This window comes from Vipera berus (assembly GCF_964194415.1).
Source record: "Vipera berus genome assembly, chromosome: 3".
Taxonomy (NCBI): Eukaryota; Metazoa; Chordata; class Lepidosauria; order Squamata; family Viperidae; genus Vipera; species Vipera berus.
Window position 1 is genome coordinate 82,524,338 of NC_138204.1, and position 108,944 is coordinate 82,633,281.

A 108,944-nucleotide genomic window follows, 5' to 3' on the forward strand; every position below is an offset into this window, starting at 1 on the left:
TGAGTTACAAGCATCATTGAAATTATTGTTCTGCTACTCAGGAAATAAGATATAAATATAATTCATTGTTATTATTTCTTCATTTCAGCTCTATATTATAGTTAAGTCTTTTTGGACTTTAAGTTAAAAGAACATATGCGCTAGCTGGCCACTAGATGGAGGAATTCAATTTCAGTAATTCTGCATTAGAAGAAAGATCCTCAAATTTCAAATCTGTACAATTTCTCAGTACTATTTATCTAATTTTCCCATCTAAGAACAAAAAAAATATCTGATGAAATGTCTATCTTTGTAGGATACGCAACTGAAGTTGTGTACTCTATATACCATGTGAAGCCCACAGGGTTTTTTCTGAATCCTAATTAGTAAATATAACCTTTTTTTTTTACACTCACATGAAACTAAGTTTTGTTAATGCACACTTTATTTAAATTAGCAATGCAAAAGTTAATGTTGTAATATTGTTACAAGCATGTGTCAGGCCGTTACTATATGTGCAATTTGATCTGAAATCATATTCAGTTTAGGTGTCTCACACACACTATCTGTAGTCTTACAGTTATGGATTAGAGCTGGTGGGAGATAATGGATGGGAAAACTATCCTAGCACGGTAGGCCCATTATCTACTGCCATTAGAAATAAGACATGTTTTGTCTTCATCAGAGTGGTTGGAAATAGAGGTTGCATGGTTGCTTATTTTTCCCGCAGTGCTCACCTAGATCCCCTGTTCCCTCTACTAATAACAAAAGCAGTCTGCAGAAGATCATGAGGAATGAGAAGTATACTGTTTTTAACTCACAGGCCCAGCCATCTGACAAATAAAACCAAACATTAAACCTTCTGCAAGCTGGCTTTTCTCCACTGCTGTTGCTCTACACTCCCTCTCGCTTTTTCGAGTTGAAGTAAAACTCCAATGGAATTAACCAGAAGTAAGTTGAAAACAACTTTGGATCCTACAAGCCCCAGAACCTTACAGAAAATAAGTTGGCAGATCACTGGTTTCCTGCTGCTTTAGTTGGAAATTAGCAATCTCTTTCCTCTTGGCTGCTGATCAGAAGCACCACAGGCAGATTTCGTGCACTCTGGGGCCATGATTTGTCCACCTATATATATTCAAATAACGCACTACAGTTAGCATTAGAGTAGACATGCTCAATACCTGTCAGATGTTTTGGACTTCAAAACATATCACTTTTTAGCTTGGCCAACAGCAAGAAGACAAATTGAGAGCCAACTCCTATATTACAGCAAAGATTTCTTGACAAATTACCTCTCTCCAAAAATGTGGCGCTATTTGAGCATCAGTGAAATGTGTTATGAGCTGTTATGCCTCTCCTAAATCCCATAAGAAGAAAAAAAAATCATAAGTATTATAAAGCTGTGCGCTTGCTCCAGGGTAGTTTAAACTGATTACAGTATACTCTTAAAAAAAAACCACTTACTAAGAGCACATGCTTTGGCAGAGTTGAGATTTAAGTAGTTTTTCCTCTTCCGGCACTTTACCAATTCCAAGCAGGACATTCACAGTTTCACCTAGAAGACGACAAGTGAAAAATATAAAATAAACATAAATCTGCATCTTGTTAATTAAGAAATCGTCGTTTTAAAGCAGTTATACCTGTCACGCCAAAGAGAAGGCAGTTCCAACGACAAGAGCCATCTGCCAAAAGCAGAGGCTAAAATAGTTCCAGCCAATCTGAAACCATTTGTGCTAATTAGCCTGCCTAACTTTTATGAGGTTTGGAATTGTCAGAGAGACCAATGCATGGGACCTAACCATGGTACATAACTATTGTACGCTATTGTGCATTCCTTTGCAGGCTGGGAAGCTATTGCATTTCAGATCAATTTCAGTGGAGCACCCAGACTTGTTAATACTACTAATAAAGGAGAATATTTGTAGCTCAGGGTTGACATGAGGGGTCCTTGCTGCTCCCTGAACCTGCTTGTTTTCTTGTAGGCGCTTTATTACCCAATGAATGATTGCCAATGAGCACTGATGATGTAATCTAGTTTGGGCAATGAAAGTCTGCAAGAAAACACGCAAGCTCAGAGAGCACCAAGGACCCTTCACACTTATTAATGTCCGAAGTGTGCCAGAAAGAACTCAGGTAAGGCATTATTTCAAGGCCTGGTTTCTGTCTGACAGATAACAGTGCATGTGTGATGTGGGGAAGATATGTCCATAAACCATTATTACCAATTATTAATTATGCAGTGCTAAATTACTACTAATTACGACTACATTCCTACCGCTTCTGCGAGCAGAAATATTCTCTTATTTATTCAAATATTTCAAGATTGCAAAGTGCAGCAGAAGTTCCCATTTCCCAGGGCAAGTTAGAAAGCTGCTTGTGACCTTTCAGTTGCCGAGATATCTAAATTACAGGTTGTCCTCAAGTTACGATCGTTAATATAATGCCCATTACATTTGAAAGTCGGGAGGATGCTAAGCGAACCACCTCATTTAATGAGTTCCCGTCCCTGCTCTCCCCAGTGCACTCATTAAATGACTGCATGGTTATTAAGTGGAACGTGGGGTGTCTCAGGGGTGGGGGAGGCCTTGGGAGACTGGAGGCAGGTGGGATTGTGCCCCCTGAGATACCCCGTGCCCCACTTCCCACCCCTTGGGGTCCCCATAGCTGCTTGGGCCTCCGCTCCAGTCCCCACCCGCACCACCTTTGGAAGATCTCCAGAGGTCAGAAGGTTGGGATACAGGAGGACAAGCCGCTCAATTGCTGGGGCCATGTAGTAGAATTCTACTAGCGGCCGACTTTTTCTGAGATGCTGGTGAAGCTCTTGGTTTTCCTTTCCTCACTAGTTACTAGCCTTCCCTCCTTCAGCATTAACAGTGTATTGCAGCTATTGCTGGGGCATGGAAGGGGGGGGAGGGAACAGGTGGTTAATCCCTTGCAAAAGAGTAATGAATTTTGGAGGAGTGCTGTTCCACAGGGCAGACACTTGCAACAGAGCCAAACGAGACATCAGTAGGTGAACCTAGGACATACCAGTCAGTTGTAGCCATTTATCAAATCATAGAGGCCCAAAGCAGGAAGACTAATCTGCAAAGAGCATTATGTTCAATAGTATTTTATGATCGTACTGTTGAACAAGTATAAAGTTGTCAGTGCCACTAGGTGGACCAGACCCCCAAAAAATCAACTCCACAAAACTAATTTTTATTGAGATTGGTTATACAGTAGTAAAACAATTTTGCAGGCCTGATTATAGGTTCCACTGAGTTAGGAAGATGTCTGTCTTAGCTGCTTTTAAATATTATCTGTTATGGACGTAAAATGTTTCACCCCCTGGGATCTGGCAAAGTTATGTTCCTTACTCTCGATGAAAGGGGATCTTCACAAGATTGCAAAGATCTCTGGACTCAAGATATTTCCCACATTATTTGTCAACGTCCTTTTATCTGCAGTGTTTTCAGATATAATATTGCTGTACTTGCTTCTCCACTTTGGCATGGCCCATAAGATAGCTTTCCTCAACCTGCTGCTTTCCACATAAATAGAGACTGTGCCTATGCTGCTGATTGGGAATCATGAAAAGCTTCATGCTGACAAGTAATTTTAGTAATAAGCTAGGGGGGGGAGGTAGAGATTTGCATTCAGACAAAACATAACTTTGGTACTCAAAAAACATGGCCAAATTTCCATCTGGAGCAAGATCCTCAAGATGTACTCTACAAAGGGTGTGTAGTGAGGCAGATGTGAACAAAGTACCATATTGGGGACCTCAACACAATGTTCATTCTGAGTCCAATCTTGTTGATCACTTCTATGCTGGAAGGAGATGGAGTTCATCCAGCTTTTTTCTGTCACTGAGGCAATTACAGAGGGAAGTTTTCTCACACCCTTCCTATTACCCATAATTCGGTTTTGTTTTGTTTTGTTGGCAGGTTCCCACTTGTGTAAACAATACATTTATAGAGGAAGAATAACCTCAGGAAGAAATTCCATCCCAAAATGAAGCCAGCAAAGCTAAAAGGATTCGGCAAAAAGCCTGAACCAATGTTGTATTTACTGCACATAATTCAAAACACACTTTATTTTGCGTGCTGAATGCTAAGGTTTTTGCAGATGTTGTGCCATCCATTCTGTCCTCTGCCCCACCAAAACATGTTTCCCTTGGGCTACTGTTATGTTCCAGCCTATGAGAGCTTTCTGGTTAAACTGACTTGAATGCCAAATTTCCACTAATTCAGTTAGGTCTGCCAGAATATTGCCCACTGTCTCCTTTTCAAAACACATTCTTCCTCCCTCCCTCTCTTTTTCTTTAATACAGAGTTGTTCTCTTGATTTGAATTATAGCTCCAGATGCCAACTCTTTGTTTTAATCCCTCTTCTTCAATCTATTTCTTCCAAACTTATCTAAAGAGAAATGTGTGTTTGCAAAACAGAACCTATGATTTTTTTTAAATGATACATGTTTAGTGAGCTTCCCTTAAAAGCTCATTAGTTTAGTATTTTGTCTTCCAAATTCATTAAGCAATAATTTTGAAAAAGCAACTCTTCTGGAAAGTTAGCAAAATTCCATTTTTACAGAAAATAGCGGGGGGGGGGAGGGATTTGCTTCTTAAAAAATCCATCTTGTCATTTGTCTCATACTTGCCTCAGATGAGGTTAAATGAAGAAGTTCTAAAAATCAGTGGAAAAAATATGGTTGCTGAGTCAATACTCTCCACCCTGTTTTCCAAACCTAATGAGCATGCTCAAACCAACGGGCTTAAATTCAGGCTCTATAATTCTGTCAACTTCTAAAAAAGCCATGGGAGTGAAAGCTGCAGAAGGGAATCTCTGGAATTGGGGAGTATCAAGGAAGAACAAACACTTAAATTATTTAAAGGTAAACTTTAAAAGTTCTTCTTCTCCTGATAAATGCTACAGCATGCTGTTTTCCCTTTTTAAGAAAATTTTGCCATCTTCTGAATCCATTATTTTCCTTTAATATGGGAAAGTAATTTCTGTATTTACCAAGTCATGAGATTTCCTAACATGTTAGACCTTCTGTGTCTGCTTCCTTAAGAAAATAAATCTGTATTGGGCTAACGAAGAAGAAATCTATCCACAAGACAAGGAGAAAGGAATCTAACAAAATACTTAGCATCAATTCCCCAGGTTTTAATAAGCCAATTCTATACTTAATCATAGTCAGACAGTCTTGTTTTCAGGTAACAAACACATCATCTTGTGTAGCATCCCTGATAAAACTCAGAATCACCTTTGCCACCCAAATCTGGTTGAATGGTGAAAACTATGAATTCATAAACTAATTGCACAGTGTGAAGCAAAAAAAGCTTTTCCATTTGAGATAAACTGCAACAAATAAATTTGCTCAGATCTTTAGAAAAGGTCTACTTTCTGGCCTGTTGCACTCATTTTGCAACAGTTGCATTAGCTTCAAATTCACCCTTACAAGGCCACCTTACTTTTAGCTTTCAAAAGAGGCAAATTCTTCTCCATATCCAGATTGTAGTGAAAGCATCATGCTGATTGATAGGGAAACAGGGAGGGCTTTGTGGAATTTCTTACCCAGGTAGGCTCATCTAACACCTACCGTCTTAGCTTTCTGATTTAATTAAGGAATTTTAATGGGACAATGTCATTATAAATTATTTTATCTGCTGCACCTATTACTATTTTTACTGTGTTATTTTTCTGTGTATTTTTTTAAATAATAATTTGAGTTGTAGAGTTAATAGTACAACTACTCAATACTTGCAAGTCAATTCCAAAGCAGAAACAAGGGCCCAAGGAAAGAGAACTACTGCCTAGGTTCTCATAACACAACAGCTATGGTCTGCTTCAACAGAGGTTTGTTTCAGCCTTGGTTTATTGGATAAACCACAGATGGATTTGTATCCATCAAAGGAATCAAATCAGACCACTATATGGCTTAGCAAAATGAGTGGACCCAGCAACTATTTATTTTGCATATGTGAATGCAAAACTTAAGTTTGTGATTATGTTTGAAGTAGGATTTAGTCTCTGGCTACAAAAAGATTTAATACTTTAGTTTTTAGTTAGGATTCCAAATGTGAACATAGACTATTTAAAAAGTCCCAAAATCTTTGCATGAAAGAGTTGCAAACACAGTGAAGAATGCACAGGTGTATTAGATTTTGTTCCAATAAGCCATTTTTATTGGACTATTAAATCTGAATCAGCTCATTCTCCAAAACAGATGTAAATGATCTTTACAGAATTTTGATAACCTTTATCTCTGGCAAACAGACTAAAACAAATATTTGTGCACTGAAAGTTCATTCACAGTAAAGTCTCACTGAGTTCAATAGGACTTCCAAGAGTAAACTTGGACTTATTGTTTTCATTTGTAAACTAGGTTAAGTTGCTCTATGATTCACTGCATTTTAGAAAGGTCTTTGTTCCTAGAAAGTGTTCTTAGGACTAACAAAGCATTTGATAGAATTTGAAATTTTTTTTCACAATAAAATAACATTATTGGGCTTATTCAGTAAGGCTGGATATGCTAAGAGGTATAACTAAGCTCCCAATAACATTAATCATTTCTTTTTTGAGGAAAAAATAGAACCTACGCTTAATATTTTTCCCCTGCAGATGATAATAGACTATTTAAATTCAGATTAGGTGAACAACATCAGTAAAATGGCTGGCTGTAATGGCTGTGTCCTTAATGTTCAATGTTAGCAAAAAGTCACTTTATAGAGAATCATGAATTAGTCATGAATTCTGACTACTGCTCACTTTTATTGCAAATACAGAATATTTAACAGGATCTAGAATTTTCCTACAATGGAAACTATTCTCTAAAAGAAGGGTTTAGTTTTTTGTTTTGTTTTTAAGAAAATGACTGTACAGGTCTTCGGGATCTATTTAAGCAATTTAGAAACAAAATAAAGTGCAATGGGATGGTAGGGAGATGCAGAGATGGCATATAATCAGCCAATCATACCTGGTTTAGAGCTAGTCCATGTGAAAATGATATTGCAGTGCTGTAGTAGTTTACTGTATTGACAAATTGAGTATGTATGTCAACAATGTGATGTAGATGCAAAACAGATAAATACAATTTTAACCTGCATCAACAAAAATATAATTTCCAAATTATGGGAAGCAATGTCATATCTACCACATCAGGGTAAAGGACATGAAATAATAGTTAAGGAAGAAGATTCTGGTTGAATGTTAGGCAAAACATTGTTGGACAAAATTAAGAGGAGTTGATGTGACAGTTACCCCAAAAACGTAGATGGTTCTTCCATGGACATATTCAGCTAGGAGCTAGACAGCCATCTGCCTAGGATACTATAATTTGGATTTCTGCATTCAATAGTCTCAAGTGCTTCTTTTGGACATTTTACAGGCCAGGAACAAATTGCTCTATGGAGTAACCTATACTTTTAACCCCGATAAACTAATTAATAGCAGTGGACAATAATGATTAGGACCATACACTTTAGTTTTTTAATTTATTTATATCCTACCTTTATTATTCGTACAAATAACTCAAGGCAGTGAAACACATACAATATCCGTTCCTTCTCTTATTTTCCTCACGTCACTGTGAGATGAATTGGGCTGTGAGAAGGATTGGCCCGTGAGAAGGATTGGCCCAAAGTCACCCGGCTGACTTTCATGCCTAAAGTAGGATTAGAACTGCTCTAGGCCAGCAGCTTAACTACTACACCAAACTGGCACATTGTCTTTAAAATATTTATTTCTTAATGTAGATTTTTATATTGGTTGCATCTGTTGTTTTTAATACCTGTGGGTGGTTGTTGTTTTTTTAATCTCATCGTTCTGTGATGCCCAGAGTTGCTTTAGGGTGAGATGGGAAGATGTACAAATTTGATAATAAAAGATGAATAAAGCTTTTTTTTTTAACCTTAAAGGAACACTTCGCTACTGTTCATATTACCTTGGCTTAACATACCCAGGCTCTAAAACTCTGGCAGCAAAGATACACAGCCAACTGTTGGCTGGCATCTGACGGTCTGAAATTTACTTAGAAGCCTAACATGACTTCTAACATGGCACAATTCCATCTTTTACTTCCAAATGATGGGGAAAGGGAGGGGGGGGGAATGCCTATGGTTGTGATTAAAAGAGAAAGGGGAATAGATAGATAGATTAGATAGATTAGATAGATAGATAGATAGATAGATAGATAGATAGATAGATAGATAGATAGATAGATAGATAGATAGATAGATAGATAGATAGATAGATAGATAGATAGATAGATAGATAGATGGATGGATGTAGATGTATGTATGATGTATGTATGTATCTATATCTATATCTATATATCTATCTATATCTATCTATATCTATCTATCTATCTATCTATCTATCTATCTATCATCTATCTATCTATCATCTATCTATCTATCTATCTATCTATCTATCTATCTATCTATCTATCTATATATAATCTCTCTATCTCTATCTCTATCTCTCTATCTCTCTATCTCTCTATCTATATTCGCCGCCTCCTCGAGGGCAACTTCCTCGACATTCTACGATCCCTGGAGGTGGATTTCCCCAGCCTCCAGGGGGCTTCTCGTCCTCCTCCTTACCCCCCTCCCGGCAGTCACGTGTTCCGGGGAGCCGCAAAGCACTCCTCCTTTTGCGGCAGGGTGACAACCAAAGGGTGCGACAAGGAGCGGCGGCAACAGCAGCAGCGGCGGCGGCGCCCAAGTTAGGGAGGAGGAGTCGGCGCGTGGTGGGCGGGAGGAGAAAAACGGGAGGGCCGCGCGGGCGGTGGGCGGGAGCGACCGCGACGCCCGTCCCGACGTGAAACTCCCCCCCCTCCCTTCCCCTCATGGGAATCTAAGTCGAGGGGGTTAACACCCCCCCTTACGCGCACACACACACGCACACACACACACACTCTCGTGGCTTTCTGCTCCTCCGGCAGCCCGAGAGTGCGAGCCAGAGCCCCCCCCCTCCCTCCCTCCCTCCCTCCTGGCCCAGACCCGCCTCCCCGGCGGCGGTGTCCAGGTGCGAAGCCCAGACCCAATAGCAATGGCGTCCAACGCGGCGGAGAGGGAGATTTTCTTCACGGAGCTGCAGCAGGTAAAAGGGAAAAAAAATTGAAATGGAAGCGGGGGTGGGGGGAAGAGGGCAGCTCCCCTCCCTCCCTCCCTCCCTCCCTCTCTTCCTTTCCTCTTCTTGTCAAAAAAGTTCCTTCCTTCCTTCCTTCTCTTAGTCCAAAAAGTTCTTTCCTTCCTACCTTCCCCTGATCCAAAAAGTTCCTTCCTTCCCGCCCCCACCCTTCCCACCTTCTTCAGCTCCTGACTGGGGCGGTGGAGCCAGGCCCCCTTTCTCGCCTGGCTTGGCGCACCCTCCGTCCTCGACTTTAATCTCCTTTGAGGGAGTAGTAGTAGCCTTGCCTCCCGGATTGCCCTGCGTCGAAAGACCCCTGGAGTCCTCCCCCCAACCCCACCGCCTTTCTTTTTCCTGGTTTCTTTTCATTGCAAGTACAACTTTTCATGTCAAAACAAAACAACCCACCCCACCCCCCACCCCACCCCCAAAAAAATCCTCTCTCCCCATCCTGCCCGGACTTTCTTTTCAGCTTAGGAGGATTCTTAACCAGGGAAATGGTAAAAGCTGCACTGGATTTTGGTACCCACCGTTTTTTGTTTTTGTTTCCTCCCCCCCTCCCCCCCTTTAAAAATGTTGGGTATCACGTTATCTTGACCGTTTGAGGAATAGAAGGAATAAGAACAGATACGTTGGGATTTCAGCCCCTCTTTATTACCAGCAAGTATTGTTGGCTGGGCATGATGGAGTTGCAATCCAGTACATCCAGAAAGCAAGAGTTAGGAAAAAGCTGATCTAATAGCTAAGCGATGGAGGGGAAATGATTAGAGCCATTGTTTAACGTGCATCTCCTAATTTAGGAATATAAGAAGAGGTATTCCAGATCAAACCAAAAAAAACAACCAACAACCTGATCTGGTCATTCATTCTTTTCTTACAGAGACCAAATTAATTGCCTGTAGGCAGGACAGAAATGTGCAACAGTATGTTCTTGTTTAGGTTTTGCAGCAGTTTTCCGGTAAACATTTTCAGAGTTGTGGCAGCATCCCGTTCCTTCCACAGTATTCAACTGAGACAAACACTTGTGGAAATTTTACAAGTTTTGTAAACCAACTGAATGTATATCAATAATGTGATCTTTCAAATTTAGATTCAACTCCGTTCAAATCTCATAATATTGTAAGACGGCAAGAGTCAGTGCAGAGATGGGTGGCAAATAAATTTATTCCTAGCTGATGATACCTTAGTACTCAGAACGGCATTGATTTAGAAAGCTTGATTTTTACCAACCGTAAGACTTAATTTTATTCCAGATTGCATTAATAATTTAAATAACTCTTCACATTGAACAAGTGTCCTTAAAGTTTATGATTTTAAAAAAAATCTTGTATCAAAAATTTCTGTTGCTCAACGAGACGTTTCTTAAGTGAGTTTGCCCCATCTTACAACTTTTCTTGTCACAGTTGTTAAGTGAATCACTGCAATTATGAAGTTAATAACCTGGTTGTTAAGTGAATCTGGCTTTCCCATTGACTTTGCTTGTCAGAAAGTCATAAAAGGTGATTATGACTCCAGGATACAGCAACTGTTATAAATAGCCAATTGCCAGCATCTGAATTTTGATCACCTGACCATGGGGATGCTGCAAAGGTTGTAACTGTGAAAAATGGTCATAAGCCACTTTTTTCAGTGCCGTTGTAACTGAACAGTCACTAAATGAACTATTGTAAGTCGAGGACTACTTGTATGAAATGTTAATAATACCCTATAATGGGCAAATGATAGAAAGGCAAAGATTAGGCTGATAACTGGAATATAGCCATTGCCCTAGGGTGTGAAGAAATGGCTATGATGTTCTTTAACCTGTCAGCCTACTCTAAACAAATGTTGGATGTTTTTGAACTGCTTATGGTATATATACTATAGTACTTGCGTTATGATGGATATTGTTTTTTTTTTAATTAAGAACAAACTCAAAAATATTTGGTTTATTCTCCATCACAAGACCATACCATATGGAAAAATTAAAACTTTTGTGAAAATTGAGCAGTTTTGCTGATAACACGTTGTTGAATTAGGTGGTATTTTACACATACTAATCTCAGGATATAAAAATGAATAAAAAATCAGAGAATAAAAAGTTCCATGCATATGGTCACTGAGATTACTGAAGATTTGGGGATCTAAGGAATGATTTTTTATCCATTGAAAAATAGAATTAACAGTAATTCTGTAATATTTGCTTAATTTACTAGGTTTTAGAAAAAAATAATTTGCTTTAACAAATTATTATAAGAATAATAAAGTTAATTTTTTGAAGTGGTAAGAAGTACAGCAATGGTTACTGCTATTCTTCCCTAAGTAACATCATCCTCACTTAATCTATGTCAGGGGTCCCCAACCCCCGGGCCATGGCATGCCAGCAACCGGTCCACACAAATAAGCAAAGCCCCATCTGCAGGATGCAGGCAGCACACAAAACTGTGCCCCCTCTGGTCTGTGGAAAAACCTTTCTCCACGTAACTGCTCCCTGGTACCTCAGAGGTTGGGGACCTCTGATCTATGTGACAACATTTTGGTTGGGTTTCCCCCCCCCATAAATGGGGAATCCAAAAGAGTTGATCATAGCAAATTCACTGCAAAGGTGGTTGGGACATCAGGGAATAATAGGGAATGGCAAATGATCAGTAGCAACAGTTTGCTTTCTTGTCTAACAATGTGAACTTAGGGATAAGGTTGATAAGGAGATTTAGCCTAAGTATAACCATTTTATATTCTAGCAATAGAAGCAGTTGTTGGACTGAAAGCTAGTAGCAGAATTCACATGTTCTCTGCTGTTCACTTTCACTTGGGCTTGGGAATTTGGGGCCCAAGAATTTTATATTCTGATAGAGCATAACCCTGATCTAAAAAGAGAAATTCTGCAAATAGGGTTTTTTCCCCTTCTAATATGCCCAGCAAACCTCCCCAGTGTAAATAACAGTAAAGATTCTATGAGCATTTACCTCTTACACATAAGTTGTAATCTTTCTCTGAAAGCAAAATTTAATTCAGTAGCTGAGAAACATCAAAAGAATTCAATAGGGCCTTTTTTGCTGTCCATTTTTAAGGGAGACATTATTAAAGAATCTACACATTATTAAAGAATCTACATATTTAGTAATCAGTGGGTAGAGCTCCTGTTTCTAATTTTTCATTTCTCAGTTTAAATTCTTTAAATATATATATATCATTTTTATAAAATAACATAAAGCAGCTCAAGAAAAAAAATCATAACATGTCCAGAGTTCTATTATATATTGTTATTGCTTTGTGGTCTGGCTATTTGAAGGTTAACAGTGACCTTTAAAACATCTCCCCACCACCCCAAATATTATTTGAGTACTAAAACTTGTTTGTATAACAAAAAAATGAGTTGCAGTGTGTCAAACGTGGACATTTTCTCTCCATACACTTTAATTACACGAAAGGTATATAAATTTTTGTTTCTATTTATTTTTTTACTTATCAGGCATCTGAATGTTTATAAGCCTGTAAATTGTGTAGGCACTTAATTATGCTATATAGTACATTTTGTCTAATATATTACAATAGCTTATGTTGCATTCAGTGTTATTTTTGAATTCCAGGAGGAGTGAATGACCGCTTATTGTTATCCATGTTGCTTTTGATAGATACCATTCATTCAAATGTTTGATATATACAAACTTTGCTAAATGCATATTTGTGTTGGGACTATGTACGATGTTTAATTGGATGGTGAAATATTGCTGCAAAATGTTACTGTAGAGATAATACAGGATCTACTTGTTGTACACCAACATCATCTGACCCCCTAGACCAGGGGTAGACAACCTCGGCTCTTTTATGACTCATGGACTTCAACTTGGTCCTACATGAGAAAGGATTGAATGGGCACAAATCTATTGAAGAAGACAGATATGTAGATCCCAACTGTCGTGATTGATTAAAGATGGGTTGTGAATAAGGAGACTCTTCCTCTAACATGTATATATCATGTTGGAAATAAGTATGGCTGCTGTCTTGTTAGTTTAACAACTAAGGAAAAAAATAATTGGTGAGCCCAAATAATAAGTGTTCTTTAAAAAAACAAAATGAAGTTCTTCTTGCAGTTATTATAGCTAGGTGATGGCAATCTAAATATTATAGAAATTAAATATTATACTATATTAAACCATTATAGAGAAATAAAATAAAATTTATATGTGTTTAATATTAGTTCTTGGTTAACTATTTTTAATTTATGACATGCTATTTATAGAATCTGATATTTAGAAACTTATATTGACGTTTGATGTACTCTAAAGTTAGAAGCAGCCCTGGAAATGTAAGAGTAGTGTAAATCAAGCATGCCAGACTACTTCTGTAGTTCTTGAATCGTTGCCCATGTAGAGCTCTGTAATCTCCTTTAATGGAGACATGTTTTCTTTGATAGCAAAGTTTGTTTGTTTGGTAAGTTGAATCTTAAACCCAATATGGTAATTGTCTCTTTCTGTTTTGTGATTGGAAAACTCCAGATACTTTTATCAGTTAGATTTTTCCTCATTTCTTTTTAACGATAAAAAATTATCTACTTTCATTTGTTTCTGACATCATGAATTTTAAATGCAAAGTATTAACAATGAACTATTTTAAACATAAAGATTGTGAATGAACATTACAATAGAAAGTTTCTTGGAAGCATTTACTGTAGATTCTTGAAAATATCATTGGCTAAGATTATAAATGCTGTCCCATGACTTGGATTCTACTTAACACTCTATTGGCAGGAGCAGCTATTCTGGAGAGATCTCTCTTTGTGCTGTTGCCAGTGGAGGACTAAGATAAAATTTAGTTTATATTTATCTCCCCTTGTGTTTCTGAATATCTGCTCCAAAAGTTCTATAGGAATGGATGATAGTGTAGGGATAGAATTGCACATTCAATGAAAAATCCATGAAAATCATCTCCTTTCTGCTGAAGCTTCCGTTGAATCATAGTCTCTTCCTTGAAAAGAAGAAAGTTTTTAAATGCATAAAACAAAATGTAAACATCAGTCCCAGGACTGGTCAGTACTGTCCATAAATAAGCTAAATATATTTGCAAATTTCAGCAAGTAACTTAAGTGTCTCACATTTATTAGGAATGTGTAATGATTGGTAAACAATAACCACATCAGGTAAAGTGAAATTAATATGGTTTACTAAACTAGTTAAAGATTTGAGAGAGACCTGTTTTTTCTTTCTATCATGTTGTAGCTATGTAATTGAAATCAACAAGTATAAATTTGATTGTTGAATTAGGTTTTGCTATTCTGTCTCCACTTCAAGGCAGCCTTTATACATTCTCCACTGCTGCCTAAAACTTGGGGCTCCTTGAACAGCTGGTGGAGAAGACATAGGAAGTAGTTCTAATTGAACAATTAGAAGATATCTTGAATCAAAACTATTATTTATATAATTTTTATAATTTGGGGGAGTTTGTTTATATCCATACCTGAATTTGTGCATGCCAAAAATCTATGTAGTTCTGTATCAGTCAGTATTTCCTCACTACAGGCTTCGTACACATTTGTGTTTTATCTGTAGAACAGTTTTAAGATGACAGTCAAATGACTAAAACCAAACATTTATTATCTGTATTTAATTATAAAACTTTCAGAGCTGAGCTAGTTAAGCTTGTTTGCCTCATGTAAAGAAGTGAAATGATTAATAGTAACCTATTTGGGAAGAAAAACTGGAAAAAGTGAATGATAAACTGACATATCTCTCAGCAAATATCTAAAGTGCCTGAGAACATAAATTTTAAAAAGAAACAGCAAGTTGGTTTATACTTAACCTACAGATAAACTCTACAATTCTTATTAGGTTTCTACAACATTCTTTGGGTTAGCTGAGAAAAATTCATATTCCTTCAACAAGGATCAAACGTTTTACCATATCCTTTCTACATGTATGTTATTAATTAGAAAACTTTAAAAATATTTTTAGTATATAATCATTTTAGGTTGCAAATGTGCTAACGGTGTCAATGAATGGTTTCAAGTGTGTTTCGCAAAGATAAGGGGAACACAAGGAAATAAAAAAACTGGCAGCATGTCTATCTCTCAGTGTAAGGAGACTCTAGTATATGATAAGATGATTAAAAGGGGTAGTGTAATGGATGAGATATTACCAGACACCCTTCCATAGCTGCAGTTCAGGAGGCTGGAGTTAAGAACTCTGCTGAAATCTTCAGTGGTGAATTATGGGCAAATTGGTCATATTTGGCCAGCCTCCTAGCCAAACCTTACTTTCTCCTAACTACCAACAGATGTAAAGATACAGAGATTTGTGAGGTGTTCTAGTGTTCCTGATCTATGGATGTGGCATTTAGGAAAGGCTGTTTTGCACTTCATTGATACAGTGGTTAGTTGACAAATAGATACTACTTGTTTCTCATTTCATTGGGACATATAAACGTTCTCCAGCTCTTCCTCTGAAAATAACAGATTGTATTTTTTTTCCATAGAATAAGTGTGATTAAAAAAACAGGTTCTTGCCTAGAAGGAGTTGACCTTTTTAAAAAATAATAAAGTCATAATAAGCAGGGACAAATCATTTAAGGGTATCCAGTTTGTCTGATGCATTGCTGAGGTAAGACTGAAAATATCCCAGGTGAACACACCTGAATATTTATACTGATACGTAGAAGTGGGTATTACTCTTCTGGTTGCAGCTTGAATCATTAGACATATGAATATAAAATGGAATATTTGGGAGAAATTATTATTTTTTCTGGTGAGAAAGTGGTAGATTACTAATTTAATTAATTCTACAAACTCCGAAACAAGTATCTTGGTCCACAACTCTAGATTCTTAAAGTAATCAATGAACAAAACCTTTCTAGTTGACCACTGACACGTTTGATTGCTTAAATTATGGAAGATAATGGCGGAAGATACAAACATTGCATTAAGCTATAATATGATTTGTAAAGCAGGTTTAGGTTCATTGTTTTGGGTGAATCCAGTCGGTTGTGGTATATTCAGTAGCAAGAAGTATGAACTAATTACTATTTTTTCCATCCCACACTATGTATATCCCAAATTGTAAAGCACTTGGTATATTTTTTCTTTAATAGTTTATTCTTTTTTTTACATTTTTAGAATAAATGGATAATAAGTAATAAAATTAATGGATTCATTTCTTAAATTATTAAAGAAAAATTAAAATAATGCATTATATATATTAATGTATTTATTCATAGAAAGCTATAATTTAAATTTTTGACATTGTTAGGCAAATGCTTAATATGATAAGTTTAGATAATGTGAGAATAGAAAATCATACAGGATGAGTTATGACATATTCCAGCCCTTCTTTAGTTAACAGGTTAGTGATTTAAGAACTGTAAGATTAATTTGCAAAAAGATCTAATGGTATAATTTCAGTTACAATACTTATGAGGTTATACCTGGAGCTGCTATAATTGATGGAGGTCATATTTTTCTGATATATTCAACCCAGTGATTCTGTAGGTAATTTAATACAGGTAGTCATCACTTAATGACCATAAATGGGCTTGGCAACTCCATTCTTAAACAAGATATCATGACTGCAACACACTCATAACCTTATAACTTCTGCCATCATCCTTCCTTTGATTTCAAATGATAACTCACAGTAGTTGCTTTGATAGTTCACAGTTCATGCAAGGTCAAAGGGATAACGAAAGAATGCAAACCAAAACAGAATCTTTGAAAGACGCTTGTTTGAATAATTAGCTTTTTAACAAGAGTGTGCAGAAAAGTAGTCCAAAATCAGTCCAAGATTCCAAGAGTTGGGTCAGATTTGTCAGCCAGTTCTGAGATCTGAATTTTACAGGAAGAATCCACCCAAATTATCACATGTACACCAGAAATCAGACAGTTGTTTTAAGCAAAGGAATTTGGGTTAGGGCTGCCTTTTTAAATCAGGCTGCAGCCAGCTGTTGCTGATCAAGAAATTTATTCCCTTCCTTGGCAAAAGGCCTTGGGAAAAATTAGAGAAGTCTCATCTCTGTTCTTTCTACTCGCTGGGTGTGGGGGCTGGGGAGGCCTTACATCATTTTCATCTGACACTCTGGCTGTCCAGGTGATGCCTGTTTTTGATCAGCCTCATGTGATGCTTGGCTTTGTGTCTTCTGAGCCTGATTTTCCACAAGTTCTGCTGGGAGTATCTTCTTCAAACTCAGAGTCAGCATCTACATTTTGGGCTATGTCAGTTGCAGTATTAAGCAAACCACCTATGGTCATTAAGTGAGACTTCACATGACCACAATTTGCAATTTTACTGCCGACTTCTCCATTGACGCTACTTGTCAGAAGCCATTTCTGAGGCACTCAGATCGTGATCGCATAATTGTGGGAAGGTGGGAAGATTGTAAGAGCCCAAGTTTTGTCCTCATGTCCACGAGGACACTGTAAATCCACTGCAAATGTAAGGACTGGTCGTAAAGTTCCTTTTTCAGAACTGTCATAACTTAGAACAGTCACTAAACAAGGCAGTTGTTAAGGGAGGACTACCTGTACCAACCTCTACTGGAAATGTTGCTATTGGTAGTACGGGTAATAACAACTATTCCATTTGTATCTTCTCACCTCTTGGAAGTTACAATATTTCAATTAAAACAGTTAAAATCCAAATCACAAAAACAAAATGAAAATGAGAAAAATAAAGAGGCACAAGCTTAATTTTTGAAAACTTTCTAAAAACTATCAGAGTATGCCAATTTAATCTCAGGAAGGAGCCAGTTCCATAGCACTGGCATAGCGTCTTTGTGGCAGCACTTTCAGCTCTTCTAATATCCTAGTAATGTTAGATATTGGGAAAGCCTCTCCCCAGTCTATATCCCCTATTATAGGATACTATTTTATTGCAGGAAAAGTACTAGTCAATATATTTTTTAAAACTATTTTAAAAATCTTTTAGGAAGCAAAAACAGCTAAAGGAAAACAGTAGCAGACTTTAAAAAATGTAACCAAGTTATTTATTTTTTTGTTAAGATTTTCTGTATATAAATCTTCAGGGAATTGCTTTATTTTGAGAATATACTCATAGAGCAGTATGGAGACAGCTTTGAAGAAAATAGGTGGCAGCCATTATAAAAACTTCAGCTTAGCCTAGAAAGACAGGAGAGGATGATGAAAATTGTCTTAATTCTTAATTTTCAAAATTCAGAAGCCTATATCAATAAATCACACTACTAGCATTTCTTGTAGTGTCTTGTTTTTGACCTGATCTGCTTCAGAAGGCTTACAGTACACCTTCCTCGCGTTTGGCAATTTCAGTTTTTCCCTTAAATCAAAAATGAAATGGTTGCTAATTGGGAAGATTAGCATTGCCATTCCATTCAGATAAAATTCTGTGGTACAGTGACCTATGCCTGACTGCTCCACTCGCTCGGCTAATAGGTTTTATTAAAAGGTTTTGCAATAGCTTTTATTTAAAGATCTCACATAATAAGAAATACATTTTGAAAAAGTAGACGGGAGAAAGAAAAAGGAAAGGAGGAGACAAAATAAACAAAATTTGTGTCTGTGTGTGTGCGTGTAAAATAAAGAAGTGATCTTCCTCTTGGCAAACCTAATCAGTCCTCTCTCTAAGTCTGCATCATAATTCCATTCTTACTATAGCCTATTCTTTCCAAACATCAAAACCATGTCACAAATTCATTTTCTTTTTTTATACCAAGTCCATAAGCCGTTTCCGTTCATTGATGATGTCCCTTTAATTGGTTGAATAAAACCTTGCCCACTGGGGTTACTGCCTGAAACTGACTAGACCTTAATTGATTTCATACTGAATGCTTTTATTGTCATGGGCAGGAAATTTGGTAACAAATGCCTCAGAAAATGATTTTTTAAAAATTTATTATACTGTTGTATTTGTGACAGGTTGTTGAACAAGGTAGCCACTAAATAAGGAGTGGCGGTAATAAGTAATGTTAAATATTTCTTCTTTTTTTAATTTGCTTTGATTTATACAGATGTGTATGTGTGTATACACACACACACACACACACACACACACACACTACTATACTATGATTCATAGTGTTTGTTAAGACTGTTCAGAGTTTCAGATTCAAAGGGAAAAGGAAGTTTAGGAATATACAGGATCTCATGTGACACTTGTCAGCAACTCCTTAAAGAAGCTGTGTCTTTTTCTGGGCTTATGCACTGCAATATGACCTTCAAAAAAGATTAATTTGGTCTAAGAAATTATCAACAGGTGCTACATATGTACCCACGCATGTTCCGAGACACAGATTTCCCTTTGAATTTAAGTGTTGCACAACCTTATTATACAGTTTGTCCATTGAACACCTGAACTGTTGGAGCTTTATTATTTATTTCTATACTTTCTATGGGATCTGTGTAGTGGCATAAACTTTGTTCTGAGTCATACATACTTCCCTTGCAAACTTGCTTAACTAGCTATACGACCTGTAATTAAATCTTCCTCTGTATATATATTTGCTGCTTCTCCAGGGCAGTACAGTCCTAGTTTAGTTATTTCTATAGATAACATATGAAACAAGAAGAAATCTGGATTAGGAATATATTTCTGTAATATAGATGTGTGTATTATGTTGTATTACATACTATTATGTATTGGGACCTTGGAGGTCAGGGTGACGTTTAATTCTGAGATGAGGAAAAAAAATAGTTTCTGACTCCCACTTATACAATAGCAGTAACAGAATTACAGTACTGTACCCCAGGGCTTTTCAACTGGTGGTACGCATACCACTAGTGGTACGCGAGCACCTGGCTGGTGGTACGCGTAGGACGGGTTCCGTTTCTCCGTTCGCTTCTCAGTCGCGTGTTTGTGGGACAAAAAAAGTTCCATGAGACTTTCTAACTTCTCACGAGATCTCGTGAGAAGTTAGAAAGTGTCATGGAACTTTTTTTTCTTTTTTACCGATAGTCCCACAAACATGTGGCGAAGGCAGAGAAGCGGAGAAACGGAATGCAGCTGAAAGCAGGTTAGTAAAAAAAAACACGCTTGGGGGTGGTGAGGGTACCGACAAGTGGAAACCTAACGTTTAGCCGGTGCCCAGTTCCAGCTGGCAGAACCTGGCTAGGCTTGTTCCGTCCAGACGTCTTTTGCGCTCGCCGAAAGAAGGGAGGGAGCCCTGCCTTTCCTCCCGAACATTCAAGCGGGGTTTCTGCGATCACCCCTCCACAGAAAGCAGGTGGTTCGCGCCTTGCTGGGCTCTGCCATCCTGTTGCTTGGCTGCTGCAAGACGTTGTCAAAGTTCGTGCAGGACAGGGAGGCTCTCTGGCGCGCCAAGGAGAGCTGAGCCCAGGTCCGGCGGGCATTTCCCAAAGGGTCCCGCAGCCTCCCACCTTCCCTTGCCCAGGGGTGGGGAGATCATCCCTGCAGGGAGCGAGAGCCAGGGAAAAGATGTGGCGGTGGTATGCTGGAGAGGCTGGCCAGAAAAGACCGGCTATAGGAAGGCTGGACTAGCGGCCAGGCGAGAGAGCTTTGAGGCTGCGGGGGCGCCCTCAGCCGGTGCCAGACTCGCCTGTGCTGAGCCATACTGTGGCTGAGAGGCGGCGGGCAATGGAGGAGGAAGAGGAGCAAGCCTCGGCAGGTCACAGCAGCGGCATCCCCGAGAGTTTCTCCAGGTTCTGGACGGATGTCATGGGTCTCTTGGTGAGCAGCTGCCCTACGTAGATGGGAAAGGTGACCTGGGTGGTTCGCTGGGGGCTTTGACATCCTTTTTTGAAAGGGGACTCTTGTGGACAAAACGGGCCAGTCTGAAGAGTCGCTTTGCTTGTGGGGGGGGTTTGGATCGGGCGCACTGGTGATGGTGGGGAAAATGTTTGTTCAAAAGCAGCACCTCTTCCTTTGCATGCTGATGGTGCTTCGTGGCCATCCCGCTTAGCTTGAGCAATTCACCCAGGAGGGTGTCGGGCGGGTTAGCAAATCCTAGCAGTTTGTTTTGTTTTGGTTCCTGAAGCCCCCTTTCTTCTGCAATGGAAGGGGACAGTTTTGGGTGGGTTAAATGTGTGGGCTGAAAGCAGCACTGATCCTGGCGCGTCTGCTGAGCCCCAAAGAAGCACTTATCACCTGGAAAGCAGCACAGCAGGTCACACGGGCAGCCCTTGGCCGCTCCCCTCCTGTCCCTTCAGTCAACTCTCTTGTCAAGCGGCTTGTAATTGGGTGATGCTGTTAAACTCTCGTGCTGAGCAGGAGGGTATGCCGCCGTGGTTCTTGCTCTCCCATAGGCTGTGGGGGCCACCGCGGAGGGGAGGGTTATTTTACGATGGGGGCGAGTGAGAGAGAGATGGGGAGATTATGGCAGGAGAGACGAAAACACTTCCAAGTGGCCTCATCATGGCTGCTGCCTCCCGTTACGGGTTGTGGTTCTTTCAGTCCTGGTGCGCAGCTCCAGTAAGCAGGCAGGTGAGCACGAGACAGTTCAGGACATCCCCAGCTGTCCCTTTTCCTCTTCAGCCTCTTTCCGGTAACGGAGACTCAGAATGCCTAAGTGGCCTTATTGTTAGGAAGCAATGATGAGCTCATGTTGATTTCTTAACAGGAAGGAAGGAAGGAAGGAAGGAAGGAAGGAAGGAAGGAAGGAAGGAAGGAAGGAAGGAAACAATAATGAGAGTGAGGGAGGGAAGGAGGAAGGGACAAGGAGGGAAGGAAGGGAAGAAGGAAGGGACAATGGGAGAGAGGGAGAGATAGAAAGGGAGAGAGGAAGAGGGAGACAGGGAGGGAGAGAAGGAGAGAGAAAGAAAGGGATGGAGAGAGAGAGAAATTGAGAAGGAGGGAGGGAGAGGGAGGGAGAGAGAAATAGAGAAAGAGATTAAATTAGCAACATGGTTGTTAAGTGAATCTGGTTTCCCCACTAACTGTGTGTCAGGAGGTTGCAAAAGGCGATCACATGACCCTGGAACAATGTGACCATCATAAATATGAATCAGTTGCCAAGCATCCGAATGTAAATCACATGACCCTGGGGATGCTAATAAGTCACTTTTTTCAGTGCCATTGTAACTTCAAACAGTCACTAAGAGAACTGTTGTAAGTCGAGTACCTGTACTATCATTTCCCCCCCCCTTTTTGGGGGTCAAGTTTTTGACACCTTGCTGGGCCACTGGTGGTACTCGGATATTGCCTTATCCTAAAAGTGGGACAATGGGTGAAAAGGTTGAAAAGCCCTACTCTACCCTAACCTAGTTCTCCAGAAAATTTTGATTTAGGAAGTGTTCTTATTGAAATTTACCTAGCTTAAGAAACCTTGTTAACTAGGAATGTGGTTTTTTTAAAATATAAAAATCATTTTTGGTTCCTTAAATTGCCTTAGAATCACTGTGTTTAATTTAATTTTATCCTACCTTTATTGGTTTTTATAAATAATTCAAGGCAGCAAACATATTTAATATTCTTTCCTTTTCTGAATTTATATATGTGTGTAAATAAAAAAATGAAATCTACCATAATCTCTATTAATTTCAGACTAACTGTTTCCATAATGTTGATCTTTAGTATTACTGCATGAATTGGGCCATTGCAATCAAGGATATTGTTCTTGATTATTGTTTTCAGCAGAAATAGTTCCAAAATGTTTTTACTATACTCTATTTGAATATTATTTAGAGGAGACAAAATCCTTCTCAAAGGGTTTCAAAAGTGTTATCCACTGAGTGGGGGAAGGTATCGAATACAGGTGCCGCAAAGATCAGTTCTGGATCCTTTACACTTCAGCAGTTTGATGATTTGAAATTCTCCCCCGCCATCTGCGATTGGATTCAAGACTTTCTTAGGGATCGGTTACAAACAGTGCGGGTCGGGTCTGCTTTGTCCACCCCCCTGAAGCTTTGCACCGGCATGCCACAGGGCTGTGTGCTTAGCCCCTGCCTGTACTCTTTATACACTTATGATTGTGTATCATCTGACCCATCCACTGCGATAATCAAGTTCGCAGATGATACAACTGTGGTGGGTCTTATTACAGGTGGGGATGAGACAGCATATAGGGCGGAGGTACAAAAACTATCCATATGGTGTAGTAACAACAACTTGCACCTAAACATCAGCAAGACGAAAGAGATGGTGTTAGACTTCCGGAGAAAAAAGGAGGAACCTGCCCCACTTTACATCGGGGAGGACTGTGTAGAGAGAGTTTCCTCCTTTAAATTTCTGGGAGTCTACCTCTGTGAAGATCTGACCTGGAAAGTTAACACAACCCAGGTGGCTAGAAAGGCCCAACAGAGGCTTCACTTTCTTAGGGTCTTGCGGAAGAACAGGGTAGAACAACGGTTAATGACCCTCTTTTACCGGTCTACTATAGAGAGCGTCCACTCGTACTGTATTGCTGTTTGGTATGCTGGTCTGACAGCCGCGGACAGGAAAGTATTACAGAGGGTAGTGAGCACAGCACAAGACATTGTGGGCTGTTCCCTGACACCACTGGATGACATCGCCAGGGCTCGTTGCCTTGGAAGAGTGAGGAAGATTCTCAGGGATGACTCACACCCTGGACGGTATCTCTTTACTCTCCTACCATCCGGTAGGAGATATGGGAATATAGCCAGCCGTACCAACAGGCTGAAAAATAGCTTTTATCCGTGGGCTGTTAGGCTTTTAAATGGGACATAATCTTATGCAGAATTGACTTGGGAGGCCGGTGTGTGGTGTAGTTGGTTCACATAGTGTGGTGGGATGGAGGGTTTGTTGTCACTGTGTGTTGGGGGGGAGAGCATGGGGGGAGGCTCAGCTAATCTCAATGTACACATGTTGTACTTTGACAATAAAGGTTTATTATATTTATTATTTGGATAAAGAAGTGAAACTTACGCTCATCAAAATATAAACCTGAATGGGTTATTGACATGCAGCAATAAAAAATGATATTGCTTTTATAGTTTGGCAAAATGGGCTGAAAATAGCATATCAAATTTCAGGAACAAGTTCCAAATTCTTCACTCAGGAAACAAAAAAGCATAGGATGGGTTATATCTGGCTTGGTAATAGTACTTGCAGAAGAGTAATTGCAAATTTAATACGAACCAGCAAGGACAATGAGGCTGAAAGAGCAGTACAATTTTGGGCTACATCAACAACGTATATTTTCCAGATAAGATAAGATAATCTTGTCATTTTTTACTGTGGGCACAATGGCGCACATCAAAAATGAAATTTAGTTGCCCGCTCTCAAAGTGAGACACATTCATGACACCCCCCCAAAACATACTGCATACAACATATGTATAGACCCACACCCCTACCTATACATAACAATATTAAATACTGTCCAACTTGAATATATAACGGAAGGAGGAAGCTTGAGAGTTCACAAGGTTAATGCTGTATGGAACGAAACTGTGACTGAATCCGGATGTTCTGCTACGGATACCACGAAGCCTCCTCCCAGATTGTGAAGAGGATGAGTAGTGTCCCAGATAATCTTATGGACCCTGTTCAAACAACGCTTCTGTACTATGTCCTGGATGGGAGGGAGGGAACTGCCAATGATCGTTTCGGCCATCCTCACCACTCTGCACCACCTTCCTGTCTGAAGCAGTGACACTTCCAAACCAGACTGTGATGCTGTATGACAGGATGCTCTCGATCGTCCCCACGTAGAAAGTGGTCAGGACAGGGGAAGGAAGATGAGCTTTTCTCATGCGACACAGAAAGTGCAGGCACTGCTGTGCCCACTTCACCAGTTTCTCACTGTTGAGCGACCAAGCCAGCCTACTTGTTCGCTGCACACTCAGGAATTTGATGCTGGTAACCATCTCCACAGGTGAATCATTAATGCACAGGGAAGTGTGGCTGTGCCTGTCTTTTCTGAAATCGACAATGATTTCTTTGGTTTTACTGGTATTTAAAACTAGGCTGTTTTCCTTACACCAGTTCACCAATCCCTCAACCTCCTTGCAATAAGCTTCCACATTGTCATCATGAATAAGGCCCACTACTGTTGTATCATCGGCGAACTTTACAATATGGTTGGTGGCAAACCTAGCACAACAGTCATGGGTCAACAGGGTGAACAGCAGCAGACTTAATAGAAGATAAATTGTTCTCTTTTCTTTTGGTCAGCCCCCTTCAAGAACTATGTTCAGTTCTGAGCACCCCATTTTAAGAAAGATTCTAACTAATTGGAACGGGTGCAAAGAATGACAATGCTGAGCAGAGAATTAGAAACGAAGCCATATAAAAGGATTGAAGGAGTTTTGAGAACGGATACCTGGGGTGGCATAATAGCACTCTTCCAAAACATGAATAGATATTACCTAAGACAAGTCGATTTGTTTTCTCTTGTTCTCAAATGCAGATCATGGAATAGTGAATATGAGCTTTAGGAAAGCTGATTCTAACTAAATGTTAGGAAAAAAGCAATGAGAGGAATTTGACAATAGAACCAATTACCTTGGTGGTGGGCTCCACCTCATTATGCATCTTCAGAGTAGAAAGCTATCTGGGATGCTTTAATTTGGATTTCTCCACAAAGAAGGGAGTCCATCTCAGTGGCCTAAATGCTGTCCTTCATTGTTATGATTATTCATGTTAAAGATTTATTGGTTGGTTTCGAACTTTCTAGAAATAATGTGCCGGAAATAGGCGTTCTCTCTTCTCTTTCAGGGTTGCACTGCCGCATTGGACTTGATTTCAGCTTAATGTGCATTCACATAATAATCTTAGGGAAGCACGCTTTATAATTTAATATAGAAATATAAAAAGGGAAATATATTTTGTTATGAGCTTTAAACAAAACGGTCTCGTTTGATCCTTTCTGTACATTTGGTGGAATAAAACTGAATGGTGCTCTAGCCAGGAAAAAAACATTGAGAATTTAGGACCAGTTGCCACTTACTTGTTTTTCAGCCAGGACCACAAGTAAGGGTGAGGTAGTGTCTATAATGAGTTGCTATCTCTTATCATTGAAATCACAGAAAATCAGACAGCTGTCATTTCAATTTTAATAAATCATTTCCTTCACCAGTCTTTATATATAATCTCTTTTACTAATCTGACCTCCCATTTACTAAGCAATATAAGCAGATTTGATATGTATCTTCTTTTTGTAGCTGCTTACCAAATGCAAGCCTAGCAAAATAATTTGTGTGATTCTCTGCTGATTTTTCCCCTGCACATATTATAATAGTGTTGCTAGCTGCTGGTATTTCTTAATTACATAAGAGAATATTAATCTTACAACAACAAGACAGGCATAGAGTTTAACAGCTCATACCAATATTGTACTAATAGTACTATGTAGAAAACCTCAGTAGGATTCACTGTGCACACTATCTACAAAATGAAGCTTAATATAATCCATCCACACGAATCTTAGCTTTCTTTCATGAAAGTGGTTTTAAAAAGTAATTTATTAGTTGGACTCCAGGCATGCAGCTTTGTGGGATCTTCTTTTTTTCTGGCAGTAACTAGTACTACTCAAAATTTTACATTACACATCTTAGCTAATCAGAACAGGAATATAACTGGGATCTGCTGCTATAGACTACTAGACTGGGGGGGGGGGGGAAACTGGATTGTCACAAAACACAGTCCAGTGGCAGTACTCAGAATGCTGAGAATACTCAAAATAATTATTATTTTTCCCTGTTGGGGACAAAACATGTATTCTGAATTAGAAACAAACTCTCAAAAAACATGTTGGTTTCAAACTTAAGAATACATGAAATGTCTGCCTTATGATTGGAACATTATGAATCCCCGTAGTTTAATGTGCTGCGCAAACCAAACCATTTATAATTTACTCCAAACTGGGATAATTTTCCTTTCCTTCCTCTTGCCTATCTAGTTTTCAGTGCATAGAGAATAAAGCGCCTTGCAATATTTTATACATTTATTTCCCACTGCAGCCTTTGCCAACTCTGAGTGGATAACACTTAAATAAAATCTTTTATACACATAAGCACATAAACAACATATGAAATGTAGAAGGAAATGATTTGTTCTTAAAGGAAGAAGCCCCAAAGCACTACTCTATATACCGGTAAGTGGTATCTCATTTCCCACTTGATCTGTTCTTTTGCAAACCACATGATCCAATCTTTTCTAAACTGGACAAGTGAGTATAATATTTTGGAACCCATACTAGTTTAACAAATATAACAAATATTTGAAAGGTGGATTATTGATTTTGGGGTGGTATTGTATTTTTTATAATCAGGCATCCACTTCCGATAGATGTAAAATATACTCAATAAATTTGTAATTGTTTGGTTTTATGATACAAAATTTTCCAAATATCTCACTGGTGATGCTGGATGACTCTAGCCTTTTCTGGTTACTAGATGAGTAGAAGCTATTGCAGAATTCACTAAATTTGGGGGGGGGGACGCTCAAATTTTCTTAAAACCCTTTATTCAAAAAGAGAAGGAGGGTGGATACAGTGAAAGGGGAAATGGACGAGCAGCACCCAAACTTACGTGTACGTATTTATGTATGGCGATATATTTGTTGACTTGTGTGTGGAAGAAATGGGAAAATAAAATTGAATATATAAAAAAAATTCAATCCATTTAGGATCAGCTTAGAAGCGCTTACTGATTTTATACAAAACGCGGGTAAATATTTTATTTAGAAAATCTGTTAATTTCTAAATCATTAGTTGGTGCAGTATTCCCTCTTCCTTCTCTTTATGGTTACTGATTATTTTAACTTTCGACCAATGCAAAGTGAATGTGGAAAAAACTCATTTTCAAGATGGTCAGAAACTGAAGGGAGTTAAAAGAAAAACTAAATCACCAATATTTTCCTTGTTTATTAGATTCATATCCCATTTTCCATTCAAGAACTTAAGATCAGTTATCTGTTGTCCTTCCTCCTAATACTATGAAGTGAAGTGTTCGGAAGGGTTTCCTCTCTTGGGATTTTTACAACTGAAAGAGCAATCTCCGTTTTCCCCCCCCCCTCCCTCTTTAGGCATTTCTGTTTCTCTTCTGAAGTTAGCTGAAAGCCAGGTTAGGGGAAAGCCCCGTCTTCAAAGCCAGCAGCAACAAGGCTAGATCTAGTAATTTGGAAAGGAAGACAGTGTCAGTGAAGCTACTTGTAACATACATTCTGATTTATTTTATGAACTGAGATAGATATAGGGCAGGGGTCTTCAAACTCGGCCCTTTTATGACTCGTGGACTTCAGCTCCCAGAATTCCTCAGCCAGCCTGCCTGGCTGAGGAATTCTGGGAGTTGAAGTCCACGAGTCATAAAAGGGCCAAGTTTGAAGACCCCTGATATAGGGCATGTGAGATCAGGTGGCTCAGAAAAAAAAATTAGTCCTTCAGTAGACAGCAGCTGTTTCTTCTTCAGAAAACCATTTTTCTTTTCTTTTTTCTTTTCTTTCCAGCCTTCAGATTAAGCATAGAAAGGGATCTGCCATTTTCTTACCGGAAAACCAGCTGCTCTTTAAAAAAAAAAAGGTTTCCTTCAGAATAAAGTGACTAGTGGGAGATAACAGAGCTTGCTATATTTGGGGATTGCAAGGGGGTGTAGCAAAGTTTTGAGAAGAGGGTTTGGAGGCCTCGTTGGAATCAGAAGGAGGTCCAAGCCATATACAAACAACTTTTTCTTTTTTTAAAAAAAAACTGCAACAGTTGTCAAGATAAAGTTCAAACCACTACATTAGATTGAATTTTACAAATAATGTAGCATTACAGACTACGTGATAGAAAATACCATGGCTTTGGAAAGAATTTTAGTAATAGAAGAATAATGGTTTTCTCCTTAGCTACTTGCTGTATTTATAATTTGTTTTATAATTTCTCATTCATTCTCACCAGAATGTCAAACTACCTCAACATATTCTTTCATGTGTTACTCTGTTTTGTATTTAGTGTACATTAATTCAGTGCCCATTAATTTTTGATCCCGTCTCTTCTTATTTTATCACACGTGTTCTTCTAAGTCAGACGTGTCAAACACAAGGCCCGGGGGCCAGATCCGGGCCGCGAAGTGGTTTCATGTGGCCCGCGAAGCCATCCTGGAAACAGTGAGGGAACGGCCCCCACTGCCTTGGCCCCGGCCCAGAGACCCTCCTCCTGCCAGAGACCCTCAATCTGTCCCACTCCTGCCCAGGCCCCCATAGGCACCCTTGATGCGTATGATGTAGAGCTGGCCACGCCCACCCAGTAGACCATACGCATTATAGCCACGCCCACCCAGTAGGCCACACCCACCCTGGCCATACCCACCCAGCCCCCTGAGGGCAACTGCAATGCTGATGCGGCCCTCAATGAAATTGAGTTTGACACCCCTGTTCTAAGTGCTCAATTACCAAAATATTCTACTTTTTACATTTCACCTAACATTCCCAATTCACACTTACATATTTTGAAAGGACAGAAGCACACCCTTCCACACGTTATACTTCTTTCAACAAACTTTCAATCTTCACAATCTTCCTTACATTATCCATTAACTTTTTTATATTGTTTGTATGTTTAAAAATTCTGCATCCATTTCCCTGCTTTTAGTAAACATTCTATCAAGGGCACAAATTGCTCTTCTTTTTCATCATTTATGTATAATTTTCCAATATTTACTCAATTTTCTCTGTTAAACTCAGTTACCCTCCCCTTTGATAACAATACTTTAAATTTTCAGATCTGCACTTTCGGCACGTTGTTCCAACATATAATCTATCTAACATTTGCTAGAATTATTTAGGGTTGTGAGCTTAACAACATGAGGTCATTTGTATACAAAAGTATACATGCATTTAAATCCCAACCAACACCCTTCAAACATTAGCAGAAGCATTCTTTATGCATTTTTCCATAAATACATTAAACTCTCAAGGGGATGTTCCTTATCTTGCCGCCTGTTGAATCATTCTCTAAGCATTTCACTTATTCTTACACAATTCTTACAGTGCATCATATACACTTATACAGTATTCAGCAAGCAACCTTCACATTCTTGCAGACAATTCTGTAATTCAAACTTATGTACGTTATTTTATACTTCTTTTAAATCAACAAATGGTCAAACATCCTGCTGTATAAAACATGCAGTAGTAGCTCAAGTGACATATTACTATTTAGTAGACCAGTGAGTAACCTGTAATAGTACAAGATTATATGTGTGCTTGCTTTTCCTAATCAGATTTGATCTCATTACCAACCAGCTTATAAAGTGGTTTATTTTTATTTAGGATTTGGACTTCAGCTCTTAGTTTAATTATCTGTTTTGACAGGAAGTGTTTTGAACATTGTGGAATCAGTATTAAATGGACCAATGGATAATTGACATCTGAAAAATATGGCAAGTTTCACCAATGTCTTATAATAACTCGACTGTGTATTTGTTATCTGTAAGTGTGTGTATGTGCTCATACAGTTAGAAGGAAGATGAAAGAATGAATTGTCTATAAAAATGGTTTTTGTCTTTGTAATATATAAATGAGATAAAACTACAGATACACATAATTATGTATGATTGAGGTTATCTACAAAAACAAGTAATAGCCAAATATCTTTGGTTAGTCCATATATGTGACTTACTAGGCATAGATACTGAAATATCTTGATATTCAGTTGTAATTTTTGTTCCAAACTGACTAAAAAAAGTTTTATAAAATTGAGTACATGTGACTTTATATTTCAGGAGAAAAAGAAAAAATATGAATCTTTAATACATTAATAGTACACAGTATAATTGCTTAAGTTTATTTCCCAACAAGTATTAAAGTTGATATGGTATACACATTTAACTAGGAAAAGTTCTCAGGTAATTCAGTGGGACTTAGTTTTGATATGTGTAGGATTGATTGTATTCTTAAAGCTGTGGTTGTCAGGGTTATTAAAATAAAATTCCTGTGTTGCAAATCTTGTGGAATTTTAAGGCATTTAGGTTAAAAACAGACATACAACATATTCGCTAAATCCGACATTTATATTAGTGTTAGTCAGCATATGAAGCTCTGTGACTTTTGGGTAAAGAATGTCTGAAAACAAATGAATAGTAGACATTCACATAGTTTTGCAAACTAGCGAATTAACATTATATTTTTCTGCTTAATATAGGGAGATGTGCGAAATATCATTGTTCCTGAGAACGTGAACATTGGACAGAAATTGGACTATTCGGACACAATGGTACAACAGAATTTGGATGAAGTGAAGGACCAAATTAAACGGGAAATAAGGAAGGAACTTAAAATCAAAGAAGGAGCAGAAAACCTCAGGAAGGTCACTACAGATAAAAAAAACTTGGCTTATGTAGATAACATTTTGAAAAAATCAAACAAGAAGCTAGAGGAATTGCATCATAAATTACAGGAATTAAATGCTCACATTGTGGTAGCAGAACCTGAAGATGTTACAGGTATGCAACTGTTTTTCTTTTTTTCTTTTTGACAAAGGCCTTAAACGTTTGCAGCAATTTAGGTGAAAACAGATGCCTTCTTTAGTGTTTTGAATATATTATTCCTATACATTTTACCTGCTTTTAAATATTGTAGATTTTAGCAACATTTGCAATTCATTACTTGCAGATGTTTGTACATAAAAAAAGTGGTCATCCTCATGTCTGCTTAGTTATATGTAGAAACGTCAGAATTTGGAATGTTCAGGCCATCTGCTTGTGGTTAACTCTCTTCTGTATCATTATTTATGCCTTTTATTAAATATATCTGATACTTCTCTACCAAAGCATTTCAAAGTGGTTATCAGCAAAAAGAGCAGAATACTTCAAAACAATAAAATGCTATATATATATATATATGGCTTTATGCTTTCGCCATTTATGCTGGCCAAAGAGGCTACTAGAATATGTTATATTTGGTGCCTCCAGAATTTCAGAGGAGAAAGTGTTCTAGAGTGAGATGCCACCACAGAGAACAGTTCTTTAAATATGATTTGAGAGATTATGCTTGTAAATCTTAAAAATATGCTTAGCTATGATATAATATTAAAAGCAAAATTTAGAAGAATGATGGGAATTCATCTTGTGCTAATTATAGTTCTGTATTTCAGTTACCAGGTCTATAATTTGATGGCTTGAATGATATGCAGAATATTTTTTACTCCATAGTATTTCCCCCTAAAATGGAATTTTAGTTCTGCAGTCTTGTTCCCTGACTACATTATGTTAATTTGCTGTAATACAATATGATAGAAATGCTACTGTTTTCCTTACATTCATCATTTAGTCAAGTTTTTGATACTGAAAATCAATAGTTGCAGAACTTCAGCATTTGAGTAAACTGCTTTTCTACAAATTCTGATTTTTTTTATTTTTATACTTGTAAAGTTCATTGTTGAATCTATAGGTAGTCCTCAACTTATGAACAGTCATTTAATCACCGTTCACTAAATTAAACGAGTTAGGATGGACTCACCCAAATGTGTCGACTACTTGATTTCAATATTAAAACAGTTACACAAATACACTCTCGTAATCATGTGATCATATTTTGGGCACCTGGCAGCTGACTCACCTTTTGGCTGTTTATATATTTTTGACTTTTTTGCCAGTTTGCAGCAGTTATTTCCAGCAAAAACGCCCATTGGGTAAAATTGATTTGCTCAACAACCACGGCATTCATTTAATGACTGCGGCAAAATTGTCATATACTGAAATCTGATTATGTGCTTAATCACCACAATCACTTAACAACTGAATTCTGGGCTCAATTACAGTAGTAAGTTGAGGAGTAACTATATATCATTAAGTAAATATCATTAACTTTGGAATTGCCCAAATTTCATACTTCTTTTTACTGTGGCATGCTGGTAGGATGAGGTTATTTTTCTGCGAGCTAAGACAACAGTGTCTTCTGGGATTTACCTCAATATTCCAATCAATATTCCATGGTGAGAAAAGCAGGAACTCATGGTGTGCTGACAGATTAGCAGTCTGAAACATTTATACTCTTAGCCAAACAGCTATACTTGATGCTTTCTGCCATAAAGATTAGTATAAATGATGATAACATTAAAGATGAAGTGATAAGCACCGTAGTGGTACAGTGGTTAGAATGCAGTATTGCAAGCTAATACTGCCAGGAGTTCGATTCTGACTGGCTCAAGGTTAACTCAAGTCTTCCATCCTTCTGAGTTTGGTAAAAGGAAGACCCAGATTGTTGGGAGGGCAATATGCTGACTCTGTAAACTGCTTAGAGGGGGCTGTAAAGCACTATGAAGCAGTACATAAGTCTAAGTGCTATTGCTATACTGCCGATAACCTAAAACTGGTATTGGCAAAAATTACTTAAAATTGGCAATACTAGGGTTACCTTGAAGTTAAAATATACCGCTTTGTTCTTTCTTCATTATAGTGTTGTAATACCTTCCCAATTTACAGTTGCTGTAGGTTTCAAGATCAGATTTTCACCTTTTATATTAAATCACTGAGATTTGATTTGGAAGAGCGTCAGTGTCACTCTCACTGAATTCTGTCCTATAGCAGCTTTGATCTCTAGATGGTGGAGGTAGTGTCAAGGATGGCCTAATGACAACGCATGGTCTTGCCATGTATGTGGTGATCAGTATAATGTTGGGCTAGTGGGACAGTTAGCATCCTGCTTGTGTAGTTCATTTTGCTGCATTGTCACGCTTCTCCTTGACTTCTTCGGACTTACTATAGGGCTGGGCTTTGGGTAATGAAGAATTTAAACTTCCATATGTGTGAAGAAGGTTTTGGGGAAAGTTTAGGATCCATCATGGGATGGAAATGCCATTACACTTTGGGTCTGGGTTTTAGGTCCCATCAGCTGATTGGTAATCTGAAATTGGAAGGTAGAAGAATGAGTCCTTTGGCATAGTCAGATCAGATTGCTCTGAGATTTGTCACCCCAGAATGCTTCTGCTCAATGGGTAGACCAGGTAAGAGGTCATTTTGGAAGTGGAAGACGTAAGTAACCAGGCTGAAATTTTCTGACCTGGATCCCACATGGGCAAGATCAGAAGAGGTGACTGTGATCAAATATTGCAGTGGAGAAACAGCTTGAAACTGAACCAAGCACAACATTGTCCATTTAAAATTTTGGTCAGATCTAGTGTTGTCTCTTGATAATGTGGCACTGGAATAGTAAGTTAATGCCATATTTAATATATTTTATTTTGAATTTGGCTGGATGAAGTCACTGAAGCAGTAGGCGTGAGCTTAAATGGACTCCAGAAGACGGTAGAGGACAGGAAGGCCTGGAGGAACGTTGTCCATAGGGTCGCGATGGGTCGGACACGACTTCGCAGCTAACAACAACATTTTGAATTGTTTGCATTGATTGAATTGTTACTGTTGTATATGTTCCTTCCTATTACTTTATTGTTTCATTTTATATTTAAAATGAAATATGGATAGCAATAGCACTTAAGACTTATATACTGCTCTGTAGTGCTTTACAGCCCTCTAAGTGTTTACAGAGTCAGCATACTGCTTCCCAGCAATCTGGGTCCTAATTTTACCAACCTCAGAAGGATGGAAGACTTTGTTGACCGTGAGCCGGTCAGGGTGGAGGGAATCGAACTCCTGGCAACGTGAGCAGAGTTAGCCTGCAATACTGCATTCTAACCTCTGTGCCAAAATGGGCCCATGTGGTCAATGTTTTGTAAACTGCTGGATGGTTGTTGTTAATGGTTTTGTAAACTGCTGTGAATCTCTATTGCTTTGGCAGAATATAAATGAAATGAAATGAAGTAATTACTACTCAGCACTCTAGATTGGTACTCATTTAGAAACCAGAATTGGGACTGGCAACACAGTTGTTAAGTAAAGCTGTCACTAGTTGAACAATCACATGATCACAACTATGCTTACAATTTTACTTCAGTTTTCTTTTGCCTTACAAAAGGGTAAGCCCTCAAACAGTCAGATAAGCCTAAATGGCAGGAAAGATTTCTGGAACCCAGCTCAAAAGGCTTCAGGGAAAAGGGGACAAATTTTACAGCCTTTTCCCCACTCCTGCCCTTTGGAATGCTCACCCTGGCATTAGGGTAATTAGCAAGAAGAGAATTGATGTTTGTATTTACCTTTATTGGAAGAGAAGGGATTACAAGAGAGTAAGCAGACACACAATGGTGAGGACACATAGAAAGCAAACCAGCACATTTTTAGATGATAATTATCAGATATCCAATTGCGATATACATAGCGTTGACTGTTTGCCTATTGGGCTCACGACTGCAAGCCCTTTGTGTGAAATTGATTAGGGTTTTTCAGTGTCAGGCAGCACTGACAGCCGGTGGGAGGACTTTAATCAATTAAGGTCACAGCTGAGGTTGTTAACGTGCAGTTATTTATTTTACCTTCAAGTTAGTCTTGGTATAAACATGGATAAGGCTGTGCAGTCTTTTTGCTAACATGATTCAGCAGTGGCTTGCCTTTACCTTGTCGAGGCTAAGAGAGAGTGACTCCCTCAGTCACCCAGCAGGCTCTGTGCCTAAGGGAGAACTAGAAGTCGTAGTGTTTGGCTTTCTATCTCAGGGTCTTTATAAGCACTACACCAGATAGCTTATGTATATTGCAATTGGATATCTGATGATTATCATCTCAAAATATTCTGGTTTGCTTTCTAATTTGAAGCTTTGCCTTCCGTTTATTTTTTTGTGCCTCAAGGACATGTAGAGACAACTTTCCAAAGTTTTTTGTATATTTATTTTTCCTATTTCTTTGATTACTGAATCAAGTATAATATGTTGTGTATATGTGACTAATACCAGTAAATGTTTGTGTGTGTTTGGGTTAAGGAGACTTTTAAGGAGTAATGATAGAGAAACAACACACAATCATACTCTCATATATAGCTATTTTCAAATCTTTTTTAAAAAAAGATTTGAAAAACACAGTAAAATATAAAATAATATAAGTAAATCTGATAAATAGGTAAAGACAGGCATAATCACTAGTTGTTTCTCAGACCACATACTATCCATGACATTGCAATCAATATTTACCTATCTTAAAATTTATCCATTTCCCCATTTTTAGTAAGCATCTTACAAAGTGCAAAGATTCACTCAGTTGCTCAAGTTTTTTGGCATTTGTATATAACAGGGGTCTTCGAACCTGGTCCTTTTATGATTTGTGGACTTCAACTCCCAGAATTCCTCAGCCAGGGCCAAATTTGAAGACCCCTGCACTAGACAAAGAAATCAATTCTCTCCCCCCCCCTCCCATTTTCCTTCATTCTTTTTGCAAGTTAATTTGTTTGCATGCAAAACAGACTTGCTATAGTTTTACTTTAATTGTAGTTTCTTTCCCTTTTTTTCCCATATTCACATCAAGACCTATTCTTGCTTATTACTAATTGAAAAACTTTACACTAACTTTTCCTTCTAGGATCCAGCATTCCTAAACTAAGCTGATTGTTCATAACTTCCTTCAAATCTCTTAAAAGGTAAAACCCCCAACAAGGAGATTCGCAACCAACTCCTGTTGTAAAGGGGAATTATCAGCAATTAAGATCATTCAAAGATTTGTCTGTGAGTTTTTATCCTGAGGCCTCAGAAGGAATATTTAACTAAGGCCCTGTTAACTATGTAAACTAATAAAAACAGAAGTGCTCATGTTTTGGTATGTTTTTATGCACAACAAACTACAGTGCCTTCCCACTCCATAACATGATTTCAAAACAGCTTTACAACACTTCCAAGTGCCAACAGAGTGACATGAATATTTAAATATATATTTAGATGTTCTGCCTGTAAGTAATCAATAATTTAATTGGTCCGTTATTCCGCATTTGCAAATCCACCTGCTTGATAAAATGTATTTGTAACCACAATATTAGCGGTGTTTTCATGATCATTTGCAGGCACACACAGAGTCTAAACATTTGAATGCACTTTCCAAACTGAGATTTTAGCATATGCTAATTCAGTGTTTGCCTCAACTTTGTAGAACATAACTTCCATGAATAATGAGAACTGACTGTATATGGAGACTTTGGAAGTGCTCCCATAATGGTGAACGTTCATTAATTACTAAACATAATTTAATAGTAATTTGCTAACAATGATATAAAAGAACTAATATAAATGGTACCGCATTATAATTTGTAAAATCACAACTAGTTCTGTTTTTGCTTTCTTAAAGTAACTTCTTCAAAGCTACTTATAATCAAGAACAGGGGTGTCAAACTGCTGGCCCGCGGGCCGGATACATCATGCCAACACCACGCCCACCCCATTGCCGGCAATGGGGAAAAAAAGTTGCGATACGTCGCAACATGTCACGTGACATTGCAGCTTTGACATCCCTGATCAAGATATACTATGTATGTGTGTTGATGAGAATTTCAGTGGATGATTGATTAAAGTAAAGCTATAGTTTCCCCTTTAAGTAATCAGTGCTTCCTTCTTAGGCCACAAGGTAGCAATATCAAGCCAATGAGAACTCATATACCTTCAATATATCATTTGCTATCCTGTAAGCTTCCTGTACCATGTTTTTTTTAATAAATAGTTTAAGTATTTTTAAAAAAAAAACTGAACAGAAAGTTAACTTGTTCCAAAATAAAACATTTTGCAACAATACCATTGCAACCCTCAGTAATCCCACTGGTATAGTGGAGACAGTCATGCGGGGCTAATACATCTTTTTGTGAGTTTCCATTAGAATATTGTATGATCAAAACTTCACTTAATGTTATTTATTTCTTTTGCATTATAAAGTTTTTAGTTGAAATACCTAAATATTAATAATTTGGTAGCCAAATTATTCCTGTAGGGGATTTTTTAAAATAAATATTTTAATTGTCTAGCAAAAGTTTTGTAAAATGGCTGTTTTAGATAACTAAAACAAGAGATTGTTCCATAGAACTATTGTTGTACTGCCTTAGTTTTACATGAATAGTTTGTACAAAATAGCCCTCATTTGAGAAATGGAAAGTAACTACACCAGATAGAAAATATGAACAGTATTAGGACAAAGATATTAACAGCTTAAAGGGTACTGTAAAATTGATATTTTGACTGATACAAACTTAATGCATTCCTTTTGTTGTAGAGTATTATTTAGAAAAATTGATGATGGGCATTTGTTTCAAATTTACAGATTGTCCCAGAACACCAGATACACCAAATAGTGATCCTCGCTTTCCTACTAATAACAGATTAATTGCCTTAAAGAAACAGTTAAATATAGAATTGAAAGTAAAGCAAGGAGCAGAAAATATGATTCAAATGTATTCAAATGGTCCATCAAAGGTAAGACCTATTAGCTCACACAGTTAATAAGGTTTTCAGATGAGGGATTTAAAACTTTACAGTCAAGATAGACGATATAAATAGATCTGTACCAGAGTAATGGATAATATCCTATCCTGTTGCTGATTACAAATAATGCATGTTTGAATTCAGTAATACACTGTTTAATTTTCATGTTGTTACATGAAAATGTTAGAGGTTGTTACATTTTGAGTATCTGACATTACAGAGTGGCCATTTGGGAAGATATAGAAATCATTATATGCTATGTTTAAAAGTCAGTTTCTAAGCATATCAGATATTTTGTTGGTATCTATTTGTACCAAGGGGGAGTTTCTGCTTCTTTTGACAGGATGTGTTAGCCATAGATCATCTAGGGTTATGATACAATTTCCACAACCTCCAGTAATATGCTCTGATAACATTACCAGTAAATCATATTTGGAAATATTGTTTCTATGCCAAACCATGGAATGGTGTTTATCAGCAATCATAAATAGGAATTTGGTTTTGGCATGTAGAGCGTGAACTACAGAAATGTAGATTTCTACAACAGAATCGAATGGATTACGGTGACAGAGAGTTGACAGTTTGAATTGCTTCTTGATGGTTCACTGACCTTTCTGAAAATCAATTTGTAGCTTTCCAGACACTTTCAGTTATATGTTAAATTACATTGTTAATCTTGTTGCTGAGCTACTAACATTGAAGAAAACTTCTTCAAGTCCTTTCCATTACCTTCCATTTTTAAACTGTGTATGTGTTGTGTGACAGAAAGGGAAAGAGTAGCTTTTTTAAGATTTTTTTTCCCTTCATTTGTATAAATGATCTCAGTATTATATACTACAAATAAATGCTGACAGCATTCTAGTAAAAATCCTGACAATTTCTTTTTGGTTCTGTCTCTTAGAGGCTGCATTATTCTATTTGCTGTAGTGCTCTAATTTCTACATTAGTCTAGATGAAATAAAAATAATAAAAGAAATCTAAATAACAAGGGTGTATTTAATGCCTATGCCCAATACATCCAAAATTTAAATAAAATGTATTGGTAGTCATTGCACATTAGTTTTCAAACCATAATGATTTCTGAATCTTGTTTAGTTTGTCAGAATTCATATTCTGAAAAGACAATGTGAATTGTACTTGAAACTCATTGGGGAATTCAAATTTTAGTATCGCATAACTTTTTTTCTTTTTTTAGGATAGAAAACTGCTCGCAACAGCTCAACAGATGCTTCAGGACAGCAAGACAAAAATTGAAGTTATAAGGATGCAGATTCTTCAAGCAGTGCAGACTAATGAATTGGCTTTTGATAATGGTGAAACATTAGAGAGAAAACCTTCCACTAAAATCTTTCTAGAATCTTCTAACTCAAAACTCTCACGGAACTTTTTTTTAAAAAAGTCCCAAGTCATGACCTCCCCCACACTACTACAAGGCCAGATCAATGCTCAGTCAGTCTTTCTCTTCCCCCCTTAGTCTAGGAATCTGTACTACAGTTTAACATAAGATATTCTGAAAAGGCTCATTAACCAGGCTCCTGTATTCTTCTTCTACAAGTGGTTTACAAACATGGGTATGCACACAACGCCTTGAGCAACTCCTAACTTCCTGCCTGTTTTGACTCCCTGTGGCTCATGTCAAATCCCTAATGTTGTCATATGAATCCCATTTTTGTAGGAATGTCTCTGGACTGCTCAGAACTCTCTGTGTTCTTACTCCTCATTCTGGATAATGTTTATGCAGAATAGATTATTCCGTGGGGTGGGGGGGGGAGGGAAGGGAATTCCTCTTATGAATGTAAGCTTTCCATACATACCTCATTAACAGTTTAAATGTTCTTATTTATATTGTTTGTTATTTACTAAACAAACTTACATAGCTGCCAGAAGAAACTGGGCAATGAACAGAATAGAACTACAATACCGTAAAAACAGCAAGCCATTTAAAATAAGAAACAACATTGAAGGCCCAGTAAAACGTGCATTCTTCCACCAGCCACTCCATGCCAGGTCCATTAGTATCCTGGCCCAAGTGCCTGGTGGAAAACACAAATCTGAAAGCCAACAGGGTCGTATCTCCAGGGCAAGGCTGTTCTATAAGGCAAGTACCGTAACAGAAAAGCATGCTTCTGAGGCCTCCAGGATCTGAAGTATGCCCAGCCTGCCAGATCTAGTAGGATAAGCAGAAACCATTGGGCTGTCCCACAAGTAACTCTCCCCCATTCCAAGTGAGAGTTTTAAAAGGTATGCATGCCTAGTACATTTGGATGTCGTGACAAATCCATCAATCAGTAGGCTTGGGTAAGGGTGCTATTGGCTTGCGACTGTTTCTCCTAGATGAGTCAGTGCTGTGAGAAATCCTATTTAAACTAGCCTAGGAAAGATGGACTAATAACACTGCTGAAAGATTTCTGAATACTCGGAATCCTTTTTATACGTTGCATGTCAAAGATGGTTTCCATCTGTTGCAGCCAGCTGAATCAAGACAGGTGTGAATTACTGAAAAAGCGACACCATTGTATATTGTTGTCACTAAATATAACAGGCATAACTAAAGGGCCAAGAATAGAAACTTAAGAAGGAATAAAGACACTAGTGGTTTTTTTTGTTAAATAAAGGGAATTGAAAGGCCAGTAGTTTATGCTAGATGTAAACGATTGCTAGGAGAGGAAGACAGAAAAAGTAGAAGATAGGGAGTTGTCAAAAAAAAAGCAGTTTATCCAGTTTAGAAACTGGGAGACCGTGAATTCTAGTCCCGCCTTAGGCACAAAGGCAGATGAATAACCTCGGACCACTCACACTCAACCCTAGGAAGAAGGAGGCAGTGGCAAACCACTTCCGAAATCTTGCCAAGAAAAATGCAGAGACTTGTCCAGGCAGTCACCAGGAATCAGTACTGACTCAAAGGCACATGCACACACACAACGATATTATCCTGTGCTCATATAGTTATTCTGTAGTGTGCAGGTAAAAAGGTCTCTCCTGTTCAAATGTATAGGTGTTCGTCTATGTGAAACCCCTTCATGTACTTTGTAACATTTAGAAAATAAATGCAGTGGATGTCTGCCCCCAGCAAGATGGATTTTTAAAGTTGATTTAGTTGGCATTTGCTCTGCCGTGAATCTGCTGGCAAGTGAAACAGCCATATTCAAAAAATCTTGGTGGACTTTTGTTAATGTGTAGCTGAATGTCACATTATGCTCTATACAGCTTAGAGAACCGTCCCTTGAGTGCTTAGTTCACTTCATTTATCTGTCAATCCATCCAATTTTATATGGCTGGTTAGTAAATTTGTATTAGACCTATGAAGCAGAAGCCATGGGATTGGGTTCAACTTGGACAAGATAACAGATGTGGCATCACAACACCAACTCTTCTTTTGTGTGCACATGCAACATTGGCACGCATACAAAAGAGGACAGACTTGCCTGCTTTAATGCCCTCATTGCCCAAGAAGGTAACACAAACTGTAATACATGTATTAAATGTTTTCTCAGTTTTGTGCCAATATTCTGGCTAGTGTAACATACTATGCTAATAGTTTGATATACTAGTTAGTACTAATTTTTTTTTATTTTTTGTATGTATAGCAAAACCTGTGATAAGCCCACTTGAGCTTCGGATGGAAGAATTGCGACATCATTTTAGGATAGAATATGCGGTGGCAGAAGGAGCCAAAAATGTTATGAAGTTGTTCGGCTCTGGAAAAGTTACCGACAGAAAAGCTCTTTCAGAGGTAATTTTTATGTAATAAGTGAAATTTGAATGTTATTGTGTTAAAGGAGTTTTTCCTAATGGATTCTTTTTTCTCTTGTTTCACTGAATAAGGCTCAAGCAAGGTTTAATGAATCAAGCCAGAAGCTGGATCTCTTGAAGTATTCATTAGAACAAAGACTAAATGAACTCCCTAAAAATCACCCGAAAAGCAGTATTATTATAGAAGAACTTTCACTTGTTTCCTCACCAACACTAAGTCCACGGCAAAGTGTGATATCCACGCAAAATCAGTATAGTACACTGTCCAAACCAGCAGCTCTAACAGGTTGGTTGAGGCAGTAATAGCTACGTATTTTGTGTGCTTTGGTTTCTAACTTGAAAATATTTGTTGCATTAAAAAGAAACATTGCAGTTTTGTACGTTTGGATGTTTTTTTAATATAAATGGGCATAGTTAAATCATAGTTAAATATGTATTATCTCTAAGAAAATGTACAGTGGCTATATTTGGCCAAGTTCTTGTTTGCATTAATTACATCATAGCAAGCATTTCAGTTGCTTGACTAAATTCAAACTTTTAAAGGTGGTAATATTGTTTATAAAGATTATCAGTGAAGGGGAAATTTTTATTTTAATACAGTGGTCTCTACGTATTTTCATTATGGGACCCAGCCAATGAAGCAGTCACTTATTATCTGATAAGTTAAAGAATTGCACTGTGTAACTTGCTAGAATCTACAACTCTAGTTATTGCCTAAAGGACTCTAATTCAAAATGTTTGAATCATTTATTTAATGCATCTAATTTCTGGAATGTTTTAAAAAGTTTTTGTATCATTATTGCTTATATTAGAAAGAATCGCAGTGAAATCTGGACATAACCTCATAGCCATTCAGTTATGATGAGAATTTAGGTTTTTCCCTAAAACATTAAAACTTAATAATATGAAGAGAATTTTAAACAGGCAGTGCATAACACTGTATCTCTCATTTACTTGTGCTAATGTGTTTTTAGATTAAAGTAATTAAATATAAAAAAATTAAGAGTAGACATTACAGAAGAAAAACTCTGCACGAGGGTTATGAAATTTGAGATGCTGTAGTCCAACAGTTCCCCTTGACAGTCTGTGCGTGCTTCTGTAATTGCAGCATTTCATAAAGGAAATAAATTCCAAGGTATCTTGTATGCTTAATGAAGATCTTAAATATATCCCTGCAGACTTTATTTGCTAACTTGAAGCAGGTGTTGAATAAAAACTCTGATCTTAAAATGTTGTTTACTAAATTATTTAATAAACAACCAAATTAGAAGCAGTAGCACAGCTGTTAGCTTATATTTCCCAAAATGACTTTAGTTTTTAAACTAAAGTTGTAGCAGGGATTGTTGATTCTCTGAATGTGCCTGAGTATTGTTTCTGTGTCTTCTCAAATACACAACAATACATTGATCAGCACAGGTTAAATATATGGAATCCCATTTTATCATTTCTGTCCATTATTATAGAATTACTAGATTGAGATTATGCAAAGATGGAATATAAATTGATTTCCTTTCTTCATGTTTTATCCACTTTAAATCAATATCTAAGAGAAATTGAAACATACATGGATACATACCCACATACATATATGGATGCAAAATCTATTAACATACATCAGGTACCATGTTTGGAGAGGGATTCCTGCTGCCTGCACGGTTTGGCTTTTTTTGGGGATGGGAGGAATAGTACATGAGGCAGATTGTTAGACAATTAGAATGGACCCACTAATACATTTTGTAAAAACCATAGTTCATTAACATTCTATAACTTGCTGTGTTGACACACATTTAGCAAGAACAGTCATAAAACTTCATGTCAGGTAAGCCCATTATGAATGCATATTAAAATTACTGGGACTTGCATCAGTAGCTAAATTCAGTTGATTTCAGTGGGTTTATTCTAATTTTGGATTCTTCTAGTTAAAGCTTATATATTTAAGAGCTTTTGTACTGCCCCATAAATATGAAGTTTACAGAGTATTAAGATTCCTGCCCACACAGAATGACGTTAATGACGCTGATGCCATTTATCAATTGCTTGTACTTGCTTAAGCTGGTGTTTTACCAATTATATGAGTTAAGACAATCTGATCTCATTTTAGGTACTCTGGAAGTTAGGCTTATGGGTTGCCAAGATATCCTGGAAATTGTCCCTGGTAGATCAAAAGCAACATCCTTCACTCTACCTGGATGGAGTCCAAGTGAAGCCAGATCATCTTTCATGAGTCGAACAAGTAAAAGTAAAAGTGGCAGTTGCCGAAACCTCCTGAAAACAGATGATTTATCCAGTTCAGTACCTTTTTTAATGGTTTTTTTTCCTTCTTTTTCAGAAACACTTTTACGAAATCTCTTAGGAAAAGTAACTATATGTAAAAATAAACTCAATTTAATCACATATTTGATTATGATTGTGTTTTAAGGTTGTGCAGTAGCTTGGATTTGAAAGTAAAAAGGCATGTAGCAGCACCCATTGCGCAACTGCTGAGATGGTCTGCCAGTCATTAAAGCAGCTATGCCCTTTTTTGGATTCTGGATTCATTCACTAGCTGAATGATTCTAGGGAAAGAAATATTTGGTTTAGGGAGTTTTGTACCCCTGGCTCATCAAATCCCTTGATTATTATTATAATTAAAGTTGCACTTCTGAATGTCAGTAGTTCTTCACAACAACTACGTAAGATAAATTTAAGTCCAATAATAATATAATACACAAAACATAATGAATTAATACTCAGTAAAATCCAGTTTTAGATGTCTTGGCAATCAATCCCAAAGTCCCTCCCAAAGAATGTAGCCTTCGCTGCCCTTTAGAAGGCCATAATCGAGGGGGCTAGCCTAGCTTTTAGAGAGAGCGCAGGTGCCACGAATTGGAAAAAAAGTGATTTCTCAGTCACCATAGACAGAGCTACAAGAATGCAAACATTTGCATTGAGTGGAAGGTAATCTTCCTTACTCTTAGGTTTTCCTTCGAGAAAAGTAGGAGGGCTTTTTCCTTCTCAACTCTTACACTGAAAAACAATCTTCCATTCAAAAAAAAATGAAAGTGCAGCGGCAGAAACCATTTGTCTATCTTGCTTAGGAGAATTTTCCCACTTTTTTTTCTTCTTCTTCTTCTGACTTTGCAAACTGGACCAGGAGGCGTTTCGACCATGGTTGTAGGCTCTCCAGAACACCTCATGATCACACCAGAGTTTTCAGAATCTGGAGTGTGGCCCCCGGCATAAGATGCCACAAATAACGTGAGATAAGCCCATGGAAGGCATGGACTCTCTGTCTTGGTCCCAAGGTATTGTAATCGCCCAACCCCCAAAAGCATACTTTGGGGGTCTCCAATACCAGTCCAGAGACCAGATCAAGGAGCCCAGAATTTACCCAGGCTATTCCCACATCCTGTGCCCTTAGGCCTTCATATCCAAACCACTGCCATAGTATAGTATATTCATGCAGACAGATGTCTTGAGCAATTTTTTCTATCGACCCATGAATTTTTATTATTATTATTATTATTATATAATCCCCAAAGTACTGTTTCAAGAATCACCAATAGTAATAATGGTAATAATCTTCATTTTAAAAAAAAACTAGGTTGGGGGATGTCCTCCCTACAGTTGGCCATGCTGGTTGGTTCAGTGCAGTGATGTGCAAAATATTCCAGGAAGCACAGAATATTTATTTATTTATTTATTTATTTATTTATTTATTTATTTATTTATTTATTTCTCTGAAGCATGCCTGTCTCGACTGTTCTGGGCTGCCTCTTTTTGTGGAAGTAATGTTTCTGGGATATAAATCTAGCCCTCTATCCAAATTTTGGTAGATGTCTAGTATAGTACAAAAACCATCATGAAGGGAGAAAACAGTCTTGCTCACAAAATGGAATGTTTTGTATATCCTTAATTTGATGATGTCTGAAGGGCGGAAGGTTCTCTTTTCAGTTGGGAGCCTGTGATTGGGATATTGCAACTAATAAAGCATGGGCCGCCACAGAAATATTGGAACAGTTCGGCTACAATTGGATTTTAAAATGTAATGAATGAGAAAATGAATTATATTTCCCTGTTGATTCAAAGTACGTATTGATTGAACCCTCCATGATTGATGAAATTAATAGCATAAAATCCAAGTGCTTTTTTTTTTTACAACTCCCTCACTGCTGTCTTCTTTTCCCACCTCATCGTGATAATATTGCAAGAGAGGGCTAATAATCTGGACTCATACCTATGCCTGGTATTTATAGAATTGCTTAGCAAGAGTCCCAGCATTCACGGTGCAAATGTAGAAATTGTAGAGTACACAGGTAGTCTTTGACTTATGACCACAGTTGGGACCAGGAATGTCATTGTAAGTCGGTGCAATCAGAAAGTGAGTCATCACGCAACTTCAACAACTTACGATGGCAATCCCCATTGTAATTAACTGAGAATCCTGGGTTGTTAAACAATTATCCATCCCGATCCAGTTTGATCCCTCACAGCCCCAAGTCTCAGTAAGGCAAGGGACTACTTCCAACTACCGCTGTCTCTCCCCACCCCCATCTCTACCTTTTAGCTTCCTGCACCCCGCCTTGTGGGTCAGCAGGCAACCCCAGAACCAGAAGCAGCTCTGCGGCTGCTTGCCGTGCCCCAGGAAGCTACAGGTGCAGCAAGACAAACATTGCTGCTGACAAGCGAACTTCTTTTCACCTCCTGTGTGTGCCTTCTGTTCTTTAACATTGGGCTGGAAAAGATTACTTCGCAGCACCTCGGCCATTCCCCTTCAGTCAGATGAGTTTAAAATTAATTTTGGCGCCCCTTTATTTTTCTTACTCCTAACTTCCTCGTGCATTGCACCTGGCCTCCAGCCTGCCTCTTCATCCGCTGTGAAGTTGTATCTGGAAGTCAGGAAAGCAAGTGCGACACTAGGCAAGAGTAGCATGTTGGGGATCCCCTGCCAAAATCCCCTCCGGCCTCCAATTTGCTTGCAAGGGGCAGACTAATCTCTAGCCATCCTCCATGTCCCGATCACTTTCTAACTCCGATCCAGAGCTGATCTTTATGAGTAGGGAAAGGAGAAGTCTAGAGGTGAGAATGCCCCGGGTTCAGGGGCTGCGGGCTGACCCGCAAGGCAAAGGGCAGAGTGGACAAAGGGCCGAGAAGGGTAAGGTGGACAGGTGAGAAGATTTGGAGCACCCCTGCAGTCCTGAGTTCTGGTGGCCTGCACAAGCACCCGGGTTTTGTTCACCCACGGGGGAGCATTGCAATGGCTGAATTTCAAGCACAGCTCGTTAAGTCCATTTTTCAGCAGTGGCGTAACCTCAGACGGTTGCTGAACAAATGGTTCTAGGCGGAGGACTGTCAGTATGTGGAGAACGAGGAGCCAACATTTTATCTTTCTTTCTAGGAAAGGTTGAGAGAGAAAAAGGAAATGAGATGTGGTTTCTTCTACTGAGAGAAGGGGGGGTGGAAACGCAGTGCCATAGTTTGGAAAGCATTTGAGCTTTGCACACAAATGACTTTGAACATTCACACGGAGAATTTTCGTCCGCCATTATTGCTGTAGGTTAACCTAAACGAAGATTGTAATTACTCTTCAGACTAAGTATTTCCAAGTTATTCCTCATTATCAGGGCTGCTTCTGTTACTGTTTTTGGAATGTCATTTTAGCATTCTAAACTGAACTTATTTAACTTGCTTACAGACGAAATCTGTGCTGTTTTGAAATTGGACAACACTGTTGTTGATCAAACCAGCTGGAAGCCTATTTCCAATCAGTCCTGGGACCAGAAATTTACGCTGGAGCTAGACAGAGTAAGGACCTCTTTAATACGTTTACCAGGATTGCCAGTTGAGTAAATTGCAGCTCATGCCTAGAGAGAAATTCTGACTTGGAATATGTAGCTTCCCTTTCCTGAACAGAATAGCGCATTCTAGCCTTTCCTCTCCCTGAAACAAGGACGAAAATTTGAGATGGTACTTACATGAGCAGAAGCACATTCCAGTCATACAATCTTTGGTATTCTGCATCACTATCCTGGTAGCATTTGCAACACATCATTTTGAAGTGCTTGTGGTACTAGGTAAAGTCCTGTAGTAAAAACAGTGTAGAGGATTCAAGAGATGTTTTAACTAATTGTGTGTACTGTTGTAAATCAATTGCAACTGTTGAAACAATTCATTCTTGGAGTGAAGTTAAAATGTTATAAAATGTAGGTCGTACGTTTGGGAGCCTTTCACAAGAAATTTTAGTGACCTGTTTATATATTTTTTTTCAATACAGAGTATGCTTTTGGCATATAGAGATTTTTTTTTAAACAACTTATTTTATTTGATGAAGTCAGGAAATAGATTTCCTGAAACAGAGACAAAAAGATCAAGTTCTTTGACTGTGAAAATAATTTTTCATATCTAGTCAATCAAACAATCCTAAAATAAACAACCTCTTGCCTTGCCAAAGTCTGTCAGCCAGTCTGCGTAAGACAGTGGAAGGCAACTGACATTTGGCATGTTTACAGACGCTCTTCTCAATATGATTTTTTAGCTTTGCTCATATATACTTAAATCTACTCCAAATGCATGTATGGGGTATGAGTTCAGGGCAAGACATTTTTAAAAAAAATAATAATAATAGACATAACATTGAACTGTATGTTAAAATCCCGCTTAAGTTTTGATTTTCTCTTTTGTGGAAGAGGTCTAAGTAGCAGCTAGGTTGAACGTTCAGATCATTCAAATTAGATTGACAAATAATATGACCTAATCTGCATATAAAGAGGCCTTGGGCCCATTGAGGTCATGAGAAATGGTTCTACATGTTACATAATGGGATACAATATCTGTGATGGAAAGGGTTTGGGAGGTAGAAGAATGGGAAAAACAACAAACTGAAATGTAGCTATCCTCTATCCTTGCATCTTGTTTAGTATGCCTACACACACGTTATTAGTCTTCACTGTAAGATAAACTGTTGCTTTTGAAATTAATATAGAGTAGTTTACATTTATCCAACATTAGGATTACGGATCATAAATTATTCTAGCCTAACCTTCCAGGTGCCAACCCAGCTTTTATAGGTTCGAGCTTTTTGTGTTAGTTATTTTTAAAGAGTCTGAAACATTTTGAGAATTGCAGAAATAATATCCTTTACATCTTAATTATGACGGATTCAATACATGGAAGCAAAAAAAAAGATTCCTTTCTAGTCTCTGATGATTCTCCTTAAAATCAGTAACAGCGTTGGAATTTTTTATCACATTGTTGGCCGTTCATTTCATGGATATAACTTCTGAGCCAGTTTATGCAGTGCTGCACTAGCTTGGAAGCAGCAGGTAAATAAATAAATGAATTAATTAGATCATGTGGGCAGAAAAGAAGGGTGGTTTCTTCCATTGTCAAAGCCGTCTATTCCCAAGGTAGGGTGATTCTGGTGTTAAGAATATTTCCAGCTAGGTCTGCTCAAATCTGGTAAATATAAAAACTAAGCATGGATTTATTTCTTATTATTCTTCAGTCACGTGAGTTAGAGATTTCTGTTTATTGGCGTGATTGGAGATCTTTGTGTGCCGTGAAATTTCTGAGGTTAGAAGACTTCTTGGATAATCAGCGACATGGAATGTGTCTGTATCTTGAACCTCAGGGTACTTTGTTTGCAGAGGTAAGGGCAAATCCTTTTAGTAAGTATTTAAGTCTTGTGAAGCCCTGTTTCCAAAAAGTATTAAGTCTGCATTCTAAAACCTATTGCCTGAATTGCAGGTTACGTTTTTTAATCCTGTTATTGAAAGAAGACCAAGACTTCAGAGACAAAAGAAAATTTTCTCCAAGCAACAAGGTGAGGTGTTTTTATAGCTTTAGCACTTGGTCCTAGGATTAATAAAAATTGATGCTTATATGTCAACATTTCATGTAAAGATAATTCTTCACAATTTGTCAACAAGGCTTTAATAAGAAAGTACAAAAGAAAATAGGAAATACGGCATGCACAGCTTATCCATCACAAGTAATAAATGAATGAATATATGAATTCTCAGTTATAGCTTTTGGTGATAAATAAAGAAATTACTTAGGCTTTGTTTTCTTTATCCACAGGCAAAACGTTTCTCAGAGCTCCGCAAATGAATATTAATATTGCCACTTGGGGAAGGTTGGTGAGAAGAGCTATTCCAACAGTAAATCATACTGGGACCTTCAGCCCTCAGGCCTCTGTGCCTGCTACAGTATCAGTAGCTGATGCTCACATTTCTGGATTAGGCTCACCAACTAGGTAAGTGAACGGCTAAAATAAAGGGACAGATTTCAAGTGTTTATTTTTTTTTAATTCCATTTATATCCCGCCCTTCTCCGAAGACTCAGGGCAGCTTTACAAACTTAGCAGTAGCCTTCATTCTATGTATATGCCTGCTTATTAGGGCTTTCACACACACCCCAAGCGGCATTATTACAAAGTCAGCTTAATTGCCCCCAACAATCTGGGTCCTCATTTTACCTACCTTGGAAGGATGGAAGGCTGAGTCAACATTGAGCCTGGTGGGACTTGAACCTGCACTAATTGCAGGCAGCTGGTGTTACTTAAGGAGGCATTAGCCCACTGCTCCACCACGTCCCTGTGAAACATTTGCAATGTAAAAACAACCAGATGCTTATCACTGGATTTTTTTAAAAAAAAAAAAAATGAATTGTGTAGAATTCTGCTCATATGGTCAACAGGCTTACAGTCAACTTTTTTTTTTCCCAAGTGATTCCCCTGTAGGTAAATTGGTGTTTGAACTTGACCCTGAACCCACCTGTCCTCCACGGGTATCTTCTCTGGGAGAAATCAGCGAAGCTTCGCCTGAACCGAAGTCTCCACCTACTCCCACTCAGGCAAGGCTCCTCGTTGAGAATTTCTGTTGCAGTTTCTTTGCTTGATTGTTGTGAGCTGCCCAGGATTATTGAGAATTGGGCAGCTTCCAAGTTCAATAAATTATTGCCATTGTTTTTAATAACGCTTAATTTACTATGTATTTTTTTTAAAAAAATGCAACCTTAAAATAGAATAGGATGTATGAATGTTCTTTTCTCCTTTTTTGTGGTCATTTTGAGCGATGTGTTTAGGGGTCGGAACATTTGGATGCAAACTGGTGACGTCCATGCTCAGGGCCCTTGTTGCCCGTTGAACTCAGACAGACGGAGCTTTTAATTCAGTCATTGACCAATAAAAATGCAGTAAATAAAATGAACAAGACCTAGCTGTCCCTTAACAACCAGAACTATAAGCAACCATTTGTGGGCGAACTTTACACATAATGTAGCAAAATTTTACTACTTTTAGAGAAATAAATTTTATCTTTATTATTTAATAGAAAGAGCATATAAAGGCTACTGGGGTGCCCCAGAAATTTAAATAAAAGAGGTACAATCGACTAGCGGCAAATGTCCCAATAGACCTCTCAGTACAGAAAAACATGGGCTATGGTTTCTAGGGCACCCATGTCACAAGGCAATATCGGGTTTCAAATGGTTTTTTTCCCCTATATTTCCTTTCCAGGACAGCTGTGCCGAGCTCGTATTCTTTGTAATTTGCACAAAAGCTGATCATTTTCTGTCTGCTAAGCCAACTTCATGGGTTTGGTATCGAGAGGATGAAATTAGTAGAGGTCCCCAAGTACGCCACACTGATCTCTCAAAGAAAAAGGAAGAATATCAATAAATTAAATAAATTCATGGGTCTCGGTGTTTGAAAAAGTGTAATCATGAAGCTGTTGTTTCCTATAAATGACTGCTTAAATAACTGCTTTTGCATGTCTCCTTCCCTTATAATTTAGCTGGTTGCTTGATTAAATTTGTATTGCACGTGTGTGTGTGTGTGTGCGCGCACACACACACACACACTTCATAATGGAGACCCTTTAAAAATCTAGTCAAATAAAAATAGTTGCCAGCCATATTGGAAGAATGTTGCAATATTTGGAGGGCAGCACCGAGAATGTTCAGGTGCATATTTTTGTGGTGGTGCATATATGGCAAGAGAGAGACAGTCAAGTCTCCCATAAGAGTGTGCATAATATTTTAAAAGATGGCCTAAAAGAAGCTTGTAAATAACAACAGGCCCAGTCATTCATAGCTGTAGTAATGTTCTTTCAATATATGGCCATAAAAGAGAAGCTTCCATAATGGAGAAATACTTCATAGTTTTTCTTCTTTGTATACAGTTCATGTGAATAAGAGATAGATATGGATATAGATGTACGTAGGTTTGTAGGTTAGGTATGTATAGGTTTGTATGTAGGTTTGGGGAGCTTTCTAGATTGCCTTAAACTTTTCCCGTTTTGGGATCTTGTTAACTTTCTATATAGAAGTGTAGAAATGTAGCAAAAGTAGTTTTTATAGATGATTTTTCAAATTATGCCTCTGAAAAACTACCCCTCTGGTTTTACTTTTCTAAATTAAGCATACTTCTCAAATTTCTGGTATATTTTTTAAATCTTCTTTCTTTTCTTTTTTATTTGTTTCTCAAATTTTCACAGGATGCGGAAACATTTGATTTTGAGAATGACACAAATAATTTTGTTCCAAAATTTCAACCAGAAATTATTTGTGAGACTCAGATTTCAAATTCTGATACTGAGTATAAACAAATACCTGAAGATAGAAGGTAAGCTGTTTTGCTTTTATATGACCATAGATCTTCATGCTGAACAAGGCTATGCAAAAAATTCTGCTTTGCAGATGCATTGATGGGAACCTTCCCAGAGAATGCAAACTACTTTGCCTTAGTATTCTCAAGGAAGGTTGGATTCTCATTTTTTTTTTAAATTTGTGTATTTCAGAATACAACAGAGATTTCAGTTTAGTTTACAAGATTTCCGATGTTGTGCTGTTCTGGGTAGAGGACATTTTGGAAAGGTACCTGTGAGAGCTAAAATTGCAATTTTGTGTATTTGTCATACTGTATCTGCATAGCTATGCTTGAGGCCCACTTGATTTTAGTATGTTTAGAGAATCTGTGTGTGAATCTGTGCCCATTTAAAAATGATTATAAATCTAAATGAAATATTAAACCAATAAGATTTTTTAAACAATAAAAACACGCTGTTTTGTATTTCAGGTCCTATTGGCTGAGTATAAAAACACTAATGAAATGTTTGCTATTAAAGCCTTAAAAAAAGGAGACATTGTTGCTCGAGATGAAGTAGACAGGTTGGTATAAAGGAGAGCAATAATTAAATATGAATATGTTTTTAATTGTCTCAGTTTTAAGTTGTTATTCAGAAACAGACTGGAATTGGGGTGACCAGTGAAACGGTGAGATTTGTGGATGATGCAGATAATAAGAAATTGTAGCAAACGGTTCCAAAGGATTTTTCTAAATTTATGTGAATTCTCATTGAAAAGATAAAGTTCATTGTATAAAGTGACATACGGTAAGAAAAAAAACAACCCTAACTTAAAAGATTTTCCTGCAGAGTTAAACACTTCAGTTAAAAATATTGGTCCAGTTTGTGACTACTATGAAAAAGGCATCCTGAGATTCGTTATTTAAAAAATAATGTTAAATTGTCAATATTATAGTCAGTTTATGCAAATCTTTGGACAAAGTTTTATTTTATTCATACCTTTAGTCATCACACATTTTAAAAATACTGTAGAATAAAATAAATTGTAGAAAAAGATAATTTAAAAAAATTGAGTATATAAAATACCTCACTGCAGTGTTTAGGTTTCATTAACTTAGAAAAATGCAAGTACATAAACAATTGAGTTAAATAAAAACTAGTGTGCTCTGGGAAGAAAGAATTTTTCCTTTTTTCTTATTACTACAATCAAGCTGAATGATCAGATAAGAGGATAAGGGTTAATGTTGAATTGGTTGTTAGAACATTTGCTGATAATCGCCCATTTGGATAGTTTTAAAAGCAGAGGAATTCAGGGTAGAGAAGATTAATGACTGTTAATCATGACAATTATGTATTATATCCAGTATTAGAACCAATGGGATTTGCATTCTGGCCTTCTATGAATGTAAAAACATGCTGGAACATACTGGTCAATTGGTCTCCATTGGTTCCTTTTACTGTAGGAGTGGCTAAACAAACATGTTGGATGACTTTATGAAATAAGCACTAAAGTTACTGTTACTTGCACATCCAGGCTTCTTTTATATTATCAGGAGGACCACATGAAGCTCTAATAATACTGTACAAACAAACATGAAAGTTCAGAAAATCTAAAAAGGGGTTAATACTTTTTTTATAGAATTGTATATATGTATATATAGTGTAATATATACACTATTTACAATTGTATAGTGTATATATTTTTCTATCTTTTATATGGTGTGAACTGATATGACCTCGAACCATTATTTGTAAACATGCATATTTGACAATATGTCTAACAGAACCTAATTACGAATAACTGTAGGATGAGAGTGTAAAGATAACTAAGCATGTGTCAACAGGAAATGGCATCAATCTGTTATTGTGTTAACAGCTGTTTACCTCTTTTTTTCAGTATGTACAACATGAGTATATATTGTCCTCTTCCAGGAACACAAATTTAATATTTATTTGCATCACTGTGGAAATTCTATGAGCCTGAATGCTCTTTTCTATAGATTATTTACATGTATACTTATATATGTCTGTTATACTGAATGTAGTGCAATGTAATGTAGTATAGCTTAGTATGTAATTAAAATACAGTATCATTTCTGCTTTATTCGTTTCTGTCTGTTGGAACCATGACAATAATAATATGATATAAATATATATAGTCTAAGCTTCTGCATTTACTTTTCAAGTATCTTTTTGCCTAGGAATTACAGCTTTTTGATTTACCTGGGGATCGACACCGAAAAGGCATTAGGTGTATAATTATTATACAATAAGCCTCTAAGGGCTGTTTTTGGGAAGCTTGATTTAATTATGTCATTTATTTCAGCCATGTGTTTTTGATCTTTTATATAAAGTTACATACATTGATCTTCTGGATTTTTTTCTTCTGACTTCTTTTTCTGATATACTAAAGATAAAATAAGTCACATTACTTTTTTTTCTTTCTTTCTGCTCTCAGTCTCATGTGTGAAAAGCGAATTTTTGAAACTGTGAACAATGTAAGACACCCGTTTTTGGTGAACCTCTTCGCCTGTTTTCAAACCAAAGATCACGTGTGCTTTGTAATGGAATACGCTGCTGGCGGGGATCTCATGATGCACATACACACTGATGTCTTTTCTGAACCCAGAGCAGTGTAAGTTTTGAGCCTAATCGATTTTTGGAACTTGCTAGTGAGAATAATGAGGACTAGTGAGAACATGACTTTGACTTCTTGCTTAACTGTGTTTAGATTAGAAGACACCTCACTCTTCCAAGGTTAGTTTAAGTTGGTAATGATCAGCTGTAACTTTGATGAAGGCATTTCATTTGAAATTTCAATGAGAGATGTCCTATGAGACGCTTTGATGTTTTTACAGTTTTAATGCTTTTTACTGTTTTTATTGTTTTAAAATGTTTGTAATATAAGTTTTGAATTGTGAGCTGCTCAGAATCGTTCGCTGAGATAGGTGGCTATAGAAATCAAATATAGATAGTCCTCGACTTAACGCCAGAGAGGAACTTGAACTACTCATAAAGTGGCTAGGCCCAGAATCCGCAGATCGTGTGGAAGGGTTGAGTGTAGCACACGTTGATTCCCCAGACACAGGTCTTGCTGCTGCATGGACAAGACTTGACCGAACCTATGGAAGCCCAGAAGCGTTAGAGGCTGCCTTATACGTAAGACCAAAGATAAGCAACAATGACCATTATAAGCTTCAGAAACTAAGTGATCTTCTCACCGAAATAGAATCGGCAAAAAAAGACCCACGTCTAGTTGGTCTACGACACCTGGATTCCTCCTTCGGTGACTTATAACCATTTGTAGTACTTCCATGGGCACATGATCAAAATTTAGATGTTTGGCAACTGGCATGTATTTATGATGGTTGCAGTGTCCCAGGGTCATGTGATCCCTTTTGCGACCTTCTGACGAGCAAAATCAATGAGGAAGCCAGATTCACTTAACAACAGTGACAAGAAAAGTCGTAAAATGGCACAAAACTCACTTAACAACTGTCTTGATTGGCAACAGAAATTTTGGGTTCAAATGTGGTCTTAAGTTGAGGACTACCTGTAAATAAATAAATGTGTCCTGTTAGCATGATATATATGTGTAATGTCATATACTTTCAAGACCTGATCAGATAATTCCAAGTAAACACATGTAAAAGAAATTGGGACTTAGCTCATTAATTTTACTTCCAGGATCCTACATGTAATAGATTTTCCTCTACGGTTCCCATTTCCATTGTGCAAAGTGTTAGAACTATTTCCATTAAATATTTTAGGGCCTATTTTTATTAATTTAACCTGTGTTTTTTTTACATTTGTATTTGACTTTTGTCTTTTAAAAAATATTAGCCAACTTGACTATCCACTAAATTAGGCAGTATTTATTATCTGGCAAGGTTAACATGGAGTCACTGAAGCAGTAGGCGTGAGCTTAAATGGACTCCAGAAGATGGTAGAGGATAGGAAAGCCTGGAGGAACGTTGTCCATAGGGTCACGATGGGTTGGACACAACTTCACAGCTAACAACAACAAGGTTAACATGATCCTTGGGGCATAAAGCCTGAACAATAGGGAACTTTTTACTTCCTGGAATATAATAACTGTTGACGGTTGCCTTTGGGTGGTGACAGGTTTCTAGAGCTTAAAAAACAAAAATAATTTCACACGGTTGGGTTAGAAATCATCAGATTTAAGCTTTGTGGGTCTGTTTTGTCCTCTACTGGAATCCTTAGTTCCACCCATCGGAGCAGGTCTTTAAAAAACTAAATTTTCATGACAGGTGAAGTGGAACATTGGACTTAACAATGCAAGTTCCTTTATTTCAGTTGAGAGAAGGTGCCTGAAATCTGGGTGGCTTCTGCTACATTCTCTGATTGGCAAGACAGAAAGTGTAGTAACAATCCCTGTTGAAATATGGTCATTTACAGAATAATATCTGTAGACAATACGCATAGCATGACTATGGCTATCACAACAAGCTTTTTAAGCAGTATTTTGAGACTCGTGTTTTATTTACTTACTTACTTACGTACTTATATTTATTGGACACCTACCCCCAGTGGACTCTTGAGCAGCATACAGAACTCATAAAACAGCTAAAACATTAAATCAACAGGTAGTGCAGACTTACATGCCCTAATAACATAAGCCACAAAACACAACATGGCCACTGAGCAAATAATAAACTTCAGCCCCACGAAAGAGGGTGCCATCCTTAACCTTTGTTCCAGAGGCTGAGGGCTGCAAGAGGGAAGACATGCTTCCTAGGTCTTACAAAATATCACTGTTTAATGAAGCAAACCTGGAATACACCCGTTCTGCTGGAAATCCTGGTTGGGCTGAAAAGAGATAAATGGTTTCTCAGATGCTCAGGCCCTGTGCCATACAGAACCTTAGAGGTGTTTACTAGCACCTTGATTGGCACTCCGAAGACAACTGGCAACTGGTGCAGCTCAGGTAGCAGTGGTGACACATGGGCACACCAAGCGGCATCCGTTGCTGCTCACACTGTTGGATTTTGAACCAGCTGTAGCTCCTTAGTGTTGTTCAAGTGGAAGTTGTGTCCTAATAACACAGAATCCTACTTCTAACTTAGGCACATAGCCAGCTAGGTGACCTTAGGCCAGTTATGCTTCCTCAGGCTTTGGAAGCAGGCAGTGGCAAACTTACTTCTGAAAGTATGCCAATAAAACTGCAGGGACTTCTCCAGACAGTTGCCAGGAGTCAATACTGACTGAAAGGCACCAAAAAAGAGAGAGAGAGAGAGAGAGAGAATATAAAATACATAGGAAGACAATCACCTGCATCAATACCAAATGCCGTTACAAGGATCTGTTCTGATGTTTCCTCATTTACCAGGCTTTAATCCCTAGGACCACAAAGGACACCTTTAGGATCTTCTATTAATAGAAGAAGGGATTTTTTTTTTTCTTTGAGAAACATAACAAGCCATATTGCTCTTTCTTGGTCAATAGTTTCACCTATTTTCAAGGAAGGCAAGGAGGCAATTCCCTTAGACAAGAATCAGGATGGGACCTGAATTTTTGAATCCAAAATTTCCACAGCAAGCATAATGGAAATGTGCCCCAAATGACAGACAGCGTTTCCTTGCATGGGAATCTCCTGATATTGGAAGGATGGCTAGATTGATAGCTTCTCCAGTGAGGTCTGGAACATAGAATACACACCCCAGTTCATGGCTGCTCCTTCATCTTTTGAGCACTGGGAGTCGGGGGGGGGAAGATTCCTACTCTACTCTCACATGGATGGTGTGATTTGGGTCTCAACTGTTAAGAGTTATTCTTTGCAATAGTGTAAATAAATGTGCAAAATTGATGAGTACTGAAACATTGTCCTTCTCTCTTGAACAGATTTTATGCTGCATGTGTAGTTCTTGGCCTGCAATATTTACATGAGCACAGGATAGTTTACAGGTAAGTATTTCAAAAATGTAGCGTTCCACTTCCTTTTATGTCCCGCTAATGTATGTGAATCTGGCTTAAAAGCTGCTGTCATTATGATTAATAAAATTGTTCCTTGTCTTTGCTAGAAGAAATTAATGCTATTAGATGTTTTTGTGTAAATTTTTATTTAGAATATGATTGTTGTAACTATAATCCTGTATTTAGCTCTGGGAAGTGGGGGGGGGAAGTGGGGGGGTTGGGGTGGGAGGGATTTGGGGATATATTGTAAAATATTGTAAAACTCTTTAATAAAAAAAAATGCTATTAGATGTTTGCACATTATTAAGGTCTGTTCAAATTGGGGGGGGGGGGAAGGAAACTTTTAAGAATTAGTACATCTTTGCAAGTGGTACTTTCTTTAAAGTAGCCTTTAGCAAATTGGGTAACTTCCAGATGTGCAGACCTTAGTCAGTATGGCTATTGCTGCAAATTCTAAGATTCTCCATTCCATAAGTCAGGCACCCAGCCTGGGGAAGACAGGCACTATGGCTTAGCAATTACATAGTTGGTTTGTTTTTGTTGTTTTACTAATTTTCTTGTAACTTTTATTTCTTTGGTAGAGATCTAAAGCTGGATAACCTGTTGCTGGATACTGAAGGCTTTGTTAAAATAGCTGACTTTGGTCTCTGCAAGGAAGGCAAGTTTTTTTTTTAATGGCTGATAATACTTCCTCTACTACTCAAACATGTTGTGGGGATTGCAGATAGCAACTTTTCCCACCAGCAGGAAGTTGGTAAGAACGGAATGTATTTCAGGGACTCCTCAATTACAGTAACTGGGACCAGCAACTCTGTTGCTAAGTGACACAGTCGAAAAGTGTGATGCCATGTAACCCCGCTGTTTTATGACAGCAATTGCAACAGTGCCAGTTGCTGTTGTTAAGTGACTTCCATGTAATGGTCAGGTGTGATGTCACGTGACTGCCGTTTGCAATGTCCTGACGGCTTTCCCCTTGACCCGGCTTGTAGGAAACCAGCAGTGAAGCAGCAAATGGCAATCACATGGGTTGCTGCCAAAGCTGCAGTTATGCAGATCGGTTCTAAGTCTCCTTATTTTCCTTATGTGTGCCGTCATAACTTTGAACGGTCGCTGAACAAGTAGTTGCGTTGTTAAACGAGGACTACCTGTATTTTGGATAGGCGTGCTCTGTGAATGTGCAGAATGAAGATGTTGGATAAAATCCTGCAGCTCACTTTGTGTGTCCTTGATGTGATAATTGCCACATTGATATGAGCAAGCCACAATCTCCATAGCAGGAGGAGTGTCCATAGAGATGCTTTATGGATGGTGGCATTGGCTAAGTGCAGTATTAAAGCTTTAAACTTCAGAAAAATATGCCTTGCTCATAAGTAGAGAGTTTTTTTCTTCATCCTCCAGTTTCCTTTGCTCTATTCTTCAGAGCAATAGTTTAGCAGCTCTCAGTATGATTAAGGAAACTGAAATTGAGAGTTATAAATAGAAGTCCCTTAAATTTAGCAGTGCCTCCTTAAAGCTACTTTGTATGTCCACAACATTCTACTGTATCAAATGTTATTTTATTCCTAGGATAGAGATAGCGGGAAAACAAGGCACAATTCAAATACATTATTTAAAAATCTGTTGTTTGTAAACCATTGACTCAGAGATTAAATTCAGAGGAAGTTTAGTTAAATTTTTGGATTCAAATTGTCTTTACCATTGAGAAGCATTTAGATCTGTATCTCAGTTGCCCCAGTTGCCACTTGAACTGTTTATTTAGGATTCTTGCACTACAAGGTGAGTATAAAAAATATTTCGGGGCAATAGGAAAATAGTTCAGTGATTTCATATGAAGAACTTGTGTGACTGCACATTCATGAATACCATTTCACCAACTGAATTAAAAATGCTGAATTTGGCCATTTGGGGGGTGGTGTTTAAACAGATTTGAAGACCAGGTATGATCCAGATTCAACACTTTGAATTGAAACATTAAATTGACTTCATTAAACATATAGACCATCACATTGATTTGACTGTCTAAATGGAATTGACAACATAAATCAAATTTGAGTCAAGTCTGTACAACCCTGACAGATATACAGTATATCTAAATCTTTGTGTAATTTGTCTAATCATTGCAGGAATGGGGTTTGGTGACAGGACAAGTACATTCTGTGGCACTCCAGAATTTCTTGCTCCAGAAGTATTGACAGAAACATCTTATACAAGAGCTGTAGATTGGTGGGGTCTTGGTGTACTCATCTATGAAATGCTGGTTGGTGAGGTAAGCTTCACAAAATGTACGGAAGCGTTAATAGCACATTGTTCTGTAAACATAGAGTGCCTTCTTCAGAGTACAACTTCTAATATCTGAATGCATGGTGTAGCAGATATTCTTCAAGTTTGGCCCTGGTTTCTCCCCCATTTGAGTTTCCCTCAAGTGAATGCCTTAATGGGCTTGACGTTTCATCATCTTTTCAGTACTGGTTTATTTTTAAGTTTGATTTAATAATGCTGCTTGGGACAGGAAGAGAATGACATATATCAGTTACACACTCGCTCGATGCTACATGTATTATTTTAATACATAAAAAAAGCTTTGAATTACCATTTCTAAGAAGCATTTTTTTTTCAGTCTCCCTTCCCAGGAGACGATGAAGAAGAGGTTTTTGACAGTATTGTAAATGATGAAGTAAGATATCCTCGATTCCTGTCTACAGAAGCTATCTCAGTAATGAGACGGGTAAGACTATATATCTGAAATAGATATTGTAACATGAAAGTATGATTTACTGGTACTAATAACAGCATACCTTGTCCCAATGCCATTGAATAGAAGTGCTGAATACTTGGTCTTTAATTTAATGGTAGGCATGATATAGATATAACTGAGAATTTAGGAGGACATTCCCCTCACTTTAACATGTTTTCTCCAAAAATAAGACCTATCCCCAAAATAAGACCTAGCTTGATTTTTACCTGTGCGCCTAATATAAGCCCTACTGCCAAAATAGTTAAGACCCCACCCACTCGGTCCCACTGTCTGGTTGCACGAGGTGCAGTGAGGTGCTTACTTCAGGACTGCTGCAGTCAGGCCTCTCACGTCCTGACACTTGCCTCACAGTAGCGGCACCAACATGGCCACCGCTGGCCCACTTCTGCGGCCGCTCACACATATCACCGCTGGCCTCCATTTTGCCAGCAGAGGCCTTCAGGAAAAAGCTCTGTAGCCCAGAACGGAGTTCCGGATTGACACACGCGTTATCCCCTGGCTTCCGTTTCGCTGGCAGAGGCCTTCAGCGTCAACCTGGAGCTCTGTTCTGGGCTGCAAAGGCCTTTCCTGAAGGCCTCTACCAGCAAAACAGAGGCCAGGGTGGGAGGCTCGCGTGTTAATCTGGAGCTACATTCTGGCCTGTAGAGGACTTTCCTGAAAGCCTCTGCTGGTGAAACGGGCGGCGAGTGACCGCAGAAGAAGTGGGCTGGTGGTTGCCACGCAGGGTCCTGCTGGACACATTGTCGGTGCCACCACTGTGAGGCAAGACAGTGGGGAAAAAAAGGCATCCCCCCAAAATAAGACCTAATGCCTCTTTTGGAGGCAAAAAAAATAAGACCTGGTCTTATTATTGGAGAAACACGGTATCAATGGACTTTGGTGAGGTACTGTTATGCAAGTAGAAATGCAACCAGAGGCTTGCTAATAGTTAAGGACTAAACCCTGAACGCATACAAAATAATAGAAAATTAATAGAAATCTAATAGAAAATTAGATTTCTAGTTAAATGCATGAGGGCAAATGAAATTGGAACCTTAATGAGCACGGGCCTTATTCTGTTTATCTTGCTTAAGTTGTATTTATAAATTGAAGGATCTTCAGGACAATATTTCTAACTGTCTAATTGTGTAGCCCTGATTCACTGTTCTGGTAAACCATTAAACATATTTTTTATACATTTTATTAGTTTTTATAGGGTTAGGAATAAGGTGGTGTCAGGGTTAGGGTTGGGATTTGGGTTAGGGTTGGGGTTGGGGTTTTTCCAAATAACATTCTCAATATTTAGCAAACAGCATCTGGGTTCATGTGTTTAACAAACAATAATAGATATAGTTAATTATCATAAACAATATGTTAATCACTCAGTAGCCGCCTTCTTGCTAATATATATTCAAAATTACATCTCACATTCCTTTCTCCCTAACTCGTTTTTCTAGCCATTGATAAAAATTATCCCATGTTCTCAAATACACTGAATCTTCTTTCTCTTTAATCTTTAAAGTCAATCTATCCATTTCTGCACACTCTAGAATTTTCTTAATTAATACTTCTTCAGCTGGTTAAGTTTTCATTTTTCCAATTTTGGGCAAATACAATTCTATCTTCTTTTATTGTTACCCATCTTGCTGTTAGATAAATTCCCAAATATTTAAACTTTTTTAACTATTTGAAGATTTTGTTTTTTGTTAATTTTTTTCTGTTAGATTCTTTGTTAGCACTTTAGTCTTTTCTCTGTTTGTTGTCAACCCTGCCACTTCTCCAAATTTTTCTATTTTTCTCCAGAGGTTTGGTGCTTGTTTCCAATGGATCTTCCAATATAAAAACCAAATTGTCTGCAGATGCATGTAGTTTATATTTTTCATCTTTTATCTCCAATCTTTTAATTTCTATATCTAATGTTTCTATTCAGTACTTCCAATGTTAATATAAATAGTAATGGAGATAGTGGGCATCCCTGTCTTGTGCCCTTTTTAATATTGAAGTTTTCTATAAGATCTCCATTTACAATTATTTTGGCTGTTTGTTTACAATAAATTGTTTTGATTACATTTATAAAGTTTTTTCCAGAGTTAATTTCTGCAAATTGCTGAAACATAAATTGCCAGTTTACGTTGTCAAGCGCTTTCTGTACATCAAGGAATATTAAAGCCATCTGCTTCCCTGAATGAATTTCATAGTACTCTAATTCTTAAATTATTTTTTATCTGTCTTTTAGGTAGAAAACCATTTTGGTCTGTGTGTATAAATTCGATCAAAAATTTCTTTAGTCTTTCTGCCATTATTGAGGCAAAGATTTTGTAATCTACATTTAATAGTGATATTGGTCTATAATTTTTTATTTGCGTTAAATCAGAGTCCTCTTTAGGTATTAAAGTAATATTGGCTTGTCTGTGTGTTGGGTATTTTAGCCTCCAGGAGAATTTCATTACACTGTTCTTTCAGGATCGGACTTAATATATCTTGTAGTGATTTATAAAACTCTGTAGGTAATCCATCTGGGCCAGGAGTCTTATCCTTTTTTGCCTTTTTATAGCCTCTATAATCTCCATCATTGATATTTTTCCATTTAATATGTTTCAAATGTTCTCTGGAATTTTTGGTAAGTCTGATTTTTTTAAGTACTGCTGTATTTTTTCTTTTGGAATTTCCTCTCCCTTATAAAGTATCTCATAGTAATCTTTAATATTTTTTCATTGTATCATTTTTAAACTGTAATTCACCTTTTGGATCTGCAGCTTATCAATTTTTTCTCTTTTTATTTTTTCAGTCTATGCTAACCATCTCCCCGGCTTGTTGGCATTTTCAAAGAAGTTCTGTTTAGCTCTTTTAATCTGTTGAGTCATTATTTCCATCTCAGCTAAACTTAATTTATGTTTTATTATCTCCATTTGTTTCTTGAGTATTTTCTTTTGTGGATCTATTTGTAATTCTGATTCTAGCTTTCTGAATTCAAGTGTTTTGAAATACGAACAAAAGTATTAATGAAAACAAAACTTGGTTTGACTACTTTTTAGAAAAGTAGCTTGTTTCCTGTCTTTGACTAAAATGTAGTGTCTCTATCCAGACTATGATTCTGAACTTGGACTTGGAGTGTATCATAGTACTATAGATAGAAAAGAATGACCCGACTTTATTTCTGATATTGTTTTCAGCTTCTGAGGAGAAATCCAGAGCGTCGCCTTGGTGCTGGCGAAAAAGATGCTGAAGATGTCAAAAAGCATCACTTTTTTCGGGTGAGTGCCATCTCTCAAGCATGGTTACAATGTAACAATAGCCAGAAGCACAACACTTAACTGGTGCTCTTTTTACAGTTAATTGACTGGAATGCGTTGCTCGCCAAGAAAGTGAAGCCTCCTTTTGTCCCAGTCATAAGAGGAAGAGAAGATGTCAGCAATTTTGATGATGAATTTACCTCAGAAGCGCCTATTCTCACTCCACCTCGGGAGCCTCGGATACTTTTGGAAGATCAGCAGGAAATGTTCAGGGACTTTGACTACATTGCTGATTGGTGTTAATCTTTTAGTCACTGTGAAAATTCCAGCTGATGTGTTCCCCAGGACAACTTTCTCCCATCGCCCTAAGAAGACCATTCTTGGAATCACTCACTCTCTCTCTTGCCTGTAGCTTCTGATTTTTAAATCATATGAAGATTTTAAACAGTACTGTTTTTAATACAGAGGAGGTGTGGCCTCTCTTTTGCATCTTTTTTGTTTCTAACCTTGAGCACTGGAAAGCAATTTTATGCAGCTCTTGAAGCTGATTCAGTGGGTGCGGGCTGTTTTCCACATTCACATGGGCACCCTTGTACTGTATCTTTATTCTTCCAGAGAAGAAAGCCTCACAAAACACCTGCCTTACAAATTGGGACCACAAATGGATACTAAGCTATCGTAGATCAATCACCTGCCCAAGTTTTAAAGAAAGAAAACAAAAACTGTTGGTCCTTTTCAGGAAAATGATCATCCCCCAAGATGGTAGAACTCAAGACTGTCAAGCAACGCTAGTTCTCAAAATAATGTGTATTACAAACTAATGCCTTGTTTAACAAACTCTATGGTATTTATTAGTGAGGAGATGCTTCAAAACCTTACCTACGTGAAAGCAGCATCAGTGCTTCCATTTGCAGGAAAAAAAATGACTGGTCCTAAAGGTTTACCAAAGTCACTTGCTAAACAAATGTGTTTGCCTTTAAATTTTGTTAAACACTGTTCAGAAATAACCAGCAAATATGAAGAATGTAATGAATGTCTTTCTAGTCTTAACCAGGAATACTCCTAAATGTATGAATTTCCCTGAAATACACAATCACTGTTCTATACTTTTAAAGTTGTGTACTTTCCACATTAACTTCAAACATATTCTAGCAAATCATTATATCTAGTTATCTCATTCATCATACATTTGCTGTTCAAAATGTTCAAAACCATTCGTGTTTAAAGAATGTGGAACTATATTGTATACATCCAGTATACATGTATATTTGGAAACTATAATTTTGTTTGAATCATATAAACTGTACTTTTAGTTTTGTCCAGTGGCTGTTTGAATGTATTACTGAAATCCAGATTTAATAGTGAAAACCCACTTGTATACATTTTTATGGCCACTGAATTCAGTAATCATCATCGGAAATTACTGAGAATAAGGGTAAAAGCAATACGTTTTAAGAGAATGTATAAATATTTTTGATAAAACTTGTATATTTTAAGTCTCTTAACACTATGCTGTACCTCAAAAGTTAAAATATCTTAGACCAGATGCTGTGTATTTGCTTTACAGACTTTAATGTAGTTTTTGTTAGACATTTTGAAAGAACAAAATCATGTTTAAATCTGTGGAAAGCAACATTCCACTTTGTCAGCATATGTTTGTGATAAACTTCGTTTCCTAATACCAGAAGATCAAGAGTAAGCATGAAGTTTTTAATTAGTAGATTTACTACTCAATCTGGAATGTGGTTCAGAATTGATAAGTCACATGCAGGGCTGAATTGGTAAGAAAGTAGAGAAATACCAATAGGAGGCTTGTGTGGGGGTGCTGGAAGGTATTTTTTTATAATCATCTCCATTACCCCACTCAAACTATTTTGTTTCAGTATGATAGCTGGGGACTCTATTCATATTTTATAACCTTACAAGAATATAAGGAATAAGAAGGTTGCCAGAATAATGTGTGTAAATTCCTTCATAAGGAAGATGGAAAATGCTTTTTATAAAAATTATATTACTAAGTTGCAGTTTTTTTAAAAAAATTGCACCTATCGTTTTTCAGTATGCTAATTTGGTGGGGGGGTTTTTAGTTTTAAATGGCTACATCTTAATTAAGCAAAACACTACATATCTGAGGTACAATCTGCCAACCCCTTCCTTATTATTTCTGTAAACAGCTGTGTCCCTGGTAGGTGCTTCAAATTTAAAATCTTAAAATCCTATGGAAGTAACTTTTTGTAAGTATACGTTGTACAGAAATGTTTGTAATCTTGAATTTCTGAAAAATCACATTAGAGGCAGGGTATTTTCACAATTAAGCTGAATGAAAGCACTAATTTTATCTAGTTTGGAAAAATAGGCAAATTAAGATTTTAAACTCTAGATTGTAAATATATTTTGCTATACATATGTGGCTGCTGAAGCACTTTGTAAAAAAAATAGGGTATTTTAGGATGGTACACTATGCATTTAAATGAAATGTGCCTTTAACAGTGTAGTAGTACAAACTATCTGCAATTAACTCAAAATTTAAATAGTGAAATTTGTATAGGAAAAAAAATACTGATTTGAATTATAATCTTGTGTTTGATCTTTAGATAAAATGATGACTTTGGAACTTTGTGTGAATTACTTTTTCTTTCAGGCTGGATAAATATCTACTTTGTTTTTTAAACATTTAAGAAACCTCCCTTAGGTGCCGTCTTCTAATCAAAACAGTTTATAGAGCTGCTTTGGAAATTCCTTAATTGTTCACTTGGGAAACTGATTCTTTGTTTGAAATTTCTGTGCCGTATTCAGTTGGAAGCTGAACTGATAATTTTCAGCATATGATTTCAACAGGAATGAGTATCTCTTTCCCACACAGGCTGAATTTAAACTTCACACTAAGGCCTGCTTTATACTAATTGCAGTAGCCCAAGCCACCACCATTATGACAAGAGTCACATAGTCCAGTAAGCCCAAACTGCATTTATGTATAGCATGTTTACATCACACATTACAATTCATGGGATGGGAAGGAAGTATTAAGGTTTGCACTGAAAGCTTGGGAGGACTTGGGAGTTGTCACAAGGTGTTGAAGACTGGCCCTAAAATAATTCTCAGCTTTTTATCTCTATCCATTATTTCTTAAAACAGCTCCTTTCTCATGTACAAAATGAGATGGTTCTTTCCTGACGCATTCTCATTAGTGTACCCAAGAGACACAACTGAAAATGATTCTGTGAAATACACTCAGAGCCCTTTCAAACTATTCACTGAGAGAAGCCCCTTATTTACCAGTTAACTCAGATCAGCATGGATTTGTTAAGAAAACGAATTGCCAAGCAAATCCTGTTAACTTTTTAAATTCAGTAATAGATAATGAGAAAGCTATATTCAAAATGTATCTTGTTTCTGGACAAAATACCTCATTAGATTCTGATCAGAAAGCTAATTTTTAGTTAGATATGATGACAATTACATAGGTACAAAGCTGGCTTGACAATTATACTCAGAATGATTTCTCATCACACTAGAGATGAATCAAATGGGTACCACAAAAGTTAATCCTGAACTTTATTTTCTCATTAATTTAATGAGAGGAATGGAATCCTTCCCAAAGTTGTATGGTGCACAATTTGATAATATAAAAATCAAAATAATCTAGATGAATGGACTTAAAAATGAAATTAAAACACATGCAGTTTGTCACTGAGGAAACAAAAATCAAATGTACAGTCATAAAATGAGAATGCCTGGTTTGGTAATCATACTTAAAATCCTGGAACGCTAAAAAGTAGAAGTAAATTCTGCAGTGATCAGACTCGTGCCCAGTTCTGGATGCTGCAGTTCAATTGAGACACTAGAACATGTTCAGCTAAGACCAGGATGATCAACAGACTAGAAACCCAAGTCCTACGAAGGCAATTGGGCAAAACTGAAAATGGTTTAGGATAAGTGATAATACAATAGCAATCTTCAAAATACCTGAAAGCAGATCAGAGAATTTAATCAAGGTCTGTATTCATTTCAGATAACAGGACACAGAAGTGAATTTAAATAATAAAAAAGCAGATCCTGATGGGATGTTAGGAAAAAAAAGAAGAGCCACCAAACAGTGGACTATCCTTTGCTAATTATGTTCCAGCAGAGGTTGAAAGAGGTTTAATTTTGATTTCTCTACTGAGCAGAGGGTGGCCCAAATAATCCCAACATTAAAACATCTATGGTTTACATATGCTGCAAGATTCTAAAATGGCTAGCTTTTTTTTTTACTTTTTGGTTCCTTCTTACCTTTTGTCTAGTTAATCCTATTTTCTATAGGTTTGGATCCATTACTACTTAAGACTTGGTTTTTAATCATTGTGGTTTAAAGCAAAGTGCTAGATAAAATTCTTTTACTGGACATACAAATAAAAAGTCTGCTGATTAAGTTTTGGCAGTAAGAACTGCACTCAATGAATTACGTTCAAGATGGTTTATTGTAGTGAGTTGGATTTCTGTGCCCTTACTCTACAGCAGGGGTCTGCAACCTTGACAACTTTAAGACTTGTGGACTGAAGTCCACAAGTCTTAAAGTTGTCAAGGTTGCAGACCCCTGCTCTTTGGTGCAGGCAAAAATTGACATTGATGTCATTCAGACACTAACACAAAGAGACAGCCTGCCAGGACAATACCATCTTTTGGTAACGTTCCTTAACAAAGTAATGCCAAATCTTAGACCTCTTAGATCAGGGATATCAAACTGCTGGCCCATGGGTCGGACGCGTCACGCGGAAGCCGCGCCCACCCCATTGCCAGCAATGGCAAAACCGTCCCAATACGTTGCGTGGTGTCACGTGACATCGCGAGTTTGACATGTCTGCCTTGAGACTGTATGACTGCAAACCACTTTCATTATCAAAAAAATTAACAAAGATATGAGCCTCCAGGATTAATTTTATTTTTAATATACATTGTAAAGCTTTGTACTATGCAGGCTTAAAATTTATTTTTAAAAAATTATGAGCTCTCTCGTGTTGTTATAGCAGTTGAAGCGGCAAGTGGACACCCCCACTCAAAAAAAAAAAGGGAGTGAACCTGATTTTGCAAACTAGTCAGTTTGGACAAGAGCTTCTAGCCACAAATGATTCGATTTCTAATTCACCTAAAAGCTGCATAATCATTAAATTAAAGTATGCATTTTCCCAGTTCCATCTCAATGGCCTGGAGGGACTATGGATCTATACACACACACACACACACACCTGCTGTTTTCTTCTCAGCTGTTTCAGTAGTTAAAACTGACCAGCTCTACTAAAGAAAACAACGGAGCTGCTGGAATATCAAGTTGGAGACAAACATTTGAACACGTAGGGTGAAGAACCTTGGATTCAGATTCCTCCCTGTTCAACAATGGTTCAAAGCATACGCAACTATTTCCAACGCCTTAGTTAACAGTCCACTTGTTTTTAACTAGACTATCATCATCACTGACTGAAAAATGTTCCTGGCTTTGCGAAAAGAGAAACGGTGATTGTCCCATTTCTATTCAAAATTCAGCAACAGAAAAATCTCCCTCTTATGACAGAGACCATGAGCATAATATGAATCCTTTTTTCAAGTAGCCACACAAGGTAATAGAGAGACATGCTCTTGATTTACAGGACTTTAAATAGAATGAATTACAGTGTAAACTTGACATTGTTAATCTTTTCCTAAGGTGAATAGAAAATTCTCTACAAGTATTTTTATTATCATATGAACTATATTTTCTCTGAATTACAACTTCCCATTATAATTAACTAAACAATGTAAAATCCATGTACAGCATCTAATTAGGAAAACTGAACAACTTTTAAAGATTACATTTTCCACTTGGATATTTATTTAGAACAAAGTTACATACAGTAAAACTTGTAGGTCAGTACTGTTTTTGGAAAACAGTTTATTCTGATTTGAAATATTTTCCAAAATACATTTTACCAGATCTCTATGAAAGAAATCTAAATACACAGAATAGAAAATTAAATTTGCTGCAATGGTTGTTAAATACTTACATTCACTAATATATACATAAAAATGCCACAAAATTATTTTGTTTACATCTGGAATGTGTGCTCCACTTCATCCGATCAGCTTTTCCATCTCTTTTCACCAGTCCTGCAACTGAAGGCTTGACAGGACTGCTTTTATATGCTTAATGCTTTTCTAAGTCAAAAATTATTTTGCAGGGTCTTTGAAGTTTCACAGCTGGGGCAGTTTGTCCACTGGTGTGTCAAATCTGAAATCTGCTGGAAAAAGGTCTGGAGCACGTGGATAAATCAGCCTATATGACTGTCTTATTGTAACATCAGCTACACCAGCAATGTCTCCAATTTCTGAAATAAAAGCCAAGGTAAGGAAATTAGCACTTGTCTGCTAGAGTTCTAATTCTCTAAATTCACCAATAATATTTAAACTCTGATATAATTCCAAAATAAATTATATAATTACAACTCAGGACTTTAAATTCAGACAATTTAAGGCTGGTTTCAACTAACCCAAACCAGATAAGTTGTAGAGAAAGTGAGAAGACTTTCCTACAAAGGTCAGCAACAGTTCATGATATCATTTACATTTATGTCCAATTCTTTCTGGACCAACCTGAAGTGTCTGAATTAACCTCTACAATTCACAAGACAGTTTGGTTTCTATCCTGAGACACGCTCAACAGGCTATTACCTGGGTTTACTCATCAATGAAAGCAAAAGGTTTATTTTAACTTAAGACAGGGCACAAACTCAATCTTTGTGGCATTTTCAGCAACCATGGTTTAGTCTGTTCAGTAATTAATTTGACAACCTACTAAATTAGTCCAAAAGAAGAGCAGAAATTCAGGCACTGACTACTAGACGTGTATTTCAAACAAAACAGAAGGAGAGGTTTCTGGCATCTGTGCCAATTCTTTGTCTTTTCAAAAGAACTACTGCTAGCATGCATAAAACTTACTTTCCTGGATACATAAAGACATTACCTTTCTGTGTTCTCTTTTCAGCCGAGGCTTGTGAAGCCATATAAATAGCAGCAGCTGCCACTGAGATAGGACTCCTTCCAGGAACTAAATCTAATTCCACAGCTTTACGCGCAATGTGTGTTGCGGCCATCTGGACTTGCTTAGGGAGACCCAAGTTTGAACAAAATCTGGACATGAAATCTCCAGTAGTGATCAAATCCACACTTGTTTCTAAAGCTTTCAAGATGAGTTTGAAACACCGGCCTATTTCCTTTTTGGAAATTCTGGAAACAGCACATATTTCTAAAGAATAAAATAGTACATACGTCACAATGAATTTAGATCAATACTCCCAGCCACCCACTCCATCAATGAAAGCTTAACAGTCAGTTCTTTCATTGTTTGTTATGTTTTCATAGCACAGATATATGTAACTAATAAAGTAATATTATTTTGAGAGCTTAGCCAGGCTTAATTGCTATATTTACACATGCATACGCACGCACACAAACAGGGAAACACATCAGCAGGATTTTTAAAAAAATACTGAAATTTCAGCGAAAGATTATGGAAGTGAAAATACTTGTCTAGTTCAAAATCAGCAAATAATAATGACAGCCTTTGCAACAGTGGAAAAACGAAAGTCTTAATTTCCTTGCATCAGTCTTTCCTCATTAATTTTCATTTTGAAAAGAATAAAAACCCTCACCATGAAAAAAAATGTATTCAACGTTATCGATTACAAATTATAGATCAATATGTGGCTTTGCTTCTTTTTTTGAATCACTACAACTGCACCCACATAGGGTTATTAGGGAGCAACACTAAATCAAACTGCATATAATCTTCTGTAACTCTGAACTTTTCAAAGCTTAGGAAAAAAACATCGCAAAGCGCAGGATATAAAAATTCATGGAAATTGTTAGTTGCTTGGAGAGGTGGTCTTCCAAATAAAGAGGGATGCAAGGCTTTGGTAGAACAGAGAAGTACTTTGGCACGTTCTTACTGATTATTATTTTTTACATTTAATGTATTTTACTAATAACTGGCCATTTTTGTGCAGTTATTTTTATCTTTGACCAATAGTCAAAACAATAAAAAAATGGATTGACTGATTAGCATACTAAAACCTGGGAGTCTGACAGCTCTAGTAGTCCATGGGCATGAAAGGCAACTGGGCGACTTTGGGCCAATCCCCCACTTCCAGTCAAGCCAGCTCACAGAGTTGTTATTATGGGGGAAATGGGAAGATGGAGCATTAGCTAGATGCAGCTCAGTTCTTGGTTTATGATCATAACTGGGACCAGAATTCCCATTGCTAAGCAAGGAAATTGTTAAAGGAGTGGCACCCGATTTTACGACTTTTTTTTTTGTCAGGGTTGTGAAGTGAACCACTGCAGTCATTAAGTGAATCATGGGAGTCGTTAAACTAATCCGGCTTCTCCTGATGACTTTTTTGAAAGCTGGCAATTGCATGACCCTGGGACACGACCGCCGGCATATAAACACATGCCAGTTTGCCGAGTGCCCATGTGACCACAGGGATGCTGCAGTGGTCTTAGTGCAAGGAACGGGTTGCAATTCGCTGCTTTCAGTGCCGTTGTAACTTTGAACACACACTAAATGAATGGCTGGGGAAAAAAAGTCTGCAGGATCCAATCTGGGTCGGTCGCCGGGACCACGGGTTTCATCTACCAAGCTGGAGCCCATCTTCAGGGAATTTTCCTCTAGCAAAGTGTGTCCTTTGGGTTGTTCTCACGCACTCTCTGCTAGAGAGACGTTCCCTGAAGACGGGGTCCAGGGAGACTCCAAAAGCTCAGAAGACGAAACCTCCGGTCCCGGTGACCGATCCAGATTGGATCCTGCAACACAATATACATATATATGCCTTCACTCGTAGTCGTATATCTATCTGTATACTGACTTAATTTAAAGGTGGAATAAAATTTTAAGGAATCAATAAACAAACATGGATGGTGTACTTTTTTTTTTTAAACAATTCCTCCATGTCAGTTTTGACTTCTGACGACTACCTGGCTTAGTCCCTGAACCTCTTTTGGCAAGGCTTTTCAAACAAGTCCTAAGTACAAAGCACGCACCAGCTTTTCGAAAGTACAGGTAGTCCTTGACTTACAACCATTCATTTAGTGACCATTCAAAGTTACAACAACATTGAAAAAAAGTGACTTAGGACCGTTTTGTTTTTTTCACACTTAGGACCACTGCAGCATCCCGGTGGTCAAATTTCGGATGCTTGACAACTGGTTCATATTTATGACAACTGCAGTGTCCTGGGATCGTGTGATCACCTTTTGCAACCTTCTGAACAAGCAAAGTCAATGGGGGGAAGCCCGATTCATGAAGGTGTTACTAACTTAACAACTGCAGGGATTCACCTAACAACTGCGGTAAGAAGAATCATAAAATGGAGCTAACTGTCACCCAACTGTCCTGCTTGAGCCAATTTTGGGCCCAATTGTGATCATAAGGCCAGAACTGTCTGTACGAGGTTCGCTATATTTGCACACAGAGGAAAAAAAAAAGATCTAAGTTGAGAGTCCTACGTTGAAAAGCAGCTGAGGCATGCGTCATCGAACCCTCACCTTTAAATGTCCTAGGAACTCCCTCTTGTCTGCAAGCAATGTAGAGACAAGCTGATGCAATGGCATCATTGCTTCTCCCCTTCAGGCTCTTCTGCTCATACACTTGCTTAAATAAATTATTTGTTCGATCCTTCAAAGTAAGCAGACAAAATTCAATTAACTCCAGGCGATTTAATTAGCAAATAATCAAAAAAAAAAAAGCCCACGTCCATTATTTTATGCTAAATGAGGCTGGAAAAAAAATTCAGAAGACAAAAGCATAACTCACCACTATATTGCGGGGCAGGTTGATCCTGTCAGCCATGCTAGCGATTTCCTTGAAGGCGTTCATCATTGCACGGTCAAAACTGCTCATGGTGCGACGATTCTGATACTTTGAATTCCCAAATTCATCAAAGCTGGCCGCGCCTGTCCCCTGCGGGGAAAAAGGGTTGAGGAAGAGAGCACATTTTTACATTCACACACAAAACATAGGTGGCACGAATATCTACTGCGAGGGGAATTAGAAGACAGTACACCATCTAACTTAAACACCTTTTTTTTTTACTACTACCTAATTACATCATGAGGGACGCGGTGGCTCAGTGGGTTAGGACGCTGAGCTTGTCGATCAGAAGGTCGGCAGTTTGGCGGGTCAAATCCCGAATGCCGCGTAGCAGAGTGAGCGCCTGTTACTCGTCCCAGCTTCTGCCCAACTAGCAGTTCGAAAGCACGTAAAAATGCAAGTAGAAAAACAGGGACCACTACGGTGGGAAGGTAACAGCGTTCTGTGCGCCTTTGGAGACTAGTCATGCTGGCCACATGACCACGGAGATGTCCTCGGACAAGCGCTGGCTCTTCAGCCTTGAAACGGAGATGAGCACCGGCCCCTAGAGTCGGAAACGACTAGCACGCATGTGCGGGGGAACCTTTACCTTTAATAATAACATGATTATCAGCAAAGCACAAGTGAAAGAGAAATTAGTATGTTATCTCAGCATGGACCACGGAACAGGCTTAAAATCTGGAAAGCACATATAATGTAAGGGTAAAACCCTGTATAATGTTGATTTCATTCACTTTCAAAAGCTATCCTTCCACAAGCAATTAGCACCTCAAATTTAGACATCAGTTGCCTATCTAGTTTTTATAAAAGGCGAAATATTAACAAGCTCCAAATAAATACCACACTACATAGAACAAAAGGTACAGTTAAAATGGAATACAATCCCAGGGGCTTCAGACTGACATACAACTAAGTCATATATTAGTATCTAAAGCATGGAATGAATAAATCTCTGATATTAGAAAGCTAACCTATAAAAATCCAACCAAATGCTGATTTATTTTTTTTGCTTCATGCATTCTCCTATTAAGATGGCTTGATGTTGATTTAGAACCAGAGAGAACATAGATGAATTAAGTATTTTTAGGATGTCACTGTTTCTTACTTCATCACCAGCCATTATCTATGTACAATTCATATTAAAAGCACATCAAAATGTAGAAATTTCAGAATGAAACTCATCTATTTTCTCTGTCTTGCTGCTGGTCTTCTGCAATAGGCAAGTATGAATTATTAGCCTTCTCTAAATCTCCACAGATGGGAACTATAATCTTTGCCACCAGCCAGGTCAGCTCATCAGAAAAACAATTTGGAAAGGAGTACTTTGGGTTTAAATTATCTCATGTACTTCATTATCTGACTGAAATCAGGAAGATGAGGAACCACACATACACATGCTTTAAATACATGCTATTTATCCATAATGTGTTATTTCAATACTTTCTTGAAGAAGAAAAATGAGTACTGGGAGGGGAAAAGCTACCCCTCCCTCCCCCACTTACGCTGGTCAAAAGTTTCCTAAAACTGGACCGTGCACAATCCAGAAAACAAAAAGCAAAGAACGAAAGTGGAGCTCTGGGTGGAGGAAATATTTGAAGGAACAAATTGCCAGCACAAGAATGTTCCCTCTCCTCCCTGTCTTGATTCATACTGGCTGGGTCAACTAGTGTTGCAGTCCAAAACGACAGAGAGCACCAGATGGAGAAACTCAGCGGCAGAGGAGAGCTATCTAAGCAGGAGCTCTGAGAAAGTGACAGGCAGCCTCTGAAACAGAAGCAGGACAATCACTTCCATCATAAACTTCCCCCCTCCGTCTGTCTCCCTTTCCCCCCCCCAGCCCCCAGTCTTACGGCACAGCTCATGGCTTCAATTTCAGAAGCTCCCAAAAAACAACTTCAGCCCAACGTTTAAAGCTTACTTATCAACAACAAGCCCATTCTATTTGTCAAACTATTGTCCGTTGTTGGAAGAACTGCCCTAATAACGGTAGTTGCTGACCATATACGCCGCACAATCTTGGAAAAGACTTTTATTTTTATAAAATGTTCAAGGTGTATGAGAGAGGCAAAATCTCTTAACTGAGGAAGACGTTTATTCAGGGCAACCAAAATACTGAATTGCTGAATTTAGCCACACAGGTTAGGTTCCACTTTAGAGGAAGAAGAGTCAAGGCAATCTGGAAAAGTAAATATTTAAAGACTACTCTCTAGTCTAGCCACTAGGTTAAGGGGACTTAGTTCATTTTATGCTCACTACACCATTAAAAACCACTCCCTGGTTTTGCTGAAATAAATGTGAACACTTCTGTTTCTTTTCCTTACAAACCCATGGAATCTGTATGAATTCCATGGAAGGAGGGGAGCCTTGGGGAGGGGACGCGGGGCTGCAACTTGACACCAAATACCCAACAGACCTATCTTGGGACACTAAATTGCAGAAATTAACATTGAAATGTCCAGTCCCTATCACTGTAGCCATCTTTAAGCTTTCTTGCAAATATTGTCCAGTAAGCCATTCATCCATTCTATTAATGAGTTGACTTTGAGGAAAGCATTTCTTAATCATTTCCCAAAACAATGATATGGCAATATTCTAATTACACAGTTAACTAGTACAGCTTTAAAGGTTGGGCCTTACTTTCTTAATAACCAGGAAGAAGTAACTGGGAGCTTGTCCTCCACTGATATAATATATCAAGGCTAGCACACAATATTTTGTTCACTATGTCATTTAGATGTGGATTCTAGCCAAAAAAAACCCTGTCTCTCAGTAGAAGATCACTCTATTTGTACACAAGGCATACAATGTGCTGTGCACGCCTGTGCAAAACATGCAGCTCCCCTGTAAGTAGGGATAATATACCGTATATACTTGAGTATAAGCCGACTCGAATATAAGCCGAGACCCCTAATTTTACCCCCAAAAAATGGAAAAAGTTAGTGACTCGAGTATAAGCCGAGGCTGGGAAATGCAGCAGCTCACCTTATGCTCCTCTCCAGAGATCTTCCCTCAGCAGCGGCCGGCAAAGTAGCTCGCACGCGAAACAAGCCCGGCAGAGGAGCCGGAGCGGCGAGCAGAGGCGCCCGGCCCAGATCCTGCAAGGCCCGGCCGAGACGCGCCCCCAGCAGCGGAGCTGCTCCGGCTCCTCTGCCGGGCTTGTTTTGCATGTGAGCTACTTTGCCTGACGCTGCTGGGGTCGCGTCTCGGCCGGGGCCTTGCAGGATCCGGCCCGGGTGCCTCTGCTCGCCCTCAGCAGCACCTGGCCCGGAATCACATGCGAAACAAGCCCGGCAGAGGAGCCGGAGCGGCGAGCAGAGGCGCCCGGCCCAGATCCTGCAAGGCCCGGCCGAGACGCGCCCCCAGCAGCGGAGCTGCTCCGGCTCCTCTGCCGGGCTTGTTTTGCATGTGAGCTACTTTGCCTGACGCTGCTGGGGTCGCGTCTCGGCCGGGGCCTTGCAGGATCCGGCCCGGGTGCCTCTGCTCGCCCTCAGCAGCACCTGGCCCGGAATCACATGCGAAACAAGCCCGGCAGAGGAGCCGGAGCGGCGAGCAAAGACGCCCGCCCGGATCCTGCAAGGCCCCGGCCGAGACGCGCCCCCAGCAACGGAGCCGCTCCGGCTCCTCTGCCGGGCTTGTTTTGCATGTGAGCTACTTTGCCTGACGCTGAGAAGACCCGCTTGGGCACTGAGGTTGGTGTCAGTCTCCGCAGGGCCTTCTCGTTTCCAGGAACGTCAAGCGCGCTTGGCTCCCCACCCCTACGGCAGGGCAGGGCAGGGCAGGGCAGGGCAGAGACTTGCTCGCCCTTCTGACGGCCCTGAAGAGAAACGAAGGGCTTGCAAACTCCACGCGAGAAGCTGGGCGAAGTGCGCGGCTGGGCGAGTGTGTGCCTGCGCGCGTATTTACGAAAGAAACGCTCCGAGAGTTCTTCTTTCTCAATTATGAACACCCGGGGTCCCTCTGCGACTTACGGGTCCTCTCCGGCTGCGGTGGCCTGGGGGAGGGCAGCGCGGGGCTCTAGGAGGTACTCAAGATAGTTGGGGGGGATCCAACCTGCCGCGGGGGGTGGGAGTGGGACTTTAGTCACGGACGGCGAGAGGAACCTTCGGAAGGGGAAGCGGGAACGAAGAGAAGATGAGGGTGGAGCGATCGGGGAGCCGGTAACTCAAGTTCCCCAAGTGGCTTTCAGCACTGGAGAAAATGCAAAATCGCTCGAGACCAAACTCGAAGGAATCAGCTGCCGGTGGGAGCGAGGCGATCCGTGCGGTCCTGTGACAGCCAGTCGGGCAAGCAACGCGAAGAGCGGCAGGGCTTTATTTTTGCACCGTGGAGCTCCCCCTCCCCCTCCTCCCAAACTCCCCCTCTCTCCCCCTTCCCCCCCTTCCCAGAGCTGAATACAGGGTATTAACCGGCGGCGGCTTGCAGAACGGCGGATCGAGCCTCTGCCCCCAGCGGAGGCTGGATCCGCGCTCCGCAAGCCTCTGCCCCCGGCGGAGGCTGGATCCGCGCTCCGCAAGCCTCTGCCCCCGGCGGAGGCTGGATCCGCGCTCCGCAAGCCTCTGCCGCCGGCGGAGGCTGGATCCGCGCTCCGCAAGCCTCTGCCCCCGGCGGAGGCTGGATCCGCGCTCCGCAAGCCTCTGCCCCCGGCGGAGGCTGGATCCACGCTCCGCAAGCCTCTGCCCCCGGCGGAGGCTGGATCCGCGCTCCGCAAGCCTTTGCCCCCGGCAGAGGCTGGATCCGCGCTCCGCAAGCCTCTGCCGCCGGCTGGATCCGCGCTCCGCAAGCCTCTGCCCCCGGCGGAGGCTGGATCCGCGCTCCGCAAGCCTCTGCCCCCGGCGGAGGCTGGATCCGCGCTCCGCAAGCCTCTGCCCCCGGCGGAGGCTGGATCCGCGCTCCGCAAGCCTCTGCCCCCGGCCCCGAGCGATAGGAAGGGGATCTCTGCCCTAGAGCGGGAGGGGGGAGGGAAAGGGGGGGGAGGAAAGGCCCGATCGCTTTGTGTTACCTGCCGTGAAACCAGTCCTTGCAGGCGTCGCACTCGATCATGAAGCGGGTTACATCGTAGGGCAGCCAGGCAGCGGAAAGAAGCAGGCAGGCAGGGCGCGGAGGTCCGGAGACCTGCCGACGTTTGGGGAGGTTTGGGGAGATGCGCGCGCACCTCCCCAAACCTCCCCAAACTTCGGCAGGTCTCCGGCTTGGGAGAGGTGCGCGCGATCCCGGAAGCACCGAAGCCTCGGCCGCGCGCAAGTCCTCGGTAAGTTTTTTTTTGTTCACTGGAGTATAAGCCGAAGTGGATTTTTTCAGCCCAAAAAGTGGGCTGAAAAATTCGGCTTATACTCAAGTATATACGGTAATAGTAGCTGAAAAAAACCCTACAAATAAGACTTGTAGCCATCATTTCAAAAGACTCTGACATAAATGTCAATAGTATCAACAAAAGAATGTGTCAGACTGGAAGGGTTACTGGCACTTGAAAATGTATCAAGCTTTATAACTCAGAATACACAAAAAAGATCAAAACTTCAAACAGGTTAAATGTTAAAATAGCTGCTATGTATACTTTCAGTGAAGATAAGCTAAACCACACTTCCTCTAAATTTGAAACAAACAATCCAACATCACAGACTTCTCAAATAATCAATGAGATGCCTAAACGTTTTGGTGTTAAGAGTTTATGCAAGAGGATTTCTTGAAAGACAGCAGAATCTCATCTAGTTGAGACTTGAAGAGCCATGGCCAAAATCTCCACATCATGACACAGAGCAGATTAAAGTTCAATTGATACACTTATCACTGATAGAGGGGATAACCAATTTAAGTATTTGGGGAGATCAAGATATTCACAGTGGCCCAGATGTAAACATGAAGTCAACCATGGTTGTGGAGGCCACCAAGGGATAATAAGAATGTAGTTGGTTAAATTCTTGCAGATATTTTGTTATCGGGGAGGACGATGGGGGAAAAAAAGTTTTAAGGAATTATTGTCCAGGAGAAGAAAAAACATTAGAAGTAATTTTCAATTGCCACACAATGCAGAGAGAACATTCAGTAGATTTATTATTAGGTTTTTATCCCTTTTATTTATTTCAACTCAAGACAGCATGTGGGGTTCTTAGTGCTCTCTGAACTTTTTTTTTTCTTCAGACATTTCATACCAAACTAGGTAACATCATCAGTGCTAGAAGGGAGCACTGATGATGTTGCCTAGTTGGGTAATGAAATATCTGCAATAAAACAACCAAACTCAGGCAGCACCAAGCATGTGCGGGGGAACCTTTACCTTTTACCTTAGTGATAGTAAATCTATATCATGTATGTGCATATTCTAGTGCTTCTGTAAATGTTTTTATTTTAGTTAAGCAGGTAGTTTGAATTGTATTTGAACAGTGTTCTGGGTTTCTAATAAGGGGTGTGGGTTAAATAAAAGGTTTGAGTTTTAGTTTATTCCTCATCAGCACAATGAACCCTACTGAATGATGCAAGTCAACGTGTCCTGAACCGAAGAACAATGTCTTTAGTTTCAGTAATATTGAGAAAAAGAACAGTCTTTAGAATGTTATCATGTCAAGACCAAGAAAAAGTCTTGGATTACTTCAACAATACCCAGTAACGGGGGGCTTGAAAATCCATCAACCGGGATTCTGGTGGCAATGGTACCCGAGATAACTGATCGATCAAGGAGCCCCGTTTTATGAAGATGAAGACTGACCTTTAGGGCAGGGAGGAAGAGATGAGGATTATTATATTTAACATTTTTTCCTTCTTTATCTTTTCGACTTGTTCAGGACTAGACAGGGCTGCTTTTTTCTGGAACACTTGTCTATTAATCCCCCTGGCACTGGTGACAACATGGTGTAATCTAGGAGATTTTCAAGAGGAGATACTGATTTTGAGCAGTCTTAAAAGGGAACAATGAGAGTCCCAGTAGTGCTCTAAGGTGACAGAGTAAACAAGATGCAGTAAAGCTGCTAGAGTCTCTGGGACAACTAGCTTCAAGGCTTCAACTGACACAGAACGTCTTCAGTTATCATGCTGAATGACTGCAGTGGGCATTTTACTTTATTAAAATATAAACTAAAGATCAAATACACACAAGTTAAAAAATACGTTCAATAACGTTCAATAAAAGCCTATTCATACCTGCACTAAATACACTGAGGAAAAGAGGCCCCCAAACTCATAATTGGCATAGAAATGCTACAAGTTTAAGTTACAATTCCAGAGAGTTTCAGTTCCAAGTTGCTAGTTAGTGCACAACTGACATAGGAGAGAGAGTGCTCTGAACAGTTTTTAATTAGAGGGGAAAGTAATTCTGCCTTTCAAAAATGGTAGATAGGACATTTCAGAAATATGGGACCTAATGCTTCCATGTCAACATCTGAGTAAAAATCTGTGCATAAAAGGAATTCTAAGAACCAATTAATATGCAAATAATATGACTATCAAGGGACACTGAAGACGCCCATCAAAAATTTCTTAAGTTCTGTTGGCACAAAAAAGACCATTTAACATTGTCAAATGCCTTTTGGGCGTCTAAGAAAAGTAATGCCATCTGTTGTTCGCTATGTAATTCATAGTACTCCAATGTATCTAATATTATTCTAATATTGTGCTAGTGTCTCTTAGCGAGAAAACCATTTTGATCTGCGTGTATGAAATCATTCAGAAATCGTTTCAATCGTTCCGCTACAATTGATGTAAATATCTTGTAGTCCGAGTTAAGAAGTGATATGGGTCTGTAATTTTGGATTAATGTATGGTCTGTGTTATCCTTCGGGATAAGGGTTATGTTTGCCTCTAGCCAAGATTTAGGCGTCCTTGCGCCTTCTAATACTGCGTTAAATACCTCCACTAGGGGTTGAGCTAGGGTATTTTGTAATTCTTTATAAATTTCTGATGGAAGACCGTCGGGTCCCGATGCTTTATTATTCTTTTGTGCATTAATAGCTTTTATCACCTCAGATAGTCGAATTTCCTCGTTTAACATATTTCTGGTATCTTCTGTGACCTTAGGTAGTTTGGCTCTTTGAAAATATTCCTCCATTTTCTCCACACTTGCCTGACTATCTTCTTTGTATAAACGTTCATAAAATTCCTGGGCTATAATTTTTTTTTTTTCCTCCTGGTGGAATATTCTCCCTTCCTCATCTCGTAGTTCGTGAATCCAGTTTTTCCCCTTTTGTTTTCCCAATTTATATGCGAGCCACCGGCCCGGTTTATTTGCATTTTCAAAAAAATTTTGTTTCGTGTTTCTCAATTGTTGTGCTAATTTCTCTTTGTCTAGAATGTTAAGTTTGTGTTTAATCAGATCCATAGATTGCTTGATATTCTCTTTTTGTGGATCTTGTTGGAGTGTAACTTCTAAGCTCTTATATTCCTCTTCTAATCTTTCCCGTTGTTGTCTTTTCCCCTTATTTTTATATACCATATATGCCCTCGCTACCCCTCTCATCATTGCCTTAGCTGTATCCCAATTGTTTTGTACTGAGGTGTCTATAGCTTTATTTTCCTTAAAGAAAAAACTTAGTTCTCTCTCCATCTTAGATTTGAATTCGTCTTCTTTTAAAATTGCTCTTTGAAGCGTCCATCTGGGTATTTTTTTGGAACCTTTCCAGATAAGTTTAATAGGATTGTGATCTGCCCAGGTACCTGTCGCTATATGTACCTCGTCTATTTCTGAACTAATTTCTTTCGTCATCCATACCATGTCTATTCTAGACCATGAGTTATGTCGGTTGGAGTAATATGTATATTGTCTAGCCTTACGATTTCTTTCCCTCCAGACATCTTGGATATTTAGTTCCTCAGCCAAGTTAAGAAAGGATCTCGGTAGAGTTCTTCTCTTCTTTTTCCTAAGCGCCTTTCCCATATAATCCAAATTTATATCTAGGATAGCATTAAAATCTCCTATTAAACAAATCTCCTCATAATCAATGCTACATATCTTATTGTGAAGTGTTTTGAAAAATTGTTCTTGGTTATGGTTTGGGGCATATATCTCTACCATCATGACCTTCCTGTGATTTATTATAACCTCGACTATCAGTATTCTACCCTCTTTATCGTTATAAATTTGTTTTGCAGTCAATTTTGGGTTTACATATAGTGCCACTCCTCTCTTTTTCTTGTGTCGGTCTAAGGAAACGAATAGGTTCCCTATTCTTGGTTGTACTAACAAATATTTTTGTTGTTCCTTTATATGGACTTCTTGTATTGCCACGATATCCAATTGTTGGTGAATAAGCCTATTAAAAAATTTCCGCCTTTTCACTGGCGAATTCAATCCATTAATATTCACAGACATAATACTACACTCACCTCCCTTCATCTTACTTATTTCTGGTTTTTGTGGATCTCGTGATTCGGGGCTCTCTCTCTCTCTTCCTTGTCTCTAGTTCCATGTTTCTCTGTTAACTCACTTAGCTTTATGAATATGGGTGAAAAATTTATAAATATAATTAGGGCAATTTATGACAATCAGGAAGCAAAAATAATTATTAATGGGGAAGCATCTAGCAAGTTTCAAATTCAAAAGGGAACACGGCAAGGCTGCCCCTTATCACCATTGCTGTTTATATTGACTCTTGAAGTATTAACGAGAACTATAAGAAACGACCCAAAGATAAAAGGATTAACCATTAAAAAGGAAACCTTTAAATTGCAAGCTTTCGCGGACGATTTGGTTTTTATTATGGAGGATCCATGTCAGACGGGACCAAAGCTATTGGAAGAATTATCTAAATATGGTGAGGTTGCCGGACTGCGAATAAATAGAAATAAGACCAAGATGATTGTTAAAAATATGACCAATAAACAAAAAGGTAATTTGGCCGGAATCATGGATATAGAAATAGTCAAGAAAATAAAATATCTAGGGATTAACATTACGGCTAGATGCACTTCACTCAAAAAGGATAATTATGATAATGTAGTGAACCAAATAAAAGGTGATCTGGAAAGATGGGGAAACCTAAAACTCTCATTATTGGGAAGAATCGCTGTCATTAAGATGAATATTCTGCCTAAAATCCTGTTTCTGTTTCAGAATATCCCAATTCAACTCGACTCTAAATTTTTTCGAAATTTGGATAAATTATCACTAAATTTTATTTGGCAGGGGAAAAAACCAAGAATTAAATTGAAATATTTACAAGACACGAAGGAAAATGGGGGTTTTGGATTGCCAGACTGGGAATTATATTACCACGCCGCGGCCCTGAGCTGGATTAGAGAATGGGTAATCTTGAGAAATAGAAGACTATTAACTTTAGAGGGTCACGATTTGCAATATGGCTGGCATGCTTTCCTATGGACGGAGAAACAAGGTCTTTTCTCGCATTTTCAAAGACACCGGATCAGGCAAGCGCTACTCAATACTTGGAAAAAAATTAGATCTCACAATTACACCAAAATACCGGTCTGGCTATCCACCCTTGAAGCGATAGTTTACCCAAATCTGTTTGACTTGGGTAACATAATCTCATACAAGGATATTCTGAATGAGGAGGGGGAATTGAAACTTAGGAATGAACTAGAATTACAAGGTATAAAACTCGATTGGTGGGCCTACTTACAAATCCAATCGAGATTTAGGAAGGATAAAAATGAATGGGGGATATATACCTCTGAAACAGCATTGGACAAAATATTATTGGGACCGGACTCTAAACAAATAAGGAATTTTTATAAATTACTTTTGGGATATAAGCTGTTTGAAGAGCAAGTGAAAGACCCCATGTTGACCTGGGCTAACAATTTAGGACATAACATCGACCTAGATACTTGGCAAACAATTTGGGATAGGAATAAAAGGATAACACTGGCCTCATCGTATAAAGAAAATTTATTTAAAATGTTTTACCGATGGCATCTTCCCCCAGCCCGCTTAGCAAAAATGTACACAACAGCATCTCCCAAATGTTGGAAGTGTTCTGAAGAGATAGGCACATACTTCCACACGTGGTGGTCTTGCAGTAAAACACAAAAATTCTGGAGAATGATTTGGATTTGGCTGAAAGAAATATTGAAACAAGATCTGGAGTTTAGTCCAGAACTTTTCTTGTTGGGAATCACGAAAGAGAAATATCCTAAAGATGTGCTATACTTAACAATCCATATTATCACAGCAGCTAGAATATCATTTGCGCAAAAATGGAAAAAGAATGAGATCCCAGGACAAAAAGAGGTTATTAGGAAAATTTGGGATTGCGCTGAAATGGACAAATTAACTTTGGAATTAAAGAATAAAGATCAATCAGACTATTATAGAATTTGGAACAAATTGTATCTTTGGATGGATAAAAAGAAAGGTCTTTATTAGGTTTTTTACAGACTAGCTCACTGTTTTAAATATTGTGGTATTTCACCGATTTGTAATCTAAGTGTATTTAAGTGTATTTTTGATGTACATATATACATGTATATATATATATTTAAACATCGTAGACAAAAAGGTTTGTCAGCTCGCTGGTACTGTGTCCAATGTTTTTAAATAATAAATTTAATAAAAAAATTTAAAAAAAAAATTCTTAAGTTCTGGAAGGTTCTCAGTGTTTTCCACAGGTGCAGAAAATGTGTATGAGGATCACAGCAATCGCAAAAAGAATCTGAATTTGTAGTCTGGCTGCATCCCTATGTACAGTTTAACGAGTTCCTTTTGAAGATCTTTAGCCCAACAGTCCTCATACACATTGATTTACCAGGCAAAAACATATCTACTTTATCAAGTACATATGCAGATACATTCAGTACTTCAAAAATATTACTTAATCTTAACACTCCTTAAAAGCAAAGCATTCCAGTCACTTATAATTCCTCAAATTGTTTTTGGAAAGGTGAGAACTTAGTTTATAATTCATCTACTGATTTACAATTGTTCTTCCTCTTATGGAAACTAATCCTGGAAATTCTTGCAGTGAAAAATGTTGTAGATATGTAAGTTATGTAAAGATGTTACTTTTGTCTTTACTTTGCAAACAAGATTAAAAAAGTAATACTTTGAAATTTCCACAGTGAAAACGCATTTCTTGATATATGAAAGCATCTTAGTTTATTAGCACAGAAGAGTATCAAATCTGTACAAATTAGACCTGGATACAACAAAGATGAAGAAGCTTACGAAAGCTAAATTTCTGATATAAATTTCCCAAAGGATTCTAAGTAACAGAAACAAATGCACATTTTCTCTGCTTCCTACACTCTTCATGCTGGGAGAAAAACTACCCTATATTATTTGAGAAGTAAATATACCAAGAAATTGTCAAAACAAAAGCACTTCCAGTCTTAGGACTAAGAAATTCATGTTTAGCAGTTATTTTTTGTTAATGAAATATAATTTTAAACACTGAAACATTCACACATTGTACGGTTAAAAATGTATATATTACCTTGCCAATCATTGTAGTCAAATCTCCATCACTAAGGAGAGGATTCTGGGTATCTCCAACTCGAGACGGGTCTTTAGTTGCTTTGTCATTGCTGAATGTTCGCCATTCTGACCCCACATCTATTACTCTGTCACCTGAATATGCAAAAAAAACCAACAACACTATTATAGTTTATTCCTTTTGGAAAGTTGTTTACAAACATCATACTTCTTTCCTCACTGTCATTTGTATCCCCTGAAAGAAATTAAAACAATAGCAAATTAGAAAAAATGCGAGAGGCTTCCGATAAAAAGTTCCCGTGGAAAGGTCTATATAACAGTAACATTAGAATACTTCATAGTGACAGGCCCTATAGTCAAATATATTTCAAAAATATTCATAGTGATGGCATTGTACCCTTAGAACTATCAAACTTTACCAGCTCAAGCATAGGCAGCCAGCGAGCAGCATATGCATTACAATCTTAAAAATATCTGAACGCACAGATCATTAGTAGTAAGTCTCATGTGAGTTATTGTAACTTCATAAACATGACATTCATAGACGAGTCTTGTTTTCAAGCATAATATGAAACAAGATATTCAGCAACATATAATCAGTACTAATTTACTTATTGTTACCAAGAGCAAACCAGAAAAATACCATAACAATGTTATAATTCATTTGCCTGAGGTATGAAAAACGTAGTTTATGTAGTTCTAGCACATCATAATTGGCATATGAATTTTGTGCTCTGAACTAATACGTGGAAATTGGGGGGGGATTTAAATCAGTACCTTTGCTACATTATTTTCAAAAAATTCTTTTTTTTTCATTATTGTTTCTGTGGCAACCAAAATTCAACCAAAACCTCTGCTGTTTAAAAATAAACAGTTTCCAATTTATCCCATCAAAATGGAACTTTGTTTTAATCTATCAGTCAAATAAGAATACTCTTTTCTCTTACGGAAGGTTTAACAGGAATTTAAGAACAATTACACCTGCATCATCAATCTTCCATCTTGTATTAAAACATTGCTGCAAAACGTAATCTTTTTTTCTTCTTCCTGCCAAGTGCATCAAGACATTCTTTGGAACATTTCTTATTCTCACAAATCTTGTATTTATTCTAATTAACTTTATCACTTTCTGCTTCTGTATCTTCCTCATTCCAATTTTTAAAAAAAATTACTGAAGCTTTCATAATCTTTTCTCTAATATCTTTTACCGGAATCCTGTGGAATTGTTCGATATCTCAATTTTTTCTCTCTCTCAGTGTTAGTAGTACCAAATTATCTATAGTTCTCTTTCCAGCTCTTTCCTCGACTTTCAACTGGCACTTGCAGATATGACCATCACAGCCTCCCCCTAGTCCCATGATCAAAATTTAGATGCTTGGCAACCAGCATATTTTTACAACAGTGGCAACATCCCAGGGGCATTTGACTGCCATTTAGAATCTTCCCAGCTGGCCTCCAATAAGCGAAGTCAATACAGGAAGACGGATTTGCAGTGATTCACTAAGATCCGTGGCTAGAAAGTCAGAAAATTGGGCTGCTTTCAAATGCTTTGGTTAGCAAGAGAAATTCTGATCCCAATTGTGGTCATCAGTCTTACACTCCAGAATTTCCACCTTGTCGTTAATTTGTTTTACAAATTCGGATAACTGTCTCCAGAGCTCTCCATGAGCTCTCCTTCTTAACTTCTCTGTCTGGCCTTTCATCTTTACAAGTCTTTGATCCCACTCTTGTTTCCAAAGCTTGAAATTTCATGTTAACTGATTTGGTCAATTGAGTATCAAGTGATTTAGGGAACAAGCTGCCCAATTCCTCAACCATTTTCTTAAGTAAATCTGATATAATTCCTCTCTGCTGATAGCTTTAGTAATCTCCTCTTTCACCGCCACCACCCCACCCCCCACGCGCTGTTTTTGCTGTTCTTCTGATGGTTGCCATTATATTATAATCCAAAAGTGAAAATATCTCAGTTGCAAGGGAAAGAATAAAAGGCAAGCTTTCTCTTCATTTCATTTTGTCTTCCTGTGCCCTTAATACTTTTATCTCAGGTGGTATCCTGTAATTAGAGTCAACCTTGCAGTCTGGTTAATGTTACCATTATCTTTTGGTTTGTAAAATCCAACTATTGTCTACACTCTTTAATACTAAACAAAAAAAATTCAAGGGTCCAGTTTGTTTATTTTAAATCTAATTTCAAGAAAACCAATCTTTCAAAATAACTATCCCTTTATCCATTTTAAATTATCTTACATTTAACTCCTCGTTGAACTTTTTGGCAAAAGTTTGCAAATCTTTAAATCCCTCCTTTATTTCCCTTTTTTAATCCAGAATGTTGAATCATCAAGTGGAATTCTCTTATCCTGACACTCAGAAAAATCTCTCTGTGGGTATAAATTACATCCGAGAATGTTAAAATGATGCTGGTGTGAACTTTGTGTCCATACACGCTGCATTACAGCTGTGAACTTGACTGAAATCCTTCAACTCTCAGCCACTCAATTCACCACCTCAGTTACTGCAAAAACCTCAGTTCCTGCAATCTACTCATGAGAAGCAGCTGCCTGGAGTGGGCTTCATGGTAAACACTTATGGTGGATCAGGGGCAGCAATTCACTGGAGATCAGTGGACAGAGAGTGAATTCTAATGGTGCAGCCTTTCTGAGTAAAGGAGAGATCATAAATATGTTTCTTTAGCTTAGAATTTCTAATCCAATTTTGGCTGCCTGCTTCATGCTGTTTGTCCCAAAAGAAAATTCAATAACTGATGGCTATGCATATATTAACTGACAAATTTTCATTGTGTATGAGGTCTACATTAGTTTAGCATCCGAAGATCTTTGAGAGAAGTTTCTGACAAAATGTATCATCAATGCTAATATTCCATTCATTAACTACATTTCTTTGTTTTAAAAAGCAATCTGTATTATGACTTGAAATTATATTAGAAATCCTGTAATTGTGCTCATCCTAAAAGCATTTAAAATGAACAAACTATAAAAGGGAGTTTATATATTAAAGTGGAGAATAATTTCACTGTTTCAAATTTTCCCATTATATGTAAAAAATATTTTATACAAAATGCGAAGGCTGATTTGTTGCTAATGAAGGCTATTCAGCTGCTGGCTTGTTATCAAGCCTGTAGAAAAAAGGAAACAATCTGTAATTAGAAAAAAATATCCAGATATAGTCATGATTTCATAAACTATAAATGCGCCAAAATTACTGACATTACTAAGTGGAACTATTTTCCAAATCATGACTCAGAAAAGACTTCCTCTAAAAAGACAACAGGTTCGAAAAAGACTTAGAAATAATTGAACTCAGTGCTTTGTCCCAAGCTCTGTGTTGCAGAAGACACCTACTAAGGCTATACACATAGAAAACAGGGAACAAGAACATCAAGAATTTTGCCCGACATTTATATCATGAATACAAAGTAGTGATTCCACATAGGATCTTGTCAGCCATACCAATCAGATTAATATACAGCTATATTTAAAATCAAATTTGAAAAATGTGTTGTGTTGCTAACACCATGACTGAGATATGCCTAATTTTAGAGTAGTAGTAACATCTAGTATGATTCTGTTGGGTCCGCAACCCCCAGTCCATAGATCAGTACCGGGCCGCAGCATGCCAGCAACTGGTCCACACAAACAAGCAAAGCCCCATCTGCGAGATGCAGGCAGCACACAAAACCATGCACCCTCCGGTCTGTGGAAAAACCTCTCTCCACAGAACCGGTCCCTGATGCCCAAAAGGTTGGGGACCTCTGCTCTAGCTGAATCACTCGAACAAAATGACAAAATAACTTCTACAAAGTTTTATTGTACAGAATTATAATGATTAAGAATGACTTCTAGAAACAGAGGATGAACCATAACTGACAAAGTTGAGAACAGAGTTTTTTTTTTCCAGAACTACAGTAGCTCAGCCATATTCTTTGCCCTGCATGCTAGGTTTAACTTGACATAATGCTACCAATCATTGACCAATTAACTTCATTTATAATCTCCAGGTTATGACTGACTTTAAAATAAGATCTTGGGCTAATGACAGCACATCTATGCTTCTTTTGCATCCCCAAATTTGGGTAACAGAACTGCAGAACTGAAATGCCTTTTGTGCCATTGTGAGAGTTTCTCATGATGGCATCAACCAACCCCAGAAGTAAAATTGTTTTTTATTTGCTAGAATAGCTATTTTTAAAGCATATATTAAGACAAAGAATGAGGCTAAAACATGATCAGCAAGATGCATCCCTTCCACCATCCTATCATCTTCTTGCAAGCTTATACTGGGATTCATGCTCCCTTTTTGGCTGTTAGCTTTTATGTAAATATTTAAGCATTGTTCCTTTTAAGGCCTAGCGGTAACTTCACTTTGAGGCAAACTCTCATTACTGTTTACTGCGTCTAAAAAAAGCAAGATGTACTTGAAATCCTGGCGCTATATAAATAGAACACTGAGCATAGCTATTATGTAATATTTTTTCCCAAACACATGGGAATGACCTATATGACTCACTGGAGAGAGGTAGCCTCTTGTGAATTCGGCACCATTCCTGCTTTAATAATCAACAGTATTGTGACGATAACTTTGGCCAAATAAGCAAAAGTTGGCATATAGAAAAAACACATCTATTCAGGACAGTGTAATAAACGTGGCATATTTTATTTTTAATATTAAAGGAATTACTTATTTCAATAAGATATACAAATATTCTTCTCTTTAAAAAAAAAACAGGTCAACTACAAAATTATCTGTGAGACTATGAGGGTTCTCTGTTTTCCAAGGACTGTGCACCCAGTGTAGAAGATAACCATAAAATGCTTTATTGTAGCACACACAGTATTGTTTCCCAGTAGAAGGCTGTTGCCCTGAATTAACTCCACCCTCTTAGGCTTTGCAAGTTGATGTAGTCACGTAAGTCAGTCTTTGACGATTAGTCATTATCACAATTAAAAGTCTTAAGTTCCGCAAAGTGGAATACAGCACAACCTTTGCCTCATTCCAAAAGGTCTTGCATTTGTTCGGATGCCTGTGCAGTTTCTTTTTCTTTTTTGGGGGGGCCCTACTTGAAAGCGTTTCTTTTGAGCACTCCAACTGTGTTTCCAAAGCAAGCTCCAGGAACGAATCCCACCAGGATATGCTGCTTACCATCAGGATAATGTGCCTACCATAGCTCGTAGTCCTGACAATTGTTTGATAGTCCTCTTACTTCCCTGTAATAATTATAAATCTGCAGAGGTGGCCTCCAGCTTCCTTATAATGCTTGCCATTTCCTTACCTCCTTTTCTCCAACATTCCCTCCCCCTCTCTATCCCCGCTCACTTTTTTAAGCTAAGGGCATGGGTGGAGTGAGGCTGCATCTACACGTCAGCACATTCCTGATAATGCCTGGGTATGGTTCAATTAGCCAGGCAGCTGGAACTCCAGCCTGTAAGCTTGTAAGTAAACTGTGAGCAAGGCACTGAATAAATGAGCCCATCTGCTCTTAGGCATCTGGGGCTATAAAAGTCTTGAGAAGCGATGGTGGAAGGCATATCGTGGCTGCTTCTCTCAAATGCAGACAGCAGTCACAGCTTCATTACCTAACAAGGACCAGAGTTAAAGCAAGAAAAGTATGCCATGGTGGTTCATTGGTTTGTTATAAACTATTATAAAAAAACACATTCATCCCAATTCTTCAAATATACAGCAGGGTTAAGGAACACTTCAGTAGTTTTAAAACATGGCAACTTAAGTTACTCTGTTGGCTGTTACCTGCCTACGCCCTGGATCTAAGTTCAAAATCCATTAGTTGCACAACTCTACTAACTACAGAAATTGTATTTTTCTTAACCTGAAGTGACATATTATACAATTACTAAAATATAAATTGACAGAGATTAAAATAAAGTTTAGACTACCAACATTAGGCAGATAAATAGCTAACATCTTAAGTTAACTATATTCAGATATCTAATCTTATGTACATCTATTTTTTCTGAAACCTGCCTGATCATAGGGCACTTCTCTATACGTATGTTTCCGGGGGGGGGGGGTGTTTGCGGATAGTAAGGAAAATTTAACAGAAAAAATTATATGACTTTCATATTCTCTTGAAGCTTTCTTCTTTAGGAGGATGTATACAGTTTGTTGAAACAGAGCTGCTGGGAGTTAAAACTGTAGAAAAGATAGTTAAAACAGTTCATTGTGTATTTCATCTAGGTCTGCTGCTTTCTTATTTAACAAATATTTATTTATATTTATTTAGAAAATTTATATGGCCACCCACTCACTCTCCTTGTCACATCTTATGTTGTTTAAGTGAAGATCGCCCATTTCATTCCTATTCCTTCTCCGAAAATGTTTTTGTTTTTCTATAATCCGTTTTGTAAAGTATTTTATTAGTATATTTCCATCTCTCTTTAATCTTATCTGTCCATATTAGATATCTTCCATGATTATGCTGGAACATTCTATGTAGCCCATCCTGCTCTCACTCCCTAAGCATTGCTTCTCCCATAAAAGAAATGCAATCAAGTCTCTGAAGTTCCAGAGCCACCTAAAGTATCAAATAAAATTTCAATAACTTTTTTTTAAAAAATATTCCCCAACCCTTAAAGATCAATACTAAGAACACTAGAGAATATTCTCCAGCCTAGCAGTTGATTCTTTAGTCTCTCTAGGGTACAATTGTTCCAGTACTCAGAAGCAGGCAGCCCAATTTTGCTAAATTTCTTAAACATTTTATTATCTTACCCAAAGAACACTTTTGCAGAACTGAATTTACACATCCAAAATTAAAACTGAACTATTTCAGAAATTTACTATGATTATTCCACAGAATAATCCTAACTTAGTCTCATCCCCCCCCCAAAATGCAGAAAAGTAGCAAAAAGAATAAACATGCACAGAAGAATATAAGGAATTCAACTGACCCGACACCAAATGCAAGCTAATGCAATTCATACTAGCAAAACTATAAAACACTGGATTGTTTATATCCAGTGGTGGGATTCAAATACGTGAACAACCGGTTCTCTGTGTGGATGCTGCTTCCGGGAGTCCGTTCTGGGCAGAGCTATCGGTTCTGCCGAACTGGTGCGAACTGGCTGAATCCCACCACTGTTTATATCCCATCTTTATTATTTTTACAAACGACCCAACACATATAACTTCCTCCTCCTATTTTCCCCACAATAATAGCCCTGTGAAGTGAGTTGGGCTGAAAGAGAGTAACTGGCCCAAATTCACTCAGTTGGCTTTCATGGCTAAGATGGAACTTGAGCTCAGAGGCCTACTGCTTTCTAGCCTGGTGCCTTAACTTCTAGACAAAAGTGGCTCTCCATTTCTACTTTTTTTTCTCTCCTGAAAATAATCTTCCATAATGTCATCATTCAAAAACTTACAACTTTATACTTAAGATTTTTTTTTCCCTTCCCCCTTAACTGGTAGTTTCTGTGCCAGTAACAATGAGCGTTCTTAATCTGGAAATAAAGGATGACAAAATCTAAAACACATCCAGCTGAAAAACTTCATGACTTTATAGTTTCATATTGCCAAGATCAGCTTATCATGTGGAGGCCTGGGCACAATCTATTAACTTTTATTTACTACTATGAAGTAATAGGGGGAAAAATCACGTAATTATGTATTTGTTTACAGAGATGACCTAGCAAAATAAAAAATAAAAAATAGCTGCCTATACCAGGGGTTTAAGACTTTTTTCAGTCCATGAAACCTGTTACTTTGGGAAAATCCCAGGAGTCTTGACCATGAGGCAAAGCTCTAGTGATCAAATCTGGCAGCTTTTGAGTGAACTTAAAACTTTCTCATAGAACCCGTCATATTCTCATGCAATCTTAAAACTCCAAGCAACACAGATGAAAAAATCTTAGGCTATAAATGCATCACAGCTTTCTGACTTTAGCTCACACAATGAATACAGTGAATAGCCAATTATTTCTCTAAAATGGATATCCAATTCTAATTAATCTTAAACTATTAGGTTAACTTTCCATACTGTGGATTTCTGCTGGCATCTGTTTTAATATTTTTTCTCCACTACCGACACTGCACTGTATTTTAGGAACTTTGAACACAAGACAATCCCATACAATTTCTTCAGATGTTAAATAGGGAATGTGCTGCCCTCTAATGACTGGCAAAATCACCAGCCTTCCTTTTCAAAAAATAAAACCGTAAAACACAACTAAAATTAAAATAAGAGTAAATCAAAATAATAAAAAACAAAAAACTACCTATGAGTATAACACAGGCACAGTTATAAAATTAAATTAGCATTGGATTATTTTTGAGAGGTTAAAGAATAGTGGTATCTGAATCAAGAAAAAAAATCAAATTTTCTTATATAGCAATGTAATTTAGGAAAGAAAGACACACTAATTAAGCTATCAAAGGTGCCCTAAGATTTATTCTACATCCAAAGAAGCCTTATTCTGGGTCAGTCCATACCTGGATAGGGTTATCTAGCTAAACCTACTGAAAGTAGTTCTCTAGAACAAGGGTTTCCAACCACTGGTCGGTGTACCGGGCTCCAGCATGCCAGCAAGTGGTCCACACAAACAAGCAAAGCCCCATCTGCGTGATGCAGGCAGCACACAAAACCACGCAATCTCTGGTCCATGGAAAAACCTTTCTCCACAGTCCCTGGTGCCCAAAAGATTGGGGATCTCTGCTCTAAAGCTTTAGCAGCAATCTTTCTAAACTCTGCTACTTGAGATCTATTTAAATGCCAGAAATGCCACAAGCAAGCTGCCCCAAAATGAGATTCAACATTATCTTAGAAATCAAAGATTCCCACAGCCTTGTTCTCTATGTTGTGTCATTTTTTTCTATACTGTTTCCTAGGTTAGCAACTTTATCACAATTTTATAGAACAAAAACCATGGAAACTGAAAATACTAGTGATGAATGACAGTTCTTACCTCCCAAGGAAGGACGGAGCTGAGGGGGGAAAAAACAGCCTTGGCTCAGCCATGAGCCACAGAAGGAATACTACAGTTTCGCCTCACTCTTACAGGTAGTTGACTTTTGACTGGCTGTTTAGCAACTGTTTAAAGTTATAACACTCTTCTCCAGAGCCATTTGCAATCCAGTTTTGAGGTTCTGACAGCCACACACACATTCTGGGTGCTTGACAACTGACCTGTATTTATGGCAATTTGCAGCATGCTGCAGTCACATGTACATTCTTCTGGTTTCTGGCAAAGAAAATGCCCAGTGGGTACACTGGGTTCCATTAATGACTGTCACAATTAGTGGATATGTTCATTTAATAACCGCTGCATTCATTTAATGGCTGCCACAGAATAGGTTATAAAACCAGTGGTGACCTGGTTAAAGACCCACATGATCTATGGCCATGATCAATTATGGTTGAACTGAGAACTACCTACACACTAAAAAGTCAGGAGACCGAGACCCACAATGTGGTTTTGCATCAGTTGCAGCATTTTTACTTAAACAAATTGACAGCAAAGGAAGCCCAGTCTGGTTCTAGACCAGACATGTCAAACACAAGGCCCGGGGGCCGGATCCGGCCCACAAAGTGGTTTCATGTGGCCCCCGAAGCCATCCTGGAAACAGTGAGGGAACGGCCCCCGCTGCCTTGGCCCTGGCCCAGAAGCCCTCAGATCTGTCCCACTCCTGCCCGGGCCCCCATAGGCACCCTTGATGCGAACGATGTAGAGCTGGCCATGCCCACCCAGTAGGCCATATGCACTCTAGCCACGCCCACCCAGTAGGCCACGCCCACCCTGGCCATACCCACCCGGCCCCTTGAGGGCAACCGCAATGCTGATCCGGCCCTCAATGAAATTGAGTTTGACACCCCTGTTCTAGACTAAGTATCTTTAGAAGGATTATGTCTAAATAGATAGGTCTTTTTACACAGCAATTATCAAACTTCAGAGTATTTCCTTAAAATTGTCATGTTATCTTCAACAATAAATCTTTCTACAATTTCAAGTCATTATCAATTAAGATAGTCATTCAATTATAGTCAAACTGTTCATAGCACCCAATTTTTATACTATCTAAAATCAGGAAATATTATATTTTAGTTGATGGTTGCAAGATTTTGAAGACGCTGTACACTAAGAGTAGGAAAGTCTAGAGCTAATAGTGGACTATAAGTAGTCCTTGCTGATTGACCATTCATTCAGCAACTGTTATGACATTAAAAAAGGAGACTTGCAGTCTTCGAAATTGCTATTCAGATGCTTTAACAACTATGATGCATTTGTAACAGTCAGTGTCCCAGAATCATGTGGTTGCCATTTGGGACCGTCACAGCTGGTTGGCCAACAAAATCAATGGAGAAGCCAGCAGGAAGTCACAAGTCAGTCATGTGATGTCACACTTAATGACCTATGGTGATAATGCAGCTGGAACTGATGTTGTAAGTCCGCGTGGTCACTTAACCACTGTGCTGCTTATCAACAGTTGTCAGTCCCAACTGTGGTCAGTAAGTAAGGACTATATTTATATGAAAACTGCAGCCACTAAATTCACAAGTTTAGACTACAGGACCATACGCTATCATTATATTATACTGCAGGTACCCTTAAAATCTAAACTTGAGAAACAGATGACAAAAAGTTAAATTATCATATAAGGAGAAAAAAGGCACACAGGATTAAAGCTAGGAGCTGACATATGAAAACAACTAGATTCAGCTGTGCAGGCTACAGACTGTTGCTAAGATCTTCTTTCACGTGTAAAATAAATGCAATTTATCTGAGTCTCATCCTTAAATCTTCCACTGTGAAGCTTATGAATGTGCACTCAGTACCTAGAAAGAGACCTACTACGGGCAGGGTAAAGCTAATGGACGACACAGACCTTTTTCCTTCTGCCTCACTACTGTATGATTCTAGAACACAGAATAATACATTGTAAGAACCATTGGATTCTTTAATCCAACCTCCTGCTTTAGGGCAGGGCCCCTCATATTATCCCAGACAAATGGCTGTTCAACTTTTGTTGAAAACCTCCAGTGACAGACCTCTTGGAGGCAGGCTGTTCTTCTGCAACAAGTACAACTGACAATCCAGGTATCAAATGTCTTGTGCCTGTGCATCTGTGTTTCTCTAAGAGCAACACCTTACGTTTTGCATCACTGGACAGCATTTTGTTGGGTCGAACCAAATATTCAAGTCTATCGAGATCCTTTCGAATCTTGAGACTATCTTGTGAAATATTAGCCCAAACAAACCCCAAGCTTTGTGTCATTAGCAAATTTGATGAGCATTCCTTCTATCATCATTTATAAAAATGCTGAGGAACACAGACCCCAGGTCAGTACCCTAAATGCCTCCCTTCATGTAGATGTAGCTCATTAAGGACCATGTGCTGGGTGCTTTTCTTCAACCAACTGCAAATCTTTCTGCTAGTGGGGCCATCCCTCCTACTCTGCTCCATTTTCTAAGAAGGAGACTACGATCAACTTCAACAAATGTTTTACTGAAATCTAGGCAGAAAGGTATAAAACTAGATCCCTTGGTCTGTTAAAGTTATTAGTTTCTCAAAAAAAAATAGCAGTAAGATTTGTCTGGCACAATTTATTTCTAACAAATCTAAACCATCACCTTGTTTCTTTCTAATGAACCCATAGCTTATCTTTTCTAGGATTTTATCAGGTACTGATGTTAAAATAATTGTTGTTTCCTAGATCCACATGTTCCCCTTTAAAGACTGAAATAACATCGGCTTTTCTCCAATGATTTTGACACTTTCCTGTACGCCAGGAGTTTCCAAAGATTGTTTTTAACTTGATTACTAATGTATTTTTGAGGGATCTAGTACACTGAATCATAACTGAATTGGCAAGGTTATACTTGTTAAAAAACCTAACCAATGTCACAACTAACAAGACTTCTCATTTTATGAAAACATGTCCATTAGGTTTTTAAATTACCTTGTTTGCCATGATATGTGGAACAAACTATTGTTATCCTTCACCCTCCCATATCCAAATGCTTTTCAACATCTTCAAAAGAAAAGTGACTTCTTCATTCATATTCCCAATTAGCAATATGCAAAATTTATCAGTCTAAAATTGAACAGTCCACAGAATTACAGGGAGGTTTTTCTCTCCTACATGCTAAATCTCTGCCAGAACCATATCATTTCAGGGTCATGTTGTCAATTTCTAGAAATAAATCCTGAATCAGATGCAGTTTGAATTGCTCTAGATGAAATATATAGGATTCCTGGGTTTACAAGATTTGCAAATCCCTATTCCTACCTATTCTTTTTATTATACAAATTTTATTACATTTCTCTGCAGAAGTTTTGCAATGTAATTTAGCTTAAATCAGTTTTCCCTAACCAGTTATTTTACTTGATTAAAGCTATTACATTCATTTTGTACAATACCCCCTAAGAGCTCAATTTACATTTTTAAAACCTCCATTTAAACATGCATTTTAGAAACCAGTTACACCGGCGGTCTTCAATCTTTCTCGCTAGGTGGACCAGCAGAGGCGGGAGTGGCAATGTGGGGGAGACAGAGGGGATGGTTTTGCGCATGCGCCACTTTCACAAATACAGCTTCACGCATGCTTGCCCACCACTTCTGCAGCCTAGTTTTAAATGAGCTGCAGTCCGGCATCAGGCCACGGACTGGGAGTTGGAGACCCCTGATTTACACTACATAGAACCTTTTTAACCCATTAGCTACTAAGGTGTTACTGTCAGATATTATTTACTTCTCTAGAAGTTTATAATCAATCTGAGCTTGTCTCTAAATTGTGAACATACAAAAGACTATTTAACTTTTGTTATACAATAAAAAACAAAATCACAACATAATATGTTGACGCACTGCAGAGATCAAATAATAAGATGCAGAAGCAAAGAGTAAAGCTAGACCAGACATGTCAAACTTGCGACATCACGTGACATCACGTGACGTATCAGAGCTTTTCACTATAGCTGGCAATGGGGTGGGCGCAGCTTCCAGATGACGCATCCGGCCTGTGGGCCGGCAGTTTGACACCTCTGAACTAGACCCCCAAGTCCCTAAAAATTCCAAATTCATTCTATTTCAACCACTTAAATCCCAGAAAATCCTTACAAAGGGGAGAATTCATCTGGCACCAACAAGAATACATAGTAGGTAACAATCCTTCCTAAAGAAGGAATTCTACAACTGAGTTGCTACTACAAATGTAGACAATTAATATTTCAGGAATGGAATTCTTTAGACAATAGGGACATTCAAGGGTTCAGTATTTTTCTATAACTAAATATTCCAGAAATAATTGAAGGCGTCCCAGAAAAGAAGCAAACCGTGGCCTTTGCAGACATCTGCAAGTTATCATTAAAAAGACCCTCCTTGCAGCAGTTTCCAATTGAATTGCTGATTTAGCGAAATGATCACAAATGCAACTATAGGCAAAAGAGAACCTTCTGATAATCTTCACAGCACCAAGGGTTCAAAGTTTAAAACTACCCCTTTGGCTTGTCTGCAAAGCTGGCTAGAAACCAGCATAGTTGAGAAAGCACTGATTTACACTGAAAACTTAATCGTGATCTAGAGCCTTGCAGCCCTATTAGAATTACAAATCCGTGTCAAAGATAGTTTCAGTGTTAAATGCCATCATACAAACTTATAGCTCTGAGCAATTCAGTAAAGTTCTCAGACAAGAAAAATCTACAACTGTTTTTCTGTCCTGCAAGGGAAAAAAAGCTAAAATGTAGATACAAATCCTGTAAGATTTATATTAAAGGTAAGGCTAAATGGATGTTTTTGTTGCCGTAAGCTAGCAAGTTCTCAAGCAATTTAATGCAAGAGACAGTAATGACAGAAAAGAACAAAATTTTAAAAGCTGTTCTTTTACTGATGCTTTGAGTACTTAACTAACACAAATCACCTGTATAAACATTTGCAACTATTCATCTATTAATTAGTGAATGTGAAAACTTATTCAGAACTGTTTGAAAAGTGCAGTGATTAGTAATAAAAATACAATGATTTTAGACTTTTGAGAAAATTATGAAACATCAAGAACATGAAAAACAAAAGAATATATAATGTATAATTACTCACCTACGACGAGTCCACATTCTGGACAAATCATGTCTCCAGCTCTATAATCTTCTACTAAAATGGAATCTGGGTGGTTTGGACATGTCACTCTAGGCAGAACGTCCAAGCTTTAAAAAATATAAAATTAAATTTTATGTGACAATTTACAGTAAATAGCACGTTTTATTTAATTTTTGAATCATTCATTTCTAATGCTTTCGGAAAATTCATTTGAAGTGAAATTCACAACTGCGTCTGACATCATTTGTTACGGTATTATATATACCAGCATTTCCCATGTGGCTTTTTTCAGATATGTCAGACTACTGTCACCATCCATTAGCGGCCATTATCAAAATGGGAAGCAGGGCAAGGAAAGGATAGACGATCTTGTTCAATACGATGGAGCTACATAAATGAAGATGGATTATGTAGTTCTTTAAAAATAGCATATGAAATAACTAATTTAACTAAAAGTCACATATAGCCCTGAATGGGAAATAGAAATTATGCAAAATTAGAGGCTCATATATAGCTAAACTAATCAAACTAATAAGAAGTTGCTTGTTGATTATTTTTTTTAAAAAACTCCATTTTCTACATAATAGTATTGGAAGCGCAAGCACCACTCAAGAATGTGAGTTTATCATACAGATAAATATCCAAAGTGTATGTCCTGTTAAATTCCTGGTTTTTCTTTCATTCAACTGCCATTTCTGCAATCATAGGTGGTCCTTGACTTACAGCCACTTGTTTAACAACAGTTCAAAGTTTCAGTGGTACTGAAAAAAAGTAATTTACAACTAGTCCTTGCATTTACAACTGTTGCATCCCCATGGTCATGTGATCAAAATTTAGATGTCTCCCAACCAGCATGTATTTACAACAGTTACAAAGTCCAAGGTCTCATAATTGTCATTTACAACCTTCTTTGACAAGCAAAGTTAATGGTAGAAGCTAGATTCACATAAAGACATGATTCGCTTAACCTTATCAGTTAGCATTAAAAATTATGGTCAAACTGTGGTCATAAGTCAAGGATCACTTGCACTTCTCTATAGAACTACCATCAACAATCTTAAAATAATCCCGCATGCAGCATTTACAAAACCAGCTGCATTAAATTCAATTAACAGGAGTACAATGATTATTTAAAATAAGTACCTTAAACATACTTCATGTTTGTTACCACCTAGTAAGCTGTACCTTATATAAGTAAAATGGAAATCAGATCACTTCATTTTAATAGAAGTTATTCTACTTCAGGGGTGTCAAACTTGCAACTTCACATGACGTGTCGCGACATGTGACTTTTTTTCCATTGGCGGCAATGAGGTGGGCGCATCCGGCCTACGGGCCAGCAGTTTGACACCCCTGTCCTACTTGAATGTGTTATGTTGCAACAATGATTTTGGCTAAAGCAGGGGTATTAAACTACCGGCCCATAGGCCGGATATGTCATCTGCAAGCCGCGCCCACCCCATTGCCGGCACTGGCAAAACTATCCCGATACGTTGCGCGACGTCACGTGATGTCGCAAGTTTGACATGTCTGGGCTAAAGGTATTTTGTCATATCTCTGGTTCTAAAATTTAATATTTGTGTGCCCATGAGATAAACAATATGAACACAGTATTAGCTACTCTTGCATGTAATAAGTAGCCAGAATTCTGGAGGGTTCAAACTTATTCATAAATTGCATATTCATTCATAGTGCCCAATTTCTCTCCTTTAATCTTGCCATTAAGAAAATCTAAAACAAGCAGAATCCAGCTGCAAGCTGAAATATTACCAATACATTAAAAGGTATCCTGGCTCCCCTGGATCCTTTTAAGCAAGCAAACTACTACAATGCCAACTTCAGATTGCTTTGTTTTTTTAAAAAAGTCTGCTTTTATTCATCCCACTAAAATCATATTAAAGAAAAGGCGTTCAATATGTACTTTTGGTTAACTTTATTGGTATCTGAATTCAAAAACATGTTTTCTTTTCTGCATATCCACAATACTAAGAATCTGGAAATAAAATAATTCAAAATTTAAGTTAAGAATACTAACAGACTAATGATAGAAAAAAATGTACTTTTAATTCTACTGTTGTTGTGTGCATCTGGGAAATACTGCAAATAAATAAAGCCCAAAATAAATCCAATTTAATCTCTTGGAAGGAAAAGGTGACTGGCTTTTGGAGGTATCATCAGCAAGAATAAATTAGTAAAGTGAACAGCACACACAAAATGATCTGTTTCACATTACTAATCTAAGCAAATAATTGTGCAGACTACCAACTTCATGGCCATGATACTAAGAAAAAACAGTATCTGGTATGTTGCCTAACGATGAATTTTATAGATGTGAAATTCAAAAGTTCTTGACAAAAAAACAGAATTAGAAGTAACCACAAAACTGTCAGTACTCTTAAAAAGGAGCTCCCTGGAAACATTTTGAAGATAAATCATAGTGTTCTTCAACAAATATACTATATCCTTAACTGATTCTTCCCTTGGACGGCAAATATCTCTGAAATATTTTAACTTTTTGGTATGACCATTTATTGAAACATTTTTCTCCTGATCCTAGCAAGCCTAACTCTTAAAATTTAATTTAAACTTCAATCACAACCCCAAAGTTGTGTCAGCTTGGAAAACATACATCTCCTATAAGAGGTTTGAAATTACAAGCAGTAATGCATACTCATAAACATACGTGGAAAGGAACCCAACAATTTTGTGACTATGGCCCTAACATCTCATCTATTCCAATGAAATACCACGCAAGCCAAAATTTTAAATTGGTTTAATTAATTCTAATGCATGCAGCTGTTTTCCCCATTCATCTGGAGACCACTGGGTTGGAAAACACTGGGGAATATAAGTCAAATCTTGTATGTCAGCTTATGTCCTGTGTACTAGCTTTATATTTATTGTCAGTCTGAATTTAAAACATTTAAATGGACCATACTGCATTAAGCACCATTTGCTTCAATGTTACCATGCCTGAAGGTAAATTTGAGCTTTGTTCATAAGACATATTTAGTAGACAAATGTGAGACGGAACCTCTTCATTACTATTCCATTACTCAGAAATATTCCTTTAATTAAATTCATTGTCCTTATCTGTGTCTTTTGCTAGTAAAGACTGTTGTTAGTTTTGTTGCTATACATTTCCTTGCTACCAGTTTTAATCTGCTCTTTTTATACCTGAGTACTCTTAAGCAGTATTAAATGTTCACTGCTACTGCTTTAGAAATACAGTAGTTAATTTAGGAAAACAGAACATCTTTATATAAAAAGAATTAATCTATTATTTTTATTTGTTTTATTTTAATTCCATTTATATCCCGCCCTTCTCCGAAGACTCAGGGCGGCTTACAAGCTTAGCAGTAGCCTTCATTCTATGTACATGCCTGCTTATTAGGGCTTTCACACACACCCCAAGCGGCATTATTACAAAGTCAGCTTAATTGCCCCCAACAATCTGGGTCCTCATTTTACCTACCTCAGAAGGATGGAAGGCTGAGTCAACCTTGAGCCTGGTGGGATGCGAACCTGCACTAATTGCAGGCAGCTGGTGTTACTTAAGGAGGTATTAGCCCACTGCTCCACCAAGGCTCTATTAGTGCATATACTTCAAGCACTATTGACATTTGGCTGCTAAGATTTTTTCAGAACACTAGCAAGATAGCAGTGATGACAGGATTTTTTTGGCAATTCTTATTACGAAGTTATCACTCTTCTGTTTAGAAGAATATAAAAGTATTGATCAACAAAGTTCACTTTCTTCTTGTACCAAATTTTCTCAACAACTCTACACATTTATTATTAATTAATGAAAACCAAACAGAACAAGACAGGAGCAGATACTTCTAAAACTGCTGCTTAATAACTGACTTTTTCTATCCAAGTAAAAACAAAAACTTTCACTCATTCAGATCCTATTACTTTATTTCCTAGATTTTAGAGGCAACCAGTAACTCAATACAAAGGCTAGCAATTATTGGGTAGAGCTGATATTTTTAGAAAATGAAATTTTCTTTTATCCTAACTTTGTTTTTATAAATAACTCAAGGGAGTGAATACACATAATATTCCTTCCTCCTTCTATTTTCCCCACAAAAACAAGCTTGTGAAGTGGACTGGACTGAAGAAAAGTGATTGGCTCAAAGACACCCAGCCAGCTTTCATGACTAAGATAGGACTAGAACAAAGATGGGACAAGAACTAATTAGCTTTTATTTACCTATAAAATATTCTTAATTGGAAAACCCAACATGCTACACAGTACAGACTGTTATAGAACATAAAGCTATCTAAGACACACAATTAATAACCCAAAGCCAAATATTCCTGTGATGCATTGGCAAATTTATACCATAAAACATTTTTCTACATATAAAAGCAACACTGGCAATGGCAATGAAATTTATATTATATCTGCAGATGTTTAAAGTAACCCTCCTATTGTTTTAGAGAATAATTTATTCTGGCATTAATTTTTACAGCTGCCAGAGAAAACTGTTCATATAATAATTCAGGGCTAGCGTACTTGAAAGACCAGTCGCAACAGAGATATATTGTGGAGTGGAGAAGATGGATTGATTATATCCAGAATAAATATGGGATTAAAAAGTTTCATCTAGCATTTGAATAAGTATTGATGTGATATTTAAATTGCTTGTAGTTATTTTATAAGAGTTAAAGTGCGATAGATTTAATATTTTATTGTTGTTTGCATAAGGTAGACTATGATTGTTTGTATATTTATACCCTGTATTGAGCTCTGGGAAGTTGGGGAGGGGGGAGGGGGAGGGGGAGGGAGGTGTTGGGGAGGGTTGGGGAGAGGGGAGGGGGTTGGGAGGGGTTTTGTCTTTTTAAAAAATGTATTGTAAAACTTTTCAATTAAAAAAATAATAATAATTCAGGGCTGCATTTCTTATAAACGTTTTTTTCTCTCAGGACCCCTACCCACTTTTAAAAAGTATGAAGGACCACCAAAGAGCCTTTACTTATATTGGTCCTATTTATTAATATTTACTATACTAAAAATTAAATGGGATGCATTCATTGTCACTAACAACTGTTTGATGGTATTTTAATATGGGGCTATTTTTCTAGAAGGGTTGGCAAATAATTTTGATTCCGGTGGCTCCTAATGGATTCCTGGGGGGGGGGTCCCCCAGGCATAATATGACCACAGTTTAAGCAACACTGATTAGAGGTTTCTCAAACTATGGATTATGTTCCTCACAAACACCTGAGAAGGGAGGCCCTTTACTCTAAACCGGACTGGGCTTACATAAGCAAATGAGCCACTGGCAAAACTCCAGGTTTGCTCCCTACTTAATTTGTACAAATTAGGCTTCCGGGGGGGAGGGGGAAACAAAAACTGTTTATCCAGGAAAAACTGGATTGAGTTTGGCACCTAACCCTTTGCGACAGAAAGGGCTTTCCCACAGAAATTGGACAGTTGGGTCACCCTAAAATGCTAAATGCGTGAATTAATTGCAATAAACATCCCCTTATTTTTTTTTGTTAAAAAAAAACGGCACACATATTCCCCTCGCCACATCCCTAACGCATTCATTAACTTTATTCAGGGACGTTCACGCGTTTATCGCGTGAGCGGATCAAGATGCCGCAAAATGGAAGGAGGCGATAGGAGTGGCGGTTACTTATAAAATAAAATAAAAAAAGGTTTTGGTGTTCCTTTCCGCTCCGTCGGTGCCACGGCCGACTCAGCCCCGGCGACGTTGGTGGTTAATGCGAAGGAAGCGCCTCAGCAAGGGGCGAGGGGGGGGGAGTGCGAAAACGGCTGGAAAACGGGGTTGCCTATCGAGGTTGGGGACTCGAAGCGCCTAGAAAGGCGAGAGCAAAAGGCGGGGAAGGGAGCAGGCGGCGAGAGAAGACGAGCCACGGAGCGAGAAGTCGCTAGAAAGGCCATAAAGGGAAGATGCTCGCTAGAAGCTCAGCAAGTCAAGGGCGGCCGAGGCCTAAGAGGAGCTCCAGCCACGGCTGCTCCCGGTCGCCCCGGACACCCTTCATTCTCCCGGCCAGGACCGCCCCCCCTTTTTAAAACCCGACGTCAAGGCTCCCGAACCACACACAGCCTCCCACCGGAGGCACCTTCCCCCGACTGACCGGCTCGTGGACGCCATCTTGCTTCCTGCGCATCGACTCCAGCAGGCAGACTGACTGGTTTCCTTTTAAGCCAAAGCTCCGGTGGGCGGTACTCGCCCAGGCCTCGTCGACGGAAAGCCCTACAGGTCAAGAAGCAGAGGAACGCGCTTTCCTTGCTTCCCCGGGAGGAGGCGGGAAGAGAAGAGGTGGTAGAGGCGGTGCCGTTCCCAGGTCTGTTTTGAAGGAGGAGGAGGCGGTCTTAACCATATTTGCTAGGAAGTGGGGTTGATTTAGCCTGGTGGGATTTAAATTCCAGCAAAGATGTTTATACTCCTGTTGCATAGTTGTAAATTGTAAGGTAAGGGTAAAGGTTCCCCCGCACATGCGTGCTAGTCGTTTCCGACTCTAGGGGCCGGTGCTCATCTCCGTTTCAAAGCCGAAGAGCCAGCGCTTGTCCAGGACATCTCCGTGGTCATGTGGCCGGCATGACTAGACGCCAAAGGTGCACGGAACGCTGTTACCTTCCCACCGTAGTGGTCCCTATTTTTCTACTTGCATTTTTTTTCCGTGCTTTCGAACTGCTAGGTTGGCAGAAGCTGGGTAATAGTGATGGCCTTTACTTGTGCATTATTTATTTTATTTATTTAGCGTATGGCTGGTCACACACAGAATTAAAAGCACTTCATATTTACAAGTTAGAACAGTTAAAACAATTTTTTTTAAAAAAGAAGCAATTATAAAACCTAAGAGGAAAGCAGAAGTAACATTTCAGAGTTTAATATCGAGTTTGGAGATCCAGTCAGTAGCTGCTGTTGTTATGCAGAGGAAGTCCTTAAAATCTCCTGGCTATCTTATATTAGTGCATTCCCTCACTATATGTTGGATAGTCTGTTGGGGAGCCCCGCAATCACATTGTGCTGAAGGTGCAGAGAATTGGCACACACCCCATGAGTCATTCTAATTCTATTGTATGTCACCCATATGTGTCGGGGTAGATTAAATCCTGGAGGTATACTATTAGGATTAATATGCTCAGAAATATCTTGGGAGGTATAGCTACTCCATGCTTCCATCCACTTTTGTATAGTGCTGTGATGTTCGGCCAGCAACTTAAGTGCTGTGAGGAGTGGTGGATTTCTTGACTTTAATCGACACCTTAAGAGATTAGAGGTATAGGCATGAATGGGTAGAGAGTTTAGCAGGATCTTACTATACTCCCGAATGAGAGCTTCTTGTCGTCGTAAGTGTGGGGGAAGTATGTGGCTAAGAACTGGTAGCCAGTGCATTGCACAGGATAATAGGACCGCAGTGTTTGGGTGGTGTTCATTTACTGGTTAAACCCAAACAATAAAAGGGCAAGAGCATCTTGGAAGACGGGAGTGGAAAGGTTCCAGCTCAATTTATCTTCTATCATAAATTTCCTTGCAGAGTATACTGTATTATGTATGTGTGTGCGTGTATGCATAGTGTGCGTCCATGATGACAGGAGAGTTTTTGACTCCTGACAATTACCTGGACATGCCTGCAGGGGTTTTTTTTTATCATGATTTCAAAATCACACTAAGAAAATTCTCTCCTAGACCTGTGAAAGAATGACTGTCCCAAAGTAACCCAGATGGCTTGTGCCTGGGACAGGACAAGAACTCAGAGAAATAATATTTAGGACTTGAGCATGTGTATCATATATAGACAAGATTTTATTTGACATGTAACAACATGCTATTCCATTTCACCTTCCATGGGTGAAACTGAAGTCAATACTCATTCTCCTTGCCACTCTCATTTATCCATTGTATCCATACAATGGGATGGCTGTTCTGGGTAAAAAAAAAAAACACCTGCTCACATTCTGTAGATTTTTCCCACAATAACTGCCCTGTGAGGTCAACTGAGGGGAGAGAGTTGACACGCCAAAGTCACCCAGCCGGCTTTCATACCTAAGATGAGACTTGAATTCAGTCTCCTGCTTTCTAAACCCAGTGCATTAAGCACTAGAACAAACTGGCTCTCACACGCATGTGAACACTTATGCAAGATTTATCTTGTTGACCTTGTGATTTTATTTATTTTTGCCATTTTGGTGACAAAATTGGCTAA

The 108,944-nt window shown here is 38.3% G+C and overlaps 2 protein-coding genes and 1 long non-coding RNA gene across 4 annotated transcripts; 1 reads left to right on the forward strand and 2 right to left on the reverse strand.

Annotated features, from left to right (window-relative positions):
• Positions 1 to 8,948: 8,948 nt before the first annotated feature.
• PKN2 (protein kinase N2) lies at positions 8,949 to 67,047 on the forward strand. The gene is made up of 22 exons (XM_081325106.1): positions 8,949 to 9,069; positions 31,078 to 31,378; positions 38,051 to 38,202; positions 39,407 to 39,524; positions 41,799 to 41,944; positions 42,037 to 42,250; positions 44,066 to 44,251; positions 47,639 to 47,748; positions 49,448 to 49,591; positions 49,690 to 49,765; positions 50,023 to 50,197; positions 50,670 to 50,799; positions 52,440 to 52,567; positions 52,743 to 52,818; positions 53,021 to 53,112; positions 54,988 to 55,164; positions 58,395 to 58,457; positions 59,048 to 59,124; positions 60,590 to 60,732; positions 61,084 to 61,191; positions 64,374 to 64,454; positions 64,533 to 67,047. Exons 1-22 carry the CDS (start codon positions 9,019 to 9,021, stop codon positions 64,734 to 64,736), a joined length of 2,952 nt encoding a protein of 983 aa, XP_081181232.1. The 5' UTR covers positions 8,949 to 9,018; the 3' UTR covers positions 64,737 to 67,047.
• LOC308666349 lies at positions 44,209 to 50,089 on the reverse strand. Its single transcript, XR_014026103.1, has 3 exons — positions 49,997 to 50,089; positions 47,919 to 48,025; positions 44,209 to 44,229 (listed from the first exon to the last, which is right to left on the reverse strand). It is a non-coding gene; the product is annotated as an uncharacterized lncRNA (long non-coding RNA).
• Positions 67,048 to 69,332: 2,285 nt separating the features above from the next.
• GTF2B (general transcription factor IIB) lies at positions 69,333 to 106,918 on the reverse strand. 2 transcript variants are annotated; one of them, XR_014025789.1, is made up of 8 exons: positions 106,869 to 106,918; positions 100,755 to 100,861; positions 86,694 to 86,827; positions 74,257 to 74,403; positions 73,989 to 74,118; positions 71,407 to 71,688; positions 69,868 to 70,771; positions 69,333 to 69,826 (listed from the first exon to the last, which is right to left on the reverse strand). XR_014025789.1 is itself a non-coding variant. In XM_081322489.1 (7 exons), the coding sequence occupies exons 1-7, from the start codon at positions 106,883 to 106,885 to the stop codon at positions 70,638 to 70,640; spliced, it is 951 nt and encodes a 316-aa protein (XP_081178615.1). In that variant the 5' UTR covers positions 106,886 to 106,918; the 3' UTR covers positions 69,333 to 70,637. The 2 variants fall into 2 exon arrangements, 1 of the variants encoding a protein (XP_081178615.1); XM_081322489.1 differs by having other exon boundaries at positions 69,333 to 70,771.
• Positions 106,919 to 108,944: the final 2,026 nt, after the last annotated feature.

What these genes read in the sequence shown, in the direction of transcription:
- GTF2B (XM_081322489.1), bottom strand. An exon ending in TGACTACAATGATTGGCAAG is followed by an intron (nt 74,404 to 86,693) that starts GTAATATATACA and finishes TTTTCCCCGCAG; the next exon opens with GGGACAGGCGCGGCCAGCTT. An exon ending in ACCTGCCCCGCAATATAGTG is followed by an intron (nt 74,119 to 74,256) that starts GTGAGTTATGCT and finishes CTTACTTTGAAG; the next exon opens with GATCGAACAAATAATTTATT.
- PKN2 (XM_081325106.1), top strand. Translation starts at nt 9,019, where the DNA reads ATGGCGTCCAACGCGGCGGAGAGGGAGATTTTCTTCACGGAGCTGCAG. An exon ending in GGATTAGGCTCACCAACTAG is followed by an intron (nt 50,198 to 50,669) that starts GTAAGTGAACGG and finishes TTTTTTCCCAAG; the next exon opens with TGATTCCCCTGTAGGTAAAT. An exon ending in AAAAGCATCACTTTTTTCGG is followed by an intron (nt 64,455 to 64,532) that starts GTGAGTGCCATC and finishes CTCTTTTTACAG; the next exon opens with TTAATTGACTGGAATGCGTT.